Source organism: Daktulosphaira vitifoliae, unplaced genomic scaffold, assembly GCF_025091365.1.
Source record: "Daktulosphaira vitifoliae isolate Bord-2020 unplaced genomic scaffold, ASM2509136v1 Scaffold_2, whole genome shotgun sequence".
NCBI lineage: Eukaryota > Metazoa > Arthropoda > Insecta > Hemiptera > Phylloxeridae > Daktulosphaira > Daktulosphaira vitifoliae.
In genome coordinates this window covers 10,390,399-10,534,577 of record NW_026099573.1, presented here as the reverse complement: position 1 = coordinate 10,534,577, position 144,179 = coordinate 10,390,399, and the positions used below count along the sequence as shown (strand labels likewise).

At 25.1% G+C, this 144,179-nt stretch overlaps 5 protein-coding genes across 9 annotated transcripts in view; 3 read left to right on the top strand and 2 right to left on the bottom strand.

The window, feature by feature from the left end:
* Positions 1-11,466, top strand: part of LOC126897453 (monocarboxylate transporter 5) — a 27,219-nt gene extending 15,753 nt beyond the window's left edge. The window contains exons 4-9 of one of the 4 annotated variants that reach the window (XM_050671044.1): positions 7,215-7,732; positions 7,819-8,000; positions 8,827-9,040; positions 9,542-9,701; positions 9,769-9,969; positions 10,038-11,466. In XM_050671044.1, coding sequence (XP_050527001.1) covers positions 7,215-7,732; positions 7,819-8,000; positions 8,827-9,040; positions 9,542-9,701; positions 9,769-9,969; positions 10,038-10,189 — 1,427 coding nt within the window. In that variant the 3' untranslated portion in view covers positions 10,190-11,466. Of the gene's footprint in view, positions 1-7,214; positions 7,764-7,818; positions 8,001-8,826; positions 9,041-9,541; positions 9,702-9,768; positions 9,970-10,037 lie in introns of all 4 variants that reach the window. The other 3 variants (XM_050671047.1, XM_050671045.1, XM_050671046.1) reach the window with 3 other exon arrangements.
* A 426-nt stretch (positions 11,467-11,892) lies between these two features.
* On the bottom strand, positions 11,893-17,579 carry LOC126897585 (transketolase-like protein 2). Its single transcript, XM_050671298.1, has 12 exons — positions 17,394-17,579; positions 17,107-17,245; positions 14,459-14,604; positions 14,135-14,324; positions 13,838-14,072; positions 13,636-13,779; positions 13,329-13,574; positions 13,130-13,267; positions 12,941-13,067; positions 12,640-12,779; positions 12,319-12,550; positions 11,893-12,262 (listed from the first exon to the last, which is right to left on the bottom strand). Exons 2-12 carry the CDS (start codon positions 17,211-17,213, stop codon positions 12,096-12,098), a joined length of 1,872 nt encoding a protein of 623 aa, XP_050527255.1. The 5' UTR covers positions 17,214-17,245; positions 17,394-17,579; the 3' UTR covers positions 11,893-12,095.
* A 1,226-nt stretch (positions 17,580-18,805) lies between these two features.
* On the top strand, positions 18,806-26,148 carry LOC126897586 (uncharacterized). Its single transcript, XM_050671299.1, has 4 exons — positions 18,806-19,122; positions 20,618-21,015; positions 23,236-23,348; positions 25,697-26,148. The coding sequence occupies exons 1-4, from the start codon at positions 18,841-18,843 to the stop codon at positions 26,032-26,034; spliced, it is 1,131 nt and encodes a 376-aa protein (XP_050527256.1). The 5' UTR covers positions 18,806-18,840; the 3' UTR covers positions 26,035-26,148.
* A 20,115-nt stretch (positions 26,149-46,263) lies between these two features.
* On the top strand, positions 46,264-107,028 carry LOC126897695 (uncharacterized). The gene is made up of 14 exons (XM_050671484.1): positions 46,264-46,748; positions 64,190-64,306; positions 69,651-69,821; positions 84,688-84,835; positions 87,483-87,610; positions 92,388-92,622; positions 93,877-94,014; positions 94,968-95,173; positions 95,266-95,613; positions 95,957-96,024; positions 96,566-96,770; positions 98,111-98,262; positions 101,760-101,897; positions 103,912-107,028. The coding sequence occupies exons 1-14, from the start codon at positions 46,556-46,558 to the stop codon at positions 104,131-104,133; spliced, it is 2,469 nt and encodes an 822-aa protein (XP_050527441.1). The 5' UTR covers positions 46,264-46,555; the 3' UTR covers positions 104,134-107,028.
* Positions 107,029-115,824: 8,796 nt separating this feature from the next.
* LOC126897874 (scavenger receptor class B member 1-like) overlaps positions 115,825-144,179 on the bottom strand; it is a 39,900-nt gene continuing 11,545 nt past the window's right edge. For both annotated transcript variants that reach the window (XM_050671814.1, XM_050671815.1), the window contains exons 2-10: positions 136,741-136,832; positions 135,049-135,212; positions 133,811-133,955; positions 133,265-133,465; positions 131,203-131,339; positions 130,701-130,972; positions 129,343-129,461; positions 128,747-128,872; positions 115,825-116,508 (exon numbers count right to left, since the gene is read on the bottom strand). In XM_050671814.1, coding sequence (XP_050527771.1) covers positions 116,083-116,508; positions 128,747-128,872; positions 129,343-129,461; positions 130,701-130,972; positions 131,203-131,339; positions 133,265-133,465; positions 133,811-133,955; positions 135,049-135,212; positions 136,741-136,832 — 1,682 coding nt within the window. In that variant the 3' untranslated portion in view covers positions 115,825-116,082. The remainder of the gene's footprint in view (positions 116,509-128,746; positions 128,873-129,342; positions 129,462-130,700; positions 130,973-131,202; positions 131,340-133,264; positions 133,466-133,810; positions 133,956-135,048; positions 135,213-136,740; positions 136,833-144,179) is intronic.

Sequence of the window (144,179 nt, the reverse complement as noted above, 5' to 3'; positions counted from 1 at the left end):
ATGTTCGATAGCATTGTTGGTGGTAATACAAAATAAAAAAAAGAATTTGAATATCCAAAATGCTAAAAACAAGTATTCTAGTTACAGTAAACATAAATTCTATATAAAAAAAAATAGTAATAGTAGGTAATATTGGTAAAACTACTGTTTTTACTATTGTTTTTAAAAAAATCTTTTTGTTAAATAAATTTTTTATCAATATTAATTATTAATAATATCGAGTTTTAGTTAAAATGAAAAAATTACAATTGAACGTCATATCTCCTGGAAAACAAAATGAATTTATACATTAATGTAAATGTAATTTTTCCTTTAAGCCATTTGATTATTTTACATCTTCATTATAGTTCATTAAAAAATTGATACTTCTAGTATTTTGTAAAAGCTGTATCATTGCTCATTTTTGGTCGATTGTTATTTTCAAAATTTTATTTGAATTTAGAAAAATTTAACCACAGATAACCGATTTTATATTCTCATTTACAAACATTTTATCCGCTTTATAGATGTGAATTATTAACAGTTATAGGTGTAAATTTTTAGTAGTAGGAACGAGAAAATAAAATTTATTACTTGTTTTTTCTATGTAAAATAAAAACGATTTGTAACTCAAAGTTTAATAGTTACAATAATTTATTCATTATTAACTTAAATTCAACACGTGTGATAGTAGTAAATGGTGCAATTAACTATCTGTATGCTATGCACGCGAATTCAATCTTAACCTTGAACATCCAATTTTTTTACTGATACATTGTAATTATACATATGAATGTTCAAATATTCTTAAACGCTTTGTACAATTCACAGATCATTAGTTTTACAGATCTGTTATTTGGCTAAAATATCATTATCTCTAATTAAAATGTAAACTTAGGTATAATAACCAATAATTATATGTTATTAATATTTAAATACTTTTCAATTAGAGGTCTTTGATAGTCGTTTGTAAAATTTTGCTTTGAGGACTAATAAAACCTTATGTATTACTTAACACTGCATACTAATGCTATTATAGTGTCATATAGCTAAAATATTTGAATGTTCCTCAATCGACTATAAACACGCGGCCCCAACAGTGGAAGTGTCGTTCAACTTAATCGGTGCAGTAATTAATAACTCAACAAAACCGTTTCATTATAGCCAAATAGCTGTTGTTATCTTTATGTTATAAAATTTCATTACAGATTTTATTTATCAATAACCACATACACAGTTTATTTATTTGTATGTGTACTTGTAAGTAGTTGTGTAAAACTGTAAACATGAAAAGTTAAAAAAAATGAGAATATCATTTAAAAAAGGTTTTAAGAATAAAAAAAAATTAATCGGTTATTAAAATGACAACTGTACTTTTTTAAAACTAATTTAAACTTCTATTAATTATATATATATATATATATTTCCATTTATCTATTTGAAAATGATTTTGATGTTCATCCCTTGTATCTCATAGAGGTATCAGCTTTATTTTTAAATAGTAACATACATATTTAACTAGCTTATTATAGTTATTATTGAAGTTATTATCGACTAGTCCTATTCTTAATTGGATTATCTAATTAATTAATTATCTAATAGATTAGCTACCTAGTTAATTATATGTTGCTATTTGAAAAAATTAAATGACATCCTCATAAGGTATTAGAGATAAAGATATATGAAACTAACAAAAGCAAAAAAAAATTCACAAAATAATGATTATTTTAAAAAAAATTGAATGGCTAGTACATAAGAATCACTCTATAGACGTAAACAAACAAAGTTTTGTATATATTTTTAGAATAAACATACGAAAATGAATTAAATATCAACACTTTTAATGATATTTTTCTAAAAGAAGTCAATACATTTTCCAAAATGTCTACTATTTAATGTACATATTATTTTAAGTAGGAGTTAGTATTAACTTTTGTAATAACACATGCTCTGATATATTATTAATCAAAACACCAAATAATAATGAACAAAAAATAATTTACATTTTTCTTATACCTTGACGTGCGGTAAAAACATTATTAATATTTTGTACGACCAATTTTCAATGGACATATGAATAAAATCTCTTCTTTTGAATATTTTACAATTAGTTTTTGCACTAAAATTATACAAATAAAAGCACCCATAGAAACATCTTTATTATTATTTAATATTTCTCAATCCATAATTTATACTAATAAATTTTATTAAGGTTATAAAATGAGGATTATTCGTTTGTGCAACTATAAAAGTTTTTTTTCTGTTTTGTTGTATTTCTAAAATGCTGTAAAGTGTAAACACGTAAACGCTTTTATTTTAAATTTATTGTTGGAGTTAAATGTGTGCTTAATATTTTCAAAGCGCAATAAACATTTCAATATTAGACTATCGACTTTAGCGTATCAACATAAAATAATCAACTTAAGAAATTAAATAATATTAATATAAATTCTATTGTTTGGATTTAAGATAATAACTATTATATTATTATTATTATTTATGAATTATTAATAAATAAACTTTATTTAATAAAAATAGGATTTCATGTAGGAAATAAAAATTTTGATTCATGTTGCAATTATTTATTTATTATATTTTATTACATAAATATATATGTTATGCAATAGATTATGCTAAAATGATTAATTTTAGAAACGACATTGTGCTATAGAAACTATTTTAATGATGGCCATTTATCTCTATATGTCATTATGCATTTTACTGCATAATCGACCATGAAATATGGCCAGTATAACTTAAGCTTTATCTAAGAATGCAGTATTTAAATATCAATATTGAATTAATTGGGGGGCAAATACTTCTATAAATTTAGAACGTATATGAATACTATTTTTTACTGACAATGAGCAACTTTTATATTATTTCCATTAATTGTATTTCTGACACATGTAATATTACTTTGAAAAGGAGATTTTTTCTCTTTTTATTGAATATTTATAATATGTAATCAGTACTTTTGTAGTTACATTGATTTATTACAATATTAACATTTGACAAAATCCACTTATTTTAGATGTTCACTAAATCTCGTTATCAATGTAAATCATTAGTATTTTTGTATTTTTATTAGTTGTAGTTTTTATTTTAAATTAATAAAAATTTACTGAAATTGTCTTATGAATATAATAATTATGCAGTTACGGTTGTCACCGTAGATTAGAATTTTACTAACACAGTGTACACTGAGACTAATGAGTACAATATGTCATATTGTTCAAATAAATTTATTATTTTGCCTCTATTTATTTTTTATTATATATTGCCATATGTTAGTTTGAAATGATAGATTAGTATAGAATGTTTAATGATCTTAGTCAATGGTTGATTTAGAAAAAAATACTGCAAAAACGATTTTTTTTTAATGTAATTAACATTTAACGTATAAAAAGATAAATTGTTAAAGTAGTACTAAACTTTTTAGGTTGTTTTATTTGTATAATTATTTTGTGAAAATAATTGTTTTGTAGTATAACACACACAGTTAGAAAAATGTACTTATTACTTATAATATGGTTATTATTTAAGCAGCTTGGTTTTTTACTCTCAATTCCAAAATAAATTATTGTTATTATAATTTACGATTAATGATAATTTATCCCTATTAACAAATAATAATATTTTGTTCCTAGTAAATTTACTGATTTATTAGTACTTAAAAGTATTTTTTAAAAAATCTTTGTTACTGTGGTTCTCACATATTCTATGTTATGACAAGAATAATCAATTAAATTATTATAGGTACAGTTTTTAAGAGCGATAGTTTTATTACATGTTTATTATTGAAGGAAATGAATAGCGAATTTTCATTTTTTTTAATTGCTATAAAATTAAAAAAGTTCAACTAGTTGTTTAATTGATGATGTATTTACGGGAAGGGTGAAGCTTTTCTACATTTTTAAAGCTATGCAAAAACAATAAATATCCTTATGATTACAAAGTTTTTGGAATAGTTCGTTTCAACTAAAAAAAAAATTGTACGTATCACGCGTTATTTTAATCAATACAAACATTTTTATTAAAATTAAATTACAATATTATCATTAACACTACAATCAACGACAGGTTATTCAAATAGAATGTTGAGCGTTCAATATTAGAGAACAGTAGTAATACATCAAATTTACAATTTTTATTCGTATATTAGTTTTGAGTAAATTATTAGAGAATATAAATAAATGTATAAAAAATAGTTTTTAATACGGAAATCATACTCATTTAATTTCTTAAAATTGTTAATGTAAAATAAAATTTTAAAAATTTTCAGATTTAAATGATATTAATATCATTTTTATAACTAAATCGTTATGCTAATAACAAAATTTTTTAATATTTAATTTAAAAAATAGCTCGATCTTTTACCTAAACTTCAGAGTGCTAACTACCAATTGATTTTGTTTTCAACATTCAGATATTACACTTTCGAGTGTAAGTATTTGATAATGAAATAATTGTGTACCACTAATAGATTTTTTTACGAGTATACTTAATATTACTCCATAGTGACATAACATTTGAAAATACACAAAAAAAGTATTTTGAATTATGATCATTTGAATATTACGATTTATCTAAACATTAAAATTCTATTTTGGTATTGATCTATCGATATTTTTGCCCTACACTTGTAATATCCCATATGTTATAACTACGACTCACAACTTATTTAAAATTTTAATTTTTACTGAAAATGATAAAAAAAAGACAGGACTCTATACTTTTAATTTGAATTATATATACAATTTTAATAAAATACATTTTTTTAAAATGAGGACAAGATATTTTTCTAAATTTTAATTTATTTTGTTCAACATAAGAATCTAAAAAAGTTTTTCAACTAAAAAAATATTTTAATTAATATAAAAAGTAATAAATTTTTATTTAAAAAAGGTATAATTTTTGTTTTATTTAAAAAAAAAAAAAAATGATGTTCAAATAATAAAAATAATAATTGATCACTTGTGGCTAATTTAAAATTATATTAAAAACATTAATTTTAAATGATTATCAAAAACTATTTCTTCAAAACATATAATAACACTAAAAATATTTTAAATAGAAGTAACAAAAACAAAAAGTACATATTTTGGTAGTATCATTATTTATATGTACTCATTATAATCATTTAGTTCAGATTTTATATTCTTAAAATAGTTTTCCATTACCTTTCATAATTTTTAGTTGTTAGAGTTGGTACAACAGATTATTTTTTAAAAGTTTGTGAGATATTATAATTTACCCAACCTAGTTATAATTATTTTACTGAAACTGGTCAGACTAATTTACATAAGATCTCATATACATACTAGGTGTGTTTAGAAAATAATGGGAATTTTTTAATTTCGCGGGTTTGGCGAGTTCCATTATCTAAATTTTTCTTTAATAATGTTGGTACACATATCCCTGAAGTATGATAATATTTTCAGTTGGTAATTTACTTTGTCAGTGACAGCCGCTAAGTTTAGAGCTCGGCGATTTTTATTTGTTAAAAAAAAATGAATCAAAGGATTTGTATCAAATTTTGCGTAAAAAATGAAATAAAAAGGAACAATATGTGTGAAATATTAACAAGGCCTATGGTGAGTCTGCCATGAGTAAAACAAAGGTTTTTGAGTGGTATAAGCATTTTCAGAATGCCCATGAATACGTTGAAGATGACAAACCCAACCCAACCCAGCGATGAAAATGTGGAAAAAGTGAAAGAAATGGTTATGAACGATCGCCGAATCACAATCAGAGAAGTCGGCTGATGATGATAGAATATCTATTGGCTCACGCCATAAAAATTGTTTGAATGTTTTGGATATGAAAAGCATAGCAGTAAAAATTGTTCCAAAATTGTTGAATTTTGAACATAAACAGTGACAAATGGAAGTTCCTCAGGAGTCACTTAATGAAGTCAACGATGATGCAAAATTACTGAAACATGTTTAACACGTGACAAAACATAGGTTTATGGATACGACGTCAAAACTAAGGCTTAATCGTCCTAGTGAAGGTATCGTAGTAAGATCGTCAAGACCGAAAAAGGCTCAACAAGTGTGATGGGACTTGAAGGTTATGCTCACTTTGTTCCTCAATTTTAATGGCATAGTGCATCATAAATTTTTGTCACGAGGAAAACAGTCAATAAAGAGTATTACCTACAAGTTCAACGCCGTTTGCTTGGAGTAATTCGAAAAAAATGCCCGGATTTGTGGCAAAACAATTCATGACTTACACCAGGATAATGTACCTGCTGACATTTTATTGCTTTTTCGTGAATTTTTTGTCAAATAATACTGTAACGATGCCCCAGCCTTCATATTCGCCAGACATGGCTCCGTGTGACTTTTTTCTATTTCAAAAAATAAAGAGAACCTTAAAGGACCGTCGTTTTACAAGCATAGATGACATTAAAAGCGCATTGCTGAATGAGCTTTAGGCTATCCCAAAGATCGAATTTGAGAAGTGTTTCGAGGATTTGAAGAAGCGTTAGCACAAGTGGATAATATCTAATGGGGACTTTTTTGAAGACTACAACATTAATGTAGACGAATAAATAAATATTTTTTTCAAATAACGAAAATTCTATTATTTTCTGAACAGACCTCTTATACATATGATATATGAGATCATAAGTATTTTTACTAGTTTTGTTTATTGAAGTGAATACATTTATGGTTATTTTCCAAAAATTGTCATGTTTTTTAGCATTTTTTAGGAGAACAAAACAAAAAACTAACCTTCTCGTTAAAATTTTGTATAAATTTTTGGCAAATGTAATAAAAAATGGTCTAAATATTTAATAAAAAATCTCAAAAACCCATTTATGTACAATCAGGTTTTAGATTCTAATCACAGATATTAACTTTAAAATACAATCAGATAAAAAAATTTGCTTTATGTAGTAAAATTGTATTTATAAAAAATGTTTATCAAAAAAATGATGTTTTGGAGAGATTTAAGAAAGTGTTAAAAATTATTTATTGTAGAGTCCTTAGCCTGACTCTGCATTATAGTTGAGTTCTTAATAAATATATTTCTTCAAAAACCTTGTTGCTATGTTGTGTTATATCCAAGATTCTCAATGAATATTAGTTTAAACCGAATATTAGTTATGTTAGCTTAAGCTACTAACCCTAAGCTCTGTAAATATATATTCTATATACTAAACAATATATATAAATTGTTGTTATAATTTTCCCTAATCATAAACTGTATGATTTTTGTCTTAGGTTTGGGATTTGGTATGATTTACTTACCGGCCATCGTAAGCGTTACTTGCTATTTTGAAAAATACCGTTCTTTAGCCACTGGTATTGCTGTCTGTGGTTCAGGGTTGGGAACTTTTATATTTTCTCCTCTAGTTGCTGACTTAATAACTAACAATGGTTGGCAAGCTACAGTTTTGGTTATAGCTGGACTGGTATCATTATGTACTCTTTTTGGACTGCTGTTTAGGCCGCTTGATACTGAAGAAGTCACGAGTGAAAATGCCACTGTAGTCCTCAATATAGTTGAGCCGGAATGTCAACCTTTAAACAATGGGGGTAATAACTGTGGAAGTTTACAATCATTTGACGACACACACAAGTTTGATGACCGAAAGATCTCACAGAATATGATTCTATCAAATGAAGTAAACACCAACACGTTCGGCAATGACTTAGACAAAAAGTCTCCTATGTCTAGATTTACTCTTAGTCAACCCGAGCTTATTGTGACCAGTGGTCGCACTGGTTCCAACAATCACCTGAATCTACAGCGTAATGACGTATGTTATGNCTTAGTCAACCCGAGCTTATTGTGACCAGTGGTCGCACTGGTTCCAACAATCACCTGAATCTACAGCGTAATGACGTATGTTACGCTAGTCAAACAACTCTGAAGCCTATGCCGCATGGTATTATGTATCAAAAAGACATATTTTACAGTGGAAGCATAAAAAATGTTTCAGAAAATCGCAGGAGGTGCTTTTTTATAAATAGTTGCTTAGGTTATTTACAACCATTCCTGAAAACGTGAGTGGGCTGATATAAAGCTTTGCTCACTGCTCTAACTCTAATTAAAACCATCTGTCATAATCTCGTCTGTAATTTAAAATTAATATAGTGTGATTAAATTTCTGAATCCCTTAAAGATGTTATCCTTTTTTTGTGTGTTGTTATCATGCTAGAAATAATATAATAGCTACTAAATTTATGTTATTGACTACAGCTGTTTTAGGTCTAGATTTTATTTAAAACTTCACCCTTTAAAAAGTCGTAACAAAAAAATTTTTTTATTTTAATAGAGTAATATTTTAAAAAGATTTTTCTAGGAAATGTTCTATTTAAACATTTATTTTTTATCCAAATATTTTTGTTTTGAAAATCTGTCTTTATTCCTATGTAATTATACATAGGTATAAAGACAGATTGGTTAAACTTAAAACTAAATATGTGTTTTTTTTGCCCATGTTTTGTGAAATCAATCTTTTTTCATTAAAAATTATCTGTAAATTCTTTACTCTTTCTTGGTATATATATATTTATATATATAATTAATCCACTTGTAAAATATTAAAAGTTTCAATAATTGTCCCAATAATTAACTTCTATATACTGAAAAAAAAAGTACCATTTTTATGTAGATAGAGAAATTGTTTTTATTTATGATCTTTATTAAATAATTTGAATTTATCTTGTTATATATGTAATTTATTTATTTAATCATTTGTGAATTAGGGTATGTAAAATATTGTGAGTTTTTGTTTCAAAATTGTTTAAATTTAATCAGGAATGTTTGTTATAAATTATTGAATTTTTTTTATTTAATCATTATTAACCCACTTATATTGATTTGTAGAACTGTTTCACAATCTACAACTGGTGTACATACAGAACATGGTGCTCACTTTGAACATGAAAAATCATCAGGTATCTGTTGCCCTCCTGATGCAGTAGACACCATTAAACAAATGCTTGATCTTTCATTGTTAAAAGATCCTATTTTTATATTGTTCACTATTTCAAATTTTCTTACTAGTATTGGTTTTAACATACCATACGTCTTTCTATCAGTAAGTACACAAAAACATTAGATATTAAATCAATAATTATAGTAATACAATTTATTTAGTATTCATCAGTCTAGATTTAGGGCATAAAAGAGATAAGTGACATTTTTGACAAAAAAATGAGTTTATGAGTTGAGTTGAGCATAAAATTGAGGTTCTTTTGTACATAAAAGCTACATATTGTACATAAAAGTTAACTTTGATTTTACCATTTTGTTGTAAAATAAAATTTTGTAGTTTAAAATATTGAATTATCATTAACTCTTTTGATAATATAAAATTTTAAATGAAGATCTTCAAAAATCCTTTTTAATGTACTTACCTCTTTTTGTTGGCTAGACTAATATCGAAAAATTTTCATAATTGAATTGATTATTGTTTATTTTCTCAAATCAATTTTTTGACAAATTTAAATCATATTTTAATTTAGTTGATTTTTTTTTTAAGAAATATAATTTATTCACATAATATTTCTATACATAATTAGTATATAACATTTTTCAGCCTCAAGCAGAAACTTTTAAAGTTTCAAAACCTGAATACCTATTATCTGTCGTGGGTGCTGCTAACACTCTTGGAAGGATTGTATTGGGATTCATTTCTGATAAACCATGGGTCAATCGGTTGATGGTATACAATCTATGTCTTACAATTTGTGGTGTTGGTATGTTGTTATTATGGAATATTTTTTGTTGTTCAGAAAATATAAGTGTTATTTTTTTTTTTTACAGCAACTATCTTAAGTGTTTATTGTGTCGACTTAATTACATTTTCTATATATGCCTCGGTATTTGGTTTTACTATTGGAGCATATGTTGGTCTTACATCTGTTATTTTGGTCGATCTTTTAGGTCTTGATAAATTGACTAATGCATTCGGTGTTTTACTTCTTTTCCAAGGGATTGCCTCTCTTATTGGACCCCCACTTGGAGGTAAATAACAAATATTTTGCTTTTAATTTACCATGAATAAATATTATTTTTCAATTAAACATTTTTAGGATTATTGTATGATAAAACAAAATCTTATGACCCTGCGTTTTGTTTGAGTGGTATAAACATTGCTGTAAGTGGAATCATGCTGTTTTCAATACCTTATGTTCAAAGATATTGTCGACGAAAAGAAATAGAAAAAATGACTGCTATGAATTAATTAATAGAACGAATTGAAAGGTGATTTCTCTGTATTTAACTTAAATTTTTTATTTTGCATAAAAAAAAGAAGATGTGTAATTGTAATTTTTGAAGTATGCTATTAGTATTTACGTGTAAATTACAATTTTGTTTAACTTTACACTTCAACACATTTTATAGTTTTTTTCACTTTCATCACATTTAAGATATATTTCTCCAATGAAATATTTCTTGTCTCCAAAAATCGTTGCTCAAATACGCCATGATTTTGTATTTTTATTATTGATAATTATTTACTATTATATTTGTTATTTTTCTTTTAAAAATGAGTAATTTTTACTTAGATGATACTTCAAATAATCTTAAACTAAAGTGATAACTATAGTTTTTAGAGTAAACTTTATTTTACCCTATTTTTATAAGCTTTCTTTTTATTAACTTAAATCATCAAAAAGACAAGATGTAAGTATATACTCAAACATTTTTATAAGACTTGTTTTTTATAAATATATATGTAAACATATTTATTTAAAAAAATGTTTATCTAATTATTGATGTATTTTTATACTAAAATATTACCAAACAGAGATTGTTGTATATGAGTAAAAAGTATATTATATAGATTTTTAATTTTTATTTTAAAATAAAAATAAGTAACGAGTATTATAAAATATATATATATATAAATATATCTTCCTAAAAACTAATGTTTGTTATTGTAGTAAATAATGATTTACTTGTAAAATTTGGTATTATTATCAGTCTTACATGAAATTTTTTATATATTGTTGATATTTTTGTTTTATGTATACAAATATATTATTTGATAAACATGAATTTGATACTCAAAGTTTTTACGAATTTAAAAGTGATATTTTCTCAATTTAAAATATATGTAACTTGATACTTATTAAATAGTAAAAATTTTTAAGAAAATGTGCTGCTGAAGTCATTTGATTCAAGTAATCACAAAATTGTAGTGTAATATTATTATTCTAATTTTGTGAGTTTCATTTTTGTATGGTATAATTGTATTAATTTTTTCTTTGTTATAAATATATACATAATTTCCAAGTCTTTTATAACTAATATAAATTGTATGAATTTTAAAAGTACCTCTATGTACCAGTTTTGGAAAATATTTTAGTTTTTATACATTTTGAATGTTTAATTATTAAAGAATAATGAGGCCATGTTTAATATTAAGTATTAACTATGTACATAAGAGATTATTGTTACCTTTAGAAACTATTGCAGGTATATTTTTAATAAATGCTTTCAATGTATAATTCACTATATTTATTAACCATGTTCATTATTTTTTTTATTTTTTGGATTGCCAATTGGTTAAGATCAAAAGCCAAATATTTCATTGAATACTAATTAAGCATAATAGTATTCAAAAACTTATTAGCATTTTTTAAATGCTTTACTGGTAACTTATAATATAAAGAATCTAAATAAAATATTTTTTGATTATCATTACAAAAAATATTTTATATAGTAATATTTTTTTTTTTAGATAGAAATAAATGTGTTGATGGCATCTCTAAAATTCTGATGTAATAGATTGATTTTAATATCTCTAAAGAAATAAATAAATATTTATTTATAATATTAATTGTCTTTCATTTTCATTATATATTAAAATTTAGTTGAGTACTATTGAAAAAAAAACAAGATAATTTTTTTTTATAATATTTTAGTATATTTCATAATACAAAATGAAACATTAAATTAAAATTTGAAGTGAAAAAGAATTTTTTTGTGCAGTTAACTTAATAACAGTATAAAATTTTCCATAAAAATATATTAATAAAAACTAAAAGCTTAGTATATGCAATAAATAATACACTAAAATTCAACATTGACCAACTATATCCAATATGAAAATGAATTAACAAAATAATTTTGGGTTTTAAAAATCATGCAAATTTTTTTACTGCAGCTACTATATTTTTAGCACTGATTCCAAATAGATCTAGTAACACTGTTGGAGGACCTGAACGTGGAATGTCAGTAACTGCCAGTTTTTTTACTGCAATGTCTCGTTCTTCAGCAACAGCTGATAAGACTGCTTCACCAAGACCACCTAAAACAAAATTTTTCAAAATAAAAAAATTTTTTTACTTATTTTTTAATCTTAACCTTCTGGATAGTGATCTTCAACAGTTATAATTTTTCCACCGCACTCTCTGGCATTACTGATAATGGTTTGAGCATCCAATGGTTTGATAGTAAATGGATCAAGAACACGAACACTGACACCTGATTTACTTAATTCTTCAGCTGCATTCAAAGCTTCATAAAGTGTAACACCAGCACCAATAACAAGTACTTGATCTGATGGAGAGCTTTTAACAACTTTGGCTTTACCAATCTAATAAATTTAAATATTTTAATTTTAATAATTAAAATATTTTATAGTAACTTATAGTTATTATAATTAATAAAAAATAAAATACATACTTGGAATGACTCATCATTTTTGTAAATAACTGCTGTAGCTGGCCTAGATGTACGTATAAAACAAATACCTTTAGTGTTAGCAGCTAATTCTACAGATCTTTCAGTGGCCACAGCATCTGCTGGATAGAAAACGGTTGAACCTGAGAACAATACATGACAATAAGTTACTTTTCTTTAAGTATTTATAATGAAACAATATATTAGAAAATATTACATTTTGAAAGTATAAATTAGTTGTATTAATTTATTAAAATTTAAAAAAATTGTAGATGCAGACAAGTTAATTTATTTGATTTATTACCTGGAATACTTCTAAATAATGCTATGTCTTCCAAACCCATCTGGCTTGGTCCATCTTCACCGATACTAATACCACAATGTGATCCAACAAAATTAACATTACTTTGAGAAATGGCACCCATACGTATCTAAATATAAATAAAAATGTTTAGAAAAAAATCTATCAACATTATAATATTATATTTTATACTTGATCAAAAGCTCTGGTGAAGAAAGTAGCAAAAGTGGATACAAATGCAATTGTTCTATCTCTGCAAGCAGCTCCAATAGCTGTACCAACCATATTCTGTTCAGCTATAAAACACTCAATATGTCGCTCTGGAAATTGCTGAAAATAAATCAAAATTAATGATGAATATTGAAAAACTTACTAGTATAAGTATACATACAACTTTAATTTTATCAGAGAATGTTGAATTTTTTGTATCAGCATCTAAGGAAATAACTCTATTGTTATTGGCAGCAACCTTGGCCAATGCTGTACCATAAGCCAAACGAGTAGCTATTTTTTCTCCTAGTTTGTAAGCTGGTGGAGTGGATAATTTTACATTACTTATGTTGATAGTAGGAGCATCTTGGATAGGTTTTGGAATGTTGACAGGCAATTTTTTATTTCTGATTTGACCATTAATTTCCTAAAATAAAAAAAGTAAAAATACCATAAAATTATTAAATAAAAATATAAAATTTGTATACCTCCAAAACAGATACAGCTTTGTCATTGAGTGGTGTTCCATGCCATTTTTCAAGATCTTCAATATTAGGAAAACCTTTACCTTTGAATGTTTTAGCTAAAATAGCAGTCGGTTTTCCTTTAGTAATTGAAGCTTCATGGAAAGCCTACAAATAAATTAAGATAATTTAAATGATATACATTTATGGCCAATTAAAATATTACTTTGGCCAATTCTTCAATGTCATGTCCATCAACAACAATAGCATTAAAACCAAAAGATGTCAATCTTTGTCTATAAGTTTCCATGTCATGTTGTAATGGTGCAGGTCCAGATTGACCCAAACGATTAATATCAAAAATAACTACTAAATTATCAAGTTTGTAGAATGATGCAAAGTTTAAGGCTTCCCAGACTGAACCCTCAGCACTCTCACCATCACCCAATACACAAAATGTTCTATTTAAATAATAACGAAATAAATTATTTTTATTTAAATATTTTTTTTCAATGTTATATACCTGTAAGACGATTTATCATAGTATTTTCCAACATAAGCCATTCCACAAGCAACTGAAATACCTTGACCTAAAGAGCCAGTACCAACATCAATGAAATTTAAGCGAGGAGTAGGATGACCTTCCAAATCACTATCAATTTTTCTCAAGTTTGTTAATTCAGACACTGGAAATAGACCCGCTTCGGCCCATGCTATAATAAATAAAATATTTTAGGTCACTTCAATAAAAAAATATATTTTTTATCATTGATATTTTTATTAAACTCTTATATTAATTTGAATTAAAAATTGTACATTTTAAGAAGTATGAATTGGTTCATTTTACCTGCATACAAAATTGGAGCTGCATGACCTTTGGACAATATGAATCGGTCATTAGATGCATCCTTTGGGTTTGAGACCTTATAACGCATTGTGTGGAAGAAAAGAACAGACATTATTTCGGCCATTGAAGCACATGATGTTGGATGTCTGTTAAAAATCAAAATTGCTCAACAAAATTTTTTTTTTAACTAAAGAATTTATAAATGTAATTTTAGAATTAACAATAGCATTTATTTATTGAAAACTAAATTATACATTTTCTGATACAGATGTACTCTATACACTTACAAATTATAATAGATACTTGAAGCAATTTTTTATTTGTAAAGGAATCCATATTTTACTATTTTTTTTTTTGCAATAGTAATTTTTTTATAATGACCCATATAACTCATTATACAATCACATTAAAAAGTCAATAAACTGTTATAGCTTTAGGTTCAAAGCTATAGAAGTGCTTAAATTCAAACCTCAGTATGGGTTTGACTGAAAAATTTAAAGTTGGTTCTACAGAATTTGTAAAATCACAACTTGTAACTCAATAAGTATTTGTTTTAAATTTGTCATCAACCAATTAAACATTTTTGTACAAAAAAAGGTTAAAATGCCTATTTTAAAATTTTGAAAAAATAAAAAAGTTTTTAGTCTTATTAGTGGTAAGAATATGTTCATACTTATTTTATAAAAGGTTATAATTATAAAAAAAATTGTTTAAATTTGTATTTAAACAAAATAATAATTGTATCAAGTCATATATGATGTCAGTAAAGTCTGAAACACCCTGTATAATAAGGATATTTTTAGTAAAAATGTATTAACATGATCTCAAAGTATAAATCTGCGAGAAGGTATAAACTTCAAATCTCGAGTAAGTATACAATATTTATCTTACAATAATTTTCTAATTCTAGTGTTATCATTAAAATAATAAAAGTTAATGATAGTTCAAGGCATATGGGATAAAAGAAATTTTATTTTTCTCATAGAGTAGCTCATCAATAAATCATTATTATAGCAAAAAAAAATCATTAGCTCTTATATTTAAAAAATATTTTATGTGGGGTATTAAAGTTATCACTCTGTATAATAAATATAACTTAACAATATCTTTAACATATTCAAGATTTTGACTCTTTATTTTTTTATAGTTCAAATTTATATCAATTTTTAATATAATCTAAACACATTGCAAGATGTGAATATAAAATACTACAACAATAAAGAAATCATTCATATATATAATTAAATTTCTGTATAAATAATAAATTAAATTTGATACATTAGATAATCTGTAATTAGTAGTCTAAAATAATTAATTAAATTAGATGTATTGCTTATCAACATTGTTATAAATATGTTTATCTTTTTATTTTTTTTAACTATGTCTAATATAATGAGCAAAAGATGAATTTTGAAGTTAATTAATTTATACATAAATTAGTTTACATATTACAAGTAGTAGTTTAACTTATTAGTTATTGAAAAAAATTAGAATTAGATATTAGAATTTTAATAACTATTTTTTTTTTTATCAGACTTAAAAATCATATGAATATATAAATTATAAATAAAAATATTCTCAACAAATAATATGGATAAAAAAGTAGGGATATAATATGAGGAGAATTGCAAATTCATGAACAGTATTGATAAAACATAATTACACAGAGAATATGCAGTATTTTCAACAGTAAAAAAGGTCATTCAATTACAAAGTTTTTAGTTAGAATGAATAAATACAGAGTAATTCTTTTAACGCTAGCCACTTAAATATTTTTTAAATATTAAGTTTTTAAAAAAAAAATTTTTGTTAGTTACATATGTATTTCAATTTATCTGTCATAAAATAATTTTTAGTTTTATCACTTACATCTTATAAGGGTGTCAACTTTATTATTTTAAATGGCAACATTTATATTAAAATAGCTTATAAAATAGGAAATGATCTAATTAAGAAAATAATTGGTCGATAACAATTTTTGGACCAGTATTTCAGAAGTTATTAAAAATTTAAAGTTATGACTGGAGGTGAGGATTCAGTGATGTTATTTTTAACACCTATCATTTTTCAGTCATATTCTTCCTCTCGTCTAAGTATGAAAATGAGAATAATTTCTGAAGTACTAGTTCAAAAGTTGTTATCGATCAGCGATTTTCTATTTTATAAGCTAGTTTAATATGTATGTTGCCATTGAAAAAAATAAAGTTGACCCTCTGTAATAAACTAGCGACTAATATAGAAATTTAGAAACTTATATTTGACCCATTCTACCAACATTTTTTTTTAAGATCAAAAACAATTTTCTTTTTAGTTTTTTGTAAATATTCAAGAAAATAAAGTTTATACACAATAACTAAATTTCATAATTTATTAAGAGAGCATACTTTTTAATATAGTAAATTGTGTGGAATTAGAATTTTAGAAATAGAACTAATAATATTTTATAACCGGTTCACTTTATTCATTAACAGAAAATTGGTTATACAAAATATTAACATCCATAAAAAAAAAAAAATGCCAATTTAGATAAATATCTAATATTCTTTATCTAAATAAGTTTCTATATGAATATGATTAAAACTAAGCAAAATATCTTAAGCATTTATAATGGAGTTAAAGTTGAAATCTTATAATTAAATATATCATACCCAGATTTTGAAGCATTTGTGGCAACAATAGAATTAATTCTAAGCTTGTTAGCCAAGTCCCGGAGAGTTTGAACAGCAGATGATTCCATTTTATGGTAGCTTTCCATTTTCAAAATAATAGATAAATAACTTGAATTATCTAAAAAAAAAAATACAAATCAGAAATTTAAAAATAATAACAGCATAGAAAAAATTATTTTATTATTTATTTAATGATCGGCATGATCAAACAAAAATTATTACTAAAAATTAAAAATCAAAAATGAATATTTTTGACAACATCATACCTTTCAGTCACGAGGTCGGATATAGAAAGAGAGAGGAAGGTTTCACGTCGAACCTTACAGGTCGCTAGTGTCAAAAGTGAAATGTGGAGTAGTAATTGGCAGAACGAATAGGAAATGAGTATGACGTATAGAACTTGCAAGTTAAAAGGTTGAAAATAACAGACAATTATATCAAACCTTGATCGATAATACGTACAATCGGCACCGGTACATAATCAGACCACGTGGAAGGGGTGAATATCAATGGATAGCGGTGATGGCAGCAGGTGAATGGCAATTACTAATAAACAAGGACACCGGCTATTATTGATAATACAACACGTGAAAGACCGGTTCCGTGGTTACAGGTTGGCTTTGGTATACCAAATTGAAAGCACTCCTTAAACCAGAGAGCGCTTACAGTATTCACAGGAGTACGACATATCTTACAATTTAGTTACATTAAACTCTATAAATATTATTATTACGATGTGTATGTTGTTAACGTCCATGATAGAAAATAATTCATTCATACAAAAATGATGAGTAGAGAAGTAAAATTCCAATTTTTCCTTTTTTTATTTTTGCATATCAATAATAAGTTTCTGCGTAACACTAGAAAAACGCAAATAGACGTACCCAATTTTTTTTCCATTTTTTTTCAGTAAGTAATTAACTATCAGCTAGAAATAACCTAATAACTGCGCATTACGTGCATACCTATGGGTAAAATAACTTGAGGTAAAATGACAAGCTTGAGTTTTTATGATTTTTCTCGACATCAGTAAATGGATTTAAAAAATGAATTTTGCATGAGAGCTTTATACATTTCTTGCCTAATATCATACATATTTTCGATTGTCTCTTTCAACTTCTTAGAAACTAAAAATATGGGTTTTCCTAAAATTTGCTACTTGTTTCATATTTTCTCAACTATAGGATAAGATGAAAAAAACTGTTGTAAAACAAATAGGTATTTTTTAATGAATTTATAGTAATTAAGTAGTATTTTTAAAATATTTAAAAGAGAAAGTTGAAAAGTTCACGAAATGAACCTTAAGTTTTGATATTAAAAAATTAAAATAGACTGAAGAAGGTTTATATTTCTATAATTGTTGTATTTTAATTATTGCAACCAGAAAATGTAATTGATAATATTACACATAATGCAATATAATTTAATTAAGATTTATTCTTATTATATTCATACAAAAATTATTAATCAATCAATAGAGATTGTTGATTTTTTAAAAATAATTTTTTTTAATTCACATAAATTTGATTATTTTAAATCATTATTGTACAAAGTTACCTTGTAAATTATAGCATGTTTTTTTTCATGGAAAATAGTTTATTTAATCTACAAAAAATAAGTTTATTGGGTAATACTGAAGAAGTATAATAATTATGATATTTTAAGTTAAAGTGTTAAAATGTAGTCTTTATTTTACTGAAATTTTGAACCCATATGGATTTCAATAAAATTATTTACGTTACAATTTTATTGTTATTTTTTTCAATTGGAAATATATGCGATGTTGTTGGAGAGTGTAATAAATATGAAATAAAAATGGAAATGGAAAATGGAACTTTTACAGAAACTACAAACAATTTACTTGCAGTGTCATTAGAATATGAATCCGGCGAAAAAAAATATTTTACTTGTCTTGTAAAGTGTAAACAAACTGATAAAATGTGTTATGCAATGTTAGCAGCACATGTAATTGACAGTGATGTGACAGACATCAGGGTAAGTAAATAATACATCTGTTTTTTTTTTATTTTAAGAGGGCTTTCAAGTAAAATCTATGCGAAATGAAAAACTACTAGTAACTAAAAATATTAAACCTCAAAATCTTTTGTATAAGCACCAGGTTTTTTTAAGATTTATTAATTTTGAGATTTTATCTATTTTAATAAAATGAATAATTTTACTATTATTAAAGAATGAAGTCAGAAGTAAAAAATAAATAAATAAAATTGATAGCTCCATTTTTCAAAACTCTTAAAAAAATACTAGAAATTTTTAACATGTATCCTTGCCTACCAAAAAATTATAAAAACGTTTATTCTTACGTGATCAATTGTAACTATTTTTTTGTTGGATACTTGAGATTTTTTCCTTAATTAAGAAAAGTTTAAATCTGGTTTATTATACTTTTGTTTTTTATAAAATACAAAACAAAATTATATTTATTATATATAACTTATTTTTGTGTACAATCCTTAAATTAAAACTTTCCAACATCATAGTCGCAATCTGAACCAAATTTTTGAGGTTATTAAATTTAGTTTCCTTTATCTATAATACAATTCATAAATATAAAAATAAATTAAGTTATGTTGTGGCTTAGACACTAAGTTCTTTTAAATTGGGGTAATGTTATTATAAAAATGCAAGATTTAATACTATATTTTGTGAAAGTTTACTGTTAAATTTAGTAAGAGTTACCTAAAAAATCGCTGGAGAAAACATGTTTAAAAATAAAATAATTGAAAACATTTTTTTCTTAACAAACCTAGTTGCTTTGCATCGAATTTATTAAATTTAAGGTTAGACTAACAGTGTTGGTCTTTATGATACTGCCTTCTCTTTGATGATTGACAGTTGACGCGAAATTTTATATTTCAGAGTCTAAAATTCTTAAAAGCCTTAATTTTACTCTTTTCTGTGTTTGTAACAATTTTCTTCTGCCTATAATAAATGTGTACCAAGTAAGTTATAATATTGATAAATAAATAATTTCCTTTAAAATTAAGTCGTAAAAAATACTTTAAATGTTTATTAACTATCAAAGCATCCATTATATTACTATAGGTTTACTAATAACTTAATGTATAAATTATGATAAATTCTATATTATATTATATTTTGTGATAGAAAACACTCGGTCTTTACCATGTCACGCACGTAGTGTGTATCATTGATCTAAGGATTAGATATTGTGAAAAAAATTATATACCGCATTTGACTGAGACAAAACGCGTAAAAACTTTTTAATACAATCCTTAAAAATGTAAAATAATAACTAATACTAATACATACTTTATATGACCGTGCTTGGAAAAATCCGAGTGCACCTGTTTTTGAACTAAGTTTTAGCTCAGTTAACATACTACAATAGTAAACTGTAATATGTCGTATATTATTTAATCAATTATCATTTAATAAGTTTTATTTTAAGAAACATTAATATATTTTTTTAACTACGATTTCAACTAAAATTTGTTTTCTATTTAAAAAGTTAGTTTATAAGATTGAAAATGGTAAAAATGTGGGTGTACCAATTGATCTTGAAACTGATGTTATATTTCATCCGGAGTATGATCCAGATACACACATTGGAGATATTGTTTTACTTAAAATAACCAAAGATTATTCAAATATAACGTTAAGTATAAAATCGAGTTCTCCATTTAATTTTTGTCCTACATTATACGAACTTTATCCTAATTCCACTGTATCTTATTCTTTTGTATCTCGTAAATTATCTCTGCAAAAAGAGGTTTATGATAGCTGTTCAAATGTAAAGACATCTTTGGATTCTTTTGAGATGGTTAAATATATACCTACGGATTTTTATGTTAATGGAAAAGAAACTAAGAATCAAAAACAAGAAAAAAATTCTAAAAAACGTGAAACGTAAGTAATTAAATTAAGTTTTAACTTAAAGGGTGTTAGGAAACATGTTTTATTGGGAACAATTTTTTACTCCGTGGATTAAAAAATGTTTATCTTATTTTCATTATAAAATCATACAAATATTATACTTATTTTCGTGGTGAAAAACCATAAAGAATATCTACTTAGTTATAATCAAAATGCTTTTTATGTCTTATGCGAGGAAAGTAAATTTTTACTGGCTATACACTTTTCAAAGATTTAAAAATCTCAAAAATGTTTTTAATATAATTTACCTTAATAATCAATCTCCATGAAGTGAAAATTGTTTTTAAAAAAGTATATTAAAAAAGCAATGTAATTTTACCAGACCTGTTAAAAGCTGCCTTGAAAAAAATACCATCTATAAAATGAAAAGGCTATTTAATATCAAGGCTAGCTAAAAAAATTTGACCAAAATAAAAATAGCATTTTTAAGTTGAAAATTTAAAATCGAAAATCGTAAATTTTAACAAAAAATAGTGTTTTTTTAACTACGACAGCCGTTTAAATGTAGAAGATAAAGTGTCGGGACAAATTTTTTTTTTCATTTTATAGTACATAAAATAAGCTTTAATTTGATATATGTTTGAAGGACGCAGTTTTTCCGGAACATTTTCAAAAATTAAGCTGAAAAAGATAGTTTTTGTAAAAAACTTGCTATTATAAATCCCCCCCAATGAGCAGTTTAAGTGATATCAAATGAAAGGTAAATATCTAAGGTTTTAGTATAAAAAAAAGNATGAAAGGAAAATATCTAAGGTTTTAGTTTAAAAAAAAATTATGTTGATTTGTTGATTTTTGAAAAAGTTATGGAAGTTTTAAGAAAAAAAAGTGAAAAAAATGACAAAATTTGTCGATTTTTAAATTTGTAATTTTTTTGGATATTTCCCCCATTTTCGGGGAACGAGGGAAAATTTTTCAATTTTTAAGGGTAATGTCTTCAACTAGATACGATTTGTGATCTTTTGACGTATTGTTGAAAGAAATCGGTCCAGTGAGAGCTGAGAAAAAGTGGCAACAGACATAAAAAAAAAACACATCATAGTAAAATTAATACCTTCTCAGCTTCGCATCGAAGCTAATATATTTATAACATATACCCCCAAAAAATTTGTCTTGATATAAAAGCTATAAAAATATAAAATTGCAACTAAAAATAATAATTTGGCTATTTTTATAAAAAAAAACTGTATATTTTTTTAGTATGGTATCCATTTTCACCTTGAAGATAAATCCCGAGTACAATTTTTTTTATCATAAAGTATATAATATAAGTTAATTTAAGATGCATTTAAAGTTGTCAGGATTTTCAAAACATTTTCAAAAGTCATGTTGAAAAGTTAACTTTTTAAAATATGAAAAGTTTCTTTCAACAATTACAGAATAACAATCTATACTTGTCTCAACTATGGCACATCCACACTGTGCCACGACAACTCTGTGCTACCATTTTTTAAATTTATAGTTCTTTTTTTATCATCATTTTTTTTAAATTATTGTTTTTAGTTTAAAATTCTATATTATGTTGGTTTGTTTTAATTTTAGTTTGCCAACTTTTAGGCAGTAAAATAATTTTTTTAGCCGTATGTACAGTTGAATAAAACATAAATGAATTTGTCGCTGCTGAAGAAGATGCAACTTAGTAAAGCGTTTGTTACATTCTTTAGTTTTGTTCTACTACACATTTCTTTTCACCTGTAAGGCTAATACCTGTATAGTACATTTACAAATAAATCCTCTAAACCATATTGAACTCCTAGCAATGCACTTAGTTCAGTTAAAGTTGTCATTTTATTTCATTTGAAGCTAATAAAGTGGAGTGGTTAACATTTAAAGAATCATCCTTTATAATTTACTGCAAACCTTAAAATAATTAAACAAAAAGTATCCCAAATATTAATCAATTAAATATTTTATCACAATTAATACATTATATGTATATTTTTATTTTTATTACTACTATAATTATACTGGCTGTGTAAATTATTGGCTCATGGCTATGCATGATTTAGAATTTATTTTTTGAAGTGAAGGCAAAAGAAATAAATTAAATCGCATATTATTTTTAACTCGTTACTTTTAAGGTACCATTTTAGGCCATTGCTTAAATAAAAGGTATGGTAGGGATTAACATCTCACAAGACCCTACTCATAGGTACACCAATGTACGCAAGTAATAATTTATGTATTGTTCAACAGTAAATATGAGCATTTGTTTTTCAATATCACACCAGCAGAAGGAGTATTAGCAGAAACTGGATTTTTACTTTGTGATAATTGCATAGCCGGTTTATATGGATTTAATAATACAGGTAAAAATTATACAGGGTGATTTTTTTATCATAACCCACACAATTACTTACAGAATAATAACAATTTAAAAAATTGTTTTTATTATTATCTTTAGTTACACATTATTTTTGAATTATTAACTATGTAATACTTTTTAAGTTCATCCCTTATGCCTGGTAAGGGTGTCAACTTTGTTTTTTTAAATGGTAACACATATTTTTAATTTAATAAAATGTTTGAGTTTTTAATTCAATAATAAATGGCATTTGAATTTTTAATAAAACTTAATTTGTTTATTAGATATAAACATTTAAAGTTTCAAATTTTTGAGTTAATATATAGGTATAATACACAAGGGATTACAAATACAGGTAGCTAATTGGTTATTTATGATATTGCTATCACAGTCACGGATTGTTTATTATCAATTATGACTATCAATAGATATACTTTTTGTATTGTCAGTTAGTGTATTTATAAACTCACAACAATGTACCTTACTATCATTGATAATAACAATGCTGTGTATCTGCTAATATCGATGTCATAAAAAATCAATTAGCTACCTATATTTGTAATCCAATAATTAAAAAAAAATTGTTTTAATTATTATTATTCTGTAAGTAATTGAGTGGGTTATGATAAAAAAATCACTCTGTATATAATTTATCAAATTTATAAAAAGAATAAAATTATAAAAAATATTAATAAATTAAGTAAGAAATTTAATTTTGAATTACATATATACAAAACATTTAGGCGCATATTAGATGTTTTTATAATTATTAGTACATTTTTAAATATATCCAAATATTTTGATAAAAATAGGTAAATATATTTATTTTATATTTGTTCTTCGAAAAAATATTATTTTACATAAAAAGTATTAAGAATTATTATTTTTATATTACCTTGTTCAAAAATTATAGTTTATTAATTGACAAACGGATTATTCGAGAAAAATACAAACAATTGGGTCAATCCATATCAAATCATCCAGAGTGGTTGCATAAACTCAATATTTAAATATTCTTTTCTTATTAGACATTGTATATTTATTAATTTTTAATTTAAAGTTAATTATAAACTTATTTATTACTATTTATACACTACTTTGGTTTATGTGCACAAAATTACATCTATCACTTTTCAAATTTGGATTAAAATATATGGTTCAAGCAAACGATATCAAAAAAGGTTATTGCTTTGCGATTTAAATGAATTATACGTAAAATTTAAATTAATGAATCCACAATTAAATTATAATACTGAATAATGTTAATATGATGTAAAAAAATGTTGATTAAAAAAATTGTATTTCATCGTTAATTTTAATTTTGAAAATGTCATTATTTTACAAAAACAAAAAAACCTTTCTCAAAATTACTTAAAAAATAAATTAAAAATTTAAAAATCCTGTTGATAATTACTTGACATGTTAGAAGACCTCATAATAAAAAAGTGAAAACATTTTCAAGCCTTAAATATAAATATATAGGTTTTAGGAAAATTTTTACGAAATACCGGTATTTTGCATTTTTAAAACTTTGATAGGTCATAAATCCACTTTCACCAAAAAAATGTTCTTTTGGCTATTTTTTTAAATTTAAATATTAAGCAACTCATGTGTGATATTTCAAAAAAATTTAAAATGGTCGTGCGACCACTCTGGATGATTTGATATGAATTGACCCAATTGGAAAATTAGCCTTGGATATGAACCTAATTCAACCTCCTTCTTATTTTTCTTCGCCTTAATACCAACTACTTGGGGTCGGCCAAAATGTACCAAACTCAACCAAATTTTTAAAAGGAAAGGAAATGTATACCTGATGCATCTAGTCTAAATACATGATTGCTATTTCCAATAATTCCTAAATCTAACTAAATTTTCATCAGTAAAATAATCTTTAATACAGCGAAATTTTGAAAAAGATAGCTATTGGTCAGAAGATTCTATTATGATGCATTACATAAAAGAGTTTTCAATTTTGAGATTTTATTACATTTTAATAATTAACTACCATTTTTTGGAATTGGTAGAAATATTTTTGTAATTATACCAGCCTACAGCGTACGTAAAAAAATTAACAGTTTTTCTATTTTGGGAAATTTAAACCTTATTATAATATGGAATATTTTAAGTTTATTTATGTATCTGGTATCAATTTTTATTTTTAAATTAATTTTATCTCAATCCATTCACATATGAGCAAATGAAACTATGACATGAAAACTGAAGTTTGTAGTGATTTAGTATTTATAAAATCTTTAAAATAGGTAACTAAATTAAATATATATTTGTTAAAATTTATCTAACGAATGAAGATTTAGTAATAAATGAACATAAATTTTATGTAAATTTCAGAAGACAAGTGTCTCCAATATACACATCTATATTACTATTCACCATGGATTACATATATTTTTGATAGAAAAGAACCTAATAAAACAAAACATGGTCTTCGTTTTCATAAGTGGACCAAAAAACCAATAACACTTAGTACAAAGACAGGACCAACATTTGCAACTGAACGTGAAAAATCTGAAATGTACTACGAAGATATTAACGCGTATAGAGATGTGCAGTTTGTAAAAAACCCTTGTAGTCATGCATCTACAATTTTTTTTTTGGAGTTTAAAGTTAATATGTCAACATTTTTGTTGGTGATTTTCATGTGTCTCTTTATATATTTAATATTTTAATTTGTATAATTTTAATTATGTCTGTAATTATATTTAACTATAATTACATACATGCACTGGAAGTTTTTAACACGTACAATATGAGGGAAAATGTTGACAAATAGAAATAAAAATGTTTTATTTGTGTATGAATTTTTGATTCTTTTTTTCAAAATTGTATTATTTATGTGTATTAAAAATATCATACGTCAGTATGATAGTTTTTTGAGAATTTTAGATCATTTATCACAGTGTAATCTTAAAATAGTAATAAATAATGTTGTATGATATGTCCTAATTTAATTAGAATTAATTTTTCTAATCAGGTTTTGTTTTTTGAAGATTTGTGACTATGTAACATAAAATAACTACCACTATACATGTTTATAAATATATTTGTATCTTGCGAAAAATTTAGATTAATCATAAACCGTAAAATAATAGTTTAAATAATCGTTATTCTATGTAGATTCTATTTTTACCAGAAGTACTAATTTTAATTTTTACATATATTCAGAATTCTGTTAATACATTTTATTTGAGCCATTTTAAAGGAATCCAAGTTAGTGCAATTTTATTTTTGAATATTTAGTAGCGTAGAAATATTTTTCGTTATAGAAAGTAATATATCCCCTAATCATTCTAACACTATAACCCCAGTTATATTAACAAGTTTTATAGTATATTAATACAAATTTGTACTGGGCAATGATGTATTTGGAATAACTTAACAAAGTATATAAATTCGATCTCTACAATATAAGTTATTTTGTGAACCACGAGATTTAACGCATTTAATAAGAATATTGGTATAGTTGAGATTGCTTTATCATTTCATTTCTGAGATATATTACGGACAAAGGAAGAATGACATATAGGACACTGATATAAGAATTTCTGCATTTGAATATCAAATCATTATTTATAGTTTATTTATTTACTCTTTAGTTTTTTAAAAATGTTGGATAACTATTTAGAATTTATGTTTTAAATCTTAATAAAGAGAAAAACAAGATGTCGTTAAAACTTTTAGACATTCTCCCAATTTTAACTATAAAAAGATTACTTTGATAATGTTTGAAAAAAAAATGTATGAGCTTCGCATTTATACTGTACATACTCAAGTATTTCTTGTAAATAATTTATAGTCTTTGGCTATAAGTCATCAGCATTTTATAGAGCTAAGAACTTCAATAAATTTAAAATAATCACTGGATTATTTTAAGTTCTTTTAACGTTTTTCAAGTTATAACTAACCCTATTCAATGATAGTACCTATTGAAGTGGATAAATTAATTTCATCAAATATTAAAAAACTTAAATAAAATTTCAGCGTTTTAAGGTTATTTATTATTTTTGATTTATATTTGATAAAAAATAAAATGACATCATATATTTTTATATAATAATAATGGGATACACAAAAATAAATAATTTCATCCATTGAGGATTGAATTTGAATTCATAGTTTCAAAAAACGTCACTAATATTATTACTGTTATGTTAATTAATATATGATTTTTTGGATACAAAATACAAATTACTTAAAGCGTATTGCGTTTTAAATTATACATTTTGTGTGCTTCTGAAATGTATTTAGCAGTACATTCACAGTTTTCGAGATGTTTAGTTTCTACCATAGCATATTTATTGTTCTGAGAGCAACAACAACTTATTAAAGGATACAATAATAAAACTATGCACACAAGTATTATTGGCAAATAATTGATCCACTCTGTCCATAAATCAAAGCCATTTTTACAAGATTGATCACTTTTATACATGTCATCGTAACTGTGAAATAAAAACCATGTGTACCCTACGTTATAATTTATCTATTACCGAAGCTTCATTTTATTTTTTAGTGACTATACGAAGTATAGTCGGTTTTTTCTGAAGCGAATTACATAAACAATACGAGAATCGCAAATTATATCAAGTTGAAAACATTTCCCACATAAGCCAGGCAACCAAGTAAAAATGGTAGAAACAAATCCCAACCAAAATCTTTTTAAGATTTGTTTTTAGTAGGCTAAAAGTCTCTATTTTAATCAGATCAGAACATTTTTTCGTACGTTCAAGAAGGAGCGTTTTTAATTTCTTAGTATAAATTACAAATACAAAAATAAAAAGTTGTATACAATAGTTGTCAGTCAGATATTTTTTGACAAAAAATATGGCTATAATTTGTTAAAAATGTATATTAATACTGTCTTTTTGTCGAGATAACTTAAATATGTTTTATCCTAATTATATTTTTTAGCTTCATATCGAAGCTTAAACTAGTCCTAATGAAATTTTAATAGAGTACATTAGAGAAAATAAACTATTTTTTGGTATGCTTTTTATGAAAATCGACGATAAACCTAAGTATAAGAAGTATCATCCCACATGAAAAAATTTGTTTTTCAACTCAATTTTTNTAATAGAGTACATTAGAGAAAATAAACTATTTTTTGGTATGCTTTTTATGAAAATCGACGATAAACCTAAGTATAAGAAGTATAAGAAGAAAATGTTCTAGAAAATCTGTCAAATTTTAACGTATATCAAAATAAAGTTTTTGATGTGAATTACAATATTAAAAAATAAATTATCTGACGGGTATTCTACTATAAGAAATCGTAAAAATTCGCGATTTTCATAGAAAAATTACTTTAATATTTGAATGAAAATTTATATCATAGTAATAGTAAAATTATAAATATAAATATTTTGAAATTAAGCAAACTCGCGCCTAATCGACTTTTATGATGTTAATCACTATCAGATATCATCTATACTGTCCCAAATATGCGACGTCTCATTTTTCTGTTTTTTTTTTTTCGAAAATCTAAATATTTGTTTATATATAGGGATGTGAAACTGTAAAAACTTACTAATTAACTTGCGTAGTAAATTCTGACGGTAAAGAATTATAACTTGATGAAAGTTCTGCACTTTCTACGTTACATGACGAGCTATTACTACAATACTGTTGAGACTCGATATTGATAGGGTTTGTACTAATAAAATTTTCATTTACAACTGGTAATGTTTGCGTTTCATATTGGCCATCAAAGTCTGTCGAATAAATGATAGACCTTTCAACATTTTTCGTAAATTCTGTATGAGCTGGCAAAAATGAATTAACCGACTTTTCTGTTACAATAATATTTGTTAATCTACCCTCGATTACTTCTTTTAAGGGTTCACTGATACTATTAAAGTAAATTTTTGTTCCAGAATGTACTGCTATACTTGATAAAACGATTGAAAACACACAGAAAAAAAATTGGTATAACATGTCAAATTAAACTTGACGAGGGTAAAACATTATTACATATTTAGATACCATAAGTATGAGTTTTAACATTTATCTTACAAGATTTTAACATCATTAGAAAGTGATTCTATTGATTAAGTTTAAATCTGTTGTTATGTACAAATATTTTGTTTCTATAGATTCAACATTTTAAGGTATTAATGATTTTCATTGCTATTTTGTGTAGTGAAAATAGTATTGAGTTTACTATGATGGATCCTGCAATCAGGATTTCTATCAGACTTGAACCCCTAATAATATCCATTAAACTCTGGCGCATTATCGAATAGTTATATAAACAGCCATTCCTCCTCCTATTAGCCATGACAAAGCTTTGTATTATGTAAAAATTAGTCAAATAATTTAATATTAGTCACTCTGACTGTTGAAAAATTTTAAATACAGATCTGTATTAAAATATTAGTATAATCTTATTATTTTAATTAGGAAAAATGTACTTCGAGATTAAATATTTCGTGGTCATATTTCGTGGACTAAATTACAATGATTCTTAATAATACAATATTTTATCTGTCTATGAGGTTATAAATAATAACTTAGTTAATTTACACTGAATGTAAAGGTTCTAAATATGGAACTTTTTTATTTTTGTCATTTATTGTAATAAATGTAAATTAGTGGTATAATTTCCTCTTGTTAAGTATAATAGTTGAAAAAAGAAGTCTATTTTTTTTAAATATATATAATGTATATATATTATAGTTGACTTAGTATTAAAATAAAAATTGAAAATTATCTATTTTAAGTCTTAATAAAACAGATTTATTTTAAGTCTATTGGTAACTAAATGAAATGTTAATAATTTCAACCAGAAACGTCCTTTTGTATTATAAATTTCATTTGCTAACATATTTCTCCAATTTACCTTTGAGAATTTGATAAGAATGAAGTCACTTGTTCAGAAATCATGATTAATATTGTAATATTATTTCAAATTTCTTTTACAGTACCTGTAAACATATCCAAATATTTATTACTCATAATACATAATTACATATTATATATATATATATAAGCTTTAACATTTTATAAAATTATTTTATTTACACAAAAAAAATTAAATATTTATATAAATTAAAAAGTAACTAACTAGTATGGTTGCAATTGATTAAACCAAATTTTTTGTCAGTCAATGTCGGTAAGATATTCTTTACGGATCTTAATATTATTTAGATAGTAAATTTCAAATTACTAAGAATTGAATAGAATTAAGTAAACTAACAACAATCGCTATACTCTTGTAGTATATGAAAAAAGTCATGTGATATATGGCAATTATTCTTTTGTTTCAATAGCTATGACTTGACTTGGAATTATTTCGACTTTCATTAAGGCTCATCATGCTTTGTTCTTTGTTATATAAAACTATACATTCACATTCGTCACAAAACAATTTGAGTAGTAAACCATCTTTATGACACGAACCGTACAAATACCAACAGAAACACATAAATAGTTGGTACAGTAGAAATGTTACTGTTAGTAATATAATTGGAGTATATCTAGTTAACCATTTCGGAAGTTGATGATAAGCATGTTTTACATGTCTACTTTCATCGTCATATTCTTCAACGTCACAACTGCGTAAAAAAAAATCAAATTTACTTTTTGTATATAATCATTCAAAAATAACATTAACATGAATCATTTAGGGCCAAGTCAATCCCACATTGATAAATTATACAGTTTTGATATTATACAAATTTTACACGACTTGTAATATGAAAAATAAGAATTTTCATAGTTTGAACAAAATAAATGAAATGTTTTCAATATTATTAAAAACATTTTCTTAGGGCTCGTTCTAGTGAAATACAATATTGCAATTACACATGCAACAGACATCGCAAATATGGAGTCGTTTTCTGTTAATGAAATCAATTAAATCCTTTGAAGCTTTTTATAAAATAGAAATCGCGGATGGCGAAACCATTTTAAACTGTACAAGTATTTATTACAGTTCTGAAATCAAAAGGAAGTCCTTACTATGTCATCACTATAATTTATGTACAAAAAAATAATTTATCTTTGTGGTATTTGAATTTAAGAACTAATATTAAGATATAACATTAATCGAATTTCTACTTTGGAGTGAGATTATTTATGTACTAATAAATTATATGATCTTCAAACACTTGCTTTAAAGAAACATTATGCTAAATAAATTGTAGTACTTTAATAAATTAAATTATAAGAAATAAATCATGAAATTTGATTTGAGTGAGGAATTCTTGTGTAATATGAAAATGTTTCAAGGGAACTGAATAAATATACTATAAAATTTACTTGATCGATTAAAAAAATACTCTCTTCCAAAAGAACTCTGTGATAAAATTAAGACTTACTTATTTTGTACTGACTGATTTTTGGACAAAGAAATATTGGTACTGAATGTTTGTACTTTAATGTCTCTTTGTTTTTTATACCGAGATCTCTCGTGTTTGGTGCAGTTTACATTTTTAAAACTTTTTTTTCGTAAATTATTGTTTTTTTTAGTATGCAGTGTTGTATGAGTAGATACAATGCTACGAGTCTGGTTTATGTTTATTGATAAACTAATTATTGGTTTGGCGTCTGTTGTTACACGAAATACAGATTTTGTAAGTATCAAGTCACCATAGTTTGGTAAAAACAAATCCATTAAACATATGTACCAAAATTTCATATTTTATTTTATAGTTTAAGGAAATTTATAGAAACATATATGAAAAATTGCGTCTTGAATGTAAATGGATAATTCGTCATCAAACATTTTCGATTATAAAACATTCCCATGGAGATTATGAAATAAAAAAAAAATATTTTTAATACAAGTTTACTTTGTTAATTTTGTTTACAGTAATAATAACTATAATTTTTAGACTGGCCGGCCTTACAAATCGCGTTTTAGGGGTACTACTATGTTTATGACTTTTGTCTTTAAATATATAATAATTAATCCTATTATAAATATATAGGTAAAAAAAATGTGTTAATTGTACACTAATTATTGAAAAAGAATAGAAACTATGAAAGTGTGGAATAAAGGAGCATGCGGGCAATTTTCATGATATTTAAGTGGTTGACAAATAGTACATTTTGAATACATGATACAACTTTTAATATAGCTTTAGATACATTTAATGAGATTAAATGAAATTATTTTGTGTCTCTTATAAGTAATTTTTGATAAAATTAACTTTAACACTCGACTGTTTTAATTGTTTTAACATGATACTATTTACCTTATACAGTTGGTGAAATTTTACAATATTTTTTTAGTATTATTTTAAATGCTTATTTTATGAATAAAATAACTTAAACCCCCTTCATTATACTTATTCGATAAAAGTACACTTAAAATCAATGGGTATATTGTTAGGATCTGGTTAGGTAGTCATAACAATCAGAGACTACTACTAAGAATTTTAGGTCATAGCAAATAGAAATATAACATTGTAAAGAGAAAAATGATAAAAGTATAAAAATTAAAAATAAATATCATGAATACTACTGATAACGGCACATTGATTATTTTCGAGTATGTTTCTTGTTTATTTTTATACAATTTTAACAAGAAAATATACATATGATGAGACGGGGTAAGTTGTCAAATAGGAAAAAATGACGAGTTCAATATTTCTTATAATCAACATAATATATAATAGTACATACATACTAGCATAATAGTCTTCTTGTTACTCACTAGTACTAACACACATGCGCGAAATTTAATTTTGGTTGTGGTTAAAAATTCATATTTCATGTGCTTTAATGTAAAAATTATCAAACTTTGAAAGTATTAGTATGTTAAGGTAAATTTTTCAAAATTCTCTCTTAAGTATTCTAAAAGCATAATTTTATACCTATTAATTCAAAAGAATCCATTTTTATATAATAGTTTAGTTAAAAGTTTTACAATTGTTTTCTTTTTTACCTCATAACTGAGAAAGGTGCCAAAAATGACCAAAATTTCAGAGAAACTCATGTTTTTTCTATTAGTAAATGGATGATATGAATGAATACAATTGTAGTTTTAGACTAAATATTGAAGTTGTTCTCACGCAAATTTCAAATTTTAAATTCATTCACAGAAGTCAGGGAAAATTGTAGTAGCTTATACTCTCTGTCTTACTCCACCTTATCCTATTTATAATGTTTTTTAGTCTATACCATGGACAATATTGATTTTATAGATAGTAAACTAAAAACACAATAGAAATAGTATTGATATAGTTTGTTTAAGTAACCATGAGATGTTTTAAGATAGTATCTATTTAAACGAGAAATTCTAGTTGATTCTTGATAGTATGCTACTTGGACTAGAACATATAGCTGACACAGTTTCTGGTTTAAACGTAACGTTAAATCAATAGGCGAAAAGGAGACGCAAAAAAATATTACTTGAATGCGCTGGAGTGAAAAAAAATGTGAACATGTACGTTTGAGATGTTCAACTTCACGTGTTTGCTCGTTGCAGAAATATAATAATATAAATATATTAAGAAGCAATGAATAAATGTATTTTTCAAAAAAGAAAAAATATGTTAACGGGTAAAATTAATGAATTTATTTAAGAGTTCTTTCCTTTTACTTCCTGACTTGATTTAAACATTCATTTTTGACAGCGACATACTTGAAAAAGAGGTTGGGTCTATATATTTGACCTAAAAGGATGTTAAACAATTTTAAATGAGAGATTATCCATTTGTTAGGTTATCGATTATAATATGTTAATTTTTTTAATATAAAATATATTTATGATATTGAAGATAATATAAATATTTAAATTATATATATATATATATATTACAATAAAAGTATTATTTGTAAATTTGTTGAAAAATCTCAATATTTTTTCCACTGTTAAGCGTGTCAGATATATAACATCAAATGTGAAATTCGTTTAATTAATATTCAAATCAACATTAAGCTTTTTTTTGAGAAAAATGCAAACTAATAATTTTTTAGATTAATATCATTTCAATGCATTATAGAGTTATATTATGGTTTTATATATTAATTGATCTTACTTATAATAACTTCTCGTCATCGTTCAAATATAAAATTATAGTAGGCTTAATTTTGTTGATTTCAAACATTAATTTTATAATGATTATTTTTAAATTTCATATAATTAAAAAAAATAATCAAAAAAAGAGCTCTATGTATAAATTTTCAATTATTTTTATGCAAAAACTAGTTGTTTGAAAAAAAAAATATATGTCGGTATACATGTACAAATTTATTATCAGATAAGCATAGTGTCTACAATTAATCTGATTTTATTGAAAAATGTTTTATAATACATAACATAAAATAATAGATTAACCATTATTTATATTCCTTTATAGTTGGCATTTACAATTGGTCATTATTATTTTTATAGTCGATCCCTTGTTTGAACAAAATAATAAATGGTTTATGATTAAAAATATAAAAAAATTCAGCCATTATTTAACAATAAATGTTAAAGTTGAATAAAAGTTATTTAACATGATGACGAAATGGTAAAAAATATATGTACGTTTGAATACTGTAATTGGTCATTAAATTCTTTTTAAAATGTTTTACGTGAAATAACATTTTATCGTTTTTAGTCATTACGTTTTTATTATAAACGAGTAGTACAGGACTGTATAGATTTAACCCTAAGGAAAATTTCAAATCTAAATTATGTATACCTAATATTTGTAATCATTTTACAAATTGGGTTTATGAGATTTTCAAATATTATTTAATTTCGTTATTATATAAATTCTTAGTAAATTATTCAATTCTTTTCGGATATTTAAAATAATTTAAACGACTTTGAAATGTGTTTTGTTTTTATTTTTATTTTACATAAAACGATTCACATTTACCTTATCAATTATACAAGTTATCATATTAAACATTTTGAGAAAAAACATATTTTTTAAAACTACATTTGATTTATATTAGGCTTCTTTAAAAATTAAATACAGTTTCCTAAATTAAAAAGATGAATAGATCATTATTTTTCGCAAGTAGAGAGATTTATGTGTTATCTTTGTTTCAATGCATTTTTGTTTCTTCCAGTTTGCAAAAAATTACTGTTCCTTTTTATAATATAAATCGCGTTATTAGTATTTGAGAACAAACGTGAACAAAAAATGATATTTTTTGAGGATTTGGCATTCTATTTAATTTGTATATAAATAAATTCAATCAAAAACAAATTACTACAGAAAATCATAAAAGTCTTGTGTTAAGATAATACTACAATGAGTAAAATTAACTTTAGAATTTACATCCTTCAAATATATATATTACTAAAGGTGAAATAGAAGAAATTAGAACCTCACGGAAATGCTGTAATGCAAATTAATAGCTGAAGAAATAAATAGTATTAAGCTTTATTATGTTGTTTAAGTGCATAAGCAAAGCAATTTAAAATTATAAAATCATTTTTAATTTTAATTTCGTAAGACGGCTCTATAGTTAGGCAAAATTGATGCATTCTTGTGTATATCATCAATTTCGTACACGTGTATGAAATATATACATATTTTTTTAATTTCTTTGGTTCGTATTTCTTTCGTGTGATATTCTTTTTGATGGATATGTGTTTGAAAACTGCATTAGATTAAAATAATGCGTTGGTATTGGTTTTCTTATAGCTGTTTTGTTACAACTCTTTATACAAGAATAAAACGAAACTTGAAAGTATGTTTGTTTCGGCAAATATAATTTACAGATCTATTTACAAAGAATGTTAACATATCGATTTTTCAACATGTACATATTATATTATATAAAACTATATTTTAATTGTTTGTTATATTCGGCGGGCTATGTTGAATATATATTACTTAAAAATTAAATTGAAACTCAACAGTCATAATTTTAGGTCTAATTTGGTTCAGAAAAATCACAGTTCACTCATGTTCGGTGTTGAGAATAGTTAACCAAAAAGTCATCAAAATTATATATAATAATACAATAATATTCGATTTAACTGTTGTCTGGACGAGGTGAAGATTTAAAAAAAAAAATTATCTCAATAACAGATAGAAAAATTTATCTTTTTATTATAAAAAATGTAGATAAATTCCTGTTTTTCATTTCTTAATAATTGTCTTAACGTTTTATTTTATTTAAAGTTCAATTTAATCATATCTACTTCTCATTTTTCACTAAATAACGATTTTTTTCTTTAAATTAAATANTTTGCGAAAATGTTTATTTGGACTTTTTTGTAGGTATATTTTTTGTAGGATTTAAATTTAATTTATTTTAATTTCTTTATTATTATCTTTAAATTATTTATACTTTAAATTTATTTTTATTATCTTCTTTAAATCTAAAGATAAACCCTTTGGTAAAATTTTTTCTTATAATTACCTTAAATCTGTACAAATAATTCAAAAATTATAACAATTCAATTCATTTAACGAAAAAATTGAAGGTAGTATTCTCAATAAATCACACCATATATCAACCAAAAATAAAAATTAAAGAAATTATTCTTTAATTTTACACATCATGAGTTTTTTTTTACCAGATATTGTAAAGTGTTAGTAAAAAAAGTAAACAAAAATAACTAATTTTGTGTAAAGTGTAATGGTAAAAGAGTGTAGTACGAGTTCAGTTAAATCAAGAGTCAGATGATTAAAAGCTTGGACAATACAGGTATAAATATTTAATTGAACATTTTTTTTCATTAAAAATAAAAACAAAAATCATGAAAAGAACAACAAAAATTTTAAAAACAACAAATATGATAATATAAAGAATAATAACAACAATAATGATAGGAAAATGAAAAAAACAAGGCAAGCCTTCAATACAGCTCCATCTTCGGACCAGTAACTGTCGCTCTGAAAATTAATTCTGAAAAAAATTATTTATATATATATATATATAGTATGGAACATATCAAATAAAATACTCTAATAGTTTTTTCTGCAATAAATATTTCGTTATAAATTTTTTTAGACAAATTTTGCATTATTTGACTATGTTAAACGTATATTTTTAAATAACCCCCCAGGGTTATTTTTTAGTTTTTTATGTCTATCTCAAAAATTTTAGCTTTTGCGAAAATGTTTATTTGGACTTTTTTGTAGGTATACAATTTTTCTATAAAAAGTATATTTATAAATATTTTCGAAAAGTTCTTATAAATAGTAAATGAAATTTATGATTTTAAAAATAAAAGTATAGATGATTTTATTTCAAACTGAGTTAAAAAAAATGTTTGAAAGATATGACATTGAAACAGATTTTTTAAATATCAATCCTTTGTTGTGGAAAGACAACAGTCAATATATCAGAGGAAAAATAATAGTAAATATTTTAAAAGTTATAAATGATTTGGCAGAGAGGGGCGTGAAACTTATAGAAGAGTATAATAATATTTTAACAAAATACGAAACACAAAAACAATACCTATTACAGATTGTTACAGAATACCGGCGTTGTTTTCCTAATTGCAATAAAAGCAAGATTTTTATTTTTATTTTTAATGAAAAAAAATGTTCAATGAAATATTTATACCTGTATTGTCCAAGCTTTTAATCATCTGACTCTTGATTTAACTGAACTCGTACTACACTCTTTTACCATTACACTTTACACAAAATTAGTTATTTTTGTTTACTTTTTTTACTAACACTTTACAATATCTGGTAAAAAAAAACTCATGATGTGTAAAATTAAAGAATAATTTCTTTAATTTTTATTTTTGGTTGATATATGGTGTGATTTATTGAGAATACTACCTTCAATTTTTTCGTTAAATGAATTGAATTGTTATAATTTTTGAATTATTTGTACAGATTTAAGGTAATTATAAGAAAAAATTTTACCAAAGGGTTTATCTTTAGATTTAAAGAAGATAATAAAAATAAATTTAAAGTATAAATAATTTAAAGATAATAATAAAGAAATTAAAATAAATTAAATTTAAATCCTACAAAAAATATACCTACAAAAAAGTCCAAATAAACATTTTCGCAAAAGCTAAAGTTTTTGAGATAGACATAAAAAACTAAAAAATCACCCTTGGGTGATTATTTTTAACCCCCTTGGGGCACGTCTTAGAGTTGACCAATCGTCACCAAATTTTGTACAATTTATTTTTTTATGTATTTGAATAATTCTAGGGGGTGGCACTTTGTTATTTTTAAATTTTATAAATAAGGGACACCCTAATGTACTTATTAAGTAAAAGTACTCAATATTTGTCCGGATGTTGTTAATGACCCATCAAATTTTTTTGTAAGATAAGCTATAAAAAGCTAATACAGTGGTGTCATGCATAGTTGAGATATATATTGATGATATTAACGTCATAAAAGAACAATTAAATGCGAGTCTGTTAAATTTCACAATAATATTTTTATGTATAATTTTGCTATTGCTATGTTTTAAAATTTTACTAAAATATTATAGTAATTATATTTATTTGTTTTTTTTTTTTTGAAAGCTGATTTTTCATGTAAAACCATAATGAGATAAATTTTTTTTTTTAATATTTTACTATACTTCACAAGCTATAAGTTTATATAGATTAAAAGAACGCTGTCATTCCAGGACATATTCAAATTTGAATTGGTAAAATAATTTTACATGTGTGGGTGATCTCTTTCTGGCAACATCTCATATTCCACCATTCAAATAAATGATTTTAATTGTCTGAATGAAGAACAATGAGATAAGTAACTGTTTAATTGATAAATTAGAATTTTTTTTATCAATTTTTGACAGTAATATCTTCAACTAGATAAGAATTGTAATAATTTGACGTATCGTTGAAAAAAGTAGGTCAAGTGAGAGAGCAGAGAAAATAAATGATAGTCACAAAAAAATACTTTTTCAGTTTTACATTGAAGCTAAAACCTACTATATAGTAAAATAATTTTAATAGGAATAAGAAATTTCTTCTCACGAGGGGCGACTACAGTGATGGGATGCTTGATCTTTATTGAAGTTATTGAATCTAAATGAGATAAAAATCAAATGAGTTGAAAATTTATTCTAACTTAAAAAGAATTAAGAAAAAAATGTAATAATTTCCTTGCCATAAGCGGGTTATAACCTTGTACCCCAAGCGCTACTGAATCAGCAAACGTACGTCGCTTCCATAGACTGAAAAAAACGACAATTTAAGCTATTTCAAATTTCAAAGTTATTTTTCTCGACTTAAAAAAAAATTAAAAATTAAAATAAGTTTAACTTTTTATGCTATATCAATTTGATATATAATATTTATGGAAATCAGTGTACTCTCCTTATCAGGGTATTTTAAAATAAAATAAAATTAAGAACCTAGAATTTTAATACAAAAATAGCATATTTTTGGATACGGCAGTCATCTTCACCATGAAGACAAGACTTGTTTTTAAAGGTCAATTTTTTTTTTTCAAAATAAAGTATATTACATAACCTATATTTTATGATATATATAAAAATATCAGTATTTTCCGGAACATTTTCCAAAAATAAGTTAAAAAAGTTGCCATTTTAAAACTCTTTCTGTGGGCTGATAAAGGGTCAAATGTTCAAAAAATATATCAAATGATAGGTAAATACCGACGGTATCTATAAAAATAAAATCATATTGTTTTGTTCATTTTAAAAAAAGTTATGGCAGTTTTAAGAAAAAAAATTAGCTACATGATCTCCTATTTCATTATTTATATACTGATTACAAGTTTTATAATTTATAAGTGTAATATATGAATAAATATATATATATATATATAAATATATAAAGGGAAATGGTTTTATTTAAAAAAAAATGATGTAAAGAGGTATATAAATAGTATTTATCATAAAATAATTGTATTGATCCATACATTTTTCTTAAAGTTGTAGTATTATGAAGTTAAAAATGTAAAATATAAAATTAAGAATTTTAACTCAAAAATAGCATACAGTATCCATTTTCACCGTGAAGACAAAATAAAATCTAAACAATTTTTTTTTCATAATAAAGAATATTACATAAGCTTTAATTTAAGGTATATATAAATATGTCTGTATTTCTTGAACACTTTCAAAAGTTAAGTTGAAAGAGTTAATTTTTCGTGAAAAAGTTGTCATTTTGAATCCCCCCTGTGGGCAGGTAAAGGATCAGATTTATAAAAAAAATATATCAAATAATAGTTAAAGGCATTATTCATCTATAAAAAAAAAATTATATTGATTTGGTCATTTTTGAAAAATGTATGGTAGTTTTAAGTAAAAATAATTGAAAAAATTTCGAAAATTAGCCATTTTTAAATTTGTATATTTTTTGGAGGTTTCCCCTATTTACGGGGAACAAGGGGATTTTTTTCAAGTTTTGAGGGTAATGTTTTCGACAAGATAAGATTTATGATCTTTTGACGTATTGTTCATCAAAATTGGTTTAGTGAGAGCTGAGATTGAGTGCTAACAGACACACACACAAAAAAAAACACATCATAGTAACATTAATACCTTCTCTGCTTCGCATCGAAGCTAATATACTACACAAAATGAAGAAGTACGTTATTTGTTAATTTATATAAGCCTTACAATAATTAATTAATATAAACACAGTATAATTATGGTTAACTGTAAAAAAATTTAAAAATTTCAAATTTTGCAAGTACTTTTTAAATATAGCACAAGTATTAATAGGAGATTTTTGAAAAAAAAAAATTATTCAATTACATAATTTTTGCAATTAGTGATTATCTCGAAAACTTATTTAATAACTGTAATTCTAATTCCTAAAAGATTAGAAATCAGTGATGAAATTCCATTCGGAATCTACCATCACATTGTTTGGCACAGAAAATATTTGATTTTTTTGTTGTGAAGTGTAATCCAATTGTTATTACATGAATACGTATACAAAAATAATTATAATACAGAAAAGGTCGTAATGTATTATTGCTTATGGCTTTATCGAAATATGACTGAAATATTAATTAATATGATTATTTTCATCATTACATATTTTACAAGAGCTTTCTTAATATGCAGCGTCTGAATTTCTATAAAATATTTTTTTTTAATTACTGTAAAATCATTTAACTTCTATCACTATCATTTTTACTAATTACATTAATCGACTTTGGTATAGCTGATGAAAATGAAATAAAATTAATTAACATGTGTGAATATGTTACCATTAAACATCCACAGCACAGATAAGATTGTTAAGTTATCCCAGGCAGGAGTGTAACTACACAACATTGACTAATGGCAATTGAACTATATTGCAGTGTGAAGAGAGTACTCAAAAACAGAAAAGACACAGGAGGTTAATCGAGGATTCGGTAGTAGATATTGAAAGAGGAAAAGAAAATTTTGAAAAATTGTAAAAGAGAATACGGTGAGGAATGTCGAGGGAGACATAATATTATGCGTAGAATAGATTTGTTATTTGTGTAAAAAATATTGATTGAAAAAGCCAATTGTGTGGTAAGTAAGGTAAAATTTAAGAGGTATGATAAATTATATGATAAGCTAAGTACAAAAGAAAGTGAAAATAAAGTTATAGACTTGTAAAAGTAAGCGAAATAATTTCTAAAGGTTATCACGAGTTTAAATTGTGATAACGCATACAAAGTGATGATGAAAGGGTGCTAACGTGCGATAATGTGAAAAAATGTGCAAAGAGAATTTTGAAAAATTACGGATTGAGAAATATCCAACAGAAACATTAATTATTTTCTATGAAAATATGATAAAAATACTAGAGAAGTATAAGGAAAAATACCGTGATACATGTTAACTGACGTTATAATGTTAATAGGAGAAAATAGGGAGGAAAATGATAAAGAATAAGTTGGAGTAAGACAAAGTAAATAGAGTACAAGTTGATAAAAGAGAACACGAGGTAGGTGAAATGAGGAGATCTGTGTCAATAATCGAGGACGTGATAGGAGAAGTAGACATTTTTAAGCATATAGAATCTGTTTAATTTTAATAATTGGAAATAAATTTTCGTTCATTATAATTATACTTAATTTAAATAGATATCTATTCAGGAATATGTTTTTTCTAGTCAAATTAAAATAAATTTAGTAACAACTATTAGTGTTCTAAGGTTTGTTTCAGATTGTACAGTAAAACGATGATCATTTGTACCTTTGTATATAAATTAAAAGGTATTCTATTAATTGTTAATTTTTTCTTCCATTTGTAATTCATAATCAGTAACATACGAAATTTAGTTATTTCTCTGAGTATCACACATTGTAAAAATAATTAAAAAATCGTAAAAAAAAAGAATAGTTTTTCATTTTATTTTTCCCTATGGGATTATGAGTGATGAAATATTTTTACAATACTGTAGTTCAGTGAAAATAGGAGTAGTAGAGTAGCTCTTTGTATGATTATGCGCAAAAAATAAATGTTATAACAGTGATAATATAAGCCAAGTTCATAATTCATAGCTCCAGCTTGACGTTTGCAACGAAAACCTTTTTTTGTCATCCGTAAAAATAAGCTTGAATATTTTTTAATCGTTCGCCCTGCTAGTGTCTTGTTAGATTTATGTGAAATGCTGGATTTTTTTTTTATTTTTGTCTTCGTGTAGAATTTTTGTTATTGTTTTCTTAATCGGATTAAATCATATACACAGTTATGATTTTTCGCACATTTTCAAAATATTATAAATTGTACCTAATTTATGACATTAACTTTAAATTTCAAAAAATTTCTCTCCATCTATTCTATTGGTGAATGTCACACTATTATGATATTAGAATAATAATACTATTATAATATGTAATAATTAGTAAGAACAATCATTATATTCCCCAGAGTTGCTTACAATTTTGGTACATGTTTGCCATGGAGGAAATATACTACTTTATATATTTTTATATTGCTCTGTAAAAATTTCAATACTAAATTATTGAATATCAATTTCATGCTATATTTAATTATTATAATATAAACCAAATTTCCTCCAGTTATAAATGTATGACCTAAAGTTATTTTAAAATGTTTTATTTATTGAGAAATGATTTTAATATTAGGAGGACAATAAATTGATGCAATAATAATATGATTAATATTTATGGAAATTGAAGTAGCTTGTATAGTATTGGAAGTAAATTATGTTTAATTTTGGAAAATATAATAATAGCTGATTCCACATGTGCAGTACCATTTAGGTGATCAGCTTTATATACTTGGAAATGTTTTGAGTATATTGTGTAGTTAATTTCTGTAACTAAAACTAAGTTCAATTTTTATTTCGTCATGTCCGTTCTGATTCATGTTGTTCCAATCACTTGCATTCCAAATGTTTATCAAAAAATATTTTATCTCTTATAATAAAACAATCATTACAATACAAAAACATCCAATTGACCGCTACTGGTCACTTGGATTTGGGTCCCTTTACAAAAGTATTATCTACAATGAAAGATCTATTTTTTTTTTTGTTGTTTAAAGACTTTTTGTAGAATTCATAAAGATCTTTAAGAGCCTAACAAATATTTTGCTGGTTGAGTATTCTACCTAGAGCACAAGTTTGACTTTCATCCCATTGTTTAGAGCAGTCTGATATGTGGTGATTATCACATCAACGCATATATTTAGGTCTATGGTTGCATTATGTTTATGTGTGCTTTATGTTTACCTCATACATTGAATAATAGTAGATTTAATTAGTGTCAAGTGGAAGTTTAGGATAAAGGTGGCCGACCCCAAATAGATGGGATTAAGGCGAGAAAGAAGAAGAAGAAGATTGAATAATAGATTTTTTAATGAAGGTTCTTTTATTTAAATTTTTTTATAGAAAAGCGAAATTATATTAATATTGATTATTTAGTGCTAGTACTAAATTAACAAAGAATAATGGAAGTGGAGTTTTTTTAGAACATTTGTTACATGACGCGTGATAAATTCTTGGCCATTAAGTACTTATTTTATAGTGTCTATTGAAGTAGTGTGATGAAGATGTCCAATAATAAACCAGAAGACTTTATCTTCCTTAAGTTGATCCGTATGGAAATCTACGTTTTAATTTTTTTAAAAGTGAATTACTGCTCTGTAATATTCCGAATATAGATACTTAATTTTAAGGTTTTTGGGCGATAATTTGTAGCTAAATGATATCTGTCAATAGTTTAACTTGTTTACAGAAAGTAGTATTTTGCGAAATTATTGAAGTTAAAACAATACGTAGAGGTAGTGATTTTTTTTCTCTGTGATACCGGATTAAGAGTCTTAATTAATTAATTAAATAAGATAAAAGCGCATTAGAATATGCATACATGTAAATGTGGTACAACGAGTTTTAACAGGTTTTAATAGTCTTTTTAAAACGCTAAGTAATGTTTTGTAGAGAATACTAAATTGTGCAATAACGATAAATGTAAAACAGGATTACTTGTGATGCGTGACGCTACACAAACTTAAACTTTTTTTTTAGGTTTATCTTCTGACTAATCTGGACCTCTAATTATCTGTTAAAGTCGTAAAATTCATAGAAGTATTGTCAAGTTTTTGTATGAAAATAAATTTTACCCAACAAATCTTTTGACAAGATAAATATTTTAATTAGATTGAATTTATGTTTTTTTTTTACAGATGTGTTATACAATTTAATAATGTGCATCATTTTTTTTTTAATTTTATAATGATTTTTCTAAATAACGATGCATGTTTATTCTCATATATTTTATTATGTCATTCATTATTTCAGAAGAACTTGTAATACAAGAAGAAAAATATCGAATATAATGTTGGCGGCGATGCTGGATATCAATGCATCAAATCGTTTGGGTTTTTTCCCAACGTTTTATCTTTTCGAAAGAATCTGGCAAGAGGAGGAAAGATATAAAAAGTAGGAAATTCGATATGTGGTGAACAGTAAATGAGAAATGTAGTACAACGAATAACGATCGGATTGCAGACGGCGTGTTTCAATCCTCCACACTCTTTGCTCCTGTTCAAAAGCATCTGACAGTATATGTACACAACAAATGATATAGACTGACTCTTATATAAGTATCAACATGAGAGTTGAGACTGTCGGATTTTTTTGTGTAATAGTCTAAAAACATTTGAGAGAACCACACTTGAGAACATTTTTTATGACAGCATAGCATAACTAACACAAATTATTATTTTATTTTTTACCTAGTAAATTTGTTTGATGATTTTATTTGAACGACATACATAAATGTATAGTAAGACTAGATAAATTTTTATACACAATATGTTTATTGTAACAATTGCTTTTCTATGTTTAAGCTAAACTTAAATACATTTAATAATAATAATTATGATTTAACACGTATATGACTGATTCATTGGTGTGAATACTCCATTGTGTAGGTAATAAATGTTAATATTTAAAAAATAAATTATTTATTTCACTTATAACCATTTTTTCATCAGAATTCAATTAGTTTCCATTGGAATTTTCATGTGCACAAACACTATGGTATTTAATAAATGAATTTTGATCAAATATTACCTCTCATCTATAAATATATTTTTAACTGACCGACCTAAATTTTTTCAAAGTTCTTTAATCTTTTTTTCGAAAATATAAAATTATAATCTATTAAATACTTAATAATTTATGCTATAAATACATTAATTTTTATTAGCAGTTAATCTTATGCAATTATATGGTGTAATTTTTTAGATGAAATTATGAACATTTTTGGAAGAAAACAAAATTTAATTTAAGTCCACTTTGATTTGTTCTAAAAAGTTTACTTATAAATACAAAAAAAAAAATAGATTATCCTTAACAGAAAATAGCCATTCATTAAAGAAAAATCAAGTTACTCACAAAAACAGTGCAGCAAATAAAAAGCACTTACAACTATGGCATTGCACTAAAATGGCACTGAAATGTATAAGGTTCCATTATGTCCATCACACATAAGACGCGCTGGCGCACATGGAAAAACGTAACGTGTGTTGTAACCTTTTACGTACTTTCCGTTCAAGCCGGGCGACACGTTTAGTCGCATTTCGGGCGCTATCGCCGTACCACCGCCGCCGTTAGGGTCGGTTTAAGCTTTTTCAATGTACGTTCGAGACATATCATGTAATTCGTAAACACATTGTCTAGTTAATAATTTTCAATACGGTTTAATTGTGATACAAATAGAGTTAATATATTTTCAAAAAGTCTATTTTAATAAAAGTTTGAATTAATGAGATATTATACTAACCGTCGAATGTACTACAGTCAGCGTTAATATGTGAGCTCTGTGCGTGCCGCAGGCCATTAGTGCGCGTGTCGTGTACTCGTTGGTCGTCATGTCGGCCAGGGTCACTGTGTTGACATTGGCCGCCGTTCTGGCCGTTATGACCACCAAAGCTTTGGCCAGCGAGTACCCTGAACGTGAGTGTTGTGATACCATTGATATACCACCGCCACCGTCGGTGTCAGGTGCTGTGGCCGTCAAATCAGCCGCCAGTGGTCATACGACCACCGAGGAACCGAAAAAAGGTAACTCGTTATAATTACATTTTTTTTTATTGTAAGTTATTGGAACAAACATTTATCTAAACAATTTTTTTCTTGTTAAGTCGAATAGATATTTTTCTGAATTTATAAGCGTCCCCAATTTGATTCGGTTGTATGGTATTACACTCCGAACCAGACATGGTAATTCTTCTATTACTAAATTAATTTGTTCGAAAAGTAAAATAACCAGAAAGCGATCCCGTTGAGTAGCAATAGTCTAATTTAGGTTAATTAAATATTCTGTTACTATTAAATTATGCAGTTTGCACATTACATACGAATTCGAGGGTTTTTTTTTTTTTGTTGTAACATAACGGAAGCGTTGTATTAATTATTTACCCTCGGCATAGGATCCATTGATTGTGCAATACGAGGTATACTCGTTAAAGGTCATTTGTAAAATTATCTAACTAGTATCTAGTTACTTCCACGTGTACAAATTGCAATTTTACTAAAATATTACTTTACACGTTTTCATCAACAAAATATTTCACGTCAACCAAGTAGACTTTTGCAAATGGATAATTTTGTGTGGGTCCGTTACTACAGTGTTTCCTTACAAATGTGTCATACATTTTTATTAGAATTCGTAAAGTTTTATAAATTGAGTTTTTCAAATGCATCCAAAGTACTCGCGGACGATGAAGCAATCGACGTATTAGTAGTACGCGAGATTGTTTTTATGGATAAAACGTGAGGGTTGAGACCTTTTTCTAGAATAAGTTAGTAGACAGAAATGAAAAAAAAAAAAACACGCAACCTAAATATGGTATTTACATTATACTTAGGAATCAATAGAGGTTAGGGCTGAACGTAAACTGCTGGGTTATTAACATTTATTTGTATGAATGACAAATGATTATTGTTGAATTATATTATACTCATAATTTTTCATTATATTTTTTTGTCAAATAAAAAAATGTAAATTTATTGCGAAGAAAAATCTATTGAAGAAGAGAAAAAAGATATCCAATTCATAAAAACGTTATTTTTCTATCACTTTTGTTCCAATTAACAATTTTTAAGTAAATTATTAGTGTAATTATTGAAAATCGCAGGTTAAAATTTACAAAAGTAATGAAATAAATATCAGAAAATAAAAAGTTATTAATTTGTAAGGAAACTATAAATAAAACTTTCAGTTTACAGAATAATAAAGGAATAACAATTCTTGATGTAGACTCATCGAATCACTTCACTGGTATTTATTTTGTAGTATTATATTATATTTTAATTAAATGAAGTATTAATATATTATAGCTATCTGATAGATATCATCAAATATATTTATAGAAACTAAAACTGATTATCAATTATTAATATTTATGCCAATAGCTTAATTAAGCAAAAATGTCATCGCTGTAAGAAATTATTTAAAAATTCCCGTTTTGGGTTGGATTAGTGTAATTTTGACACAAATTATCAAAAATGAGTACACAATTTAATATTAACAGTTTAAATACTATTTAGAAAAAAATTTCTCTTGTATTATATGCTTTTAAAATATTCAGCATATGTGTGTGAAAATTCGAATAATTTTTGTGCAATTATCCTTTTGTAATTTGAATATTAAAGTTTTGAAAAATAGATACATATATAATCGTTTTATAAATGTAAATAATATTATTTGTCAACAAAATAAAACTTTGATAATTTAAAACTTTCGCATTAAAGATAATTAACTTGATTTTCTCATAGCAATTAATATTCAACTGCTTCAGGGTGCAAAAGATTGGAACTAATTTTCTGTTAATACAATTAAATGGGATCGTCTGGAAACGTAAAAATAACCTATTTTCGCAAATTATGTTTACGAAGGACCATAATCTACAACTTAATCACTTCATTTTTTCATTAAGTCAGGAATTTTTCTATTTGTTTATATTTCAAGTTAAAGTTTAAGTTAGCAATAAATAACTTTTATTGGCGTTTCTTGTTTAATTAATTTTAATGAATTTTTTACTGTACATTAAACATAAATCTTTATTTAAAGGTATCCTTTTAATTTCTTCCAAAAAATTTTGTAACGAACTGTATTAAATTTACTAACATGAAAATTTCAGGGCCAACATATATAAAATAATCAATTACATATTTTGTACAAGTTAAGAACAGTCCCAGATTAAAAGAGTGTTTAGAGAGGATGGTCCCCAGGACCCATTTTGAATGCCTATTTAGGTATGAGCAACCCAAATTTTAAAACACAGTAAATATTTTTTGTAATTTGAAATTAAAAATTTATTATTCGATTAGGTTGAATTATAATCTTAATGAACTATTTGAAATTCGTTTTGTTGCTTAATTCTGATTTTATATTTGAAAAAAAATTAATTTTACAAAGATAAAACCAATTAATTACTTATGTTATTATACTTATAATTTAAAAAATACTTACAATTTACTAGAGTTATCCAGTAACACTATTAGAAGAGGACTAAGGAGTCTTGCCTCCTGATTTATAAAAAAGCTCCTTCAAAAATTTACAAATTAATATTGATTAATATGATGAACTTATTTTTACGACGGGGGAAATATATTACGATACTCAACAATTTTTTTTTTATACTTGTGATTATAGAATTATAAGGCTCTATTTAATCCACGCTAAACCTGCAGTACAACAGGCCTCACATTTCTACAAAAAGAATTGTTCTAATCTTCGTGAATAATTTTCCTAGTACAGCGTCAATAAGCTCATTTATTAAAAAAAAATTTTAAAAATCTGAAATCGACAAGTACTTTTTTTCGTATTGGTCAATTGTTAATGTTTTATTACATAGCAAAATTTCTACGGAGAAATGAACTTATCTTGTAAGAGATCCTCGGGTCCCATATTGGCATTAGTCTTATTCTGGCTTAGTGTTATATGTTGTCACTCGAATGGCTTTTATCAATAAAAAAATTATACAAGTTACTGCATGCAAATAATACAAGTAATAACTGATTTTGAAAAAAATTTCGCTCTATTTTTGACTATAATATAAGGTAAATGAAACTTTAAAAGTTCAAAGTGAACAATATATTGACATATTATACTACAAAAATATTATTAAATGCATTTACATAACGGATATGAGATACAAAATAATTGTAAAAGTTCTAAACTTCTATGTATTTAAAAGTAAAAAATTGGGTAACGATTATTTTTTATCGATATTTGTTGTTTATTTTAATAATCAAGATAAATAAATTATATCAGGAATCTTTTTTAAGGTTTTACATTATTTTATAATACTGCTATATGAAATATAACAAATAGCATATCTATGTTTTTTTTAAACATTAATGATAAATATTTAATAAAACTATTAAAATTATAATTTAATAATATAAAATATAAAATAAATATAATAAATCTATTATGCTAAATTTTTTTTTTAATAAATAATATTTAAAAAGTTATAATAATTATAGCTTTTGTTGGTCGATATTTAATTTCATTTTAATAGTAAGGCCTTGGCTGTAAAGTTTTTGGTTGGGTTTCTGAAACCAACCTTAATTATTAAATAAATCATTGGAAATTATTTTTCATAAATGAATAAAAACGTCAAACTTGAATACACTATACAAAATATTTTCATTATCTTTTAGCAACTTTTGGCTGATTTCATTGTAAATACTTGACATTGAAACTTTGTGCAACTCATATAAATGGTATTTATTATTAACTTTGAAATGTTTACGAGATGCATATATTTGGTCTTTGATTTTCCATTTAGGCAAACACAAATATCCAACTGTAATTTTTAAAGTAAAGATCTTTAATAACATATGCAGGGTAATCAAATAAACATAAAATATTTATTTTCTAGAAAACTATTGAATATTTTAAAATACCATAAAGTAAAAAATTGTTTTTCCAAAAGAATATTTTCAATAGTATGTGGTTAAATAATTTTTTTTTATCTCTTCGGGATAAATAATCTAAATTAAAATTTTCTTTAATAAAAATCCCTATTTTTAGTTTAGCGATATGATAGAAAGAAAAAATTAAAAAAATTTTTATGGCTATAATATTTTTTATTCAATGAACCTTCTGTCAATACTTATTAAAGTTTATCGATTTTTGACAAATTTTCTATGAATAATTTGGCGTGTAGCTTACAGTGTCGTAATTTCTTCTTGGTGTCACATAAACAAGTTTTTATTGAATCGTAAAAACAATATATCTTATGTATAGGTATTTATAAATATCGATGTTAATTTATGAACCATTGTAACAGATTATTGTTGCATCTACCATACATATCATAGATATTTTATGAAAAACACTATATATTGATTTCAACGATAGTTAAAATATTCTAATATTTCATTTTACAGGGATCATTGAAATAACAATAATTAATATTTGATTAATAAGTTAGATGGAATTAAAGTGGCTATAATTTTCTAATTGAACAATATTTAAACACAATGCAACTAAACACTACATTTAGATCAATAATGTGCATGTCATTTTCAATATCAACTAAGTCTCATTCATAAAAATTTTAAGTCATGTATAAATTAAATATTTTTTATATTTTATATAAACTTTTATAAAACCAATTCTTTGTACCACTAATTTGAATTGGTATAAAGAAGATTACCTGAAATATGCTAAATTTTTTTTAGAATTATTTCCTTATTTCTTTTTTTTATTATATCAACATAATTTATGTTTAGATAATATATGTTTTTCTTTTTCAATGATAAAAAAAAAATTTTTATCGATACAATCTACTTTTTATATGTCAGCTATCGCTTTATACTTTTCCTTACAAGCTTTCAATCAATTTGGATCAACAACACTAATGGGATTTTAAGGTATTAAATTAAAACGATTTTTATAGGTACTATGTAACTATGAACGATATCGCGTTATTTATTCGATTAACTGTTTGAATCCTTTCAATCCATTGTAAATTGAGCTAAGTCATAAAGGGTAATTATAATATACGTGACGTTTAGAATAATGCTTCTCTTCTTAAATATAACAACAATTCAATTTAGCTTACTTCAATTGTTTTAAGTTTAGTATTAAATGATATTATATGAATCAAGAACACAAACTTATTTGAATATCCATGACTCGTATTAATTTCAATAAAAGGAAGATGACTTTACTGAACTTATATTAAAAATTTCAGACACACCAACATCATTTACGAAAAATTTATATTTACTTTTTTTCAATATTATCATAAAAATAGGCCATCACTACGTCAATCTGACCGCCCCGCATTGCGTCGTAGTAAGTAAACCATCAAAGATTGCGACGTTGAAGTTTTTTTTTTTAATAAATATAGAAAGAAAAAATATGAGTGTAGGGAATAGTTTAAACATAATATTTTATTTATTCACGCTATTTATGGCCTATTAAGTTCGGTTACGGCCTTCTCCGAGAGGAAAAATAGTATGACAATTATACTATTTCAATAACAAAAATATTTTAGCTAAAAAGGTATTAATTTTAATATAATGTGTTTTATTATTATTTTTTTTTTTTTTTTTTTTTTTAAATTTATTTTTTAAGTAATTTTGAGAAAGGTTTTTTTTGTTTTTGTAAAATAATGACATTTTCAAAATTAAAATTAACGATGAAATACAATTTTTTTAATCAACATTTTTTTACATCATATTAACATTATTCAGTATTATAATTTAATTGTAGATTCATTAATTTAAATTTTACGTATAATTCATTTAAATCGCAAAGCAATAACCTTTTTTGATATCGTTTGCTTGAACCATATATTTTAATCCAAATTTGAAAAGTGATAGATGTAATTTTGTGCACATAAACCAAAGTAGTGTATAAATAGTAATAAATAAGTTTATAATTAACTTTAAATTAAAAATTAATAAATATACAATGTCTAATAAGAAAAGAATATTAGCTTCGATGCGAAGCTGAGAAGGTATTGGTTTTACTAAGATGTGTTTTTTTTTTTTTTGTCTGTTACCACTTTTTCTCAGCTCTCATCGAACCGATTTCTTTCAATGATACGTCAAAAGATCATAAATCTTATCTTGTCGAAAACATTACCCTCAAAACTTGAAAAAAATCCCCTTGTTCCCCGTAAATAGGGGAAACCTCCAAAAAATATACAAATTTAAAAATGGCTAATTTTCGAAATTTTTTCAATTATTTTTACTTAAAACTACCATACATTTTTCAAAAATGACCAAATCAATATAATTTTTTTTTTAAGATGAATAATGTCTTTAACTATTATTTGATATATTTTTTTTATAAATCTGATCCTTTACCTGCCCACAGGGGGGATTCAAAATGACAACTTTTTCACGAAAAATTAACTCTTTCAACTTAACTTTTGAAAGTGTTCAAGAAATACAGACATATTTATATATACCTTAAATTAAAGCTTATGTAATATTCTTTATTATGAAAAAAAAATTGTTTAGATTTTATTTTGTCTTCACGGTGAAAATGGATACTGTATGCTATTTTTGAGTTAAAATTCTTGATTTTATATTTTACATTTTTAACTTTATAATACTATAACTTTTGGAAAAATGTATGGATCAATATAATTATTTTATGATAAATACTATTTATATACCTCTTTACATCATTTTTTTAAAAATAAAACCATTTCCCTTTATATATATATATATATATATATATTCATATATTACAATTATAAATTATAAAACTTGTAATCAGTATATAAATAATGAAATAGGAGATCATGTAGGTTTTGGAATAATCGATCAATTTCTTAAAATTAAACACTATCTACAGATTTGCATTGAAGTGTTTATTATGATAGTGATTTTCATCACTGTCAGATATCATCTATACTGGACCAAACTATGTCACGTCCCCACTGTGCTGGCTTTTTTAAGATAAATACTATTTATATTTATATATTTATTTATTCATATATTACACTTATAAATTATAAAACTTGTAATCAGAATATAAGTAAGGAAATAGGAAACCATGTAGCTTTTTTTGATTATTAAATACATGTTTGTTAAATTAAGTATGTATAAAATTTGTATGTTCCGTCATTATACGTAAACATGTACGTCTGAACTTGTGAAAGTGAAATGGTTTAATATTATATAATATTATAATATTATATTTGAAAAAGTACTAATAATAGTCTTTGGGAAGATTGAAAACTTTAAATTAATCTTCTCAAAAATAACAAATAAAAGTTCCAGGGGCGTATCTAATGGTAATTTATTATATAAAGACATCTCAAAAAAGATAGAATCAATAAGATTTTTAAATATTGTAGTAGGTTAAAGAAATGTTTAAAAGCAAATTAGTATATCATATGAACTTGGTTATCCCATTAAAAAATGATTTCTTTATGTCCCTGAGTGATTTTAATACAGTAAATCATATAAAATAATGTCACTTAAAACAACTCAAAAATATTTAAACCATGTTTTTTAATGAATTTTTTTTTATTTAGATTTTTATCGTCAATTCTAAATGAAATAATAAGCGCAATAATAACCTATTCCCATTAAAATATATACACTGAGATGATAACATGAAACAATTTTTAATTAAATTTTACTTATAGAAAATTTAATATATTTCAATGGAAAACTGACGATTTTTATTTAATTTGACACTAAATAATAAAAATATTTAAGTTTTTACATCAACACATATTATTATATGGGATAATATAGTGTTTATTCCTTAGCTCTAGATAACCTATGTATTGATATTCTTTGCCCATTTACTGTTTTGTATCAACTATTATGCTTAACACCTTAAATAACCATTGGTTCAATATCTTCAATTCTTCACTTCTTTTCTTCATGATTTCTGTAAAATTTGTCTTTTTGTGTACTTAATAAATTCTTCTAAAAGCGTTAAAGTAAAAAAAAAACATTAAGTTTTTATAAGTTATTCCTTGAGAAAAAATGAAGTTTGATTGAAAAACATTCAGAAAATTCGGACTAATGGATTTTTCGACGTAGAAGTTATTAAAGATTCAATCTTGCCTTATCAATTTAATTTTTATAATTAAATATTCTACAGAAAATATTTATTCAAGCATTATTTAAAATTGCACTATGGAATTACTTTCCATTTAAATTTATATTTATATTAATTTTGTTCAACAAATGTATCTAGCCAAAAAAAAAAAATACTTAGAATATTGTAGTCACATTTTGTTATTGATAAATTTTATAAATTTTACAAAAAATTAAAGAACTTCCACTCTACAATTATGTTGATTGTATTTTTTATTGCGTTTTAAAATTAATTAAAAGTTAATAATTAATAATTTAAATAACGTATATATTTGATGCCAAATAATGTTTTCCTTTGCGAAAATTTTAAATTTTCAATAATTTTCAAGAAAAAATCGACTTAAATCATTAAATGATCCTTCTGTATATTCAAAAAATAAGTTATTCTTATATTATTAAAAATAGATGAATAAATATTTTATAAGTTCTTCCTAATAAAAGTAACTTTGTTTTTTTTTTAATCAACCAAGTGGAAAATAATTTAAAATAAATTTTTATCTTCTTTACAGTTAAAAAAATTGGAAAAAATCTAACTTTTAATTCTTTTTTTTACATCAGTATTCATAGTACGCAGTCTTTTATCGTATTCTGATAATATATTCCTCCGTTTTTCTGACACGTGAATAAATATTTAAAATATTAAAATGAGCGTCCTCGAACGCGATAAAGAGAAATAAAATGTGTATCAGTATATTATAATACTGAAGTGATAATAATAACCAATTTTTTTTTACCTCGGGAGGAATAAAATGTAAATGAAAGATATATAAAATACAGGTAAAATTATTAAGACAGTTATGTCTATACAGAGTGTATGATAACTATGTCTCATATAATATCATCAAAAGTATAAAATAAAATATAATTTTTTCTTTTCAGAAGTATTTAGCACGCTACATAATATAATTAATAAAAAAATATGTCTACTTTTCTTTATCCTTTATATTATAACAATTTTAGTTTTTTTTTAATGGAAACGTATGTGTTTAACTGATTAAAAATAATAAAATTATCTAGATAAAAAGATTACTACTAAGTCACAACTTTTAAACAAGTATTCTGTAAGTTATGAACACTTAAAAATATTGATTATTGGTGAAGCGTGGGATTTTTTAAATTTCTATAGATGTTTGAGCCGCACTTCTCTTCTTGTCATAATAAAGAAATACTTATATTTTTTTTAAAATAATGAATCAAAAGTTGTTATTAATCTGTCATTTTCTTAGTTAGATTCTTTTTTTTATTTCTAATCCAGTTAAGCACTTATGTTTCTATTCAAAAAACTAAAGTTGATATAAATTTAAGAGCGAAAAGGAAATAGAACAAAATTATTTTGTATTAATTAATATGTGTAGGATTCTAATAACTTCTGAAAAGAATAAATTATACATTATATTATCTTATACGTTAGAATACATTATGTAAAATAGTTATTGAATCACTCTGTATTTTTAACTTGATCTCTATAGGTCAAGTTTATTGAAAATTTCAAGAGAAATTTATTTATTTTCATTAAATTAATCTTTTAAGTTTGCTGAAAATCTATTTACAAATGAAATAGTATCTCATAAAAACTATGCACAATTTTCTAGAAAACATATATTTGTTAGTTTATAGTTAATACTGACAGTTGACTGCAACAAAACCGAATTATTAATTTTTATAGTAAATTGATTTATTTTTATTATGCGAAACGCTTGAAAAAATTTGAGTGGCATTTTTCGTTCATTTAGGACATTATGAAATTTGTACATTAAAAATAGCGCCACTTTATAGTTAAATAGTATTACTTTTTTAATTTTTTCAGGCGTCTTAAAAGTCTAGGATACAGTAATGAATTCTGATTAATAAATAGTTGTTATAGAATCTAAAGAGGCGGGTGTAATTTTTGTCTAGTTAACTTTATTAAATGAAATAAATAAATATGTTTTAGAGTTAATTTCATCATAAATATCCTTAAAATATACGCCTACACGTAATGTTTAGAATTTATTTAATTATTTGCTCTGCTATTTAAACGATCATTTTAATTTAGTTTCTTAAATTTATTTAACATTAAAAATGTCTATAAATATTTAATATTCAATAAGGAGTAAACTTAGTTATATAACTTTAAAAGTTAATAATCATTTGTTAATTTAAAAATATAAACTTAAAAAGCTATTTAAAAAATGACAGCTTACCATTCACTTTTTTTGACAAGTCAATTTTATAATGGTAGACAACTAAAATATAAAAGTTATTAAGAAGTACATTGAATACCTCTCCCTCTAAATCAGCAAAAGTTTAGTCATTCCTTAATGGACATATTATTAGTTTATCGTAGTAAATAATGTTTTAAGATACACAAAACATAACCTAAAAATAATATTTCAAAGCTCAAAAGTAAAATCAATAACTTCTTTATTTCTCAAAAAATATATTCACGTTATGTTTGAGATTTTATAGATAAGTATGGCTAATCTGATTCATGCAAGGTAATAATTTATTCGAAATAAAATAATTTTTAAACTTTAACAAAGAAGTGTTTTATTTTTATTGATAAAAAAAATGACGAAATTTTCATTGTATGAAAAATAAGTTCAAATGCGTGTACTTGTAAATAATTCAGTTTCATTTTAAGCTCGGCTTATATCATGCAAAAATATCCATAGTTTGCATTTAGTTAAAAGATAAGATCATAGAAAATTATTATTGCTATAAAATAACACCAAAATGTTAAAATTCTTTCTGAATCACAAACATAAACGAAAATTAAAAAACTCGATCAAGGATTAAGCTACAATTAAGGGAGTTTATGTTTTCACTTTTTTTTCTCGAAAAAAAAAAAACAAAGCTAATATTTAATTGAAAGATATGATGCAAGTTTGGTTATTTTTATCGCTAAATATTTTTCTGCAGCTGTTTCCTCCCACCTAGGTATTGAAATGTTGATAACTTCCGAATTATTGGTTCAAAAGTTTTATCAACAAATTATTTTTTAATTAGATCTTAATTTAATAATTAATCTAATTAAATGTGTAAACTGCCATTTGAAAAATTCAATTTGACTTCCTTAAAATTTTATAGGATGAACATGAAAAATACTTTAGAATTTGGTAAATTGAGAAAAATATGTAACAAAAATAAATCAAAAACAAAATTGTATTCATTATCGATAAACCTAGTAGTTAATGTTAAAAGAAAAAATTTTATCAGGCTAAAGAAAGAGTAGCTATTGGGTAGAGAGTGTCTATCTCTGATATCTTTCGCGTCTCCCGTAGCGCTCGTGTATGACCGGTTCGAACGTGTTCGAAACTAGTCTCTCCCATAACAAGTGTCCGTCATTTTTGTTTATGGTTGTTTTTTTACGACTAATCTTAGTCCAGCGACGAACTGACTACCCGTCCCGAAGTATCAATGGTTAAGAAACCTCTTTCATTTGGGAGAGGCCGCGACGGCCCTTAATGGGCTTATAAAGTGTTATCTAAGATAAGAAATTTAAGCTTCTTAAATAATCGCAAATCTTTCAATTATTGAACCATTTATAGTTTTTGTTCCATTTTGGAGTTTTTAAACATTACTGGACTGAATTTATATAACTCATCGTGTAATTGCGTTTTACATAACCATTTAATATTAATATCTACTTAATTCAATCGATTATTGCCACTCTCGCTAGTCATCTCAACTCTCATCAGATAAGTTTACAATTTTATTTACTATTGTGTCACATTTTATTATATTGTTTGATTAGTTATTGATAGTATGTAAGTTAACCCTTACCTTTACTTTTTAAGTTTTGATTTTTGCAGAACTGTCAAATAAATTTTCATATATTTATATGAATTAAAAACATATGTCGTAATATCTCTAATTCTTTGCATTACGCATCTTACATTTATCAATAAAAAATTTATAATGATTGTAAATTTTATAATTTAATCAAATATAATTATAATATAATCGGTATTTTATATTGCTTCTATACAAAAAAATAATTTATTTATCTATCATATCATTTATTCTGTTGCACACTAGTTATTATACAGTGTTCAGTAAGTAAGGAAACAAGTCAATTGTTATAAACGATGAGAACGATAGAATGTTTTCTTATTTCTGAACATTCTATATACGTATTAATTTTATTCTATGCATCTTAACTTAAAATAATAGTCATGTTATGTTCAATTTAATACAATTAACTGAGAATGACTAAAATCGCTCATGACAATATCCCAAGATGGGGGTAATTAAAGATAATATAAAAACACTGAGTTCTACTTGCACGTCCACAAACGAACGAGTCAGGCTTTTGAAGCTCTGAATTTAGTATAGTATTTAGAATTCTCTTGTCAAGTTTATTTCTCTTAACAAGCCGCGATCCCGTGTTGTCGTCAGTACATATTAGTGCAATGCTTATTTACTTTTCTGCGTTTAAAACTTTTTTATTTATCTATTCAAAAATTCGGAAGTCTAAAAGACAATCATTTAAATGATGTTGGCCATTTTTGAACGTCACTGAACATTTTGAAATTTAAATACAAAATAAGTCAATTTGTATTGACCCAATTATTTAGAATTAAAAACCTGATTAAAGAACGCAATGAAGCAATATTTTAGTGTTGCTATATATATTTCAATATATAATAGATTATATATGTATAATAATTTTCAAACTTTATTTAATTATTACTGACTAGTTCGTACCTTATACATAATCACATTACTTGGTATTCATGTGATAGCCACGGCCTCTTCTTTGCCTTAGTGTATAATTATAAGTACTTACTAGTTGGGTCACTTTTAATAATTTATTTTTATATCTACTTTTCATTATTGTTCTAAACCCTCGGACTCTACAATCCCGTTAGAACCTCGATGTTAACCAAATGACCAAAATCCAAACATTCAAACTTAGTCAATAACACCCACTTATACCATATACTTCTTTTTTTGATTATTACACACATGTTCCTATTATTCATTCCTATATTATTCCTTCTTTGTTTCTACAAATAAATAAACCATCACAATACTAACAGACAAGCATCTTTTTATATTAAAGAGTTTCATGTTACATTAGCAAATCAATTATTTTTACAATTTAGTTATTTTTAATGTATTTAAGTTTTTGTTCGAGCACTTTCTAAACTTTCAACATAATTAATTAAAATTTTCATGTTAATTAAATAATGAATTATCTGAATGAAAAAAAAGGAAGTTTCAACGAGTTTTCATATTTAAAACGCTATTTAAAAAAATTAGTTGCTCTGAATGAGAGCATTTTTATTTTAATTTTTCAATTGATATAATTTTTATATAATGAAAGTTTTTATAAAGGTCCATTATTTTAATTTAATATAAAATACCACAAAACCTATTTGTATCACAGAATATACATTTTCTTTTCATAGAATTTGTTATTTAATTTATTTTTAATTCTAATTGATATAATGAATTGTTCGATCTAGATGATACCGACAACATATTAGTATGTACTGTCTATGTCAATGAAACAAAACTCACATCATTGCATCAAACAGTCGGTATGGCGTGTTATTACGCTGATGAGCACATTATGTCTTTAAACACTTTTGTACCAGGCAAAACAGTTGGAGAGAAAAAAAAGTTGCACGAATAAATAAACCAGCCCAAAGGTTGTTACAAAAAAGACAATGATGTCTTCTTTTCTTTTAGCGTTTTATAATTCTTAAAAAAAAATATTTTTATATTTTATTGCACCCATTTTATAGTGACATAATAAGTCCACAAAATTATGTTGTAGTTATTTTACTTTCGTACCATCATTATATTTGTTTGAAACAGGATTATTATTGCAATAAATATTAACAGTAAATGGTGGCGTGAACTCTATAAAGTAGTGCACTACTGTGTCGAGCTAAATAAAAAATTACCAATCGACATTTACTCAGCGTGTACCACAAAAAATTTTCAAAAATGTTTTATGAAAAATCATAGGTAATTTTTTTTTCTATCCAACGTTAAAATTTTTATGGACATCATAAGAGAATAAAATTATTTTATAAGTATTTTACAGAAAGGTACTGTAAACTCTTTGATCATAAACTATATGAAAACTATCTAGCTTTTCGTAGTCATTTATTTTCGAAATCCATTACCATTTGACACAAATGATCATACAGCATAAGTAATATTCTTACTGAACTGTGTATGTCTAAAAGATAAAATATTGTATGCTTATACTTCTAGAAAGACAAATTTGTAAACTCATAAGTCATAAATATGTCTATGTTTGTTTACTACGCAAGTGTTAAAAAAATCTCGAATTTTTTATTAAGACTAAATTCAAACAAGTTGACTAATATACATCAAGTAAAACAGATATATATATATATATATATAAACATATAGTTTTTATCTAAAACACAGATTTCAAGTTTGAAATTTTAATTAATATTCTATTAAGTTAATATCTTTTAATCTAATATAATATTTTTAGAAAAATAATGTTTGGTTATGTCGTAACTTAAAAGATTGAACGAGAATAACGTTAAGTGAATGTATATTACTAGAGTACATGTGATAGTACAGTAGTCACATTATGTTCGACTGACACTTTAAAGATATCAGAGTTGTTTAAGAGCTGTTATTATAGAAAGGATAACAGCGTATCACCAAGGTATATGCTGGAGCGAAGTATGAGACACAAATACATTGTGTACTTCAAAGAAAACCGAAGTATGAGGTGTAAACAAAGTGCAAGACACAGATACTCAAATAGTTCATTTTTAGAATTTAAACAGTTCGTCAAATACTGATAATTGCACTTATAAAATTATGTCTTCAAAATTAATTTTTTTGCTTAAATATTTTAAAGTAGTAATTTGAAAATATGATCACTTAGTTCTTTAACTTTTTTTTCGATCCATAGGTTGACCTTTATTTTCAGTTGGATAATTTTATATTATCATCTATCCTAGATTTTGGCAAAGATTTCATAGAGGCTGTTAAGAAAATATTTGGCGTCGATTCAGCTGTACTGACCCAATTGCATTCAGTTGTACAATACGAAACCGTATTAAGTTTATATAAAAATCTATATAGACATATGCGATTAAACCATATTATTAAGAAATTTGTTCGTAGATAGGTCATATTAATAATTATTAGTATCAAAAGAATACATTACTAATATAAAAACGGTTTAAATAAAAAAGATGTAACTGATTTTAACAACTAAATCCAACCTTGATAATATCGTCATGTATTACTGGATGTTAGTTAATTTCGATCGAAAATTATTTATTTAAATTTTGATATTAGGAAAGTATAAAAATAACTGATTGAGGAAGCTGTGAATTTTAATACCATATGTGTTATATGATATTAAAATTCACCGCTTCCTACAAACTATGTAAGAAAAGTTTTTTGCTGTTATACGATACAAACCTTAAATACTATTAAATTTTATGACGCTCTGTTGAAACTATGTGTCAATTATTGAAAAAAATGTTAAAAATGATAATTCAATTAAATTATCAAGACTTTCCGAATCGGAACCTTCACTATTAAAACGATTTCACAGATAAATTATTTTATAATGCTTATTGTTTTCTAATTTTTCAATTTAGTCATCTAACGAATTTTTAATCATAAGTTAATTTTATCAATGGAAAAACCTCCAGTTAATTCACTACCTATTTTTCACTATTTATCTTTTAATTAACTATCTACTAATTTTTTGAAAGATTAAATGATTTAGTTATTACTTAAAAAAAAAAAATTACTTCAAAAATTTACAAAAATAAAGAGGTTGGATTTAAACCTATGGCCCACGGCGTTGAAATTCAAAATTATCCAAAACGGTTTAACAATATAAAGTCTATGACTGAATAATATCTATGCTTTACAAAATAAACATTGTACCATAGACCTTAAACACTATAAGCACAGAATTGATAAGATCTTATCTATTATGTGGCATAAGTACCTTATGAGTAAATGTCTATATATGTTACATGATAAAATGAAGAAGCATAGACATACCAAATAACCTTTATTAACCAGGGATATATAATAAAACATGTTATCTATGATAACAACAAAGACTTATTATAATACCATAGATAAAATAAATTTTATTTGTGATATAAACGTATAAGTTTTATCTTATCTGTGATAATACTGTAATGATACTAATAATAATTGTTTTTCTTCTAAGTAAATTTTAATTTAATTTGATATTCATATATCTATGTTAGTTTTTGTTTTCCATTTTACATGTTACTGTATTTATTTAATTAGTAAATATTTTTACTTCAGTAAAAATATTCAATAAATACCATAAGCCTAAATTGCAATAGTTAGATATTAAAGTATAACTGAAAAATTAAAATTAAAATATATTGAATAACGAGTATTAAAATTAATTCTTGAAAAAACCTACTCAAAAGTGATAATTATTTCAAATCATTTTCTTGAAAGTTAGGTTAAATTATTCACACAAGAATATATTTTGCAGAAAGACTTTATAAATGTGTAATTTGTATAATTTTATTCTCTCATAGTTCAAACTTACCAAGACACATTGGAATTCATATTGGAGAAAACCCATACAAATGTAAAGTATGTTTAAAATCATTTTCCTAGAAAAACAGTTTAATTAATCACAAATGAACACATTTTAGATAAAGATCGTTCAAATGTGAAATATATTTAAAATAATTTCTCGAAGGTTATGTTTAATTAATTATACAAAAACACATTTTAGAGAAAGATCGTTTGAATGCGAAATTAATACAATGTCATTCACTTATAATTCTAACTTGACAAATGACTCAAGAACACATTCTAGAGAAAGATTGTTTGAATGTAAAGTATGTTTAAAATCATTTTCCTTTAGGTAATTTTTGACAAAACATATCAGAACATATATTGGAGAATTTCTATATAAATGTAAAAAATATGCTTGAAATAATTTTTGTTGACATATAATAGATCAAATATAAATTCAATTTTAATGAGCCATATGAAATCGGAGTTAGTTTTAAATCATTAACTGTTATGAATTTTTTTTTATTGCATGCAATATTATCCCATGAAAATAAATTTAGCAATTTATACCTTTACTATTTTATAATAGTATTGAGAAGTTTTTATTCTGACTTTTATAGTTCTACATATTTTAGTAGTGAAGCAGAAAAAAGTTTAATGATAAAAATAGTCATGCCAGTGCCTCACCCCAAGTTTATATTTTAAAATGATAATACTTGTAATGTATAAGGTCTTCACAAAAAAACATACTTACAGTTGTTTACATGAATAAATTCAACTCGAATAAATTTAATAACCTATTATAGGATTAATTTACTGGAGAAATATCTCTTCAATAACCCTAAATAACATTTTTTATAGTACAAAAACTAAGATTGTTTTTTGCTTAACAGAAAAGAAGAATCAGCAAGAAACGCTCAACTGCCTGTTAGCGAGATCTCTATGTAACGAAGACCCATCTTGTTTCAAAATAATCAACCTCATACCGAGTTTGTGTGGCAACGAAATAGGTAAGTCCATTAGTGGGTATGTTAACGGGTATATAATAATTCACAGCATGAAATCTGAGTATAATGCAATAATTGGAACTACCTTACGGGTGTAATTACTGGGGCACGAGAATTTTGAGCTGTACTTGAATCATTTATTCGACGAGGCTTGTTTCATGTCATCGTGTACGTGAGTGTGTCTTTGATATTTTTGATCTTTTTGATAACAAAAGGATTAAGTGAGTTAAGTGCACAAAGTTCTAATAAAAAGCAAAAAAATATTACAATGGACGCTGAACAAAAATAAAAATCCTAAGAGAAAAGTCCTAAGGTGCGTAAAACGCGGTACGTCACTAGTGGGTGTTTAAAAAGGAAAGTGTCTGCAGATATTTTAACGGAAAAACTTTTTGCGTGACTAATTAATCATTCAACAAAAATAAAACCTGCTTTGTTAACATTACCATTAATATATTTTTATTTTATTTAAAAATAGAAATGTTTTTTTCACAATATGATTTATTGACCAAAGGGTTAGATTCCATTTGCATCAATCATATATTATTTCGACTAGCAGTAACTGCATTACAATTTTAACTGTTTAATATACTGATGTTTTAAATTTCACGTAAAATTTTGAACCTTGATCGTTATAAATAATTTGGATTAAATATAAAATTATAATGATTTTTCCCATTATGGTGTTTTATGCATAAAAATGCTAGCAGAGTTAATTAGTTCAATATTAATTTAAGACTTTAATTAATTGTAAATTAATTCATTATTTTATTATTATTACATCATTATTTTATTTTAATTTTTAAATAAGCTCGCTTAGTTATTAAAATATTTTGTACTCAAAATAATACTTATAATATTTACTACAGCATACCTTATTTTATATAATAACAATGTATTTATGTTGTAATATTGTCGAGTTCGATAATACAAACAAAAATATTTTATAATCAAAAAAAAATTCAATTCTTCATTATTATTAAACAATATAACTTTAATACTATACTGTTTAAAACTCTAAAACAACATAATAGCAAAATTTTCTTTACATCTCACATGTGTTGTAGTTTGATATCGTTCATTATGTCATGTTTTCGACTTATTTTTTTATTTTTCCACTTTTTCACTCTCGCTTAGTTATTAATCATAATTTTTTTTTTACAATTCTTAAAAATCTTTCTTGCTTTACCTAAGCTTCATCCAGTGGTGTATATACATGAGAGGTTACCTGGAGTAGCTATCCTAGGGTGCCCTTGGGACGTCTAAGTCGATGAATATGATATAACTTTAGTAAAAATGTATGTAATTTTATTAAAATTCATGTTTTATTTTATTTATATAATAAAGTATTTCAACATAATAGATGTTTTTAAAAGTTTTTTTATTATAATATTATATTATATTGTGTAGTGTTTTATTGTAATATGTTAACATTAAAAATAATGATTTTTTTACAATTTTATTATTTTTTCTTTATTTGAGGATAATCGTAATTTATATTTTTACGTTTATTCATATTCTAAGTTTTTTAATAAGCTTGAAATCAAAGGAATATTAGAAATAGCGTAGTCAAATATTTTTTTCAGGATACGCTAATTTTTTTTTTGCTCAATAAAAAATTTCAGGCTTCATTTCGTACAGTATTATAACAAATCTCATTACCAAAAAATTAAATTATTAATTAATTTATGTTAATTTTTTTTAAGAATAATAATCAATAATTAAAAATGAATTAAATTTTTGCAATAGAAATAGTAAGGTTACATTATATGTTAAATTCAAATATAACATATTAATATTCTTATAATTATAAGAATACTTCTAAAAATAATTTTTTGATCAATTGATTTTGATTTCTCAAATAATAATTTCGTATTTCTAAAATATTTAATAACTCAATCAAAACTAAAAAATAACTATGTCCAATGAGCATAATCGTAATATAATCATTCTCTTATTGCAGACAAAAAGAATGTGTTAATCAAAGACCAATTATAGATTTACTATTAATATATAAGTTGTAAACTAATCTCATTATAATATAGTTTAACTTTACAAGGACCCCGAGGAGGATCCATCCTTTTTTTTTCGACAGTCGGCTTTACTGTGGACCGCACTGGAACTGCCGTTGGGCATTACTTCAGGGCGGCTCACACCGTCTATCTAATTCACACCACCACGTTGTGAAGCTGCCCGAAATTAATCAAGAGCTGATTCGCAACGTGGTGTGGCCCCCTTCCGTTAACCGGAACCCAGAATGGGAACCGTTTGGGAGGGTTGGTAAAATAACTCACAAAACAAAAACAAGAACCTAAGGCACCGGCCTAAACCAGTGCCTCATGTCCACCCTGACAGCACCCGAGGATACTGTCATCTCATGGAACAAAGGAAAATGAAATAATAGAGTTAGAAGAAATTAACCATTTTACATAAATATAGTCGTAATCAAAATCTATACAATCATTAACTAGATAAAAAAAAATATGACCACATGGTTACATAACCAATAGAAATAAAACATCATTTAATAAAAAGCTACGCACGGTAAAAGAATACAAAAAGAGAAAAACAAATATACCACATTACAATAAGATGTCCAAATCCATATCATTAATGTACAGTGCCATAATGATGGCGATGTCAAAATGAAAAAAATGCTTCTCCATCTTTGAAGTTGCCGGTAACAGAAAGTAAAAATTGAATGTGATGATGTTGTGCCAAAGGTATATAGATGACGAATGAAGATTCTTTTTTGAACATAACCCAGATTTTTTTTATGCCGGCTTGATCACACACGGGAGAGGGTACTTTACAGTGTGACTACATGTGTTATTTAGAATAAGGAAATAGGCGGTAAGAACAATTTTTTAACTTAATAAATAATTATGTGTGTATGTGTAGCACTGAATCTACGGATGTATGACGCGCACTGTTTGAATACAGTTACCTGTGACCTTATACTCATGATAATTTTATTACTTTACAAAATATTCTACTATTATCTTGTTTTTCTTTCGCCTCTCTCTCGTCTTTATACTAGCTACTTGGGGTCGGCCAACCGTATCCTAAACCGTTTGAAACGATCTCCCACATAATTTATAAATTAAAAAACAGTCTTTATATCACTCCCAATTACATCCAATCATTTTTTTCGGTCTTCCTTCGACGTTCATTATCATAACCATTCTTAAAGGTTTCCGATTTCTCTTTTCTCTTTCCAAACTAACTAAGTCTATTTTATCTAATCTTATCCATGGTCAACCTTACCCTTATGCTTCTTCTTACATATTTAATCCTTATCGTATCTTCTATTGTCACTCCACTTATTCATCTAAGCATTCTCATATCTGCTACACTCAATCTTTGCTCTAATTTCTTGTCATCCTACCAATACACTGACCATACAACATATTTGGTCTCACTATAGTCTTAAATTTCTCTCAATTTTCTCGTATTTTTCCACATTAAATTATTAGCAAACAATATATTTCACGGTATCTCTCTTTATATTTTCTAAGTAATTTCATATACTATTATAGAAAATATATAAGAATATAAATCAGAACCTTGAGGCATATTGACCCTGAAACCCTTTGTTTCTCCATGTACACTTTTACCCTAGTACAAATAATCTCTCTCGGCTCTCTATTATCCGCTTTCTCCAAATTTATAAATACCATTCATAGATATTTCTTTTTCTCTATATACTTTTCTATTAACTGTCTTACACAAAATAACGGCTAATAGGTCACACACATATTACCCATAGTTATCTTATGACCAAAAAGATTCTCAAACCTGTGAATCCTGTAATACACGACTTACAGTTAAACACATAATGTCAGAATGTATCAATTTCATGAAAAACAGAAGACGGACTGGATTACCAGAACGTCTTTCAGAGTTTCTTGGACTAGAAACTAAAGCAATTGAAGCCACTCTAAAATTTATAAGAATGTCTGAATCGCAAAACAAAATATAAAATACAAATCTCCTTAAATTTACTGTAATAATTCATGTTTTAAATATTAGTAATAAATTGTAAAATACCAAAATTGTAATTGTTTACCCAATGGCCTATATTGTCGCGGGTATTTATTAAAAAAAAAATGACGGTTCTATCGTTAACTTTCCAGACAAAAATACAAAACTGATTTTTAGTTATGGATGTCTTATTTCTTACTCTCTTATCTATTAATAATATAATATCCTACTATATTTGACAAATTCTTAGTACTTGAATTTCTCAATTCCAATTGGTATAATACATTAAAAGATTAAAATCAAATTTTTTTTTTAAACGCTACGCATTCATGTTTTTTTAATTTATATCTACAGTTTTAGTGTTCGTCTATTGTCGTCATAACTACATCGTTGGGTAAACAATCGATGCAACTGTTGTATTGGAAATATTGGCTAGATTGTATTGAGCTGATTGTAATGTTAAATTGACTGTAATATTTATAACCAAAACTGTGAACATCAATTTAAATTGGCGTGTCGTATCTTTAATCTGTATACGCCCTTATACATAATATTATACTGTTGTGCACCTAAAAGTTCGTGTCACAATAGAAATATTCATTATCATTTCACTATACAAACAAAACGAACTTTTGATGTTATTGCGCTTCACCAAACAAATATTTTTTTAAATCTAATAATAACTTCCGTCAGAATATTTTCAACTTGGACTAATCCGTCAAACCTCTTGTCACGCTCGTGTCGTTCTTCAGACAGCACAATATTTTCCACTCGATTTCTTTTCTAGTGTTTATAAGTTTTCGCGGTATGACTCCCTTACATTTATTATTTACACTGTTTTGTGTTTACGAGTCTGTTGACCTATAATAATGTCCAATACAGTTTATTAAACAGAAATGTATTTGGTTCTCTTTTATATAATAATAATTTATTCTTATAAAAGCAGACTTAATATAATATAAAAGAAAAAGAAAAAATCGAAGGTACTCTGTACTAAAACTTGCTAGATTAACTGTATCGATTATATTGTTACTATCAAGGTCAACTCACCTTAATATTTCATATTACATAATTAAGAATTCATAAATAATGTAACTAACAAAATGAGATAATGAATTTTTACAATAATGAGACAATTTAAAATAGTAAAATATATTTTACTATTAATCAAACGAATTTTGAATTTATCGGAAATTATTATTATAATTTTAACCTTTCTAAGTAATTTAAATTATTTGAAAACTATTAGCCGCATTTTTTTTTGGTTAATTATTAATTATAGGATACTTTAAAGGGGAACAATAAAGGTTTGGTATTGATTATACAATTTTGAAAATTATACTTTAATAACTTTATTTTGTCACAGTTTCGTGTTCGACGACGACGGTAATCAAGTGCCGAGCTGCCCTGAAAACTCTTCAAGCGTTTCCGTTTTTCAAGCCTACATGTTTATGTCGTGAACCAAAAATCGATCATGAATGTAACTCTTTCCGAAACTTCTTGTTTGACCATCCTTGTAATTTTACACAACGAAAAGGTTAGTGCAATTATTACTCATAATTTAAATTAAGATAATGTACTATTAAACTTTTCTAGTAAAATTAAAAACAAATTTTAAATAATATTAGCTACAATTTATCAATTTTTACTATACAAGATTTCTATCAATGAACATTTGATTATGAGTTAAATTTTAAAATTATAGATTTAAAACAATTTCATTCTTGATAAAAATAAAAAATTATATTTTACTTTTGAAGTTAAAATTTATTTATTAAATTTTAGGTTATATAGTTATTCAATTATATAGCAATATTAGAAAAGAAACAAATAATTTGAAAAAAAAAACGCTTTATTATAAAATACAAATCCTGTAGGTATTTGTATAAGAATAACAATTAGAACAAAATGTAAAAATCGAAAAATGCTGTTGCTATTTGTTGTTTTTATTTACTTTATTTTTAATTATTTGTTTATTATTTTACTAAACCAATTTTTTTCAATTTCCAGTCTTTAGAAATTTTAATCTGAACACTGGATAACAATAAATTATTTATAAAATGATTTAATGTGCGCACAATATACCATAGCACGGTAACTCAGGATTAATTCGAGAAATTATATGTTTTTAAATAGCCTTACATCCTTTCAGATAAACTTAGCATAGATAAATCTATATATTAAATAAATGAAAAATACGTTTCTAAATGGACTTGAAAATTTTATGAGGATATTATATGCTGTGTATTATCCCTAAAAAATGCTATACAAGTTATAAAATTAAGTTAAGCTACATTTTAAGTTCCTCAGAACATGCAATTATATCCGATATCCTATTTGTATTATTGACATTTGAGAATTACCCCTTTCTACTCGTTATTAACCATTAGTTTCACTGAATTATTTCTTAGCAATAAAAAACTATCGTGGTTTCAGACTTCAAAGTAAGAATCTTTAATAAAAAACTACTAACTCGAAGAAATAAAGCGATTACTGCCGACATAGTGTTCGTGACCCATACTAGATAACATTGTGCTTAAAATACTTGGCCATAAGCACTTGTTTTCTTGTGAATCCGCTTGGATTCAATTTTCAAGTAACTCTCAATCAAACTGAAATGTTTTTTATGCGTATAGAATACCAGATGTCTTTTCTTGTATTTTCTTTATGTTTTTTCCACTCACAGTTGTGATAAATGTGAAGTAAAAATGCTGGAAGTTTTTTGTAAATAAATCAGTACATTCAACAACTACACTACATATTCGTTTGTAATCGTAAACTATGTTATTGACTATAGAAAATTTCAACACATTATCATAAACATAAGACCTCTAAAAAAAATAAATAAAAAATTGATTGTAATTTTAGAACTATTTTTGAATGAATATAGTATTTACTATTTTACTTATTTATGCATCTTACATTTCTAAACAGTTGCAAACCTATAAGTTATTATCAGTAGCATTTAGTGCTCACTGGCAGATATAAAATTTTATGTGCTGTTCAAAATAAAAGAATAATATCTCATCATGAAATTTTCAATGGTAACAAGTTGATTAGTATTTTTAATAAATGTCCGAATATTTAATGTGTACCAATTATATATTAAGTGATATTTATTTTTCAAGCTCATTGTATTAACTATTTGTATGTGTCTATTATTATTGAAATACTTAAAAAATCATTGTCCAAAATGATTGCTGAAGTTAATCTATAATAAAAACCTATATAATATTAATATTAACGAGTAAAAAAGGCTAATATCAAGGTAACAAAAAGGTATTCATTTGTTTTTTTTTTTGGTGTTTAATTAATTATATTTTTTTTCAATAATTAGTTACATTATCGTAATCGATTATAATTTTTTATGGGTTCAACTTAATTAATTATTTTTTTTATCCAAATATAGAAATGTACCCAAAAATTTGCATTTGTGCTTTGTCATTATTTGAGAATGTATTATTCAGTATAAAAATGTATAATAGATTAAAAATTATATAACTTAATAATTTTTCAATATTATTATTTCTCTTCTTGTAAATATTTAATATATAAATGTAAATATAAAACATGATAATGAAACATTAATGTCAATATACACGGAGTGATTGATTTAACACTAATTTTCTTGGAAACTATTGAATATTTTTTTATTTCTTTAAAGAAAAAGTTGTTTGATTAAAAAACTACAATTATATATAGTATAATAATTATTTAAATCCCTTCAATGATCAAAAACTTAAACTATAATTTTTTTAATTGGGAATCCCTATTTTTAGATTAAAGATTTGATAAAAAAATAATTTTCAAACAATTGTATTACATTAATATTTTTATTCTATAAACCTTCCTTCTGTTATTACTCGTTAAAGTTTATCGATTTTTGACCAATTTTCAATTGATAATTAATGTTTAGCATTCATTAGTCGACATTTCTTCATAATGTCACATAAACTAGTTTTTATTAATAATTCTTGTTGCCATATCTTTGACATACAATGGCAAGAATAAATACTGATGATTATAGCCTATTAAATAGAATCATTGCTGCTTCCGGTATTATGAAAACCAAAATGGATAATTTCTGTTTTTTAAACAAATCATTATACAATTTTATAATAATTGATCAAATAATAAAAATTATTTGAAATTTTTTGTTATCATATATTACAATAAGAAAATTGGAGCTTCCATAATAAAAAAAATATAGTTTTGGTATTTTTATCTTCGGAGAGTTATATCATTATTGAACTTGTTTTATACATTACTGATCTACTAACATTTTTGCCCAGGTAGGTTTTTGGCGAATGTTTTTTTCTTAGTTTGAAGTACTAGAATTTATGTGTATTCTTGGGATCTGACATTCCGTAGAGTATTAGGCACTTATAAGTATCTAAAATTTTTTATTTTAAATTGTCTATGTTACAAATTGTAAAACTTCTTATTTAAAAAATGGTTTAAGTTTTCTTTTAACAAACCGTTTTTTTACGCTTTAGCGAGTTTTTGTTAATGTGCCAGTGATTAAGTTAAAGTATTTTAAATTATATACAGTTTTTCAAGAATAAATTTTCTGTAATATTTGATGGCTTACATTGTTGGAAGCTATTTAACAGTAATAAAAAATGTATTAAACTTTTATTCATACTTATACATATATAATCTCGTTGTGTACCACGATCATTTTGTATGCACCTTAAACTCATAAAAAAAAAATTATTCTTGGATATTAAAAAAATTTGATCAAAATAATTTGTATTATATGGATATCGTATTAATGTAGTTGGATATTTTAGACGATGGTTTTGGCAAGTGTGTGATCTGGAGGAGAGAAAAGGCAATTGATGATATCTTGAGGCGTAAAAAGGATTTTTGGATACTTTCTTTCAATGTCTAATGAACACAACGGATATGGTTACTGGGGACAGGATGAATTATTACCGTTCTAAGATAGTGGTAGCAAAAAATAGCGTCTGTAAAAATGTATAGAGATGAATTTAATAATTGGAATACAGTAAAGCAATAAATAAAAAAAGAAACAACTATCTATGGCTTATGTATTTAAAATATATAATTTACACATTACTAGTATGAATTTTAAGGCAATTAAAAAAATTACTTTTACCTTAAAAATATAAAGAAATTGAATTATAATAATTATGTATTTTTAACAGAAACCTACAAAAAAATGAAAAATTTATATTTTATTATTTTCTTATTAATGGTAAAATTGATCATTAATAAAGCATATTTTTTATTATTTAATAATAAAAATTATGCTTTAGACCTAGAATTAAAAGACAATAATTATTAAAAAAAAATTCAACAAAATTTTAATTGTATCAAAAGTTATAAGCGAGAAACAAATAATACTAAACAAAATAAAAAAAAAATCATTTTCAAAATTAATATTATTTTAATAGAAATTTAGTGGTTAACGATGAATTAACAACTCTATATATGTACATATGACAAGTGTATTTGCAGTAGAGCTATCAAATATTATTAAATATATAATGTATACAAGGAATACTAATGGACTTAATGTCATGTATTGAGTGTCATTGTGTGTATTTGCTAAAGTATTTTACATGATTGAATAAGTAATTAATATTAAATTCGTAAACAACACATAATGAATTTGATAAATAAATAATACAATAAATATTTAGTTCCATAAATATTCTCTGGGTTTTATTGTTTTAAATCGATTAGTATCTCTACAGAAAAAAAATAACATTTGCCTAATTAAACTGTTAGTTTTTTAAATTAGTTAAACTGATAATAATATATTACCAAGAAAAAATGTTTTATCATTAATTTGATAATACGCAACTGTCAAATGAATAATAAATACAGTTTATACATCATAACATTTTTTTGTAATAACTTATATCAGTTTAATATTTTATAATTGAAAAATAATTTTAATTTTTAGAATAAACATAGCTAAATTAGTATTAAGAGTAATCGGTTAAATTCAATTAACTTAAACAGATTTAATGGAAGTAAATATTTATTGTAAATAACATGTAGAAATAATGATAAAATTGGTGATATTTGAGCTAATAATAACATAATTTCTTCCACTTAATAATAAAAAAAAATTAATTATTTCCGAAATATTAATTCAAAAGTTGTTATCTATCTGTAATCTTCTTAATTAGATAATTTTCTAAAACTTATTAAGTGTATATAGTTGCCATTTGAAATATTCAAGTTCATACAATTTTAAAGAACCAATTTTTAAAAAGTTGTTGGATTGTTTTTTTTTTATTTGTGGTGTATAAGAAAATATAAAACTTTTTTAAAACATAAGTTCTTGCATTTTATTTTATTTTGTTGTCGAAGCATGTAATTAAAAAAAAACTTTAGAAATTATATTTTACCTACTTTATTTTATATTTTTGAAAATACTGTATTGGACGCATTTTTCGGAATCATCTTGTTTATAATATATCAATAATCTCATTTAGAATATCTTAGATCTAACTAACAACATTTTTACTTTTGACCCGTTTATCATTTCGTTGAAATATTTAAAAAATAATAATTATAGCCTTCTGAGACTACATTCAAAGCATTTATTTTTTATTATTTATCTTTAATAACAAATAAAAAATATAAGTAAAAAAAATATATATATTATTATTATAACTATTATTTAATTGCCATTTTTGAGCACTTTTCTTACAAAAATGTTTGTACTTATGAAGTTAAAAGTATTTTAATACATAGAGTAGGTATAGAACGCAGGTGAATGCAGTCGATTCTAGTGTACGTATACTGTGGTCGCGTTTCATACTTTCTATATGTATTCAAACGCCTGTAACTTGATAAGTACTTGTCCTAAAATTATCACCGCCCTAAAAAAGACTATAAATGGTTAATTCAGAATTGAAAAAAAAAACAAATTTTAATTTATTTATATTTTTCTTATAGTGATAAATAAAAATAAAATTATGATCTGAACGTAAGCTATGAAGACAATAATTTAAAAAAAGTCATTAAAATGATAATAATTTCGATATTAGTATAGTATAACTTTTTATAAAAACAAATTAACAATAGTAGGAAAAAGAATATAAAAAGAGAAATAAGAAAAGTAATGAGGGATTGACGTTTTGACTTAGAAACGTCTAGTTACGGTTCAGGACGTTTGGTATTTGAAACTTTGTATTTTGAACGGCTTAATTTATATTGTATTACATTGTTATTTGATTTTATGTTTATTACGTTTCTTAATTAAAAGATAACTATTCGAAAACCGGCACTTAGTGTAAATATTTTATATCCACCGTGTTATTAAAATTGTGTGTGTGTGTGTGCGGCTAGAGACAAGGTTGGACTGCTGGTCCTTTAGTCGATCTTAACAATTAGAGTGCGTGCTGGCTAGTTTTTGGGCTTAACCGTTCTTTAATAGGTATAGTAAAAAGGTAGTTGTGAGGAGCCAGCTTTTAGTCTGCTACTTTTTAAGCTAGTTCGTGCTGACGGGTCTAATACCTAACCATTTAGTGATTCACTAATTGGAGGGATTGAGGCTGACCAGTGTACCCAACGGGAAGATTTGAGAAGAGCCAAAAACAACGATCTTGTCGTTAAAAGTATTAATTAATTTGTGTCTACGTCACGGTACTACCGACGTATGACAATATTTTATTCTATTTTAATACACTAAAAAAGACACCCCTGTCTATATTTACTTGAATATTGTGAATGGGGTAATTGAACATTTAAAAATGTTTATATCCATTTAAAATTTAAGAAATAAATACTACTTAGATGGGTTAAAAAAAATCTATAAATTATTATAATAATTTATAGATTTAATACCTCATTTGTATGATACGAAGATAGTTAAAGTTGGTGAATTTATTGTTTTTAGGTCACGATATTATAGGAAATAGCTTGCCGGTTTTTAACTCAAAATTATTAAATATTCAACTACCATCAAAAATGAGACTATTCTATCTTTTTGTATAATTTATATTCTTTGGTTCGTGGTAAAAAAACAGAATTAAAGATATTTGAAAGTGGTTAAACTTTATTTTTCTGGCAAAATTATAAATATGGTTTAATTTTTGAAGAAAACTTTGTGAAAATAATTGAGCTTTTATTGAATTATTTTCAAACTTTTTAAAGCTTTCAAGCATTGATGTAAAATTTTTACTATTTTAGGATGTATCATGTTTTCAATTTTATGATGATTTTTCGAAATTCTTGCAGAGTTTATCTTTAGTGCGATAGTTATTCTTCTGGATTTTTAGCTATGCAGACAACATAACTTGTTTGTGTTTTGTATTTACCCTAATTAAATTAGTGATACTTGTTTGTAGTTCTTTGGGCACTATATAAATGAAACTGTATTAAATATTTTAATAGAAGTTTGTTAAAAAATCAGTGTTAATAATTGTTATCAGCTTAATTTTACAAATGTACTCGTCACTATCATAACATGGGATATTTATACATTATATTCTTAGAGGGACATAATCCTTTTCAAACAAAAATAATTTAAATAAACATTTAAGAGAAACATTCAACATACACTCACTGTTTAATTATATTATAATACACACAATTCAACCATAAATTGATTAATAGTCACTTTTAAAAATCGTCTCTTCCGAAAAAAAATCTATAAATTATTTTTGTCATCTTTTTTATTCTAATTTTAATAATTAAATGCATTTTATCAGGCCAAAAAACTGCTGAAAAGACTTTTCAGTGTAGAGTAACTCTCACTTCAACACTCTCAATCTTATCCTATTTTCATTTTATTAATTTTAGCTTCGATGCGAAGCTGAGAAGGTATTGGTTTTACTATGATGTGTTTTTTTTTTTTTTTTTTTTTTTTTTTTTTTTTCTCTGTTACCACTTTTTCTCAGCTCTCACCGAACGGATTTCTTTCAACGATACGTCAAAAGATCACAAATCGTATCTAGTCGAAGACATTACCCTTCAAAATTGAAAAAATTTCCCTCGTTCCCCGTAAATGGGGGAAACCTCCAAAAAAATTACAAATTTAAAAATCGCTAATTTTCGAAATTTTTTCAATTTTTTTTACTAAAAACTGCCGTAACTTTTTCAAAAATGAACATATCAATATAATTTTTTTTTATATAGATGCTTGATGTCTTTACCTATCATTTGGTATATTTTTTTTGTAAATCTGACACTTAACCTGCCCACAGGGGGGGATTTAAAATGACAACTTTTTCACAAAAAATTAACTTTTTCAACTTAACTTTTGAAAATGTTCCGGAAGGTCTGACACTTTTATATATATCTTAAATTAAAGCTTATGTAATATACTTTAATTTGAAAAAAAAAAATTTGACCTCTGGACTTGTCTTCGTGGTGAAAGTTGACATCAAAGTTAATAAAAAATTACGATTTTTGTAAAATAATTTTTTTTTATATTTTTAACTTAATAATGCTCTAACTTTTTCAAAAATGAACATATCAATATAATTTTTTTTTATATAGATGCTTGATGTCTTTACTTATCATTTGGTATATTTTTTTTGTAAATCTGACACTTAACCTGCCCACAGGGGGGGATTTAAAATGACAACTTTTTCACAAAAAATTTACTTTTTCAACATAACTTTTGAAAATGTTCCGGAAGGTCTGACACTTTTATATATATCTTAAATTAAAGCTAATGTAATATACTTTAATTTGAAAAAAAAAAATTTGACCTCTGGACTTGTCTTCACGGCGAAAATGGCTACCGAATGCTATTTTCGTGTGAAAATTCTCGATTTTATTATTTATATTATATTTAACTTTATAATGCTATAACTTATTGAAAAGTTTATGGATCTACACAATTTTTTTATGACAAATAATATTTTTTAATAAACCCTTTTTCATTTGCCATACTTTATCTTTATCGAGATATTAATAAGGAACCAGCAGATCAAGTAGCTTTTGGAAATATTTCACCAATTTCTCTAAAGGAAACACTATCTAAAGATTTGCATCGAAGCGTTTATTTTTGATAGTGATTTTAATCACTGTCAGATATCATTTACTTGATCCAACTATGCCACGTCACCACTGTGCCGCGACCCCCCTGTGCNTTGAGTTACGATAATACTAAATTTACATCATCATTGTTTAGATTATAAAAAAGTATGGTGAATTCAAACAATTTTAATAAAACAAATAATCGTCGTGTTATATTTTACTAAAATATAAAATTTAAATTAAATATAACTAATACAGATTTCATATTTAATAATTTCTCATCAGCCTTTTTTTATTTAGATCCGATAAATAAGAATTCATGTCTTTGATTTTATTTACATTATGCTCATTTCGCTAATGATTAGTAAACTAAGTATTAATTTGTTTAAATGTGAATAATGTACTAGTAATTATTATTAAAAACTTGTATAAAAAAAATTGCAAAAAAGTATTTTAAACAAAACATTTATTTTATAAAATAAAATGCATGATCAATTATTATTTATTATTAAAGAAAAAAAAATTATGAAGTAGTTTGATATTAATTTAATGATAACTTTCATGTAACTTTATTTATCACTATTTATTATGATGATAGTTTCAAATTCAATTATAGACTAATATTGTTTGTATAATTTTTTCAAAGTAATCGTTGCTTTGTATACTATCTGTTTAACATTATGGTGTACGTGAATACATACAATTTTCAAACCTCAGACCAGCGACAATTAAACCCTAAAGCATTATTATAATACCACTACAGACATTGTAAATGATAGTAATAATTATAAATGATGTTCTTGTAATTATTTCTACTGTTATTGTTATTTTTAATTATCGATGTATATATCTGTAAGATGCTAACGAAAATGCTTAAGACATTGGTTTAATATACTTAACTGAACTCACATATTTAGTAAATTCCTTTTTAGAAATAGTATTAGAAAACAGCGTTTATTATTGAATAAATTGAATAGCTTTAGTTTTGTAAAATAAAATTCGATAGTTAATTTCAGTATTACTTTTAAGTTTCAATAAAAATCTGATGATTAAAATTAACACAAGCCAGTTCTTTAATTTATGATTTTTTATTGTGTGTACTTAATATTGTCAAAAATTTGAATTAAATTTTTATTATTTAAAAATATACAATTTTATGACATAAAATTTGCCCCGAGTTTTAATTTTCAATACAAAACATATATAAATAAATATTTCTAATTACACAGACATTTTTAAAGTCACACAACTTCTGTTCACTAATGATAAAATATATCAATTATAAAATTTACATTTTACTTTTCAAAGATATACAGGGTGATCGATTGAAAGTAAATCACTCGATACAATCAAAATATATACGATATATAAGCAAAAAAAAATTTAGTTTTTTCTAGTTACATATATTTTATGATTTATTAGCTATTAATTACTTTTTATGATCATACCTTATAATAAATAGGAGTGTCAACTTTATATTTCAAATGGTAACATACATATTTAATTAACTTATAAAATAGAAAATTATCTATTTAAGAAAATGACTGGTTGATAACAACTTATGAACAAGTACTTTGGATGTTATTCTCGGTTTTATACCTATGTGAGACGAAGAATACGGTTGGGAAAAGACTAGTGCTAAAAATAGCAGCATCCACTCTTTACCTCCAATCATTACTTTAAATCACTTCTGAAATACTGGTCCAAATAGTGTTATCGACCAATTTTCTTGATTAGATTATGTTCTAATTTTAAGCTAGCTAAAAATGTGTGTTGCCCATTAAAAAAATAAGTTGGGACTCCTTTGAGATGTAAGAGGTCATTCTAGAAAGTAATTATTATCTGATTAATTAAAAATTAATTATATGTAATTAAAAAAAAAAAAAAGTTATTTTTTCAATATTGTACTTATTTTGCGGATAATCAAGTTGTTTATGATATACCGATCACTCTGTACACTTGTATACAGAGTGTTCAGTAAGTAAGAAAACATATCACTTGTTGTGAGCAATGACAACAAAAGAAACCCGTTTCCTGATTCACTGAACATTCTATATAATTATATATCAAATTATATAAATAAAATTAATTTTACATTTATTTCTGATATTTTTTTATTACCAAAGAAGGGGCCCGGGTGAAATTAAGTGAAAGGGTATATTAAGGAGCAAACATAAAAACAAAGTATTTTTGCTAAATATCTATTAATTAATATTATTAATTAATAATAATATATCAATTATTATTGTTAAATTATCTCAAATTTTAAGTTTTTATCTTGAACTTATTCTCATATTTGTCTATAATAAGTCAAAGCAGCTTAAAAATAACAATTAAAAATTATTTACTTTATCTAAATACTCTAGTCAAGTGAATATTTAAAGTTATTTCAACAAAATATATTTTATTTAAAATATTAAAAACTGACAATATCTCTTTTTCATGCAAAGAAACTTATTTCCTCAGACACAGTTAAAATAATTGTTTTTTTTAACAATAAAAGACATCGAAAATAAAATTTAATTTATGCTATAGACTATAAATTCTTTAATTAATTTTATTAATATTTCTTGTTATTTCCGTATTGGTTTTTAGCTTAAATTACAGTTTTAACCTGGCGATTTATAACTATTCACTTTACTCAAACCAATTTTTATTTTTAAGTTAAACATTTACAACTATGAATGCAGTTGATGGATTATACTTGGATCTTTAAATATATGAAGCCAATAACTGTATAATTACTATTGTATACTAGAAATAGAATTCTATTAATTATTTTATAAAAAAAAATAAAATAAATAATTTATCTTCATAATACATTTTTATAAAAATGATGAGTTTTCGAATAATAATTATTAATTGTATTATCTCACATGGTAACTAAATGGTAGACCGACTAAGTTAACCCACCGTATTTTCAGTCTGTGTTTTCAAAATTCATTTAGTCTTTGAAATATTATTATTATTATTATTCACGTTACCCGGATATCCTCCATTTCTATAAAATGAAAATTTTGTTTAAATTATTTACAATCAATTAATAATTTATTTATATATCATTAGAACAAACGCTCGTATGGTTATAGAATACCGACGAAATAAATATCCTAATCTAACTGACAACAAACATCATTTTTGTTACAATTAACATTTAGTTGTGATTTAAAAAAAATACGTGTGCATTCTTAGACAACGTTAGAACTATATATTATTATCAAAAATGATTAATTGGCCGATAACAATTTTATGATCAGTAATTATCGAGTGACAAACTTTTGATACACTAAGTGGGTATGAAACGCGCGGAGGAGTCAACTTGTGCTAATGTATATTTATAACACATACTGCACTTGTGTTATATACCTGCTCTAAGTATTAAAATAATTAATAATAATTACTTGTCCTAAATTTTGCATCGACTCATTAATCATTTTTATAAGAATAGTACTAAAAATTGACCATTTTAAAATTTAATTTATTATTTTAATGTAGTCAAAAATGCATAAATTATTTAAAGAAAAAATCACTTTATTTTTTTTAATTTTTAGGATTCAATAAGATTATAGGCGTTTGTAAATAACATTTTTGGAACATTAAACGGTAATAAGTCCAGAATTTCTGGGATATCAATGTCTGAATTTATTAATTTTTATATGCTTTTAACACAATAATATTTTCTAATTAATAAAGCGATTCATTTTAAAAATGGTTGACTATTAAATTAAGTGCTGAATCTATCTTATTACTTTTGTTAGCAACTAAAAGTAAAATTTGATTTTGTTCACCATAATAATAACATAGAAAATTTAAGTAATTATTTACCGGTCGTGCAACCTTTAAATAATTTTTCTGTTGATAAAAAATACTTTGTTTTTCTATGAATTTTATTTACATGACTGAATTTCAATATTGAATATTAAATTGGTAATGTTTTTGAGTACACAAACAGAATGCATACGTATTAAACATACATATTTCTTTTTATCTTATGAGACTAGGTTGTTTTTTACATAATAATAAAATTTTATATTTATGTATATATATTTATATGAGTTTTTACCTATTGTTCTTGTAACAAATAAAAAAGCATTTTTATAATCATTTTATACACGCAATGATTTCATTTGAAATCAGTTTATTTATCGAATTCATTTACAGAAAATATGGTTATAAAGAAACTTAAATTGTGAAAATTGTCAGTTTGAATAGAATAATAGTAAAGCATTTAAACATATAACAGCTACTGGGTTTGATTTTACGGGAGTGTATTGTATATAGTTGTACAAAAATAAATTAATTCGCGTTTGGTTAGGCTTTGTACTGTATTTTTATTATAAAAACAATAATTAAAACGTGAATTTTGAACTTATACATTAAGCCATAAACAAACCGAGAACGAAATATTTCTGAATTTTACCGAGTATAATTGTGAATAAAATTGAGTTTTGAGTTTAATTTAGGCCATATAAAATTAACCTAATCAAATGATGAGCAGAAACGTTAAACTTTATTTAACTGGCAAAACTAATCAAATAAATTAAGTGCTTGGTTTCATATTGTTGCCATAAACATTAAACTTAAAATTAACATTCATAGGTTTAGTAGTAAATTAATAAATTTGTTGAGATTATGTTACATCATTAAAAGTTAAAACAGCTTCATGATGAGTTTTTGGCTTCATTTTCGTCAATCATTAAAGGTTAAATGAAAAAATACTGTGGAAGAATTAACATGGTAAATTTCTTGCTTAAAATTTCTCGCTCATATTCATTTTGACCTAACTCAAACGATCATTACGGTGGGATAGAAAATAAAACGATATATGTCATGCGAACTTGCATTATACTTCTGTCCTCATAACAATATTGCTAAGTTCGCAAGACTATTTCAAATAGTACAGCTGGATTAATATCAATAAACGTACAAAATAAATTTTGTATTATCTGACAGCTGCGTTGTAATTTCCACTCATGATTCATTATATTTTTTTCTACGATTTACTTTAATAATATTATAATTTTGTCACGCTGTCTTTAAGAAACATGCAATACTTACATTAAGATTTAATATAAATAAAAATTAATCTCAAAGAAAAACTTTAACCACAACTAACTGAAAAATAAATGAGAACATTTATTGGCCAGATGCATTACAGAACCATCTGTTATCATGATGTGTTGATACATATAATTTTTCAAAATATTGCACGTCTCTTATCCTTAGCAACTAAAACGAAAAAGAAAAACGTGACAAAGTACTTTTATGACACTAAAAACACCTAATAAGCATTACAGGATTTTAAGTTTATTTATTACTTGTCATCTTTGTGTAACCTTTAGAATTTCCAGGAGAAACTATTACCATGTTTTTATAGTTAAAATAGTAGGAGTTTATGACACAAACAAATTTTAGAAAACGTACTTACAACGACCTTACAAAGTGGTATATATTTTCTTCCATCAAATAGTTATTATGTTTACAGATTTCGTTATATTATATTTGTTTCCTTATACGAGTTAAATTTCACTTTTATAATAAAAATGTTTATTTTATTCGTTAAATAATAAATTAATGAGTAATCAAATATTTTTTTTAATATTCTATGTTATTGTACATTTTATCTTTAAAGAATTTTGTTACTACTCGAAACTTAACTATAGCTCTCTGCTTAGGTCGTTGAAATATTCCAGTTATATTTATTATTTACTCAATTTTCAGAATTTTATTATTTTTTATTAAGAAATTTGAGGACTTCTTCGTTTTTTTTCTGATTTTGGTCCTAGTGAGATGTTGAGGTTGTAGTCGATAAGTTTGGTAGTTAAAATATTTTATAACTATGTGCTTAACTGTGAGTACTNCTGATTTTGGTCCTAGTGAGATGTTGAGGTTGTAGTCGATAAGTTTGGTAGTTAAAATATTTTATAACTATGTGTTTAACTGTGAGTACTACTGAACATGATATGCATCGTGGCGGGTCTCTTTTGGACATTAGTAATTAATGTGTGAGTCTGTTATATTCTGTTATATGTAGATGGTTTATGATTTTTTTGTTATTCTTTATAGGTTGAAGGTTTCTCATTTTACCACAGTATTTCTTATGGGGTAAAATTCAGTATATTATTGTTTCCGTAGTTTTTTCCATTTTTCGATTGTACNAGAATTCAGTGTATTATTGTTTCCGTAGTTTTTTCCATTTTTCGATTGTACTAATTCTGATAATTCTGTTAATATCGTAATTTATTACTTGATTTTATATTTCTACGTTTGGATTGTTAGCGGCCATTTTTAGCATATTTATCAGCAATTTTGTTGTCAGTAATCTCAATATGTCCAGAAATCTAAAGAAGTAGTATCTGTTTGTTTTTAATTTGGTTTCATAATTTTCACTATTATATTGATGTTATTTCATTGTTTGTTTGTTCTTACAGAGATTGATCCATTCTACATTGATACGTTAGCATCATGCAACCATGCGCTATCAGTGTGCGAGTCATCAGCAGACTGCTTGAAAACATTCGAGGACTTTAAGAACAGTTGCAAAGTTGGCAAAAACAATACTTGCGAAGCGCTCAACCTGTAAGTACTTTCAGATATTTATGCATTATCAAAGGTTCATCATTAGTTCACTACCGTGGCCAATATGTTTATTGTTAACGTAATTTTACTGAATCGTGACTTCCGTTTGACTTTATTTAATGGAATTTCAATTAAAAAGTAAACTTTTGGTTGATGAAAACTCTAACAATGCTCAAATATGATAGGGAATGAATGCGAAATAATTATGAAGTGTATTATCATAATTGAAGTAGCTACAATCCATCATGTATACTATGGAATAATGGAATTAAGATACACACACTTAAAGTAATATATATTATATTTACTTAAACATTTTCCATTATTATGAAAAGTATATATTTTAATTAGAAAAACTTTATGTGGTGATGCTTATTCAAAGTTTGAATGAAATTTATTGTACGATTGCGTTACACTTTGTAATGCGATGAATAGGTACCTCCTTCATTTAATTTTTTTATTATATATTAATATATTTACATTAAGTTTCTAATGTTTGAACCGTTTGCGGTTTACACTACAGTGCTTATTATATTTTTCGTGTTCATGATGAGGTGCTGTGTTATGTTTGAACGAATGGAGGCCTCATTTATGTATACACTCATTTGTCCTGCACCTCTAAATGCTTTGCTCATCAAATTACTAGGTATTGGTTTCCCTTGTTTCATTAAACCTTACCTCTAAAAGCTAGCCAAAGAGTTGCCATTATACCGTCGTGTTTAATGTCAGATTTTAATGCAATGTTCATTTAAGTTGCTAATACTTTATCTTGTTCCTTTTCATAGAAATGGTCTAATGTAGAACCTTTATGTAATTCAGTAGCGAATTTATCTTTAAGTTTTTCCGCTAGAAATTGTCCAAAATTGCATGTGATACAAATTGATCTGTTTCCTTATTTACCGAACACTCTGTTTAATAATAATGATAATATATAATCATATACTTATTTGGGGAATAATGTTACTTTTATCAACTCTAAACACATACAAGTAATTGAGTTAAATATTTTTAATATAATTTTAATTTTAAATAATATTAGCCATATGTGTTCAATTTTTATTATGTACATCATTAGTTCGAAAAAAAAACTAATCAGCTTTTTACACTTATTTTACCTTAATTGATTTTCACCAAAAATGTCACTTATTTTTTTTTATTACTTAAATTTATATATACTACTGAGAAAACATTTTATGAACTTAATACAAAATGTTTTATCTTAATCTTCGTAAATATCTTAATTATGATAAAACAGCTTGCAAATCTTAACATCAAGATAATATTTTTAGTTTAGTATTTTCTTTTTCGCCAGAAGTATTGATTCTGAGAATATTTTAGCCTAAGCATTTTTAACCCTTCAATGTAGATGTGTCCCGTGAGACAACAGATGCATTGAACGGCTACATTTGTGCGATTTGTTATGGACTTGGTGTCTTCAAAGGGATAGTAAAGTATTGGTATACATGGGATATAAGGTCCTTCTACATTATTCAAAACGGAGTTCGTCTTGCCCAATGAAACCAATTGATAAAATTTAAGCCTTTGGAGATACACAAGTTTATATTTATATTAGGCTACTTTTCAAATTAACCATTCATAATTATTATCCCTTTTAAATATACCAAGAGTAATTTTAACGAAAAATATAAAGATACAAAAATTTAGTAATAATTTTATTTTAAACACATTACTTGGTGAATTTTTTTAAAAATTATACTCTTACAGCAAGATGAAAAACCTCGATGTAATAAGAAACCGACTTAACATAATTCTGCCTTAACATTATAATTCTCTACAACAGTCATTTAATGTTATTCACCGAATATGACTAAATTAATATTAATATTACTGTAATATTGAACACATCAAACATACAAAATATTTAAATTAAACATATTTTTTTTTCCATTACCTTATATTCTTTACCACTATTAGAAGTTATTTTATTTGAAGTTGATGGGTAATATATATGTTCTACCATATAATACATATAGTTCTTAACTCAATAAAATTCACTTTGGTTGTTTTAAGAGCAAATTTGATTTTCTGGGTATAATATTTTACACTATGGATAAAAAAAATATCTTTATAAAGCCAATACCTTACTCGCAGAAACTTAAATCTGATAAATTTAAAAATTTTATAAAAATTACCTTAAGGATACTTATAATAACATATTTATTCAGTTTTTATATATAAAAGAGCACTTTAAAAAGAACAGAACTAAGTTTATGTATGATGTATTCACATTAATATAACATGACGCTATTTTTTTATGATTACAAGTATCGTAATGTATTGAAATTTTATACGTTTATTGTAGATAGTTGTATAGGAACATTCAAATGATATATCGTAACTTTGTGTGTTTGACAGCCTTGTCTTTATATTAACATAAAACGGATACATGCTCAGCGACAGTTGAGCAAATACATAATGCAATGGTAAAAGCGAAAAGCATGCTAAAAAATTCATCGGTAAAGAAATAGATATTATCGTGGGGACGGTTAAAAATGATAATCTTTTAATGTAAACATGAATCGTTTTACTATAAAAAAAATTTCATTGAAATTTATTGATATTACAAAAAAGAAAATTAAAGTTGACACTTATTTAGTATTTTTAATATATTATGATTATTTTTCAGGGAAGACTGTCATCAAGATTGGATCCGTTTAAGAAAAACTCCTATCTTTGGATGTATATGTCCACAAAACCATTTAAAAAAGAGATGTGATAGAATATTTTCTATGGTAAACGAAAATTCGTGCATAGGTATATATATATTACTATACTATTAAACATATATAAGCGGTACAGGATGAATTAATTAGTTAAATATAAATGTTTTATAATCATTTTTATTATAATTGAGTTCAATAATAAATTATCAAATATAATACGTAGCTTTAGATTTCTAAACTATTCAATAATTGATTTTTATTTATTGCAAATGTTCAAACAATCATTATAAAAATCATATAACGATATTATAACTAGATTTATAAAGTTCTATAATGTATTAATACCATGCAACTATTAGGACCTTGAATACCTTAGAAACAACAATTTTTGTTATTAAAGGACTAACGGAACGTCAGTTAAGCGTTTGATAGAAATTGTAATTTTTTATTTTCAAGTAATTAATAGTTTAGCACGAATAACAAAACAAAAACAAAATTCATTCTAAATGAACAACAACAATAATTGTTATAACTTCAATATTGTAAGCGAGTTGTCGAGTTGTTTTTGTTTAATTTTCAAAAACAAAACTTTGTCTTGAAAAGTCTACATAGTCCTTAGTTGTACCAATTATAGCTTTCATTTTTTATATAAACAGCCTACGGCGCGTCGAGCTTAGGAAAGTAAAATATTTTCCCTTTATTACGGTTGTTATGTTTATTCCATAACCACCAAAATAGTCAGTAAATGATCACCTCAACGGCGCCGGTCGACAATGTTTTACTCGAAAAAATTAAAGTGCTAATGGTACACAGCCCACTGAGGTTGTCTAAATTCTACCCCATCAGCTCAAGACCAACGCGCAACATAAAAATAAAGCGTCAAGCTAAATAATAATTGTTCCCAGAGGGAAATTATTCTTGTAAAGTGGACATTTTAACTATAAAGAGTTAAAACAATACATAGGTATATTTTAGAATCATTACAATTGTTACAACTTATTCAAACTGTAATAATTCTCTTTTTTGGGACAACGCTGTATCTTTTAATCAACCTTAAGAGTAAATAAATTAAAAACTTTTTTTGGCAAATGTCTTACCTTTTATAGAGCCAATAGTTGAAGTTGTAACTTTTTTAATAACCTTGAAAACATCGTTGCTGAAAAGTTAATATGTTACAGATCTTATTTCAAAAAAAAAAAAAGTAATAATAATAATTATCTGAAATTTGCAGGAGAATGTTTCAAGTTTCTAAAATGACGGAAAATATCTTCAAACACAAGTCCATTAAAGATAAATTTGTAAACATAAAAATGTTTAGTCCTTACTGGTTATAAACCGTCCGACCATAATCGATAAAATAAATATACCTATTTCACTGTATTTCAAATATGACTTCTAAAGATTAACAATATAATTTAATTACCGGTATTGAATTAAAAAGGGTTCAATGATATTTGTGGGTTATTTACAACCACTTAATCAATTTATTCGATAAATTACATTATTATCTCACCGAGCCGTTACTAATTTTCGATTTTCAAACATACTTTTGCAAATTTCATACAGAATTATTAATAGTATATCCAAATAATTTGAAAAAAAATAGATTTAAAATAACATTATGTGTTCCACAGGGCATTACAGATCCTGTTCAAATACATTTAACAAATAAACTCCTTTATTACTCCGTAAATAGCAAATCGAATTGCCTTTGTGTAAATCATTTTATTATTTGTTCTGCACTCAATAACTTTTATTGGAAAAACAATTTTATTTTATGACGATGAAATTAAAATCTCGTTTTTTAACACAAATTCAAAATACTTAACGTTTGTTTACTTGTGTAACGAATAAAAAGTTTTATTATTTAATGAGTTATTGAAACAATATTGGCGTTCAAATATAATTCGAGTTAATATATTCTTTTGTTTTACACTCTTACTAACTACCGCCCGAACACACTACTTACGATGCAGTACATACTTATGTTCTTGTTACTCCAAAAAAATCGCACATCCTCAGTCGTTGGATTTATTTTTATTTGAAAACTAAATCACGATGTCATCGGGCGTAGTAGTATTTTTATGTTAGCGATTCGGAAAATCGAACAAATCATTTTCGTAGTTTAAATTTGCAACGTTTCTTCGGACCACAATCGAGTTTTAAACAAAAAATGTAAATTATTAAATTATTTAATCAGAAAATTTTTTTTTTTTTATTATTGTTTTCTGACACAATTGATAATTACACACAAAAACAAATGGTATTAGTGCGATTTTCCACGTGTTTTTATATTAGCGTTACTCAGTTTCGCATAGAATCAATTTACAGAAAATTGCTCGCAAAGACACATTTCAATTTTATAGAATTTTGATTGATCTATTGGTAATTTTCGTTTCGGGAAATATTGCCGTTACGTGCTGTTGCGCTGAAAAGTACACGGCGGTAAATCCATGTTGCTACCTCGAATGGATCTAATCACGCAAAACCCAACTGAAATAAATTCACATCGTTTCCTATTGGCTGAGAGTGTAGAAAATAAATATAAAAACGAAAAGTTTACGTTTATGGTGAGTGCCGACCCTATACGGTCGTTGCTCGGTCGAAATAATCGAATTATATGTAGTCGGCTGCGCATGAAATTACAATTGGAAAGCAAAACCCACTGGCTTAAACGAACGCAGACAGCCTAACGCGCACAAATAACCAAAAGTAATGAGCACCCGAAAAGTGTATAAAAGTTTTGATAAATTTGTGTTGCGTTTAAATGTTTTTCCACTAACTTCCAAATTATTCAAGTTTAAACTACAGAGAACTTTATGAAGAATTAATAAAAATCAACGAGGATCGCAGATCTTAGGGAATTTAAATCGACTCCTTGACCAAATAAACCGACATTTTAACAGCGTTCACGGTTTATGGTTAATAAAGTTCATACACAATCTCCCGTAGTGTTCATTGCTACGTTTATCATTAATTCAAATATCAGATTCACGTACACTCTATACTTTTATGATTTAATTCAATTATTTTTCGACACAAAAAGTTAACGATACATTTTAATTGTCTAACAATCTTATTGTTGTAAAAAAAAATGTTATACACATTAACGCGAAAGTCGATCGAGTCGAATAAGTATAGATTTCTATAGAAAAAATGAAAAAAAAAATTTTTTTTCTAGCTTTTTAAATTTATTGAACGTAATTTAAAAATAAATTCAGTTTTAAAAGAGTAATTTTCCGCAAAGATAATTAATTATTCTCTTTGTGGTGGTAAATAACATACGAGATCATATGTAGCTCTTAGTACTGTTAAGGGATTTTATATCCTTTCCGGTTGATTACTAATTTTCCAAAATTTTGTTTACTTTACATTCTTTGCCTTAGAGACCTTACGTCACATTGGTTGACAAATGATGTGAAAAACTTTATTAACGAATTCGATTGAATAAAGTAAAATATATACTTTCAATATGAAGCAATCCCATGGCATTTAATATTCACATATGAAAATTATTTTCACTCTGACTTTAATTTGTCATATAGATAAATTTTTGAATATAAATTATAAAACGATATAAGAAAATATAACTTTAACTATTAGATAAATACATTCTATTAATAATTCTCCAATATAGGTTTATAAATTGAATTGTATTAGTATGAATAATATAAAATTATTTGTAATATGAATAATTAAAATAATGAGTTTTAAATTTATTTTCTTTATGATGAATATTCATAACTGAAAACTGCTGATAAGCCTACACTTGTATAAACTCTGTGAAAAACATTTTTCATCCGTTGTAAATAAATTACACCAGTTTTATCACACGAACGAAGCTGACAGAATTCAAAGAACAAAATTTCTCCTCCTTAAAAAACGCCAACAACTCAACTGAATGCGCTCTCGTGCATATGTGAAGACATATAACAAGCACTCTTCAATACTTTAAAACTATTATTTTTTAAATTATTCGTACGAATAAATATTTATTTACATTTGTTATTAATATACCGAGCAATTATCTTGCCTTTATTCAATATTTATTATCAAATTAAATATAATTGTTTTTCAAATAAATTATTTTTAATAAAAAAAATCAATATATAAAATATTTTCAAAAGACACTTAATACCTTATATTGTTAAAAACGATCACACTTTTTTTTACTATAACAATTTTTTTCTTAAGGTTAGAATTAGAGTACATCAAATTTTCTAACGCAGCCCGCTGGAAAAATCTTAAATTGCCCATAAGCCAATCTGCATATAATTTCATGATATTGTTCATTAAACAATTTGAAATATATTTTTTTTAATTTAGATCTGTATTATTACTGAAATGTCCATAAGAAAATTAGGTAAACGATTAAAAAAATTAATACTTTTGAGTATTCTTTTTTTGTACAAAAAATTGTTTGCCGTTGAAGATAAAAAAAAAAATTGTATCTAGTCCACTAGTGTAAGAAATAGCCAACCTTACAATTAGTATACATAAATTAGTCGGCTAAACGATATTGGTTCGATCGTTTAAGAGGCCTAAAAGCAGTAAAACTATTGTAGTATGTTTTTATTATTATGTGTTCCGGTAAAAAGTAACGCGAACGAGACGCACTTTTATTACTTGATTACTACAAAATTATTTTAAATAGTTTCAAAAAGTATGAATTTTGATTTTTTGACTAGCGTAATAGAAAATTGCATATTTTATTGTTTACAGTTGTATGGTATTTTTATGGATTCAAAAAAAGTTCGTTATATTTTACGTAATAAAATGTTTAGTTATCCACGAAAATAATACAAAGAATATTTGTAGATAAAATAAAATTATTGAATAATACTTACATATCTTACTTTGTATTGCAGGTCCCCAGTCGGTAGTGACTACGGACAATTCTATACTTAATTTCCAGAGCACTTGTCACGAAGCACTAGAAGCTTGTAACAAACATCCCGAATGTCAGGAAATGGTTGCGTCGGTAATTCGAAACTGCAATCAAAAACACTGCAGGAAGACAAATTGCATGGAATCGTTGCAGAGTTTCTATAGAAATGATTCTTTGCTACCTTTCTCTATAGAAATAGCGTTTTGTCTATGCAAGTGAGTGATTTTATGTTAAAAACATGCCAGTTATGGTACGATGTGATGAATAGTCACAATCATTCATTTCATTCCAATTCAATCAATTGGAAGAAACACTTAAATTAACTAACTCATAAAATAAAATTACTGTTTATGTAAAGCTTAACATTAAAAATATCTAACTAAACCATAAAGAATAATTTTTATATTGTTTATATACCAACAATTTTTTTTTTTTTTTTAATTTTAAATAGATAATTATAAATATATTCATCGTTTTTTAACGTAAATAATTTAGTAGTATTGTGGAATATAAAGTTAGCGAAAATAAGTTCTCTAAGATTATTTATATAACGAGAGCAAACATAAAAATAATTTGTGTTAAACGCGTCTAATATTTTTAAATTACAGTTTATACCAAATTGATACTTATTAGATATTAGAATAAATGTGTTGCATAATTAATGTACATACAGTTAATTTGTTCTTTTTAATATAAAAATGTTCACCAACATCAAGTTCAGATTGTTCATTACTGTTGCATGAGTAGGTCCGGGTCAAAAGGTCAATCGTATCTTGCAAAATAACCTGTAATACAATAATAGTTTTTGGATACTGTAAAATTTATCTCTAAAAATAAAACGTTCATCCCAAATCGTGTGAAGGTATCTTGAAAATATTTCAGTCGACCTCTATATAAATATTATTGATTAATAAGCTTAATCTGGACTAAAGCCTGAGGGGTACAACAAATGTGTAAAACTACAATAACAAGGTAAACATTAACAATAGCAACCTTTAATGACATCATGAAAATAATTTATATGTTAATTTAAAACTAAGTACATGTATTAATGGCCGGTTTACCCTCTAGATTTATATAAACATTAACTAAATTTTACTAATCAATAATGGTACAATGTGAGCAAATTTAATTTGATATGATATTGTGAATGGAGTCTTATTTTATATCTTATAACTTTGCGATGACAATAATTCTAATACAGTCAAATTTAATTATTTTCTATTCAGGAAAAATTATTCAAAAATAAAACGTGTAGTTAATTTTAATCAGAATTTATTTAACAAATGAGTATCGTTACTTTATTTTTATAAGAACTTGGATAGTTTGGCAAAATTAAAATATATTATCTACATAGTATTCAAAAAGTATGGAAACAGGTCAATTGTTGCAAACAATGAGATCAATAGAAACCCGTTTTTCATTCACTGAACGTCTTATATAATAAATATTATATTTTTCTTTTTTAGAAAATCTGGTGTTGACAAAGATAAATGTTTAATAGCTCAAGAAATGTTACATCCTGAATGCGCTCAGCGCGTTGATGGTCCAGCTAAAGTACCATGTCATTTTCTGGCTGAAACCTGCCGGACAAAACCAGAGTGCAGGTTGGTATACTTGTGCTATTACTTATGACTGCAGCACAATATTTTCTTTCTACTAGATGTGACCTAATACGTTATTTAATTTTGTATTGTAACATTTATAACATAAGAAAACCAGTGACAATAAAATAGTAACTTTTATATAAAGAAAAAGGCACTAAAACCATTAGGAATCAGTAATTTATTTTAAATAGTTATTTTAATTATAAAAATGTTGGGATTGTAACTAGTTTGAGAATTAACATTATCATTTAAATTAAACTCTACAATATAAATATGAATTAGTTAAAATCATTTTATTATAACTCCGAATAACTTTCATTATATAACATTTTTGTAGCTCGTTTTTTACTGCAAAAATTTACCCGTATGAATTCTTATACTTAATGGTATACGTGATTAAAGCTAATAAAACTAGAAAAATTAAAACTAAAACCGTCGCTTAGCACAAACCCAGTTTATTAATGTGCCACTTAAAAGCTTAAAAACTAGCAGCCCACCTGTATTTCATTGCCAAAAACCGTATACACGTGCAAACTGACCCTTATTTAGTCTCTTTTTTGTTTGACTTAATGCTAAAAAAAACATTGTAATATGAAAAAAATGAACTCTAGAATAGAACCTTAATATGAATTCTAAAGAATTTTATATTATACCAGTTGTAGAAAAACTATTTTAAATAATAATATTACTGACTCCAAGAATTATTTCAACTATTTCTTTGGTATATCATATAATCTTATCATATGGCAGTTAAAAATAATTGAGTAAAAAAAGTTATTTGGAACTCGCTTTTATTCGTAACACAATATGAAAATATTTTTCTGACGTATACTCTAGTAATGATCATTATTTTAGAAAAAAAAAAAGACACATTTTAAAACGACGATTAGTATTTAATCTTTTGAAAATTTGTCATACCATAACAATGATGTAATATTTTTGATGTGCTATAGATTTAGACTAGAGGCTTATGAGCAAACATGTTCGGTCGATCAGCAAACAAACAGATGCGCCGGATCGCCATCACAGTGTAGAGAATCCATACTCGGCGTATTAGGCACAATATTGCGAACCAACTGTGCGTGTAAAGACACGTCTCCGGCCAAATTCAACGACTGCATGGGATGGCAAAGAGTTTTTTGGTTCAATTCATGCGTTGGTAAGTATGTGTTGTGATATAATCATACTCGAATCTTCTACATTCGACATTTTTTTTATAACAATTCAAATACCGTTCCATTTGTTTATTAGTCGAAGCACAAAGAGATTTTCACATATCTAAAATGAAGTATTTGATGAACTCGTTAGACAAATCATCATCAACTCGACAATTAACGCCTATCGGTACCAGACGTAATCACCAACATAAGATCACCTCAACCGTTGCTGGTTTTAAGCCATCGCCAACTGAAATTGCAGTATCTGAAGCTGTTGATACAGATGTTACAACAATCAAAGTCTTGGTGGCTGGTAAAATGTTCAAACAACCTGAAAGTACAGCAATTCCAACGAGCACGCTCAGCACATCATTTATTACAACTATCACTACATCAACTACTACTACTACCACTACAACGATAGCTCCCCAGATACCTTTGCGTAAGTGAAATAAAATCATGTCGAGAAAAAAAAATTATTATAAATTATTATTTTTATATCGAAAAATAAACTAAATGAAATTTATTTCATCAAATTATACTTTTAAATAAGATGATGGTAAACTAACTTGATTAGAATTTGAAAATAAATGAATAAGTATTATATAAATAAATACATTTTTATTTTGTTATTAAAAAAAATGCCTTCAGATAAAAATTTTAGTAGTATTTGAACCAAGTCATTTATATTTCGTTATGTGATAGTTTAATGTAGTAAACGTATAAATATTAAATGTTAACTTAAAATTAACTACGCTGTATGTAATGTTTAATTTTGTTTTCAGGCGGCTGTAGCTTACAAAGATCACCGCATTACAACAAACAATTCATGTTAGAAGGCGACGTCATTAGGGTAAGTAACACTCAGTTATACACTAAGACTTTACATGAATAAAGTAAAATCTTTTGGCCCTAGAGGTTATACTCTCTAATTATTAACCACATTCAGCTAATACATTATTTCCTCCCGTACCACGAACTTGGTTTTTTCCGACGAATTTCGAGTTATTTAATATTACTGGTAAATTTTGTAAACCGTAAAATTAAGTTGTAGAGCAAACAAAATAATATACCTGTAATATCCATGTTAACGGAATATTTTATGAAAAAGTTAAAAACAAAAACGTGCACATAGATTGTGTTTTTAAAGAAACTGTGTTTTTATTAATAATTCATTCAATTTTAAATATTATTACCCCGAATGGAAATTTTCTTAAATTAGATAACTTAATTTAAAAATGTATTTTTAAATAGATTTAAAGAATTTCATGCCAACAAATATATATTTCACTTCTTTCTTACATTATTGGGAGTAATATCTCTTACCGCTATTTTAAACCAAATTTTCTATTTGTGTATTGACATAACGAAAGATTTTTACATAATGCCAACAGCTTCACAGTTTGGAAGATAATTCTTGTTCGGAGGTATGTCATTGCAAACCTGGCGAAAGCCTTACGTGTCAGACCATTTGTGTGGAAACAGAACCTTGCGAGACGGAAATCGCCTTCTATCATCATGAATCGCCAGCATACATTGCTTTCCGCGGCCGTTGTATTTGCTATGTAGGTCGTTTCATATGTATGCGACCAAAATTAGGTTAGTGAAATTTAAAATTAACTTTTTTAAAAGATGTTAACTCTAAAAAATCCATAAAAAAAGACTTATCACGAATTGTTTTTTAAACAAGTTATTAGGCGTATTAAAAAAAAATTAAATGCAATTTACATGTCTCAATAAAACATTTTTCTCAAATATTTCATAAATTAGTGAAAAAATTTCTTGCATTTTTTGTATAGCTTTCTATTTCAATAAATTATTTTCTAATACTTAATAATACCACATTCACGTATAGTCATTCAAGTAGCTAAATTGCCTATACTAAACGCCGTATCATAAAACAAATTATTGTAATTATTATACTCAGTCACTCAACTACATTTTTATTACTATGTAAATAATTAATATTTACAAATAATATTTTACCATTAAAATGTGTAGTAACTTACTCTTGTAGTAGTTTAAAAAGAACTTTGTAATTAAATAAATAAATATGAAAGGATGTTGGGTGCTTGTTTGAGCCACTTCTCTTGTTGTATTAATAATATTATTATTACTCGGGGTATGAGTACGAGGGTCTGTAAGAAAGATAGGAAAATAAAGTGATATTTATTCTATTAATATGAGATTTATTGTGATTAATTGTCAATTCATTAATATCAATAATTCCACGAGTTATTAACGGTTATCGATGATAGGTGGGATTGAGTCACCTCGTGTGTCTACCCAGAGTGGTATGGTGGCTAAACATATTAACCTCCAACCTAACTCCTGAAATAGACACGTATCAAAGATATAACTATGCCAAGTAACTCTGTACAAGCATTATCGATTTATTAAATTTACTTGGTATATTTCTTATTATTGATGATCACTTGATTTTCCTGTATGCCTACTTAATCTATGTACTCATAAAATTTAATTCTAAACCTTATTTATATTTGGTGAAATTATTAGTGTCCTATCTTGATATTTTCTCTGACACTTATAAATAAATAGATATTGTATTCTTGTACAAATATAATTGTAGAGATGGCGGATCACTTCTCGCATATATTTCGTTATGAAGATGTGGATTGATTGAGCGCAGTGAGTGTCTCTGTGAATATCGGACCGCATCTAAACGAGTGAGAGCATTCTAACCACCATCAGAGTGATATCTGAGTCAAAATGATCATTATTTTGGGCTTTTTATATTAATTTTGATGGTATTTTAAAGGCAAGAAGTGATCACCGATGCTACCATTATTTCTTTATTAATCGTAATTTATTACATTTTTATCGATAATGATCTAAATTTGATAATGTTCTACCGTTTGTTCTATAAAATCTAACACGTGTCATTTTTAATAACTTATTTTTAATAATACATTTTATAGGTACATACAGCTTGACACCGGGAGTTTTCCTATTCTTAGGTTATAGTGAGAAAGATGAATCTCTTCTGAAGAGTTTGGACATCATGCAGTTTGAAATTGGTGATCTGGTTTATTCTATACAGAAATTCATTCAAGATCATATGAAGTTCAATGTAAGTGTTAATAAATAAAATTTAAATTTGTTTTCTGTTCTCATAACAATTGCGCATATTTGTTTTTATACTAAAATTCATTAAAAACGTTTTTTTTATTCATTTTTATACATATTTTAAACAATTTTTGTTAGAAAAAAAACAGGAATCCATGCATTTAATTTGTTTCAGTCATAGCGTTATTAATCTACAATAATAAATACTCATTAATAATGAAGCATTATACAACACAACTAATTAAAACTATGTACTATAACTATAATGTCAACTCGGTAATAGATTCTACGAACAAACAAATTTATGACATACATGTTTAGAATTGTATTAAATTTCATCAAACAATATTTAATAACATAATGAATGCTTTATTGTATTATCTTTGTGTGTAAGTTTATAGCAGAGTATTAATAGTAATTATTTTACAAGCTAATAAATTGTTGAACTACAATAGAACACACCGTTCTCAAAAACTCTTTTATGGATATAGCGTAAAGTTCTATTGGTTAAAATTGTTCGAAGATTTTTGGAGTATATATATATAAATATAGTTTTAGTCCATTACTTTTCAATGAATTTTCAAAATTATTTTTCAATAATTATTTTTAATAATTGATAAAGATATTAACTTAACGATTTTAAAATAGGTTTAAAAGTCATATTTTAGAATACTTAACATAATTTTTAATAACACTTTAATAACCTCGTTTGACTACTTGGGCCAATGTTAGTATTACTTGAGCGACACTTGAACAATTACTTCAATTTTATAATACCGGTATATGTTACTTGAAAAATAAATAGTATTAGACAACAACTATTCACTAACTAACACTGTTTATTTAATTTACTTAAGGAGCTTTCAAATTTTTTCTGTTTATATAGAATTTATTATGCACTTTAAATGTAGGATATTTTTTATGTATAGAGCAAAGTGAACGAATACCAATGTAACAAATATTAGGTTAAAATACCTAAAATAATATTTTTTTATATACTCAGAGGGCATTTTCTTATACCTACTATTATAAAGATTGTTATATGAATGGTGTAAAACAAAAGAAAAGAAAAATAAGGGTAGAAATGAAGTTTTAAAATAATGTCTGTAATTTTTTCTCTCCTTCTCTTTTTGACCCTTATAAACATGAATCTAATGTGAAAAAATAAATCCAATGTGACATATGTCTTCCTTATTATCAAATGACTATCACTTTTTACATTTATCTAATCGTTTATAATGAATTCCTATTTCATTCGTACAGAATTCATATTTCAAGCGACAGAATTTTTCAAAACAATTTTTATGTACAACGACATTTTGTCCGTTTAAGAAAAACATATAGAATGTTTAGTAACTAAGAAAACAGGTCAGTGGTTACAAACAATGAGATAAATAGAAACACGCTCTATGAGAATACTCTGCACCCATATTATTATTCAACACATATATTGTCTCATGAGAATTAAGCAATTGAAAAAACTTCTAGAAATATACGTACTGAAATCTCAATGAGATATCTTCTTAATAAATTACTAAAGTATAAGCTGCGATTTTAGGAATTTGTTTTCACGCCTTATTTAACCCTAAATATAATTTAGTTGAATAACGCACGCTTTAATTAAAACGTGTACCATATGTGAACAATTTAGTTTAAACTTAAGTAATAAAGTATAATGTTCAAAATGAAACATAGGAGTGTACAAAAGTGATATTTTTTACCTCATATTAATCTATGATGTACGTTAATCTTTATGTAACATTTAAAAAAATGAAATGAAAATCCTTAAAAGAAAAATTTAATTTTGAAATTTTCATTTTATTTGACCTAAAAATAGGGAAATACAATTTGTTTTTTACATATTCCAATAAAATTATTTTTGCTACATTCCATAACTTTATTCAAAGAAAGATATAGTTTTTCTGTCAGAATCACCGATGTCGCCATTCGAAAAATTTCAAGTTGTTAAATAAAACAAATTAAAAATATTATATTATACTAAATTATTTTAATGGCTTTTTTTACTTCGACCCAATTAGTATATTTTGGTGTTATAGCCCGCATATCTATATTTGATCAAGATTAATGACTTTCACTTGTTTTATTAATGGTTTTTCACCTTAATAGTAGACCAACTGGCACTAGTTCAAAAATGAAACCCCACAACGAATATAAACTGTAGCCGAATGACTTTCATTTCTTTTTATTTACCACAAACGCTTTTCGCCGAAAGGGAGTTTATCTTCTTAAACGTAATTTCAAGAAAACGGGCATCGTTTTTTTTTTTTTTTGTACTGCAATAGACAATATACAGCACTCAAATATCAAAATGTGATACACGAATCATGTTATGCTCTGGGCATAGAAATTAAATAACTTATTTCGGGAGTACAAAAATATTTAGAATAGTCCACATGAACTATCATTATCCAAAAAATAACGTTTAAACACGTTGCAGTAAATTTGTGTTGGAATACTAAGGTGTTAATTATATTAGGTCACTTTTTTTGGCTTGCTTCAGTTTTACCCAAATAACAATATCCCGTAGATTATATTAAGTTATCGTACCTCGCCGTTTGGTGACAGAAACAGTAATTTGGGGTACAAATACGAGCAAATATATTGGAACGTTAAACATTGTACTGAATACAAACAAAAAATGTGAATTTACTGTTCAATAAGGCAAACACCGCACTCAGTTGAGTCTTTGTTCGTCGAAAACCGTAAAATTCGGGAAAATAGTAGAACATGAACGTATACTTTATTACATGTATCACCAAACCTTGACTCATTTCTTTCGCCTCAAAGACGGTACGAACCTAACTCGATTTTTTTTAACGTTCAAAATGTAAAATTACCAGTAAAAGTTCCGAAGTTATAAAATAACTCTCTGAGCGATACACGACAGTGACAAAATTATTTACTTCAAAAGGAGTTCCTTAAAAACAATAACAAAATAGATGTTTTTTCAGAAAAGCTTTTTAGGTTATTTAGTTTTGAAAATTTTATAAATAAACTAATTGTGAATGCATTTCTCCCTTTGCAATTATTTTAGGAATTTTCAATTATTATTTACCAGAATCTTGTTATGACTTTTGAAGAGTCACTGAGCATGTCATTTTTATATTTTTTAAGTATTTATTTTTGTACGAAGTTTGCTACTTTTGTTTGACTTTGAAATTACAGAAGAGCCCAAATTATTATTTAATTTAGTCAAATTTCAAGGATATATATTTACTAACTATCCAGAATAACAAATTCATTTATCACTACAACTCGCGAGGAATTAGAGTTATGCATTGTTTAGGTAAAACTAAATCTTAAAAGTTTCGTGGCAGTTTTTTTCGCAGTCAATGCGCAATAAATTTTGTTTATATAGAATACCATCTAGAATATTAATAATGCTACGCTACCAAAGAATCTATTTCTCTTTGGATGATGTTTTTGCCTTTCCAAATAAATGAATGCTATAGCAATTTTTACAGTAAGATTTTTTTTCAGACAACTTGCAAATTACATTTTCATAGTTTATCGTTCGAGAACATGATAATTAAAGGTCAAGCGTCTCCTAAACTAACACCCAACGGTGGGTATGCCAAAAACGCAGCCGATGTCCGATCTTCTGTCATTCAAGATAACGTAAGTACAATTTTATACTATTAATCGATTAGGCAAATAAATTACACATTAAAAATGAACATGAAAACTCATATTCAATATTTTAATGTGGTATTTTCATAGTCATTTTGAGATTTTATAACTTATGATACTTGGATATTACAGAGTAATCCTTATAATGTTATCAATACTTAAAAGACATTTTGATACTAAGGTTCAAAGTATCCATTGAACTGAAAATTTAAAAGAATCCTAATTTTATTTGTTTTTCCAATAGCAAACTATAAACGGCAACTTTATGTCTCCTAATTTTTTTTTTGTAGTAATTCATAAATGACCAACCAAACCACGAAAAAGTTGTCGCAAATAGCCAAAAATTATTTGTAAAGGCAGTGACTAAAAGTTCACAGTAACTTTCTTTTTCTTTTTGTGTATTGTGTTTACAGATGTTTGTTTTTTAATACAAAAGCGTGTTTCAAGTGAAAACTTAAGTAAATTACATTTTATTTTACTTTTGAGAAATGTTACTCTACTTTGTTATTCATAATGTCACTATCCTTATTATATTAGTTGACATAACCGCATATAAATGCTAGCATCCTGGAGCGATAATAAAAAAATAAACAGTAAATGATTATTCAACCGTTAACTACTATAGCCGCAGTCTTTTCACCGTGTTTATTTATCACCCGATTCAAAACTCCCTTAAATCTTATAAATTATTTTTTTCTTTCTTTTTTGAAACTTAAAATTTCTTTCTAATATTATTTGATACATTTACAATAATATTTTTCAATGAATTTCTGAAAATATTATAATTCAAACTTAATATTCGCTGAATATATTTAGTTATTATTAATAATTTGATCCAATATATAAAGACACATTTCTTGTTATTTTTTATGATTCGTAGTATCAAATAAATAATTTCACTTGAAAACAAACATTAATGTCATCCTATAAGTTTAATTAAACAAGTTTAACCAAATCAATTTATTCGATTAACATTATCCTGTAATATCTAAAACTATATTATATCTGATATTTAAATTATTAAAAAGTAAAAATGACTACGTACTCAATTTGTACTCAATTAATTATTGTGTAATTATAAAACTTTTACGCTGCCAAAATTTTTATTACTGAATATTACAAAAAAATAATTTCTAATTACTTTATTTATTTAAATTAAAAAACAGGTATGCTATATTATTAGTGGCAACTTATTTAAAACTATAGAATCTTATTATGTGTTTCATTGCAATAATCTTCTAAAGTCTAATCGTAAAGTACTTAAGTTTCATGTTGACCATAGAAAAGTATTAATAATCTTGTTAAGCTGAATTACAGTTCCATAGTGTTATAATGCCAAACTATACAGGAAGTTTTTCGTAAACTCTGGCGAGGGGTGAAGTTATTTCTCGATGCAAATTAATAAAACACGGAGCTCAAATACAATATTTTTATTGTAATCGCGTATCATTTGATTTGATAAATATATCTTTATATAATATGATAAAAATTACTATTTACCATAAAGCGTAGGGTGTCATTACATAAAATACAAACTACAATAATAATTACCTCTTAAAAAAATATATATACATATATATAAATACACTGTCGTAATCTTTAACTTCAAACGGTTATTTACAAACGGGTAAACATTTATTTAATTTGTTTCACTGGTACTGCACAGTATAATATATACAAGTTACAAAAGATAAATACAAAGAAAAAAGTCAATGAAATGACTTTATTTGTAATTGGTTTTTTTTTTAATTTATTCTTTGACCGTTTACAATAAAAAAAAATTTAATCCATGAGCTAAAAATATAAAATTCGATGAAAAAAGAACATTGTATTTATGTGATAATATTTTTTATGTTATAAATAAATAATCAAGAATGTTAACAATGATCTTAAAACTGTAACAACAAACAATTTGTATATTTTTCTTGTGATATATTTTTCTAAATTCTATACTGTTTATATACTTATGGACTAACAGTCAAATTTTTTTTATTTGTTTCAGTTGGCATGCTTTGACATACTAAAAAATTTTTCTTACATGGTTACCACTCAGGCCATACCGATAAAGACCAACATGTTTCTATCAGTACTGAAAATCGCCGAGGTTGACGTTCTCATGCCGGCTTTAAGTTCATCTTGGGGTCTGAAATCCTATCATCCTAACGACTTAGCTATTTCATTAGCGTTGGTAATTATTACCATCTTAATTGTACACCAAGTCTGAAACTAAAACAAATGAGGTTTTTACGTAATTTTTAACAACCACATAAAACTAATGGGTTTTCTACCATTATAAGAAAAACCGTGTTGTTACGGTGTCATACAAAAAGAAGGCTGAAATAATTAACTATAGTATCAAGTTGGGTTATAAAACTTATTATAAATATGTATATAAAAAAATTGTGATTATTGATAAGATATAGTCGCATACTTATTTTTAAAAGAAAATTTCAAAAAACTAGAAAAATCGTTTAACGAAGTAACGTGTTTAAAGTTTTTAGAACATACCATTAAAACACTCAAAATATAAAATTATTCCACTTCGTCTCTAAATAGTAGTGATAGAAATATTCTAATTGATTAAGCTATATTAATATGAGAGAGAGAGAGTGTTTCGTAAGAATTTTATTCAGCTTAGATGTTTACAAATAAATAGACTATTAAATCTCGAAAAAAAATTATGCTCGTGTAAAGACACTGGGTAATTTTACTGACACGTAAAAATCGTAGCACGATATTATTTTAATTATTCCAACTGCCTGGACTTTATAATTGTAACAGAAATGGATTTATATTTAATATTTTGACCCGACTGTCAAGCAGAGCACGCAAAGCGAATTTAACAACAAACTTTACTACCAAAACGTGAAGGAAAAAAACTTCGAGAAAACAATGATTATTTCTCTCCAATATCACTCTTTTCTTACTTGGTTGTATTTTTATCTGAAAATACTTTTGCATTGATTTTTTCGGGTACAATAACAACCCGGTCCCATCGTCTATCAGTAACCCTGTGTATTTGACGACAATGTAATTTGTAATATTTCATATTAATTAAAACTCTGAAACACTTAAGCTGCAACAAAGGTGACAACTTTTCAAAATCGTCATGAATTGGGCAAGTTGATGTTTGCAGTAATAAAAAAAATAGTGTTTAACGTAATTAGACAGTTGATGACTTGATCTGTAAAAATTTGTTAGTCTCTGGGGATCAACATTTAATGCGATGAGATAGGGATAACGTGGACAGAAAGTGCGATTCAGTTCAAATGCACTAAGTACCCACCGACGGTTTAACAACGAAAAACATAATATAATGATTTTCTTTTAGCCGTTCTGTATACCGTAGCAACGCCTCGTGGTCTACCGACAATATCAGCAGAAAGCACATATATTATGATCCCGACCGGTCTAGGATATTTTATGTGAGGACTTAAAACGCCGGTACATTTATATAACTATACAAGCATCATAATATTTTATCAGAGTTACGTTTATGGTGCACACATACTTTTTATAGCGCACTTGCTCGACGGAAGCATCGAACTTAAACATCCGTTTCGCACTCACTTGGCATACACAACATCAAGTACATATATTATGCACGTTCTGATAATATCACTATACATGTATGCGATAACGATAGTTTTTCCAATACCTTTGCCCCCGTTCCTGTACACACGTGTGTAAACCGATGAATATTATAACCTGCTAATATTGAATATTGTCAAACGAAAAAACATGTTAAATTTCTAAAACAAATTGTACTGAATGAATAATTTATTCATTATGCTTTGATAATTATTATTGTGGTATCTATTATTAAAGGGACATAAATGCCATTTTTTTTATACATCATAATGATTTAGTTCCATATTTTTGTTTTAAAGGTAAAACAAATGTGTTATTTTATAATTATGTATTTTTTTTTTATATACATATAATTTTAATTACCCGCTTTTTTTAGTCCGACGATAAACTAAACCCATAAAAAAAAATTAAAAAACTCATACTTATTGTAAGCATCGTAATTTCACAATAATTATTTGAATATTACTGAGAATTAATATTATATGGTACAACTTTTCGTGTACATAATATACAATAATATCATTTTATCAAGTTCCAATGAAAATTGAATTCAATAAACAACATTTCAGTATTTACTTAGATAAGGTCAATAACCTTAAATAAATGTATTAATATTTTTTTTTTTTTTGACACTTTTAACAGTTTGATTTATGCGACAATATCATTACTGTAGTAATTGCATTGATAAAATCAATAAGGTTTTTATATTATGAACAGTAACTTTTTTTCATGATTTATGGTGTTTTTAGCATGGGCAGAAATTTACAAACAACTTATACTAAAATTTCAATCAAAATATTCTCTTTCCAAACAAATTATAAAAGAATTTTTATCAGAAAAAAGTCATCAACTTTTAAATATTTGGGTGTAGTCATAAATTTTAGGGTATTATTATCAATCATTCAGGTTTAAATCCTTTAAGACCTCGCCCAGTGTTAACGGAGTGTAAGTATCTATAAATTATTTTGATAGTTCAAGTTAATCATGTTCGAAACACTCTCTCCAATTTTGTTAAAAAGTAAAATGAGTTAATTTTTTTCAAGAGTCTTTACCATATCAAAATAAATTGAAGCATATAATAATGTATACATCATAATCATATCATGTGTTAATTCATAAAACACTTTAAAATGTACTCATATCATTGGTCGAATTTCAATTTAAAAACGTATTGCCGTGCTATCTTTTTAATGTTTTAACAAATTTTATTTAGAAAATAACAGATAAGAAGTATTTTTAAAAAAATAAATACCTAAAAGTACAACATTTATATTCCATTTTTCAATTAAAATTTTTTTTTACAAAGTTTAAATAACTTTTTTATACAAGTTTTACCTAGTGAAAAAATAAAATCTATCAGCTTAAATACGAATTTCCAACTCTTTGAATGATTAATGAATTATTAATATATAAGTTTTAAAAGGAAGAAATTTTCAAAAATAATAATAAGTAGTATTTTTAACGTTATGTAATAATAATTATCTCTATTGCTTACACATAAAGACGATTATTTATCACTGCTACTAAAAACATTTCGTTATTACAAACATAAATACTTTAAATTTTTCGCCAGCTTAAACTATTTTTCAAATGAGTCATTTTCTGTAAAAAAATTTAAAGTATAAAGTTACTGAGTAAATTCTTCTAAAAAATATATCTGTCCGATATATTAAAAATAAAAGTTATAAACTATTTAAATTCTTATACTATGTATTTATTGTTATATTATATTGTACATTCTGGTATAAAATACATTAAATCGTATTATAAAGGGTAGAAAATAGTGAAACAGTTACTTTAAATTACTATAAAAGCTAATTAAATTATTAAATGTAGTATTTTTTTATAAACGAAGACATATCATGTATAGATATTTTTAAATTATATTTAAATAACATAGCGGTAAAAAAATATTAGTAATTAAAAAGGTCGTAGTTGGTTGAAATAAACCATTATCATTTAAATTTTTTTATTGAGAAAATTTTTTTCTATATATTTGGTTTCATAATAAAAGTGTTTCATTAAAAACACTTTTATTTTCATAAAAATCGATTGTTTATACATGTAAAATAATATTTGCCTTTTTTCGTGTAAAACTTTCAATAAAATAAATTTTACAATAATTTATTTACATTCTAATTTTTTAAATAAAAGAAAAAACTCAAAACATACTTATTCATTATTAAAAATATTCATTATTCAATTTTTGTTTTGATTTAAAATTACTGTCTTTGATTTTGCATAATTTGTATTCATTTTTATCTAAGAAATATCGTTTGCAATTATGTAATTAATGAAATAGAATTATTAACATTCTTTTGTGACATGCAATTAATTACCATTCACAAACAAATTAAGTACAATCGTACCTCCAAAAAATAATTTTTAAATGTATCAGAATTATTACTTTTTACGATTTAATTTGAAATCAAATAAAGAATTTGTTAAATAAAAGTGAAGTGAAATATTTTAATACATAATGAGTTAAAAACTAAAATAATTTTAGCAGGGATATATTTTAATTATTTTGTTAAAAGAAGAATACTTTATTCTGAATACAATGGAGCTATACAAAGTAAAATAAATACCAACTATTTATATCAGATACATATCAGTACATATCATAACACGCATGGTAATAACTGCTCAATATTCAGATTATGTTTATTCTTGAGTATATGTACTAATTTTTAAACTGAAAAATGCCATTAAAAAAAAATATTAGCACTATGTTTTCTTATTTAAAATAAACTCATTACCTTATGAAAATAAATACCTGCATTCATAAATAATGCGGCCAGTCAAAATAAAATAAAATAAATTTGTAATTTTCTGTAAATAATAAAATCGGCAATAAGCACCACATTTCTATATACATGTGTCTTCTTTCAATTGATCAATGACTTAAGCTTTTGTCAATATCAGCTTGAATAAAAATTCAAAATAATAAATAATTAATAATTCAAACATTCAATAATAAATTCTTCTTCTACGATTGAAGTATAATTTAAATGTAAACAAAAACAACTTAATGAGTTATTTTCGTGTCGAATATAAATAATATTTACTTACTAGTATTATCTAACGGATGGCATAATTGTTAGAATTAACTGATATATAGAATATTATTAGAATTTAATTAAGAAACAACATAAAACTTCATAGTAGAGCATAATTTTCGAATTTCTGTTGAATAGTTACATATAATTTGGGCTACCTTCAAACCAATTTAAAATTCGAAGTTTTATTGACATTATATTTCTATCGACAAACAAAACAACCTATAAAGTATAAGGGTATGTGTAAAGAGAATTATTTTGATAATGTATAATTGGAATCGTAAAAAGGCTTTTCAGGTATTCGTTTACACGCTTTCTAATGTATAATTTCAAAAATACATCTTTTCATACAATTTTTTAGAATCCTACACAGCTATAAATAAATATAAATTGTACAAAATGTTATAATAGGATCGAGAGACCCTCCAGCTCAAATGTAGATAGTCATAAAATACAGTGATGACTGAACATTTTTTATTCCTGTTAGTTAATATAATAAAATAAAATATTTTACCAAACACAAAAATTAATGGCAAAACATTTGTTATAAATACGAAAAATTCTCTACAATTTATCATACCTATGGCTACATTAGGTCAAACAAATTTCTTGCTATTATTTTTTTTTAACTGTAAATTAATATTGCGAAATTTTATGTATTGTATATCGAGTAATCTATTATCATTTTGACATTTAATAATTTGATTAATTGAAAATGTATACAACTTAGACTGGTATAAACAAATACCTTAGCAATAGGAACAAAATGATAACTACTGTAAAATTATATGTTAAATGGCAAAATGAAAATTAATTTAACAAATTAAATTTATTTGAACAATTCTGTAATTGAAATTTGATACAGGTGTATATATAAAATTTTACAACCTAATCATGTACATAAACATTTTTTTTTTTTACATTATTGTGTTGTTACTTGTATAATTAATGAAAATTTTATTTTATTTTATTACAGAATATATTATATCAAATTAATTTTAAACTATATTTTCAAAGATGACTTAATATTTCAACGTTTTCATCATAACTTTATGATCATGTTTTTTATAATTAGTATAATAATAATCTCTGCAAAATTTGACACCTATCGGTAATAATACCAATTTAATATCCAAATAGTACAAACTTTTTCTATAGAAAATGTATTAGTTACTCTCAATAACTTTTCAAATATTAATAATACAAAATATTTAATTTAATGAAGTTCAATATAAGTCATAGTTTTCTAACAATAAAAAATATTATTTTATATCAAAAGTAAAATGATTCAAGTGTTTGAATATTTTTTGAGTAGTCTTAGTAGTACTATCCTATTTCGTATTTTTTATATATTGGACGTACTATAAATGTAAACCCTGTATTTTCTATAGAGTAATCGAAATCTGGTAAAACTCAATTTCTCAGTAACTATTGAGAATATAAAACTTATGTAAAGAGAAAAAATATTAGATTCAATAAACTCTGTAATAATACATATATATATATATATATATATATATAATGTATATAGTTAAATTTTTTTTTAATGCATTCAGGGATAAAAAATCTTTATAATTTTCTTAGATAGGAAACCCACTATTATTAACATTATTATATAGTATATAATATAATAACAAAAAATTACGAACAAAGTTACTCTTACAATTTTTTTAAATATAATTTTCTACCTGATTCCATATTATATATTTTATTTTTATTATTTAAAAAGTTATAGATATATATATAGTGTTTATTAAGTAAGGAAACGAGTTTTTATTGTTTTCATTATTAATAAAACTTTAACTGTTTCCTTACTTACTGAACACCTTGTATATTATTTTATTATAGTTAAAATAAAAAATGTTTCGGACATCAAAAGAATTAAAAAATTTATTAAAAATGTTATATATAAAATATATAATATAAAAATATCAATATATATATATATATATGTACAAAGTGTTTAGTAAGTAAGGAATCAGGTAAATTGTTACAAACAACGAGAACAATAGATCTTCCTTACTTACTGAACATTCTATACTACTCACTTACTCTTTCACTTATAGACTTTGAGTCAGATCTAGATATTTGATACTTCGAGGTAAAAAAATTAATTTCTTACAGAGATAATTATAAAATAATAGAGATAAAAATAAAATTATATGCATATAGAGATTTGATTTATAGTTTTATGTTTTATGCTATATTTTTGTAAAAATATATAATAATTGAAAACAATTCAACCAACATTCCTTTCTCTGTTTTTTTTGTCTTAAATAAATCACTTATTGATTTATTTACTATTTATATGATTACCATTGTTAATATGTATACTTTTTAAAATAAAAATACGTATGTGTTGTTTATGTTAAATTTAAAATGTTATAATTAAAAAATAATAATAATTAAAAAAAAGTATAAGTATGTAAAACAAATACTTTTATTGTATTTTATCTATGAGACTATCGGATTAGGTCATAAGTGTAACAAATACATATCATTTGTATAATGATTTTTTTTTTGCGTAAGAAATATGTAATTGATAAACCTTTTATTGATTGTTTTATTTTATGCACAGGCATAACAAATAATAATAATAATTAAATGACTATTTATTAAATGTAAGATATTATCATTAGTTATAATGTTTTGTTAAATAAATGTGAAAATTATAAACAGTGTTTATGAAATATATATATGTATAAACATAGTAGTAAAAATGTTGGTTTTTATTTCAAACAAATGCTTACAATATAACTTTAAGAAAAAAAGTATTATATTTAATGAAGCANTTTTATTTCAAACAAATGCTTACAATATAACTTTAAGAAAAAAAGTATTATATTTAATGAAGCATTAAAACTTGAGCAACGACGTTGTTAAGTGTATTTTTTAGTATATTTAATAAAAAATGGGGATCGATTTATATTCAAATCCATTTTTATGGTACACACAGTGCAAAAAGTAATCGTGAATAAGCGTTGACTATATAATACACCACCAATAATTAAGAGGTTTTAAAGTGCTTCCAGATAAAAGTGTTTATTAAAAAAAATATTAAAATAAGTTGTTCTTAAATTATAATTTCAATTAATTAAATAGTAATTCCTGAAAAATGTTAATACATGTGCAATAATAAAAACGTACTAATTTTTTGTTTGATGTCTCTACTAAAATCAAACTTGGAACTATTCTTTATTAACTAGACAACATTTAACTTATCTACACCGCGCAATAAAAGTAATTAAATATTGTAACAATAAAACATAATAACAGCAGCGAGAAAGGCCTGATAGTCATATATAAATGAATAGATACTATTAGCTCATTTAAAGGCTAAATACAAAGTTCGTGTTTCAGAACATTGAAATTATTCTATCTTAAATCTGGAAAAATTAAATTAGTCTCTCACAATTTAAAAATTTTATTATTATTATTATTATTATTTATTGTATTATTTAAAATACATATAAACAGTTAATATAATAGATAAATTTTATAATATCGATTTTATAATAAAATTTGAAAATTTGCTCACATTAAGTTAGTCTAAATATTATTAATAATTTACAATAATAATAATCATAAGATACAATATGAATAATTTTTAGTTAAATAATAAGTTTTAACACCAATTTCGTTTATTTGAAATTAATCACATGAAAATAACAGAAATTAATAATGTACAAAATATTTTGTATACGGTCAGTTGCTGATTTTTTGAAGTATGAAATGTGTTTAAAACGTGTGATAAATTGCGTCACGCAATACTTAATAACTCTAAATTTAACAGCGCCACGTGTATAAAAATTGGAATAGTTGAAATAGGACAACTTAACACTTCGATCAAATTTCTATTAAAGAATAATTATAAATGTTATCACGTTCAAATAATTTAAAGACACACTTGTCCCATCTTACCTCACGTCAATAAATATTGATCAAGACGATGCCATATTATTAAATGGTACTTTTTTAGTTATATCATCATCTTATGAGAAATATCACTGACATATACTTCCATATTCCGGTCTAGAGTACTATGCTAGTGTTGATGTCCATATAAATGTACTATACCGACAGTAGAAGCCTAATATAAAATAGTAATTAATAAATATGTAAAAATAAGCAAATATTGATAACCAGTATCGGTCAGAATTGATATGATGTTGTACGTGTTTTTGTCTTATTCTTGAAATTTAAATTATTTCCTAATGTTATTGGTGGAAATTTAAAATATTGTTGATCATTTCAGTTTATAAGTTTAAAACACATTTGCTATAAAAATTGGAACATAAAAAAAAAGAATTTCGAGTACCATAGTCGATTTTTAGAGATCAATGCGTGATTCGAAAGAGAATTTTATAACCTTTTTTACAGTCACTATTACATTGATGAACACTATCACTAGGTAAGTTTATCTATTAAATTTTTGTCAAGATATAAATGTGGTCTAATGGAATTTTCTATGAAAAAAAAAGTAGCTTTTTAAATGTATAAAAACATACATTTATACTATTTAAGAATTGATTCAAATTGGAAAATTAAACATTAAATTTAATAATAATTTTCTCGTATTATTTTATTTCAATATTTTAGTTAACACAACAAGAGCACACATTAAGGATAAAGTTAATTGCCGCCTTCCTTAGACAATTGGCACAGTTGCTTAAAATTATGAATGTCTAATAAAAATTTACTTAATAAGTATTTAATTAAATAAGTTTTATTTAATTTGCTCTAAAATATGCTTAATTAAAATATATGATAAATAAAATAGTCATAAATAACCCATCCTGGAAATTTCCATATGGGTGACCTTGCATCATAACAATATAAAATATAATAATTGTAAATGCAGTGGATTAATTTCAAAGTTAAAAAATCCAAAAGAAAATTATTGCTTTGCTATTAATTATTTTTTTTTATAAATGATGAGTAAAATGAAATGATTGTCCTGTATGAGTAGAATAAGAGTATCGTGAAAAAAATTTTAAAAATTAAAACTTTAGATGTGTAATGCTGAACACGTTATACTCAGATAAAATTACCTTTATGTGGTTTAGAAGTTGCGGATAGACGGGAAATGTATTTTCAATTAAACCATTTAATTAACAGAATCAGTGAGTGAGCTCTAGGGATCGAGGAAAATGCGCGGGATGAGCGAAAAGTATAATATAATATGTGTTGTAACAATGAAAGTTAGTCTGAGAGAGATTTGACGCAAGCTGTTTTGTGGAGGATTTAACGGCCGCACGTGATTTCATTAAAGTCGACCGAAAATGAAAATGAAAAAATTACACGTACTTGTACTTGAAAAACAATGTTGATTTGAGCTGCATGGACTCTGAAGTCTATATAGGTAACATACACAATTATTGGCACCTTATGAGAATTTTAATTGTCATTACATTATATATTTTTAAAAAAAACATGCATTGGAAACTTCAAATATATTTTATTCGATTAAAAATATTATTATTTTTCTGAATATAATAAATAATTTATGTTGGTTTGATCAATTTTAGCTTGTTATTATTTTTTCACTGAATTACGTAAAATCCAAATTATTGGCACACCATAAAATTTATCCTTTATTTGTTTTTAAACATTAATATCTTATATTACGGAGTATGTTATTTAAAATTTAAAAATATATTATATATCAATTATGAAATATAATAAAACACGATATACCCAGTTAAGAGTTGTTTAGTTTGTGCAAAATTATAAAAGTCGTCTTTAGCCAAACGTTATTAAATTTTTTGTTTTATCATCTTATATTCTGAATAAAAACATAAATAAAAGAATAAAAATATTACCCGTGTAAACCATATTTTAAACTATCAAACAGTCATTTTGTTAATTCTATCATTTTCCTTTATATAAAGGAAAATTTATATAAACTAGATAAATATGTATGTGATACATATAAGATTGAACAGATCTATTTGACAACTTTTATAACTTTTGATTCAATCATCATTTTACTGGGATTTTTTTTATAATTATTATTATCGTAGACTATGTTAAGAATATATTTTTTTTATGATTTATCGTTAATAAGAACAAAAATAAACTTTTTTTTTCCAAAATAGCTAATTTTTAGCACTTCTATTACAAAAATGATTAATAGGTTTATAAAAAAATTTAGGACAATTACTCATCTAGTTCCAAGCATTTTATTAAAAAAAATTTAACAAGATGATTATTTGATTAAAAGTTATAAGAGTTGGCAATTAGACTTGGTCCACCCTAATGTACTGTTTTTTTTAATAAAATGGTTTATTTTTAAAATTGAAAAAAGTGAATTATAGATGGAAATAGTTTATTTGTTATTTTGCATCGTACAGCTACATACTGAAGCTTAAAAATTGTAAAAATTATTCATTAAAAGATGATTATTACTTAATATTTAAGTCAAATTAAAAATCATTGGAGTCAAAAACTGAAAAAACGAAGAAAAAAATCTAGCTATCATTAATATAATGAAAATTTATGTGAAATTTGTTTACTAATTAGAGTTAATTTTCAAAATCATATAATCAGTCATAGCACTATGAGTAAAAACATGCTTTGATACCAATGACTATACCAGTGCCAATAACAAGGTGTGTTACCCTAGCGACCCATTAAAATGTTTACATTCTATTTTTATCGTGAACTTAGCATCACTTAAATTAGGATAATCGAGAAATGTTTAGAATTTGTCTTTCTAAAACTTAGCTCCCTAAATATCAAAAATTATGTAATAAATCAATTGCATTATCGATTATTAAAACTAAAAACCCAATTTTTCAAATAAAAAATATAAATATTTTTCAAATAATAATATTTTAATAAAAACTAACCAAAAAAATCAGGTTGCTTAACGATATGTATTTATTCTTATATTTAAAAATGGCATTGACAATATGACTTAATACTATTATAGTGTTAAACACTGAATTATTTAAAAAATATATACATATTATCTTAGATAACGTTTTATACAATCTAAAAATAAAAAGCCTTTAATTTTCAGGTTGGATCAATCCTTAATTCAATTTTCAATATTAATTTATCTTCAATTCTTTAAATAAAATCTAATTTATGTATATATATGTATTAATATATTCATACAAATATATGAATTATCTATTTTACCATCATAGGTTTTAATATTGTGGCCAATACGAATGCGGCTACGAAGTTATAATAAAGTNATAGGTTTTAATATTGTGGCTAATTTATTTAATATTGTTTTAATATTTAATACGAATGCGGCTACGAAGTTATAATAAAGTTATTAAAACTTGAGCGGTGTATACAATAAAAAATTAGCTACAGGTATATAAAAGTTATTTATAATGTGCTTCAAATATTATATAGAAATATCAGTATCACAGTTGTTTATTGAAATCCACTTAGAGAAAATTAAGTAAAAAAAAATTATATATTAAATTGTAATAGAATAAAGTATGATGTTACAGTTATGATATTGTTGATGATAATGAAGACATGAATTAATGGCAGCACTGTCTTCATCGACCTCTAGTGTCATCATAGTTTGGCTTGAAGAATGGTTTAGGAACAATAACCGTCAGTGGAGAATAAGCCCTGTTATTAGCAGACTTCTTCTTTTCAGTGATCACAACAGTGTTGACTATCTCACAACCTTTGACAATATCATCTCCATCAGAAACCAACATACAATTTGCACCACATTGGCCTTTGCAGTCACCTCGGTCACCTTTTTGATGGCCAAGGTTACGATCATAACGACGAGAACAACAGATTGACCACGTTACGCCTTTGTTTTTACCAACTGATGACCGTACCGAAGGCAAAATAATCAGTGTAATCCCAACTAATGCCAATAACAGTATGACCATCTTTAATAGAAGTGGGCCCAAGCAAAAACACAAAAATAACAAGTTAACTAGGGATTCCGGTAACTTCTTGACCTCCTATTAATAAATAAAGTTAAATATAGCTTTAAATATATTTCAAGAATTAAAACTAAAATTAATCTTAAAGAATTGTGTGTCCATTAGAATTTTAAATCTTTCTATATACCAAATAAAAATCAAGTCAGAGTATCTTTATTTTGTTTACTAAAATGCATCTTTGATCAAATGTCTATCGCCCTTTTTATAAAAAAAAACACTCTAAATGAATACCATATCAATATTTCTCAATAAAAACTACTTAAAATTAATTTAATAACATAAAACTCAACAGAACTAATTTGTTTTAATATTTTTTATACATTATATGTCAATATAGGATTTAGTTTGACTCAATAATATTCTATTAAAATTTACATAGTCTTAGTAAACGTGTTGATACTTAAAATGTTGAATTAAATTTTAATGGTTATAACTAAATTTAAACTAAATTTATTCAATGAACTTCTGAATAACCAATAAACCATAAAAATAAGACCTCTGGATAATGCTGTTTATAATTGCTCTTTAATTTGAACCATAAAAAAACGATCATTAATAAATGCGCATAGTTATTTTTGGCTATCTAAAATAATATACGATAAAATATTTTATTCTATTAAATTTCAGTTGATATCCAAAATAATGAAATTATCAAAACTATTTGTTTTCTAAAAATTCAAATGGCAATTGTATGGTCCCCAGTGGGAGTTCATTCGGTATTCGCGGTTGACTGGCTTATTCAAAAAAAACTTACAGCTCCTATTGAAACTACAGAAATATTACTTTTTCGTCTCAGCATTTGTATTACCCGTGATCTCTCGAGAATAGTTTTCGCTTTTTTTCCAGACGTTTTGTAATAACCATATAATTTATGTAAAACAACATGCTATTAAATTTTTCTCAACTATACTTTGCTAGGAATTATCATCACATTTCATAATAACGAGTTAAATTTGACAAATTATTGGTTTTTAAACAAACTCTTATTATGATTATGTGAAAATTATGTAATAATCAAAACATTAGATGTAAATATAAAAACATTTTTAGAAGGGTTCATTTTACTATATTACATTATTAAACATTTTATTCCCTAAAGCTTAAAATATACTTCAAACTATGTGCAATTAATACAATCAGCTTAATAAGACTATAAAACACCCAAACAAAATACTAAATTATAGTGTAGAAACTTTTTTGAGACAAGTCATAACGAGTGTCTCCTTATATCCATCACACATAAAACATTAAAAAAAGAATAATTATTAATGAGGTATTGACTTGTATTATCCTATAACCGAATTATAATGAATGGGTGTATCTCTTATTACTAAAATAATATTTATATTAACTACTTTTTGTAAGCAAAATTTCGATCATAGTACATCAAACGTGAAGTAATGTTTATTAAAATGAAACAATTAAATTAATACTAAAAAAATGGTAAATAATTCTAAAATATAAGACTATATTAGATTTTTATAGAATGCTTCGCTAATTTATATAAAAAAAATACACAAAAGTACATAAAAGAGTTATACAGACTATGACCACTCTAAATTGGCAATATTGATGAAAAGCAACCTTCTTTCACTTAAACAACTAAAACTAAAACTTTTTTTTATTATGACAATTGCCGTCACAAAGCTAAAATGAGTGTTGAAAAATTAATTTTTACCTATAGAATAATTTTTTTTTAATTATATGATCTTTTTTAATAATTATTTTTTGGTAGCCTCCTCTTTTATTAAAAAATTACCGTTTAAAACAATAAAATTTTGATAAGTTGTGGTATTATACCCCATTACGACTTGATTATGATAAACAAAACTAAGTAACCACAATCTGACAAGTTTGAATAGAATGAAGATTTGCCATTTAAATAGTCGTAGCAATACAAAACTAGCCAGCATTATCGGAAAAAAATTAAGTTAAAGTAAAACTTTAGAACTTTAATTAGTAAAATACTAATTAAAGTTCTAAATTATAAACCTGAAAATCAAAACAAAATAAAATTTTAATGATACTAACTTTTAAACTAATTTGAAATTAACTTCAAATAAGCACAACGTGACAAATACGAAACTGAAATTGAATTATAGAGATTACTCTTGACATTAGTACAATTGATTACTTTTAAATAGTATTTTCGTATTTATAGGTCAGTTGTTAGGTTCAGAGGAAATTAAAAGATTAGTTTTTTTAATGACATATATTTAATAACTAGTAAACTCATTCTTTAAATTTTGTCCTAATTAAGTGATCACTTAAATTGTAATAATAATTATCAATGTCATTTACACTCCACTAAAATATTGTAGTAAACATCAAAATATGTCAAACCCAATTCTCACATTACACCGTTTGTCAAGAATGAGGTTCATTGTCTTGAATATTGACTACGTGCAACATGTCATAGCAATATTTCTAGTAATTAATTTCTAATAATAATTTGCCAAATTTCCTCAGAGCATGTTTGTGCTAAAGCATAAGTTATGTTTTCCTATAATATATTTTATAGCTGATTAGCGTAAACTTTACAACTTTGTAAATAATGCTAAGTATTATACGAAATAAGAAATAAAACTAAGAAAAACAATATGTACATAATTTATTGTGGCACACGATGTTAAAAACATTTTAAATAATTTCAAAAAGGTATAAACACTAGACAGAATAAAAAAGTCAATATTAAAATTCAACTAGTGTATTTTTTTTAAGGTGAGTGATTCGGTCTAACGTTAATTCTGTTTATTCCGACACAGGATCCCAGGAGAGGGACTATGGAAGTACAATTGTCACCCTTGTAGTTTTTCATAATAGAATACTACAAAATTTAGTAGTACGCAATTAAATTTTTATCATTATTATACTCTAATTAAATGTATTAACAAGTTTTTAAACTTACTAATAAACTAATTGAGGAATTGTATTATATATATATATACCTACATTAATAATTATTGCTTATTAATATTAAGTTGTAACTAGGAGTTAAGGAAGTTCCCATTGCTTGTACTAACGCCAATCATTTAGGCACTCTGTCAGTGCATATAATTTTTTGAGGATGACTGTTGCGATATGATAAAATCGTATTGATACTTAGAAATGACGATAAAACTAAAAGGTACTACTAAAATAAATATTTGAAATTTTCATGACGTCTTACAATAATAAAAAACTAATAATTTTTTTTCTGGCATTACAAAAAATGTACAAGATATTATATTTATTATGTACAAATAAAAATCCCGAATACACATCTTATTAAAAGAAAATATTCCAAAATTAAAAAAAATGTTTCACTAAAAAGAAACTTGAGAATAAAAACTTCAAATTATAAAAATTGTGAAGCCTAAAAGTATAAATTATATCAACTGCATAATATACTTAAAAATATTTTAAAAGTAAGCCGACACTTTTATTTAAATAGTACCAAAAGTGCTTATAAAAGTACATTTATACAGTAAAAATATTTATTCCTTCACACGAATAATAAAACTTTTAGTTAAATAAATAAAAAAGCAATGGGAAATTTAAGAAACATGTAACAATATAACCACAACATTTTTTTTTTTTAATTTTATCTCATTATATTATCAGTAGATTATACGTCTAACTTTATTGAATATAAATATTGCACCACAATCAATCTCATAAACTAACTTCTCTTTTTAGCTTAAATATTCTCGTGACTATCATAATTTTCCTTTATACAGGAGGTTTAAAAATTGAAACATATGTATAAAAAGTAGAACTTTTTCAACCTAACTTTTGAAAATATTCCAAAAATACTGTTAAATAAGTTAAAAAAATAAAATTTGTCCCGTCACCTTTTCTTCTATAGGAAAATAGCCGTCGAATTTAACGAAAATGTGATTTTTAAGTAAAAATTACTGTTTAACATGAAATATTTTAATACTAAAACTGCCATAACTTTTTGAAAAATGAACAAATTATAATAATTTTTTTTTATATTGAAATCTCTGATGTTTCTTAGATGATTATCTTTCATTTGATATAATTTTTTTAAAGATCTGACTCTAAACCTGCCCACAGGAAGGATTCGAAAAGCAATTTTTGCACTCAAGTAAAGCTTTTTTAATTAAATTTTTGAAAATATTCCGGAATATTGACACTTTTTTTTAATCTTAAATTCAATTTTATATTATATACTTAACTATAAAAAAAAAAAAAAAATTGCAATATACATTTTATTCTTAGTGAAAATGGATACCGTATTCAAAAATTTACTATTTTTGTCTTAAAATTCTAGGTTTTTTATTTTATTTTATTTTAAAATATCTTACAAGAGGAATACACTGACTTTCATGAATATTATAGAATTTAATTGACATAGAATAAAGTTCATAAAACATAAGAATTTGAACTTAATTAAATTTTTTTGCTTTTTTTAAGTCGAAAAAGTATTTTAAAATTTGAAATAGCTTAAATTGCTAATTTTATTACCTAACAGGAAACACAAGTGTTTCTGATTCGGCACACTTGTGTCTTTTACGCTTAGGGTACGAGGTTCGAATCCGTATGTTACTATTTATATTTTTCATTTTTTTTTTTGTATTAGAAAAAAAATGTGTCAAATCACTTGATTTTTATCTCATTTAGATTAAATAACTTCAATAATTAATGAGGATTCCATGACTGTAGTCTCCCCTTGTGAGAAGAAATTTCTTATTCATATTGATATTTTACTATGTGGTTTTATTTATGGCTGAGATTTATTTTCCCAACCGTCAATTAACCTACTTTTTTCAACGATACATACATCGAATGATTGCAATTCGTATTTAGTTGAAGATATTACCCTCAAAAATTGAAAAAAATCCCTTAATCAAATAAAAAGTAGCTTAGCTAACTTTATCTATACAAACTATAAAAATCATTCATTTCTAATAATTTTTAAGTATTTATTGTTGAATTAGATTTGATATGATAAAAGTATTCAACTACAAAAGTCAATAATTTTACTTTGTAATTAATTAATTTTTTAACTCTATTTGTGTGTGCAACTACTAATCAATAATATTCCAAAATTTTTTTTTATATGTTGCTATAGAAATCATAAATCTAAAAATAAATGATATTTAGTTTCAGCTGAATTTAACAATGGATTTTTATAATTATAATCAAATTTTATATTACGCTCAATTGAGTAGATCTTTTTAACAACTTTTTTTTTTTATTGTTTTTTTTAGTTAAAGTAAATTATTAAAATTAATTCAGTTCTGAATATTTCCATTGTAGAATTATTTTAAACACCAAAAGTTAATTGTAAATGATTACTATGATTTATATTTAAGTGATCTGTTACAATAAAAATTAANTTTTAAACACCAAAAGTTAATTGTAAATGATTACTATGATTTATATTTAAGTGATCTGTTACAATAAAAATTAAAAAAAATAAAGCTTTTCTGATAAATTTACTGTAAATAGTAATTAAAAAATTTGCTGACTACATAATTATCTTAACAATTTCATTTTTTCTATTTAATGATATCAATTTCAAACTTGTATGTTGAGCTAAAAGTTATGGTAATAAATTCTTTTTTTTTTTATTATTATAAACTTTCACTTTAAAGGACAAAAAAAAGTAGATTAAAAATATAAATCAATAATAATTTGAAAATAATTAATTATAAAAATTATATATTATATTTTTAAATCTAAGAATTACTAATCTGGATATAATTAAGTAAATAAAAGAAGATGTTGTTTTTGTAATTATCCATTAATTTCATAGAATTAAATACTATCTATAGATTTGCATCGAAGTGTTTCTTATGATAGTGATTTTATTCACTGTCAGATTAAATCTATACTGGACACATCTATGCCACATCCCCAATGTGCTGGTTTTTTTTCTTGTTATTGAGGTATTTAACTAATAATATATTTATAGAGTTATTGTTCTTTTATTTAAGTAATATTTAAATATAACTTTCAAACCGACCAGTGCCATTTTTAATACATATTTAACTTTACATTACGTGTTTAATCCTATATTACAAATTTGTAAATATTAGTAATTTTTCATTGCAACTATTTATTATTTTATTAGTTATTAATGAATTAGAAAAAAAAGTTAAATTCGTCATCTTGTCCCACGAGGTAAATGATTTTTTTAATAGGGCAAGTTAACATAACTTAGCTTAATTTAGATAATGCTTGAAAACTAATTATTTATGTAATCTTCAATTAAGATAAAGTCACCTCCTGTCTCCTTTAAAAAATGCTGGATGTATTATACAGTTTTTAATAGGTAACAATTTTTCATTCTACAATCTATTTGAAAAAAATAGTATTAAAGTATCTAATAGTATAAAAATACTATTAGATCCTAGAAATTATTAGGTTTAATTTTTTCAATAACTTAGATAGTTTAACTAATTTTAAGCAAATTATTTTATATTAAGAAATTTTATATATAAATAACAATAAAAATATTTCACTTTTCATTTTATTCAAATTTGATTCCCCCTAGTACTCCACTAATTGGAATAAGACTTTAAATTTCAAAAACTTTTTATTCGTGATGTTTATCTTTAGTTAGTTTTACTTTTACAATAAAAAAAATTGTATTTATTTATTCGCACTTAAGTTAAAACCTTCCACCGCAAATCAACAATATTTTATTGGTTTTGCAAAAAAAGGTATAAGTACAAATTAAAACAAAAATATATATTATAATAATTATTTTAATAATTTTTTCGTTGTTTGGTTAATATATTTTAAAGTTGTTTCAAAAAAATCTAAGAAGATCATCTTACCTCACTCCCCTTTATTAATCTATATAATATTAACTATATTAAGATGAATTATATTTCAAAAAAGGTAAAAAAAAAATGGTTTCTTTTCATTCTTTTCTATAAACGAGATGTTATAATGAAGAAGATTCTAAAACTAGAATTAAAGTGAAATGTAAGTTTTTTAAGAATAAAATAATTTAAAAAAAACCCAACACAGTGGTGACGTGGCATAGTTGAATCAAGTATAATGATATATATGACAGTGATTAAAATCACTATACAAAATAACGCTTCGATGCAAATCTTTAGATAGTGTTTAATTTTAAAATATTTATGGATTATTCTAAAAGCTACATTATACATGATTAAGATAAAGTATGTCGAATAAAAATATAGTTTAAAAAAACACGCTTTTAAAGCACATCGAACTAAAAAGTTAAAAATAATTTTTAAAATAAGCTTTAAATACCTATGAACAAAAAATACTAGTATTATTGTGATAAAAGCATCGGGCGCTCAATATACGAAAAATATGGCACAAAGCACCCACGCTTTTATCACAATAATACAAGTATTTTTTGTTCATAATTACTTAAAACTTATTTTAAAAATTATTTTTAACTTTTTAGTTCGATGTACTTTAAAAGCGTGTTTTTTTAAACTATATTTATTTTTCACTTTTTAGTTTCATGTTATGATAGTAGTTACTATCAATATCATGGTTGCAACGGGTAACGGGAAATCAGGGTTCGATTCCCTGTTTTGTGGGCGGGCGGGTCGGACTAACGTTATACCTGTGGTATAAACGGCGGTAGGAGTATACAGGGTGTTAAGTAAGTTAGGTAACAGTTAAATTGTTACAAACAATGAGTACAATAGAAATTTGTTTCCTTATTTACTGAACACTCTGTATACGTAAGCCGTATGCACGCGGATGATAATGGTTAGTCAAAATAAAAATTTGTTTATATATATATATAATATTGATCACACGCACGTGTGTATGGGTATGATAACCAAAAATAAATTTATACAGGAATAGTATTGCCGGCGTGTAATGAGCGAAGCGTGGGGTGGGGTGAATGCGATATGACAGTCTAAGTCTAGACGACGGAATATGCGATAACGCGTGACGTTTGGAGAGTTAAAACATACATACATACAAACATATATACATACATACAAACATACATACATACATAAAAACATACATACATACAGGTGAAACTAATATAAGGGTGTTAAAAAAGAGATATAAATATTATTTCTTATAAAAAAATTGTGTTGATCTATACACTTTTCAATAAGTTATAGCATTATAAAGTTAAAAATATAAAAAATAAAATCGAGAATTTTCACACACAAAAATAGCATTTGGTAGTCATTTTCACCGTGAAGACAAAATAAAGTCCAAAATTATTTTTTTCCATAATAAAGTACATTATATTAACTTTATTTTAAGATATATATAAAAGTGTCAGACTTTCCGGAACACTTTCATAAGTTTAGTTGAAAAAGTTGTAATTTTAAATCCCTTCTTTGGGCAGTTAAAGGGTCAGATTTTTAATAAAAATATACCAAATGATAGGTAAAGACATCAAGCATCTATTAAAAAAAATTATACTGATTTGTTTATTTTTAACAAAGTTATGACAGTTTTAAGTAAAAAATATTGAAAAAATTATCGATTTTAAAATTTGTAATTTTTTTGGAGGTTTCCCCCATTTACGAAGAACGAGGGAAATTTTTTCAATTTTTGAGGGTAATTTCTTCGACTAGATACGATTTGTGATCTTTTGACGTACTTTTGAAAGAAATCGGTCCAGTGAGAGCTGAGAAAAAGTGGCAATAGACATAAAAAAAAAAAAAAAAACACATAGTAAAATTAATACCTTCTCAGCTTCGCATCGAAGCTAAAAATTTAATTTTACCAAAATTAATAATAATGAAATAAATATAGTTTTATTTTATAAATTTAATAGTTATATTCCATTATTGGAAGATAATGAATAATTTTTAAGATAGCAATTGATTAAAAAGATATTTTTACGAATTGTCGTTCTAAAATTTTCATCATTAATTTAACTAAAATTTATTGTAATTGCATGATGCTTTTTAATCTAGTAATTCATAATTCTTTTATATTAAATTTAATATTTCGTTTGAAAAGCTTTCTAACACATCTCAAAAACTATATCTTAAATAGATATTTTGGAGAATTAAAAAAAAAAAACGGTAACATAGTGGGTAAACATAAGCTTTAATTTAACATATGTATAAAGCTCTTAGTATATACGGAATATTTTTAAAAGTTATTTTGAATCAGAAAATAAATTACCTAAAGAATTTATAAAAGAAAATTGTTTTGATACATTTATTTTTAAATAAGTTATGATAATTTTAAGTAAAAAATGTCGAAATTTATCGATTTTAAAATTTGTAATTTTTTTGGAGGTTTCCCCCATTTACGAGGAACGAGGGAAATTTTTTCAATTTTTGAGGGTAATTTCTTCGACTAGATACGATTTGTAATCTTTTGAAGTAACGTTGAAAGAAATCGGTTTGTTGAGAGCTGAGAAAAAGTGGTATAACAAACACAAAAAAAAGAAAAACATATCATAGTAAAACCTTCTCAGCTTTGCATCGAAGCTAAAACTAAAATTTGAAATTAAAAAATCCTTAATTAACTAATGTTTAAAATTTTATGAGATTTATCTATTGAATAATATAATATTAAAACTTTTTTTTTAAACTTTTTAAAGCATAAAAAAAATAATTATAAAAAACATCAGGCCTCCTTTTGTATGACGTCGACTACATGCTTAATGTGTTTTTGGTTGGAAAAATTGTTTATTGTTAATATATTAAATTCAAATATTTATGAAACATTTTTAGCAAATTCATTTTTAAATTTGATTTTCTTCATTGGTTTAACATTAAAAAAATGGTTATCGTAAAGAATTTTTAATTGTTAAATTGTTAATAAAAATATTTATTTCCCAAAAATTTCTTTTATAAATTATTTCTTTTTATTAATAATTATTACTTATTATTGAAATTTGTGTTTGTAAAGAGAAGATAATTTTTTTATTATAAAAATATATTTTAAATTTAATTAACTAATTTTTATAGATATATGTCTAAATTGAACATTTTATAAGCTAGTTTTTATGATAATAATGAAAATAGTGTTTATCATATAATTTAGAGTTTAACCATAGTTAAATAAGTACACCCTTTTACACCTTTTCCAAAATCTGACCTTTCCATAAAAACATAATAACAATATACAACCCTGAAAATCAATTTTAGTTGCTGTTGTCACCAAATAAATCTGGCAACTTGGTTTGAGTGTAAGTGTACTCCGTATTATATTGTGGGTCAACTTTTATTTATGTTTAATACTACACACTTTAGCTGTTATTCCAGAGGCGATAAACCCAATAAAAGTAAAAACTATAAAATTTTCTTCGTCCAGTTAGGTAACCTAAATACATTAATGTCAATAGAAATTGTGAAAAGCCACTGGCATTTGGCGTACGAGCCGAAGGTATCTTTATTCTTTGTACAATCATTTCTTAGTAAAAATAATTTTCCACATTTTTAAAACAATCGCATAGCTCATCACTAACAACGTGGCTTGCGTAAAGAGCATTAAGAGTAACGGCTTTTGTTTTTCTTCTTAATACATGTTGTACTGCATTAAAAACGAACGACTTCGTTTTTTTAGTAGAAGGATTTTTTTACTTTAATTTTTCTGATGCTTTAAAAATGTTTGTGGCAAGTCTCTTTAATAACATTTTCTTTCAATATCACTGGTTACTTTCTTCTATGACTTCTGGCCCTGATTTTCATTTTGTCGACCATTTCAAACTTGTAAGATTTTTCCAAATATATTTAACTACTTCTGTAGTAATTTACCCTTAGGTCTTTTTTCACTCTAATACAATCTCGAAATATTTGTAGCTATTATCAGGTTTTTTTAAAATAAATTTTTCGTAAAATAAATCCTCTGGTCTTATTTATCATAATTATTAACGATAGTTAAACAAAAATATCTACATACAATTTTTTAAAATGCAAAACTCGCCACGTATTTTAGGAACATATACTTTTCCATAAAAAAATCCTCTAAAATACGAATATATTCAACGACATAATGATTATATAAATTAAATAACGCGGAAATATAAATGTTTATATGAAAAAATCAATAATATGATATTTAATAATTCATAACAAAAGATATTAAAACAATAATAACCTATGTAAAAAAGTTACAATAGATGAAAACTGTAATTACATGTATAACATATTACACGTAACTTGAAATTATATGAATTAAAAAATTGTCTTGTATTATATATATGTAAAATATATATTTTTTAGATAGTAGAAATATAAATTAAATTAAATTCTTTAAAAAACATAAAAGAGCAACAGAATATTTTAATTTCAATTAGTAACGAGAAAAGTCACCATGTTGACAAGGAGTATAAACAAAAGTAACATTAGTCGGAAAATAAAAAGGCAGCCACTGACATTACATCAACTTAAAATGAATAAACCGAACAAACATGACCAAAGGGTTGAAAAAAGTTGTCGTGTCTATGAATACTTTTTTTAGACGTTTATCTGATTCGTGTTTTCAAACGATGAATCGTCTTGGGTAAGTACGCGCAGGTATACAAGTGTAACCTATTTATTATTATAATTAGTATTTTCTCAAGTGTCTGCGATATTATGCAAAAACACACCCCAGGTGTTAACAGAATAGCGAACTAGGGTTAATGCTCATCACGGTAGAACTCTGGTAATATTCACTTTCAAATAGAAACTGTAACTAATTAACCGGAAAAGTTTCGAGATATTTTAACGATTTCAATAAATTAGAATAAAAATATTGCGACCACGATAAGAGAGGCACTTTCCAAACATTTCACTCGTCTTTTGTGTTGTACTGAAAATCATGGGTACAATTAAAAATAATGGTTCAATGACCATGTTCCAATAAAATAAATTCAAAACAATTTAGTTTGAACCGTTTTAAGTTTTGTTTAATAGCGATTCCGTGCGTTTCTTGATACAAGAAATGGAGGATCTAATTATTATTACTCACCCGTTTAATATATTCTGACGATAATTACTATAATAACTTGTTGACAGTATAAGTTATGATGTTCGGCTTTGTAGTAGCTATAACACATTACCATTATACTTGTATTTACATTCGTCCCCCGAACGTAGTCGGCACATAATTAATGCCTTTTAAACGCCATCGATTTGTACTTAAAAATGTTATAACAAAGGTATTACCGAGTTCCGCTCAATTATAGACGATTTGCGAGCGTCTTCTTTCTACTGTAGTGTAAGAAAGAACTGATACTTTAAAATAGTTCCACGATAAAAATAGGAAACGTCAAGGCCACTCAAAGCTCCGACCAGTCGAATCCGTCATTAGCTGTTAACGAGTATTTTATACTCACCAAGTGTACCCAGAACACTGGCAATGTCAACCCGTCAAATTTCCTCGCCCGGTTATTGCGTTCCTTTGTATTGACTACTAAATTCAGCTGAAGTCTCGTATTTATCATCAATGGAATACCAATGTCCTATAAAGCAAAACATAGTTGATTAATAATAGAATTTCATTGGAATTCTACTACATTTTAAGCCGATTACGAAATTAACGAATATTTGCACAGATTTCCAGTGCAAACTGTGCGGTTTAGTGTCGTTCAGCAAAGCAAACAGATGTCTTAAACGACACATTATTAAGTATTGTTATTGTGATTGGTGCAAATGGCTCGTTGGCACACGACAATCAAAGCCGTTCTTAATACTTTAAAGAAATTCACTGGGTTTTTAAATCAAGTGTTTTACAATAACGTGAAAGCTCCTCTATAGGAACTTTTGCGTGGATTTTCATATTTCGTCAAACTTAACGGACACTACCTCAAGCCTATTCAGCAGAGCACAGACAAAACCGTAATAAACGAACGCAAACGAGTGAGTAACAAAAGTTCTAATCAACCAGGCCGTGGAATCACGAGGAAATCATATCTATTAAAAATGTAATTACCGGTTGTATGGCCATCACGGATTCGTGTTTCTCCCGTTCGGGGGAAATGCCGTCTATTTTGCCCACTAAAGATGGATCTCCGTCATAGAAATGAGGAAACGAAACGGCTACCGGAATATCTGAAAAATAAAATAAACTACTTATGAAATTCTTTTTAATGTTACATTTGAATTGTTGATAAAAATGTATAAATAAATATTTAAATTAGCTATATTAGTTATATTAATAAGAAATGAAAAACATCGCATTGTAAAGATTTTCTAAAGTCATTTTTCGAAAATAATATTTTGGAATTACTATGTGTAATTAATTGAAAACCCAATTACATATATTTTAATTCTTAGATGAATTTATTGTTTTTATTGAATAATGGCTTAGCTAAAATGAAAATAATTTAGGTTAATACGCGTTTTACTAACTTTTTTTTTTTGTGTTCCTTTAAGTTCCCATAATTATGTAAAATTTATTTTATTAAGTATAAAATTATTTACATTTATTATATTTATCATCTTGTAATGATAATTAAAATTTTTTTCAAGATAGTATATCTAAACTCAAATTTTTATTCATGAATATTGATACTTTTAAATGATATATGGTTTTTTTATGGTACTTATATTAGATTTTGTTCGAAATTGTATATTAATTTTAATTATTATTTTTTATCCTAACATTTATGTAATGAATGTTACCCAATTTAATCATCGAGGGTTTCTATAATTTTCACTATTAATTTCGATGTGTTATTTATTTATACTTCAATTATCAGTCTTCTTTCAAGTATACTTTATTTCTCTTTAAAATATTCAAAGTTTCTTCGTATAATTATTATTTATACAAATAATCGACAAGCAAAGTCAATACATTAAAAGAAAACGGTAAATTTGAATTTACGATTATAATAAGAAATAATTTAGGCTTAATCATTAATACAAATTAGTAATCTAATTATTACCAGGTACTGGAACGAACCTAAAAAAAAACGATTCTTTATCCGGAACCTTTAAATTTTTAGAACTCGAACCGGAATAAGAATTTTTATTTTCAGATAGCCACGAACCAAAACCTAACCGAAACTATATTGTTATTGTTAAAAGAACCTGAACCGAAATAGTACCTTTAAATATTTTCTTAAAAACCCAAAACCCGAGCCTGAACCTATAAAATACATGGTTCCAGTCCCTGATTACTGCATACTAATTGAACAATTACGGGCAATTTTTTTTTTTTAATTGTGGAAAATTTAATAATTTTATTTGAATAATAAATTTTTAATTTTGTAAATAAAAATTTATCAATTAAAGTAACTAGTAATCTTTTTTTTTTTTCATTCTAAATTATTATTATATCATACATACTATAATAACATGGAGACAAGTCCGACAGACCGGCTGGCAAACACTCGCCATTTTTACAATAGCAACTATTGTTTTCCATACTGGAATTGAAAGCCTTATGTGAAAACTTATAATAATTCACCTCATACCCGTCATCTGTATCTCCAACCGAAGAGAATTCCAATAGTAATGTCCTGCAAAACGCTTTGCGATATAGCGGAAAATTCATATCTGGCGTTATATGCCTTGGGTATACAACTCCTTCTGTTGCCTTTTCCAAATTACAATGGTTTCTAAATGACAATCAAAAAACATTAAATACTACTTTCACCGATATTATAACAGTTGATAAAATCATCATATAAACCGAAAATTTGTTAATAAGACGTTAAATCATGATACTTGATCTATAATTCTGCTAATCGACGTCCATATTAATTTTTCATCGTCGATGCAAAATTATTAGGATAAACTTATCAAACTATCTTAGATGTATTCAACATCGATGGAATAAATGTCTTACGGTTCATCTGGATGTTTTTTATCTATCCACTGAGAAAGGTTTAGCGAACCGTTAAACTCATCAATAGTATAAGGACGTCTATTTTCATCATCAGATGGTAAATTCATAGTAACAACGTTTGTGCCTTCATTTAACATCTAAAGATCAATAGGTTAAACAATATCAATTAATTTTATTAACCCAGATGTAAAACATTACGCATATTATAGGTAATGGTTCCTCAAGTAATTACAGGAAGTAAAAACTGTTACTATTAAAAAAAAATATCATAAAAATAAGCGAAGGTTTTTGTATAGATAAAAATCTACATTTTAAAATTTTACAGGCTATAGTTTTCGTTGTAAAAGCTATAAAATTCATAGCACAACGATATTATTCTATTTTGGATGCTGCACACCAACACAACATAACGTACGTGAAAAACATGTGGTCCGACTAACTAAATTTACGATTTCAATATCGTCGTTGTACAAGTGGTGCAATAAATAAATAAAAATATATTTTTATAATTTATAGTCAGTTAACACCTTTGTAAACATGTGTATTGTATTGCTTATAATTGTATACAAATGAATTTAAAATTATTTCGAGCGTGTTACCATCTAATAGACACTATGTCTATTAGTTACAAGGACAAAAATAATAACAATATTGAATATAGGAAGTGTAAAAAAGGCAAAAACGGTTTTATGGTGTGTAGAAATGATAATATACAAAACAATATGATCATCGTGCGTGCGTTGTGTATATTTTTTACGATTAACATTTTACAGAAGTAACAGCGAATTAATAAAAACTAAACACTTCCCTGGTAAACTATTGTTTAATACTGGGTAGTGGACATATAAAATTTTATGACTACATTCATTTTTCATTTTATTCCAAATAAAACTCCACTTTTTAAGTTTTATTATTTTATTAAAAAATAACCAATGCGGCCAAATGAGATTCCGTGTAATAATTAACATGCTCGTTTTGTGTAAATAACCATCACAGATTTCCCTATAAATTGTAAGTCATTATGTGAAAAGGTATTTATAACGATCGATACAGTTGAAAAAAAAATTAAGCGCTCTAGAAAATTATGCATTATTTTAAAAATTGGCCATGGTTAATGCACGTTTTGCATGATAAACGTCACTCTTTAAGCGCTTTATTAAATCAGTAAAAATATTATAGTAACAAAAAAATACTTAAGAAAAATTATTTGACGGTTACTTGTTTTAAAATACGGCCCGACTGTATAATTTGATGCAAACCATTTCATGCAATACATGACTTTAAATTATAAATATTCTTTGCACGCTAAAAACTGTAATTAGCATATTATAAGCCCAAGCCTACACTTTACTCATTAATTACACTACTGCTATTGATCTTCCGTATTTCAGACGGTCCTTTGAATTTAAATGAAATGACCGTTTTGGTGTTTGTTTTTTAGAAAATTAAAACTGTACTTTAAAAATAGTATTTTTACAGATAAAGTTCTAATTAAACAATTTATTTTAAAAAAATTAAATTTAAATACTAATTGGACCTTAATTAGAAAAAATCAATAGGTTAAATTTATTAAAATATGTTTAAAATATTAATTTAATCTAAAATATAAAAAATATTTTAAAGTTATAGCTAGGGTTAACCAAAATAATTTCAGTTGTTGACAATTTTTCTTATATCTGGTAAATCAGTTAATCTATATCCAATTTTTTTTACATATCGAAAAAAACATTACAGATACCAAAATTATATGGGACCCGCTTTTTTAACTTAAATTCGACTTAAAATTTGACTTAAAAAAAGTTTAAGTTTTTTAATGTTTTTAAAGCGATTTCATAATACTTTTAATTTCTAAAATTATTGAACTTTTAAAAAAAATTCTATATATGCATAGGTGTGAAATGGTAAAATTATAGTGAGGAACTAAATTAAATTTTTAACTTCCAAAAAATAAGTATTATACAAAAACGTTTACTAAATTGTATACTGGGAGCTAAGTTCCCTAGGTAACTGACAATTAAAAGTAGCTATTTAAAGGTAATAAAATTTATAAATGTCAACTCACTCGTTCTAACATTCCGAATCTTGTAAAGTCTATCCAACTAGGCAACATTTTACTGGCCAGACTTACTAACTTATCATCATAACCCCATAGAAAGTCGTGTGCAGTTAAGTTTAATATTGGTTTTGAGTCCAAGTATTCGACTAATGATTCAAAAAACATGTTGACTACCATCGGCGAGTCCTTCAGAAGTGAAGAAAATCCCTATACAATTTAAAAAATAACGTAAATAAATGTTATGTTTAAACATTGAACATCAAGTTTTTTTTTAACATAATCTCAAGGAAACTATTATAAGTAATAAGCGTTTTATTAATTTTATTATAATCCATAACCAAAAGGTAGAAAAAATTGTATTTACTAAAACATAAATGTAAATTCGTATATTGACCACTGAATTATTTAAAAAATATTATTTAAAAATTTTTTTTTTTGTTTATTTATTTAGTATTTCTAAATTACACCTGTGCTTACAAAACTACTATATACGATAGAAAATCATTTATTAAAAAATCATTTTTCCTATAAAATAAACAAATGTATTATTACCAATAAGGGCAAATTAGGAACGAATAAGTGGTCTACTTCTGGATTACTTATTGACAATTCATGATCAAAATGCATTTTCCTTCTAGGTATATATGATATTGTACCGTTGTCGTTGAACGTTATGTTTTCATGAACCAACTCTTCCCTATCATTAAAAAAATATAAATTTAAAATACTGAAATATTTATAATTTATCAAGTGTAAAATTTAAGTGAATTTTTTAGCCGTATTATAGTATTGCGAAGTTAAAAAATATTCTGACTTAGTTTAAATTAGTTCCCGTAAACCTGACTTTTTTTTAAGTTAATTATAAAAATCATGAAATATTTAAAAGTATTCGGGAAATTGCGAGTAAAATTTTACAATCACATGTCATACTTGAAACTAAGAAAGTTTTGGAACTTTCTATGTTTGTATTAATTTATACTTAAATGAGCAAAGCAAACAGATGTNGAACTTTCTATGTTTGTATTAATTTATACTTAAATGTCAAATAAGAATAATACTCTAAAGCAATAATTTATATATTATTATTTGTTTATAATTTCATTTTAAATATTTTATATTTTATAATCTGAATTTTTATATACAGAATGTCGTTATCAAAACATTTTACCTATTTTTTTTAATTAAAAATATATATCATACTTTAGATCTTTAAATTCTATAATACAATACCAATTTTGATAATTTCTCATTATATTAAACAATATAATAGTAATATTTTCATATAACAAATAGTTTAACAGATTAAAAATGTCATCTTACTTATTATTATTCAATTCTAAAATAATTTAAAAAATAGATTACGCATTGTTTTACTTATAACTAGGATCTCTTAACCTAATATCAACTGAAATTGTAGACTTCCTATTAAAATAAATTCTTTTTGTCTTAAAAAATTAATAAGATACATAAAAAATAAGAATTTTAAATAAAAGTGTCTTTGAACTTTTATTTGCTAAAGGTGTTTAGATAAATGGCGTGGACGAGTGCCAAATAATCGATTTTCGGCGAGCTATTTGAAAAGGAAATAAAATTAGACGGTTTATCATAGGTTTGGACTTTTTAAACTTTTGGCCCACAAAATCACCAAACGCCAGCAAACAGCAGTTTTGAGACCAAAACTCTGCCACAGTAAACCGTATTGGGAAATCAATAGGTTTTCATTTTCTCGCGTCGACAACTGTGTTAAAAACAACGATTATAAAAATATCCGTAATCAAAACGATTCTTACCAGTAAACGTACGGGCCCACTTCCTCGACATGAATTTTTTCATCTTCACCAGACAGAAACCGTTCCGAATTGGTTATGTTGAACATATAAACATTAATGTAGAGTTTTACCGGTGGTTTCTGCCACAATTGATATAGAAACGACCCTTCTACAAATGTCAATTTCTGTTAAAAATACAAATAAACATTGTCAAGGCGCTGTTTTTTACTTGAATACATGTATTCCCATTACTCAGGAATAGTTAATCATTATCTAAGAAAATTATTACTACCTATGATTAAACTTTCTACTAAGTGTTCCTAAACTTAAACTTTAGATTAATGATACATTTGGGAGTGTAGATATTTTATCAGTGCAAAATACATCTACAGAAGAGTAAGCTGTAAAATAAAAATTAACTCGAATATTGTATCATTCAAACAGTTTTATTTAAATTTCATATAATTCATCATTGAATTTTCCAGCAGCAGCAACAAATATTAATCTAAATCATGTACTAAATAAATGTTTATTGTAAAAAAAATTGCTTATATAAACATGTTTATATAAACAACTTTCCATCTCTTAATTACATTCTTTTTGTTCAAGTATTTTTGCGTTGTACCAAAATAGAGTAAAACAAAAAAAGAAAATTAATTAAGTTGCTCGTTACTTTCAGATATTTACTATCACTTACTTTAATACAGATGTTTATCTTATTTATATTTAATACTAAATTAAAATATTTAATAAGCTTAATATAATAAACATGTGTTGTTTGTTTTGACTCGTAGAAAAACTATCCATGTATAATAATATCCTGTATTGTTTATTATAGAATATGTCTATTTTAAGTATATTATTTATTTAAACATTATTAGTAATATCAATTGATGTCAAAACTTCTGTGATGGATATGATTTTAACGAGCTATGTTCAAAACTGACGTTTTAAAGTTTTTAATACATATTAACAATATTTTAAGACACGAGAAAGTATTCTGGTTCTCTTCATTTTCATAGTTATCGAGCCCAATAGAGTGTAATTTAGCTTTTTCACTAAGATATTTTTTTGGAATTATTCTATTTAATGTTAAAAAAAATAAAATAAAAAAAACAGTTAAATAATTTTAAAGAAACTTATGGATGAACGCTCAATTCAACTAATAAATATTAATACAGATAATTATAATTACTAAAAAAACTTTACTCTATACATCGTTTATTAATAAAAAGTACCTAACTATTTAACAATTTTTCAATATAATTTTTTAACAAAAAATTATTTGTGTATAAGGGTGACCGACCCCAAGTAATTGGGATTAAGGCGAGGAAAAATAAGAAGACTGTTTAAAAAATTGGCTAACTAACTATTATTTTATATTTATATTTCTTTGCTATTTTTTTAAAAAATAATTTTATACGAAAATTTGTTTCAATTTAAAATACTGAGGGATTGAAATTAATGTTAAATTAGTAGATCCAAGTGTACAATCGAGAGAAGTTGCAGATGATAGAAAAAGATGGCGGAAAAATTGTTTGCAGGAATGGTCTTGAAAGCCGTAATCCATAAGAAGAAGAAGAAGAAGAAGTTTATATATATATATCTAATTTTACTCAGCCTCATTCAAATGTAAAATAAGTTTGAAGTATTAAAGAAAACTCGAGGTCGATCTATACTATATTAATTGATTATAAAAATGTTTGTACTCACAGCTGATTTAATGACTTCCACGGGATTGAAAAAATATAATGCATATGATAAGATAATTAGACTAAGACCAAACCCTCTGAACTTGGAGTTTCCTGAAATTATTAAAACATATTGTTAACATTAATAAACTTAGATAAAGCTCTTAAATAAAAGAAAGAAAAATCGGAACTACATATAAATTTATATATTTGTTCTCATTTTATGTTCCCCTACAATATATATTTGTAAATACAATGTAATACATATATTAAATAGATTGTCAATCCTTTGTTAATATAAAGATGTCCATTTGTCTCGTTGTACAGATCTACCCTCATAAAAAATATATCAATAACCGATCAGAAATTCATATTAAAACTATTTTTTGTTTTAATATTTCATTTTCTAATGATATTTTTTAACACAATGCAAATTATAACTACAATTAGTACTCATACATATTAGTGAATTATATTGTACGATAAAATTTATAAATAACTTACAAGAAATAAAAATAACTTAGGTAGTACTTTCATATAACATTAAAATATACAAATATTCATTCGAGTCATAAAAATAATTTCCGTTTTATCAAAATATTTTTTTCTATCATTAACTGATCAGTAATTTTAGTCAACTTAACGTCAANAAAATAATTTCCGTTTTATCAAAATATTTTTTTCTATCATTAACTGATCAGTCATTTTAGTCAACTTAACGTCAAAGTTTTTTTTTTTGGTATAATAATCGTTTTATGATATTTTTATATGAAGCAATACGAATTATATAACGGCATATTATATCAATTTATGATTCAGATAGTTTTGCCAAAATAATAAAATGATTTATTAGAATCATGTATAATATAAAGTCATATTAACAAAATTTTACTGAGTATCAAATTATAGACATAATACCTTAGTTGATAAATTTTTATTATTTCAGAAATAATAACAATTATTAAATGATATGCACAACTGTAATGTTTCTTTAAGAAAAAAATTAAAGTTATTATCATGAAAAAAAAATAGAAGTTTTGGAAAAATTGTGCAATATAAAAAATTATTTAAAAATTTGTCTAATCTGATATGTATTATATTTAGTATCATTAACTTTAAAAATTAACTAATTCTTATATGTTAATTGTAATATGTAGATTGAAATGACATGTTTTAATGACCAACAAGTTAACTGAAATTGAGTTTTATTTATTTGTTATATAAAAAGATAATTATTTCCCCTTTTTTATACATATTTTACGAATTTCAATTTTATGTAGGTTATAGCAATTCTTCAGGTAAGCTCTTTACCTTAATTAATCAAATCTATTGTATTTTTAGAATATTCTAGAATATTGTTTTAAAAAATTATAATCTCTATGAACGTCATGATTCTCTAAAAATTTTACTAATAATGAAATTTAAACACGTGATTCATATTTATTTTAAGTAATATTGATACAATATTGAAACAGTTTTCCTATCTAATATTTTGGTGGGAGATCACTTTCAAGGTGTTTGATTTGTTTAAATTGATTAAATGGAGTTAGGAATTCGATTAGCGTTGTAATAATGAAATAACATATTTTGAACTTCAAGTTACATTTAAAATTTTTAATTTATTCTAATGTACTAGACCCATATTAATTTAAAAAGCATAATTGTCATATAGCTTCCTAATAATACAACATAGAAAATTACTTAAATTGATATTATATAGATTAGCATATTTTTAATGATCATAAAAGTAATACTATTAAAGACTGTGATAATTAATTTAAAATTAATTACACATATTTTGAAGTAAAAACTTCTTTTGGGAGGTTCTGGATTTCATGGGAGTAAACTGGTGAAAAGAGTTAGCGACATTGACAAACTTAACGCAGCCACACTGACAATTGCAATTCAGTATAACTTTATACTTATTTTCTATATGTATATATATACGTGTAGGGGCACGCCTCAATGAAGTCTGTCATTTTTAAGTTTAATTTACACCAATAATCAATATTAATTAGTAGAAGTTTTCACTTTTGTCTACCGTCCCAAGATGATAATTTAGGTTGCTTTATATTTAAATTATTTACCTCAGTTTTTAAATAAACTTTTATGATTTAAATATCTAATCTTTCATCGTGTCACATATAAAATACATTTTATTGTAGCAACTTAACAGACAAATATTTTTACAAAAGTCTATATTAACAGCTGCGTTTAGCCACTCACTCTCCAAATTTACGAAATTAGAACATATACAGAATTAATTAATTTATCGTTAACTACATTTATCCTAAAATGGATAATGATTTTGAAAAAAAAATTGTTGATTTCCTTTAATATTTTTTATTTATATATTTAGAAATCTATCCCTAATATCTTATAAGGGTACCATTTTTATTTATTTTAATGATAACATTCATATTTAACTAGTTCATACAATAAAAAATGATACTACTATAAAAGAATACTAGTCGATATACATTTTTAACCAGTATTTCGGAAGTTACAAATAATTTTAAATGTAGACTTGAGGAGAGATGCGGGTAATATTGTTTTTTATAACTATGCATTTCTCTACTACGTTATTCCTCCCATACTGCTGTAAAAATATTTATTACTCCTGAAATATTAGATAAAAAATTGATATAAATCAGTCATTTCCTTGGATAATTTTTATTACATGAACTAGTTAAATAGCATATAAAATATATACGTTTCAATTTTAAAAAATCAAATAGGTACCCATTTTAGAGGCAAAATAAGAACATAAAAAGTATTTAATATAAATACTACTCAAATAAGTAAAAACAAAATCTAAAATATAATTATTATTTCATAAGATATCTGGTGGTCCACTGGCGTACGCATGGGGGGTTGGGGTTCAACCCCCCCAAAATTTATAAGCTAAGCGACAATTTTGGACGATAAACAATAAGAAATAATAATAAAAAATATCATATCATACTATAAATATTTCCACAATAAAGTAATCGAAAACAGGAATTTTCGTGAGCGAACAATATGGGCAGTGTCACATCTAATTTTCTTTAAATTTTAAAAAAAAAACCCCCAAAATTTAATTTCTGTATACGCCACTGTGATGGTCAACTATAAATCAATCATACTATTAAAACTTTTAACTTAAAAGTGATCTGATCCCACTTTCTCAAAATGATATTCTAGTTGAATTAGTTGTTGTATAAGAGTTAAATGTTGATTTATAACTTATGAGGGTAGTCATAAAAGGAAGATTTTCTGTTTTCTAGTAAATAAAATGTCTTCACTTATGCAATACAATGTATATTTCCCCTAAAGTCAAGACTTGGTGCCCAGTTATGATCACCGAATGCCAAAATTGAAAGAATATTTTTCTGAAATACGATGTAACTCAGTTTGAAAGAAAAAGATGAAATACAGTGCCTATTCGGTAATTTAACCGGCCACTAGGATGACACAGACACACAAAATTGCTATTGAAATAATGTATATATTGTGTAATTTAGATTAATATTTTATATACTAAACAACATAGAACCTTATTTTGCGATAAGCTTTTTTAAAAACTTAATAGTAAGAACGATTAAATCGTTCAACCTACTAAAAAAATGAAATATTCATGAAAGTTCGCTCAGAAAATTTTTNCTAATGCCAAAATTGAAAGAATATTTTTCTGAAATACGATGTAACTCAGTTTGAAAGAGAAAGATGAAATACAGTGCCTAGTCGGTAATTTAACCGGCCACTAGGATGACACAGACACACAAAATTGCTATTGAAATAATGTATATATTGTGTAATTTAGATTAATATTTTATATACTAAAAAACATAGGACCTTATTTTTGCGATAAGTTTTTTTAAAACTTAATAGTAAGAACGATTAAATCGTTCAACCTACTAAAAAAATGAAATATTCATGAAAGTTCGCTCAGAAAATTTTTTTTTTTAAGTACGATTAATGTTAAATTATACATCCATTAAATTTTAATGCATTAAGATTATGAATAAATTGCCAAAATAGATTTTCTAAGTAAAATTTTAGAGATTTTAAAAATATTTACATACAAAAATTATTTAAATTGAGATTTATGGGAGACATAAAAACCGCAAGTTATGTGGTGATACATAGTTTAATCTATTTGGTACTGAAAAAATAATTTATGATTATTTTATTAATATTGAAATATAATACTATATTTAATTATTTATTCAAGTTTTTATCAGTCACGCTTCCTTGCTGCTGATTATATTTATTTTTAATTTTCATGCAAGCAAATTTTCAATTAAAATATAATACTATAATTTTCGATATTTATAACAATCTCATACAAAATTAATATCATCCATTTTGAAAAATGAACAATTGATTTAAGACGGACGTTGAATTTAGAACCATTAGTTACATAGAAATGCACATTGCAAGAAATATATGTAGAAATTAATCGACCTTGAAGACGTCAAATATTTGGGACGGTATTAAAATGCATCACGCGTTTTGTATATCTCAAGTAAAACCCTCTCATGGCCCAAGTGTAGTAATACTAAACTTTATTGTTATAGTTTTATTAGTTGTGACTGAAACCGATCGGCACCTACACAGATTAACAGTCCACATAAAAAACAAAGCCTATCAGTAAACTTGGTAAACATTAACGACTAGACATAAAACTTGTAAAACATACATATTAGTAACAACTAGTGACTTTTGTCAACAGTATTTATATCGCAGAAACATATGTAATAGATAAACCATATCATTATACAGATTTTATTATATCAACGATTACAATAATTTCTACTAAAAATGTTCAATTGTATTGATATTGCTAACAAGTTATTAAAATCGTGAGACAAAAAATTTTGATTATCAACAATGGTATTCTAAGGACTTTGTTGTCCTAGGTATGCATATAGATGTTTCAAAACAAAACCCATAGCGTTATTAAGTTATTTGATATTAACTATTAAACATTTAAGAGAAGTGTAATACTGCGAAAATGATCACCTTTAATAATCGGACACTTATGTTCAGAATAAAATTCGATGACGACTTAAAACTACTTCACGTGATTGACTTTTATTTTTGCTTTAGGTATTTGAAAAATCCATTTTTAGTAAACATCAATAAAATACAATGTTTACAAAAAATAGGTCCAAATGTAAACACCGAAATGTATTGTAATATGCAATGATTACTTGACGATAACAATATAACGTTATGCATTGAGCTTTGATATACTGATTATTTGATTAGTCTTTTAATATTTGCCTAGTAAGCTAACAGTCATCGTGTTGAGTTCATTTTCCTCGGTTAATTTGTAATTGATTACTCTATCACCCACCATAATTGCTAGAACATTATTGTAGAGCCGGTCAATAAAGTGCTTATTTCCGCTGAACCTTGTTCGAAAGATATGACTTCAAGTTCATTAACATAACATTACGCGTTCATATTTAAAGTTCAATACTAATTTTTATTATCATCCATCCAGATACAATAGATAAATATTTAAAAAAGACTCGTCATAACTCAAAACGATAACACCCAAAAGTCAGTAGAGAGGTTTAAAAATTATAGTAAAGGTCGATGTGTTCGACATATGTAGAAACTCATAGTCAAGTAATTTCAGTAAACTTCCACAAATCGTAACTAAACATAATTTAAACTATTTCGCAATTGTATACTTCGTGCAAAAAACTTTCCGCATTCGAACACATAAAACTTATTATATCACAAAAGGAATATTTGGTAATGTGGAACGACCGTTGTTTAATTCAAAATACTTTTTGATAAGTGTGGAACTAATTTAAATAAAAAAGAAACATTTGATGATTTGCTTAACGGATATATTTTAAAATTGACAAAGTATTTATTGAATATCACATGTAAATTCAAATGGTCTTCATGAAACGCTATGTTATCATTAAAAACGTCAGGTTTACAAAAAGTGCTAAGGGAATTTGTTGACATTTCGTTTTGTATAAACTGACAGTATTACAAGTGTCCGTGTTTTACGAGGCACACAAATTTACATCTATGATATATTTTCATTATTTTTATGGTTTTCCCATTTAATCATAATGAAAGTATTTTTCATTGTAATATTTCAAAAACTTGCATTTTCAGAGAAATAAATAATACTCCCAAGTTATCATTCAGGTCGTTTAAAAATGACGAAATTATCGATTAATTTCCAGCTGTCCTTAATTGAACCCAAAGTACTATTATGTTATTATATTAAAAAAAACTTTGGATGTTGAAGGAAGAAGAGGTAGAGGAAGATCAAAAAAGAGGTGGAGGGATGCTATTGAATACGATATGAGCACAGCTGATGTGAGCGTAGATGATATGGGAGATCGTGTCAAGTGGAAGTTTAGGATAAGAGTGGCCGACCCCAAGTAGTTGGGATTAAGGCGAGGAAGAAGAAGAAGAAGAAGAAGAAGATATTAAAAAAAACTATCAATCAAATGATACACATTTTTTTGTTTGTAGCCTTTTTTTACAAATCGTCAACAAGTTTATAACACTAAGTTAATTATTTTTTTATTTCAGGAAATAAAGGGCTACAGCTACAGCTAATATTATCAAAATTAAAAGACAGTATTTTGTAAGGTTGAATTTTTCTTTAACATATTTACTTAAATACGACTTTTATTTAAATATAACTTAAGCAGTCAATCAGAAATAAAGATATAAAATCATTAAATTTAATCATTTTTAAGTAAAATAACTATAATATAGTTCTATATTACAGTTGGTAGTTATGTTATATAGTTAACTGTAGCACAAATCTGATATTTTTCAAGACCATGACTTTAACTATGTAAAAAGAGTTTTTTTCGAAAAACACAAGCGATTTCATAGATATTTTTGTTAAATCTTTGTTATTCTACTAAGAATTATTGTCTTTTGAATCGCGTAAATACAAAATATACGTCATAGAAACAATAATTATCAATATTTAAGCATTATCACACGTGTTTTTTTAACAACTAATAAATTGAACTTTTTAATACTAACTGTCAAATATCAAACGAGTAGCTAAAATTATCAAATTGTACTGACATAATATAATTTATTTCGTACACATATGAAAAAATATTATGTAAAGAAATTTTATTAAACAATGGCGCTTGTTTAGCGTTCTATGTTTTAATTCATTACGTTTTATAAAAAGTAACGTAAGAGGTCTATTTATGTTATCACTGCCTTGAGTGTAACATATTTTTAATATATTTTATGCCCCTAAAAAATTTTAATTTAAAAAAGATCCATACAAAAGATGTTAAAATAAATGAAAAGTTGAATTGATTTTTTACTACAGCTTAGAACTAGAATCGCACACTTGATTTATACATAATAGTAAATACACATCTAAGCTTCGTTTTCTTGCATTTTTCTTAACTATTTATTAGCAACTCGTTATGACTTACCACTATAAAAGGTTTACTTGTAAAAATT

Coding starts and splice junctions, on each gene's coding strand:
- LOC126897695 (XM_050671484.1), top strand. CDS start 46,556: ATGTCGGCCAGGGTCACTGTGTTGACATTGGCCGCCGTTCTGGCCGTT. Junction 96,771..98,110: donor ATGTATGCGACCAAAATTAG/GTTAGTGAAATT, acceptor TACATTTTATAG/GTACATACAGCTTGACACCG. Junction 101,898..103,911: donor CTTCTGTCATTCAAGATAAC/GTAAGTACAATT, acceptor TATTTGTTTCAG/TTGGCATGCTTTGACATACT.
- LOC126897585 (XM_050671298.1), bottom strand. CDS start 17,213: ATGGAAAGCTACCATAAAATGGAATCATCTGCTGTTCAAACTCTCCGG. Junction 13,780..13,837: donor ACATTGAAGAATTGGCCAAA/GTAATATTTTAA, acceptor ATTTATTTGTAG/GCTTTCCATGAAGCTTCAAT. Junction 12,551..12,639: donor AAAATGATGAGTCATTCCAA/GTATGTATTTTA, acceptor TAAATTTATTAG/ATTGGTAAAGCCAAAGTTGT.
- LOC126897586 (XM_050671299.1), top strand. CDS start 18,841: ATGGATTTCAATAAAATTATTTACGTTACAATTTTATTGTTATTTTTT. Junction 19,123..20,617: donor GTGATGTGACAGACATCAGG/GTAAGTAAATAA, acceptor CTATTTAAAAAG/TTAGTTTATAAGATTGAAAA. Junction 23,349..25,696: donor ATATGGATTTAATAATACAG/GTAAAAATTATA, acceptor TGTAAATTTCAG/AAGACAAGTGTCTCCAATAT.